The sequence below is a fragment of the Lotus japonicus genome, chromosome 6, assembly GCF_012489685.1.
Source record: "Lotus japonicus ecotype B-129 chromosome 6, LjGifu_v1.2".
NCBI lineage: Eukaryota > Viridiplantae > Streptophyta > Magnoliopsida > Fabales > Fabaceae > Lotus > Lotus japonicus.
Genome location: NC_080046.1, coordinates 41,511,320 through 41,652,447, shown reverse-complemented (window position 1 = coordinate 41,652,447; position 141,128 = coordinate 41,511,320). Strand labels below are relative to the sequence as shown.

General features: G+C 38.3%; 17 protein-coding genes and 1 long non-coding RNA gene across 23 annotated transcripts; 3 read left to right on the top strand and 15 right to left on the bottom strand.

Annotated features, from left to right (window-relative positions):
- Positions 1-16,238: 16,238 nt before the first annotated feature.
- On the bottom strand, positions 16,239-17,662 carry LOC130724483 (serine acetyltransferase 1, chloroplastic-like). Its single transcript, XM_057575714.1, has one exon. The coding sequence runs from the start codon at positions 17,466-17,468 to the stop codon at positions 16,488-16,490; it is 981 nt and encodes a 326-aa protein (XP_057431697.1). The 5' UTR covers positions 17,469-17,662; the 3' UTR covers positions 16,239-16,487.
- A 5,443-nt stretch (positions 17,663-23,105) lies between these two features.
- Positions 23,106-26,770, bottom strand: LOC130725323 (uncharacterized). The gene is made up of 3 exons (XM_057576565.1): positions 25,777-26,770; positions 23,763-25,702; positions 23,106-23,711 (listed from the first exon to the last, which is right to left on the bottom strand). The coding sequence occupies exons 1-3, from the start codon at positions 26,768-26,770 to the stop codon at positions 23,106-23,108; spliced, it is 3,540 nt and encodes a 1,179-aa protein (XP_057432548.1).
- Positions 26,771-30,862: 4,092 nt separating this feature from the next.
- LOC130725322 (uncharacterized) lies at positions 30,863-31,219 on the bottom strand. Its single transcript, XM_057576564.1, has one exon. It carries the CDS (start codon positions 31,217-31,219, stop codon positions 30,863-30,865), a length of 357 nt encoding a protein of 118 aa, XP_057432547.1.
- A 3,557-nt stretch (positions 31,220-34,776) lies between these two features.
- LOC130723075 (T-complex protein 1 subunit beta-like) lies at positions 34,777-42,243 on the bottom strand. Its single transcript, XM_057573997.1, has 12 exons — positions 42,112-42,243; positions 41,191-41,219; positions 41,030-41,086; positions 40,804-40,869; positions 40,579-40,690; positions 39,335-39,463; positions 38,190-38,261; positions 37,890-38,005; positions 37,223-37,299; positions 36,473-36,958; positions 35,574-35,889; positions 34,777-35,116 (listed from the first exon to the last, which is right to left on the bottom strand). Exons 2-12 carry the CDS (start codon positions 41,194-41,196, stop codon positions 34,970-34,972), a joined length of 1,584 nt encoding a protein of 527 aa, XP_057429980.1. The 5' UTR covers positions 41,197-41,219; positions 42,112-42,243; the 3' UTR covers positions 34,777-34,969.
- A 6,997-nt stretch (positions 42,244-49,240) lies between these two features.
- Positions 49,241-51,298, bottom strand: LOC130725321 (uncharacterized). Its single transcript, XM_057576563.1, has 3 exons — positions 50,583-51,298; positions 50,008-50,333; positions 49,241-49,272 (listed from the first exon to the last, which is right to left on the bottom strand). Exons 1-3 carry the CDS (start codon positions 51,296-51,298, stop codon positions 49,241-49,243), a joined length of 1,074 nt encoding a protein of 357 aa, XP_057432546.1.
- Positions 51,299-53,729: 2,431 nt separating this feature from the next.
- Positions 53,730-54,389, top strand: LOC130725320 (uncharacterized). Its single transcript, XM_057576562.1, has one exon. The coding sequence runs from the start codon at positions 53,730-53,732 to the stop codon at positions 54,387-54,389; it is 660 nt and encodes a 219-aa protein (XP_057432545.1).
- Positions 54,390-56,936: 2,547 nt separating this feature from the next.
- LOC130725887 (uncharacterized) lies at positions 56,937-62,688 on the top strand. 6 transcript variants are annotated; one of them, XR_009014639.1, is made up of 8 exons: positions 56,937-57,070; positions 57,193-57,271; positions 57,387-57,478; positions 58,582-58,661; positions 58,851-58,930; positions 59,140-59,219; positions 61,351-62,178; positions 62,267-62,688. It is a non-coding gene; the product is annotated as an uncharacterized LOC130725887 (long non-coding RNA). The 6 variants fall into 6 exon arrangements; XR_009014641.1 differs by having other exon boundaries at positions 57,384-57,478; XR_009014638.1 differs by having other exon boundaries at positions 56,960-57,092.
- A 1,998-nt stretch (positions 62,689-64,686) lies between these two features.
- On the bottom strand, positions 64,687-66,116 carry LOC130725319 (cytochrome b561 and DOMON domain-containing protein At5g47530-like). The gene is made up of 2 exons (XM_057576561.1): positions 65,493-66,116; positions 64,687-65,214 (listed from the first exon to the last, which is right to left on the bottom strand). The coding sequence occupies exons 1-2, from the start codon at positions 66,114-66,116 to the stop codon at positions 64,687-64,689; spliced, it is 1,152 nt and encodes a 383-aa protein (XP_057432544.1).
- Positions 66,117-69,420: 3,304 nt separating this feature from the next.
- On the bottom strand, positions 69,421-72,289 carry LOC130724246 (uncharacterized). The gene is made up of 4 exons (XM_057575441.1): positions 72,131-72,289; positions 71,382-71,495; positions 70,265-70,480; positions 69,421-70,196 (listed from the first exon to the last, which is right to left on the bottom strand). Exons 3-4 carry the CDS (start codon positions 70,344-70,346, stop codon positions 69,868-69,870), a joined length of 411 nt encoding a protein of 136 aa, XP_057431424.1. The 5' UTR covers positions 70,347-70,480; positions 71,382-71,495; positions 72,131-72,289; the 3' UTR covers positions 69,421-69,867.
- Positions 72,290-72,482: 193 nt separating this feature from the next.
- LOC130724247 (T-complex protein 1 subunit beta-like) lies at positions 72,483-75,843 on the bottom strand. Its single transcript, XM_057575442.1, has 7 exons — positions 75,768-75,843; positions 74,847-74,875; positions 74,686-74,742; positions 74,462-74,527; positions 74,255-74,362; positions 73,752-73,855; positions 72,483-73,298 (listed from the first exon to the last, which is right to left on the bottom strand). The coding sequence occupies exons 2-7, from the start codon at positions 74,850-74,852 to the stop codon at positions 73,271-73,273; spliced, it is 369 nt and encodes a 122-aa protein (XP_057431425.1). The 5' UTR covers positions 74,853-74,875; positions 75,768-75,843; the 3' UTR covers positions 72,483-73,270.
- A 2,461-nt stretch (positions 75,844-78,304) lies between these two features.
- On the bottom strand, positions 78,305-80,254 carry LOC130725965 (cyanelle 30S ribosomal protein S10). Its single transcript, XM_057577162.1, has 3 exons — positions 79,981-80,254; positions 79,850-79,909; positions 78,305-78,856 (listed from the first exon to the last, which is right to left on the bottom strand). Exons 1-3 carry the CDS (start codon positions 80,197-80,199, stop codon positions 78,545-78,547), a joined length of 591 nt encoding a protein of 196 aa, XP_057433145.1. The 5' UTR covers positions 80,200-80,254; the 3' UTR covers positions 78,305-78,544.
- A 616-nt stretch (positions 80,255-80,870) lies between these two features.
- On the bottom strand, positions 80,871-82,317 carry LOC130725318 (cytochrome b561 and DOMON domain-containing protein At5g48750-like). The gene is made up of 2 exons (XM_057576560.1): positions 81,641-82,317; positions 80,871-81,135 (listed from the first exon to the last, which is right to left on the bottom strand). The coding sequence occupies exons 1-2, from the start codon at positions 82,315-82,317 to the stop codon at positions 80,871-80,873; spliced, it is 942 nt and encodes a 313-aa protein (XP_057432543.1).
- Positions 82,318-83,385: 1,068 nt separating this feature from the next.
- Positions 83,386-89,308, bottom strand: LOC130722163 (uncharacterized). Its single transcript, XM_057572811.1, has 6 exons — positions 87,182-89,308; positions 86,511-86,605; positions 86,287-86,409; positions 85,349-86,164; positions 84,228-84,444; positions 83,386-84,141 (listed from the first exon to the last, which is right to left on the bottom strand). The coding sequence occupies exons 1-6, from the start codon at positions 87,474-87,476 to the stop codon at positions 83,654-83,656; spliced, it is 2,034 nt and encodes a 677-aa protein (XP_057428794.1). The 5' UTR covers positions 87,477-89,308; the 3' UTR covers positions 83,386-83,653.
- A 1,327-nt stretch (positions 89,309-90,635) lies between these two features.
- On the bottom strand, positions 90,636-93,787 carry LOC130723732 (uncharacterized). The gene is made up of 6 exons (XM_057574856.1): positions 93,701-93,787; positions 93,424-93,607; positions 92,296-92,503; positions 91,881-91,964; positions 91,130-91,744; positions 90,636-91,039 (listed from the first exon to the last, which is right to left on the bottom strand). The coding sequence occupies exons 2-6, from the start codon at positions 93,594-93,596 to the stop codon at positions 90,956-90,958; spliced, it is 1,164 nt and encodes a 387-aa protein (XP_057430839.1). The 5' UTR covers positions 93,597-93,607; positions 93,701-93,787; the 3' UTR covers positions 90,636-90,955.
- Positions 93,788-95,384: 1,597 nt separating this feature from the next.
- LOC130724404 (uncharacterized) lies at positions 95,385-97,621 on the top strand. Its single transcript, XM_057575618.1, has 3 exons — positions 95,385-95,907; positions 95,998-96,308; positions 96,391-97,621. Exons 1-3 carry the CDS (start codon positions 95,513-95,515, stop codon positions 97,275-97,277), a joined length of 1,593 nt encoding a protein of 530 aa, XP_057431601.1. The 5' UTR covers positions 95,385-95,512; the 3' UTR covers positions 97,278-97,621.
- A 5,936-nt stretch (positions 97,622-103,557) lies between these two features.
- On the bottom strand, positions 103,558-106,195 carry LOC130726295 (DNA-dependent metalloprotease WSS1). The gene is made up of 4 exons (XM_057577537.1): positions 105,804-106,195; positions 105,117-105,312; positions 104,094-104,798; positions 103,558-103,925 (listed from the first exon to the last, which is right to left on the bottom strand). Exons 1-4 carry the CDS (start codon positions 105,959-105,961, stop codon positions 103,743-103,745), a joined length of 1,242 nt encoding a protein of 413 aa, XP_057433520.1. The 5' UTR covers positions 105,962-106,195; the 3' UTR covers positions 103,558-103,742.
- Positions 106,196-107,845: 1,650 nt separating this feature from the next.
- Positions 107,846-113,082, bottom strand: LOC130724948 (50S ribosomal protein L19, chloroplastic-like). Its single transcript, XM_057576215.1, has 5 exons — positions 112,872-113,082; positions 109,469-109,651; positions 109,298-109,384; positions 109,061-109,194; positions 107,846-108,220 (listed from the first exon to the last, which is right to left on the bottom strand). The coding sequence occupies exons 1-5, from the start codon at positions 113,001-113,003 to the stop codon at positions 108,121-108,123; spliced, it is 636 nt and encodes a 211-aa protein (XP_057432198.1). The 5' UTR covers positions 113,004-113,082; the 3' UTR covers positions 107,846-108,120.
- A 3,398-nt stretch (positions 113,083-116,480) lies between these two features.
- Positions 116,481-118,747, bottom strand: LOC130724499 (zinc transporter 11). Its single transcript, XM_057575736.1, has 2 exons — positions 118,147-118,747; positions 116,481-117,296 (listed from the first exon to the last, which is right to left on the bottom strand). Exons 1-2 carry the CDS (start codon positions 118,604-118,606, stop codon positions 116,734-116,736), a joined length of 1,023 nt encoding a protein of 340 aa, XP_057431719.1. The 5' UTR covers positions 118,607-118,747; the 3' UTR covers positions 116,481-116,733.
- Between the last annotated feature and the right edge of the window lie 22,381 nt (positions 118,748-141,128).

Sequence of the window (141,128 nt, the reverse complement as noted above, 5' to 3'; positions counted from 1 at the left end):
CCTTTAGAGCAAAACCACAGAAATACTATCAGAATCTATAGAAAACTAAGCTATCGATACTTACTAAGGTTACTCGAAGTAATCTATACTCTAAGGTACGATAATCTAGCGCGAAAGACAAGTTTTCGGAAAAGGAAATTTTCCTCCTCCCCCCTAATAGGGCTCGGCCACTTTGTGCAATTATGGGGCTCGATTTTTCTTCGATCAAACTTGGTTCCTATGCTTTCATAAGCCGTAACTAAGGGTATTCTGAACTCGGAAAAATTATCGGATCAAAAACTGTCGCAGGGGTATTTTGGTCATGATTTTTAACTTAGGATTTTTCAAAACTGAAATCCCAAAAATAAAATTTTGCAGGGACGTCACCAACGACGTTTATGACAACTAATCCTACTAGCACTAAGCTAAGGCGATAGTTTTCAGCCTAAAGGTTGAAGCTTTACACCAAAAACTCCAAAAATGGGTATTTTAGGCTCAAATTGATTCCGGCGGAATTCCGGCGACATAACGGAAAATCTAACCCGGCAGAAGTGATCTTGGGCGCATAAGGAAGAGGTTTAGAATCAGAAATGAAAGATTCAGGATAGTTTTGCAAAAACCCATAAACTATCCGCTCAGAAAACTCTACATAAAAGCTATGGAAAAAGCGATCAGAGGTAAGGATTAGCGACTATACCTCGAAGCCTTGAAGTAGCAACTAACAGATCAACGATCAAGCAAGCGATGAACAAAATTCTTCTTCCTTCTTCCTTGTTCTTGGCCGCGGGTTTGAGGAGAGAAAATGGAGGAAAATTTGAGTTTTTCTTCCTTTCTTTGCTATATATAAAGGTTGGAAATTCGCGGGAAAATGAAAGTTTCGCGAATCTGATTTTTCCGGCGTCATTCTCCGTGAGTTAATAGTTATGTTTTGGCGAAAGAATTCCAAAACTAAAATGAGGTCTCTTTGTATTTTTGGCAACTAAAGCATAGTCGGTATAAAACTATTTTACCCGATAAGTTGCTTTTTGCATCGGATGTCGGAATGGAAAACTTCCTTCGGAAGAAAGATTGAAATCATCAAGAGAAATGGGTGTACGCGTGTGGAATATTCATTTGAAGCTCTGAATAGAAAAAGTCTTCATTGTCGAGCAATTCTAGGGTTTTGAAATACCAGGGATTCGGTTTCGGCAAACTTCCGATGATTGGAATCGGACGTTCGTAGATCCTAGAGTTTCGCCTCGAAACGATTGTGATATATGGAAAAAGAGAAGTTCTAACATTTCTCTGAAGATTTTTGGAATTAACTTCCGTCGTGCCTAAAAGTGAAAATTAGCTATATAATAGGGTTTCTGACCTAGGTTTAAGCGTAAAACGATCGTGCTATAACTTTTATCGACTTCAATACGAACCTCAGACTTTTCCTGAACTTTCTCCTTCATACATTTATTTCATTTACTAAACTCTTGTTCAGGTTTCCCTTTGCCATGCTTCAAACCTACCGGTGAATAAGAATTTATTCACTTGGTATAAACTGAAAAACTTGGGCCTTACATTACTACCCTCCATCGAAACTTAAGGGTTAGTAAAAAAAAAAACTGAATATTGTCCCTTGGTCTTTTCCTCTAACTTCCATATAGCACCGTCTGTGTCTTTGTTCCAAATAACTTGCACTAAAGCACTCTGCTTTCCCCTCGATTGTTTCACTCTTCTAGTCCCAATGCTGACCGACGGCGTCTCAAAAGACATATCGTCCTCTAACTCTCTGTTGTCCGGTTCGACCACTTGAATCGGTTCTCCGTTGGAAATAATATTTGTTGGCATTCGTGCAATCGCACAACCTTAACCACTTGCTCCTCTGCCCTTGTTCGTCCAAAATACTGATTAGGAACTCGGTACATCTCTATGTTCCGGATTGAATGCTCAACTTGAGTCTTACTACCTTGTGCATGACAAGACTCATTCTCCTTAATCATAAATTCATCAACCCCTCATAAGCTAATCATCCTCTTGATATCCAACAATCCATTATTGTCGTCTTTGTCCTCAAAACCTTCCTCACTCAAACCAGTTTACACTTACTGAAATCCCTAACGCTTCGCATCAATCGAGATTTATCCTCTAGAAGATCAAATCATAACTATACCTCAAGGGACTTAACTAGTCATTTCGTCATCCGATCCTCCAACCTTCTGAGGTTTAACTACTATCGTAACTGCTATCACCACTACATCCCTTACTCACACACGATTTCCAACTCCCCAAGTCAATCTTAATCATAGGATTCTTATTCAACTGAGCAAAATTCACTTGCTAACTCTATCAAGCATCACCGAAATCCATAACAAAGTTCCATTCACTATTAGACTCTGAGTAGCTTGTCCAACTATGATAACTTCAAGTATTCATCTTAATACTAACACTTTCCTTCTTGTAACTTGATTACCATCTTGTCGATAAACTTCTTAATCTCCCAATCAAATTATGACAAACTTCAAGTCCTATACACTTATGACAAGAATTAATAGACTTAAAACCTAAACCTTTTCCAAGTTTGGATCTCTGATGCTCTGTAGCTCTCCAACATTTCCTAAAAGAATATTCATCTCTTACAACGACAACTCCTTCCCAAAGAAAATCAATTACTTAACATGAACTTTCCTCCCAAATCCGACTAATCCTCGATCAATTCAAATTCATCGTACACATCCTTCTATCAAAGTCCATATCCAGCTGTGATTCCGAAAATCACCCCCTCAATATTAAGTTGATCAGGCCTAATACATCGAAGGTGAAAATCTAGAAAAAGCCCACTGGAACAGTCAATGAGTTCCTATCATCCAGTGGTCGCAAATACCCTGACGTTAAATCTTCAATGGTGTCGCTACGGAACTACACACCCTCGACATCATACGTATACTATCCATAATGAATCTCTATGAAATTCATTCTTCAGCTTCTAGCTTCCTTTTAAACGCATCGGTAGAAGACTACTTTCTAGGCTTAGCGTGTCATTCTAAACCTCGTATAACTTCTATAGCTAAAATACGAGTAACAGTAAAGTAAAGTCATAATAGGCGTAGTAACTATAAGGTCAAAGCGTAAACCATATACGTAAGATAGGTGTGTTTGCACACTCTACAAGAAAAATGGAACATATTATACTAGAATGAGAAAGAATGGTTAGAAAGTTACCATCGTTCTTGCGCTCTCCTCTGACAAACCCCTCAGCTCTCTCACCGTCCATGGTGTAAACTCTTGCTTTAGCCGCAGGACGCTTTCCACGAGCAGTGTTCACGGTTGGCTCCGTCTTGGGTGCCCTGCACTGATCGGCAGTGTGCCCCATTTTGTTACAATTGTAGCATTTGGGCCTCGTGTCGGGACAAGCATTGGCATAGTGCCCCGGCTCCCCACATCTGAAACAGGTCGTCTCCTTCTTCAAAGTCTGATCTCCGGAACCTCCAGCAGCACCCGTCATGGGTCTGTAAGATCCGGAAGTAAATCCTCTTCCAGCACAGGACGCTGATATGGCCCCCTGCTCTGAAATTTCTCTCTGCTCTGAAAATTTTGAGAGCCCGACCTCATCGGCCCTCCAGTTCCAGCCCGGTTTAGCCTCCGGTCCTTCATCAGTTCCACTTCCGTGGCCTTCTCCACCAACGACTGGAATCGCATGATTCCCAGTGGCCTCACTGAGTCCTCAATATCCGGCCTCAGTCCATTAACGAAACGCTTGCACATGTAGCGCTCGTTCACATGGTCATGGAAGAATTGGAAATGCTTCGCCAAAGATTCCAGCTTCGAAGCAAATTCCGGTACAGACATACCTCCCTGACGGAGTATCAGAAACTGTGACTCCCGCTCATCCCGAGCACTTGTTGGAAAGTATTTCTCCAAGAATGCGTCCCGGAAAGAGTTCCAGTTAATCTCTTCATGGTTGGCTTCCATGATTCCCTTGTTGCCTTTCCACCAGTACTCAGCATCGCCGAGCAACAGATAAGTCGCCATGCCCACCTTGGCACCCTCAACAGTCTGTAGTATGCCGAATATCTTTTCAACCTCCTGGATCCAGAGTTACTTCCCTCTGGCGCTGATGTTGTTCACGTGCTTCTTCAGCAGCACGCCTCATGGCATTATCGTTTGCTTGCGCCGTCACAGCTTGGGCCATAGTGGCCATCATCTCAGCTAACTGGTTAGTGTTCACCATGTTCTGTTAAGTTAGACAAACAGTTAGTACTCATCATAAGATAGCATTTCCATAACTATACAATATGATTAAGCAATAACTTCAATCAATTTTTAAGCGAAAAATCGCTTGCAGACAATCAATTTTCACTCTTTGCAGAGTCACACAACCTAGCACAGAAGACCTATTCCCCAACAACTCCCGAAAGACTCGACCGTGCTCTGATACCACAATGTAACACCCCGATTTCGGTGGCGTCACTTTAGTAACCAAAAGTAAACTTAATGCGGAAAAACGTGAAATATTTTTTTTTGATGACAACTAAGACTGAAATAAATACAACCCACAAGCGAAAAGCAATAGAACTAATATACAATATATAAACAGCCCCCGCTGTAAGTAACAACCTCGTCACGAGTAACCTCCAGTGACGGAAAGAAAAGTGCAACGCCCGTAGGCAATATATACAAACCAAATGGAAAGGGTGAAGTGTCCGCAACACTATCCCTCAAAATGAGAATAAGCTGGCCCATCGGCCTGAAACAAGACTTCCTAAGTCCAACCAACTCTCTGTGATTCCCGTAACGAAACCACACAAAAAGCTATAGGTGGGAAACTACCTTGTTCCCAAAGGAACAAATGATGTTCAGAGCTAGGACTCTACTCCTACACTAATCCCATCTCGAGGAGCTCACACTAACACTCAATCCTACATGCTAGCATGATCGTCGTCCGAATTCGAAATCCAGAACGACCTAGTCTACATACACCATCCGTCCTCCTCTCGCAACCGCGATACGCTCCAGTTCCTGCATCTCAACCCTAGTTCCTCCCGAAGGATGAACCATCATGAATCAGCCCGCCAAAGACATCTGACAAAGGGCGTTTGTTCGCCAAAGCACACACAGAAGACGCGAGGGTCAACTCCAAAGAATTATATAAATAATACCACCAATAGATACCATTAAAAGATTAGCCACTTAGGCTTATAACTAGGGATAACATCCTAGGGTTGCATTATTCCACCAAGAATATAACGACAGTAAAACACAGTTAACATGGATCAAGTAGAACTAACAAGTATCAAACACACTCATCACTAAGTCAGTATGCATGTTGCATGAAATGATATGCAGGTTAACCCAGTTAACCACATGCATTCCGGAAAGGGATGGACATCAAACGGATCAGCCCTAACACCAGCCACGGTGGAACCATTTCGGCCCGCGTGCCTCTTACACCACACAAAGGTAGCCAGATCAGCAGTAAACCCGTAGGTCTGCCATTTCGGTCTGCTACTAAGAGTCACCTAGCAGCGCTCTTACGCGGAAATCCTGGTCTTATAACCAATTTTGGAATCCGCCGTGGTCCGGTATCTCGCCGTGTTTAAACCACTTAATGAGTGCATGCAATGCAGTGATTAGCCAAACAACATCTCCGACCTCACTCGACACGTCGCCACGTGTTCTAGCTAAATTAATGTCTCTAAAAGCTTACCCTAAGGTAAAGTCGATTCTGCGACAAAATACAATAATCATAAAATGAGTGCAACCACTCACGATGACTCTTCGGGTCATCAATGCTCTCACGAAGTCTCACGCTTCAGTGAAGTTTCATGCTCTCACAAGGTCTCACGCCTCAGTGGAGTTCCATGCTTTCCACAAGGTCTCACGCCTCAGTGGAGTATCCCGCATTCACAAGGTCTCACGCCTCAGTGAAGCTTCATGTTGTTCACGAGGTCTCACGCCTCAGTGAAGATCCATGCTTTCCACAAGGTCTCACGCCTCAGTGGAGTATCACGCATTCACAAGGTCTCACGCCTCAGTGAAGCTTCTCGGCTCATCCCTTGGATGGCTAACAAACTGCTCAACGAGCGAAGGAGTACCAACATACTCAGAACTTACCAAACTCCTCAACACTTGGATCCGACGACACTTCTCGTTTTCCAAAAACTAAGGTTTGCATCCGAAGCTTCCTTTCGAGTTTATTATCTTTATTTAAAGATTTAGAGGTTGTTTAATGTCTTATGAGTTTTCTTTTCAAAATAATATCCTTTTTAGTCTTATCGAAATTCCTATAAGTTCTCGGGATCCCCTAATCCCCAAATGACTCCAGAGAATGTCTCGATCCATACACATCATAACAAGGCCCGAATCTCATTCGTCCTATCAAACTTTCTCAAAACTCTCAAATAAAAATCGGCATGACCTGCCCGCTATTCTCACGATTCAGAATCTCATATTCCAGTGCAGAGCATATTTAAATCATCACAATCAACAACATGTCATATATCAATAAATCGCATCATAAACACTTAGCACTTAGCATATAAAGCATGAACCACACATCCTAGATTACCCACATAGCACATAGCATGTAAGACAATCTCAAAAACATTCAGTAGATGAATCATCTACATTGTCAGCCGAAGCCTCAGAAAACGTTTTTTCCAATCAAGCACAAACAATTGCATAAACAGTAAACAATGTCGAAAGCATCGACCCTAAGCATTAACTAGAGATTCAGTGAGTAGCCCTCACCTGTAGATTCTCCAGGGATCTGCATCAGCCTTTGATGTTAGGTAAGTTAGAGCAGCTCGAGCATCCCCACCTTTGACTCTGTTATGTCTCTGGCGACTGAAGTAGTTGTACAGATCTTCTTTCAAGAATCCTACTTTAGAATATCCCCCCTTCTGTGCCGTCAAATAACCCATGATATGACAGGTTCTGACACCATATGCGTGAAGACTTTCTGCCTAAGCTTTGTCTCCTTCACTAATTGTACGGTAAGCATTAATCACAGGGACATATACCGACGGGGTAAGTTCGTGGTTGTGTTTCTCCTCAAACCCCACCACACCCCATTGGCATTTCTTGTTATCGTACCGTATCCTGAGTCTTGCTTGACAGTTAGTGCGGGTTAGGCTTCTGTGGGCTCTTTGCCTATCCATAATGAAGTACTTTGGTTCCCTTAACCCCTCCCTATTGCATACAAATTTTCGCATTACAACTTTGTTATTAGAATCTCGTTCACATGCATCTTTTCTAACCACAAATCCCTTTCCCTTCGCGTAGGCACAGTAAAATGTGTATGCATTAGACTCACTGCAAAACGTTAAAGCTCGTATCTCATCAGCTGTTAAGGTAAGCACATTCCTGAATTCATCATCTGAACTATCTAAATCTGTATCGTCACCACTGCATCCCAATTCATTGTCTTCCACTACCTCTTCGTCATCCTCGTGCTCTTCCTCTTCATCTTCTACGAAAAGTGGCTCAGGAAATTTTGGTTCACCCCCATCATCCTCTGAAGTAGCCATATAATAGCCTTAAAGGACAGTATACAATCTCCCTAATGAAATTATCACTCGATTTAGGGACAAACCTACATAGTATTCACAAACAAAGAAAAAACAGCATTCTTCAGACCAATTGACAAACCCATGGTGGTCACGCAAACCTTAAAAACCACAATGCATAACCATCAACCAAATAATAAGAAAATAACCAAATAGCCAACAAATATCACAAAATTGGTCAGTTTCGCAAACTACGCTTCTACAAAGCAACTCGACAAAGTCCCAAATGACAAATTACTTACTGTTTGAATTGGTGGATTTAGGGTTTCAACGATTTTCCAACTTTGCTCAATCTCCGGATCTCTGCATCTGAATAACAGTTAACAATTAGGACTCACGGCTTGAAATGAGCACAATGTGGTGCCTGAGTAAACTTAAAATCAGCTGAACGACCTGCTTGCAAACGATCAAATAGGGCTCAACGAATGTACGAGTGTTCCCACTGTAGATGAAGAAGGGGATTTTTTCTGAAACAATCAATTGATGGCTTGCTTTAGTATGCTATGTCATCGAAGGTTTATGGCTCGGCGAGGAAGAAAGGAAGCACGATGGCCTGTCAAGCTTCAATTGCCAACGGAGTTAGGGAGAACTGGAGAATGTATAAGATGAAAACAAAGGCTTGAAGATGGTGGAGATGGAGGGAGAAAACAATTGAATTATTTGATTTATTAAGGTTTTTAGAATTGTTGTAATATCTGAAATGTTTTTCTGTAAATACATAATTCTTTTTTATAATAACATTAAATATTGGGGACTGAAATTAAAACTATTGGGGACCGAATTTGGGATTATGGAAATCTTGCGAGTTTGACTCATGGCACACTCCTAAACTATAACACCCCGATTTCGGTGGCGTCACTTTAGTAACCAAAAATAAACTTAATGCGGAAAAACGTGAATATTTTTTTTTTGATAACTAAGACAAGACTGGATTGAATAAAACCCAAAAGCGACAAGCAACAAAACTAATGTACAAAATATAATACAGCCCCCGCTGTAAGTAACACCCTCGTCACGAGTAACCTCTAGTGACGGAAAGAAAACTGTAACGCCCGAAGACAATGTGTACAGACTGAAAGTAAAGGTGAAGTGTCCGCAACACCATCCCTCAAAACTGAAAATCAGCTGGCCCATCGGCCTGAAGCAAGACCTCCTAAGTCCAACCAACTCTCTGTGATTCCTGTAAAGAAAACCACACAAAAAGCTATAGGTGGGAAACTACCCTGTCCCAAAAGAAACAAATGATGTTCAGAGCTAAGACTCTACTCCTACACTAATCCCATCTCGAGGAGCTCACACTAACACTCAATCCTACATGCTAGCATGATCGTCGTCCGAATTCGAAATCCATAACGACCTAGTCTACATACACCATCCGTCCTCCTCTCGCAACCACGATACGCTCCAGTTCCTGCATCTCAACCCTAGTTCCTCCCGAAGGATGAACCATCATGAATCAGCCCGCCAAAGACATCTGACAAAGGGCGTTTGTTCGCCAAAGCACACACAGAAGACGCGAGGGTCAACTCCAAAGAATTATATAAATAATATCACCAATAGATATAGATAAGAGATTAGCCACTTAGGCTTATAGCTAGGGATAACATCCTAGGGTTGTATTTTTCACAATGAATATAAAAGACGAAACAATTAGCATGCATCAGATAAGATTAACAATTATCAATCACACTCAGCGATTCAATAAGTTATATCTAGAAAACTCGATAAGCAATATATCAACGAATATAGTTAAAGTGCATGATATGTCAATGCAACGTCGAATTCTACGGTTCCGGAAGAAGTAGGCTGGGCACGATCGAGTCGGTCCTAACACTGGCATTGTGTCGACCATAACCCCCGAGTGTCACTTACAACCTTGACATAGCCGGATCAGTCCTAACCCTGCGGGTCGACTTTTCCCTCCGCTATGCCCGACAATCAACAGGTCGATCCTAAGCTCACGGTCGATCATATCCCCCGTCGATGTCCGAATTACCCGAAGAAAGAATAGGCTGGGCACGTTTGAGTCGGTCCTAACACTGGCATTGTGTCGACCATAACTCCCGAGTGTCACTTACAACCTTGACATAGCCGGATCAGTCCTAACCCTGCGGGTCGACTTTTCCCTCCGCTATGCCCGACAATCAACAGGTCGATCCTAACCTCACGGTCGATCATATCCCCCGTCGATGTCCGAATTACCCGAAGGCATAAACTGTACCCGAAGGCATAAACTGTACCCGAAGGCATAAACTGTACCCGGAGGCATAAACTGTACCCGAAGGCATAAACTGTACCCGAAGGCATAAACTGTACCCGAAGGTATAAACTGTACCCGAAGGCATAAACTGTACCCGAAGGCATAAACTGTACCCGAAGGCATAAACTGTACCCGAAGGCATAAACTGTACCCGAAGGTATAAACTGTACCCGAAGGCATAAACTTAACTCATGATGATTCCTCGAATCATCCGACTCATCTCCATCCGATGGTCAAAAACTACTCAGCGAGCAAAGAGTATCGACATACTCGAAAACTATCAGTCTCCCGGCTTATCCCTCGGATAGCCCAACGACATAACTGCTCCCACAGCACAAGAGTATCAACATACTCAAAACTTCTCAACTTTCTCAACACTTGGATCCGACGACACTTCTCGTTTTCCAAAACTAAGATTTGATCCTAAGCTTGCATCCGAGATTGTTATCATTATTTAAAGGTTTAGAGGTTGTTTAATATCTTATGAATTTTCCTTGTAAAAATAGTTTCCTTTTAGTCTTATCGTATTTCCTACGAGTTTCAAAGATCCCATAATCCCAAGTAAATCCCAGAGAAGGTCTCGATCCACTAAAACAATAACAAGGCCCGAACTCCGTTCGTCCCGTCAAACTTTCTCAAACTCTCAAAATAAAATCGGCATGACCTGCCCCTTATTCTCACTCCTCAGTATCACAAGTATTAGTGTAATAGCATAGTTAAATTAGCACAATCCAACAATCATAGCTCATATATCAACACAACCTAAGTTAACCACATAACACTTAGCATATAGGGCAGATATCACACATCCTAGATTAACCATTTAGCACATAGCATGTGATTCAAACTCAAAAGCAATTCAAGCGATAAATGATTATCAATTGTCAGTCGTAGCCTCTGAAAACATTTCTCAGTCAAACACAAATAAGTGCATAAACAATAAATCAAGTCGAATTCGTCGACACCTAAAGCATTAGCTAGTATTCAGTGAGAAGCCCTCACCTGTAGATTCTCCAGGGTTCTCTTCAAACGCTCCTTCACAATCCTCTTTTCCTGCTCCAAGTGTTCCTCCAAACGAATCTTTGAGCAAACGAAGCGAAGGTCAATCAAAACAAGTCAATTCGGTCAATACAATACTAACTAGCGTTTAGACAAAGCTTAAGAAGCTTCAGAGTACAATATTTAAGCATGAATAGACGACAGAACCTCGTTCGCTAAAACGAGCATAACTCGAGCTACAGAACTCGGAATGGCACGAAACCAGCGCCAAAATTTCGACAATCGAAAGAGCTACGCAATGGCTCAGGTCATAGAGACCCAAAAATTATTTTTGGACACGGTACCCTAAGCAATAGGTTTCGGCCACTATGAAAAATAGGGTTTCCGAACTTTTTCTTTGATCTAAATCGATTCCTAGGTATTCTTAGGCGATATCTAGGCCAAGGAAACTCTCAGAAAAATTATCGAATCGAAAACTGTCGCAGGGGTATTTTGGTTATTATTTTCAGCTCAGACTTTCAAAATCAGAGTTTCGAAAAACAAATTAGATGGGGTTGATACTAACGACGATTATGACGACTAATCTTACTAACGCTAAGCTCAGTCGAGAGTTTTAAGCCCAAAGGTTGGAACTTTAGCCAAAAATGGGTATTATGAGCAGAATTGAAACTCGGCAGCAATTCGGCGAGAATCAGCAAAATGAAATCCGCTAAACATGCTCAGGGGAACGCATGGAATAAGTTTAGAAAGAAGATGAAGTCATTTGGATAGTTTTGCAAAAAGCTCAAAACTTAGAGTACAGAAAAGCATAGAGAAAAGCTATGGAAACGACGATCAGAGGTAAGGATTAGCGACTATACCTCGATACCTTCAAGTAGCAACTGTTGAATCAACGATCAAGCAAGAAATGAAGAAAAGCTCTCCTCCTCCCTCTTCTCTCCAAGCCGCGGATTGTGTGTGTGTGTTTGTGAGGTTTTTGTTTCAAGCTTCACATATTTATAGGGAATGAAATGGAAGATATTTAGCAAGGATCGGATAAGTATGAATAGATATTTATCAAGATTGGATAGGTATGAATAGATATTTATCAAGATTGGATAAGTATGAACAGATATTTTGAGAAGATATTTTGTAAACCGGTACATATTTGTTTAGATATCGGAGGATTTTGCTCATAGAGTTAAGATAAAAATATGAGAGCGATTTCCGATTCTTCCTACTGATTCCAACGTATTTTAGACACGATATTCTCCCCGCTGAATCTTCCAATTCTTCAAAGAAATATCGGTATGATTTTTGGTTTTCGAGGCTTGTTTTTAATACTATATATAGAGGTTGGCAAAACGCGGGAAAACGAAAGTTTCGCGATTCCGATTTTTCTGGCTTCATTCTCCATGAATTCTAAGATAGGTTTTGGCGACATAATACCAAAACTCAACAGAGGTCTCCTTGTATTTTAAGTGACTAATGCAAAGTCGGTGTAAAAACTATTTTACCCGATAAGTTACTTTTTGCATCGTATGTCGGAATAGAAAACTTCCTTCTGAAGAAAGATTGAAAACATCAAGAGAAATGGGTGTTCGCGTGTGGAATCTTCATTTGAAGCTCCGAATAGAAAAAATCTTCATCGTCGGTTGATTCTAGGGTTTTGAAATACCAGGGTTTCAGTTTCGGCAAACTTCCGATGATTGGAGTCGGACGTTCGTAGATCCTAGAGTTTCGCCTCGAAACGATTGTGATATATGGAAAAAGAGAAGTTCTAACATTTCTCTGAAGATTTTTGGACTAAATTCCTACAGTGTTCCAAGGGTGGAACACAGTTTGATTTCCTAAGGTTCTTGTCCTAGGTTTTAAAACGAATATTAGTCGTGCTATAACTTAAATCGACTTCGATACAATCCTTTGACTTTTCCTGAACTTTCTCCTTCATAAATTTATTCCCTTCGATAAACTCTTGTTCAGGTTTTCCCTTCACGATACGTCAAACCTAATCGTAAATGGAAATCTCTTCCACTTATTCTAAGCTTAAAACTTGGGTCTTACATAAACGGATTTCAACTGGGCCACGTACAAGTGGCATTCCTGCCGCCTAATTTCGGATGGCATTTAAAAATTAGCCAAAAAAGAATGTAATTAATAGAGAAGAGTTGTGGTTGGTTAATATGAAAGGTGATAAGTGAGAGAAAATGTATTAAATGAAGACATAGGTGGAAAAAGTTAATATCAAAAAATGCATTGGCTTTCTAAATCAACAAACATTTAGTCATGTGGTATAGAATGGAGTATAAAATTTAGTTTCACTCAGCCATAGTTAGCTCATGTGTCTTCTTCGCTTGTTTGTTTTTCTCTTCTCCTCTGGTATAAAAAATACATATACATATTTCATATTCTTAATTTTTTAGATGCCAATAAAACTAATGAAAAATGTGTTAATGTTGACAATTATTTAGAATACTCTAGTACATATACTACTAACTGAAAAAATTTAACTATTGATTAGAAAATATTAAAAAGTAGAAAGTATTTCAACCACGGATTAAAAATGAGGGAAGATATAACTAAGAAGGTTGGCATAGTGGTCCAGCATTTTGTCTCCTAAGTTAGCAGTTGATGGTTCGATTCTCAACTCTTATACATAAAAAAAAACTTGCACCTTAGAAAAACACCTATTACAAAAATCTTTTGCAATAGATCTCAAGAAAAATAATTTTACACTGCATAAGTAACGTCATTTTAGCCATATGTTATTAATTTTTTCAGTCACTGGTCCACTTGATGAGCCTAGTCAAGTGAGGTGGAATTTTTGTATCAATTTTGTCCTTTAATTTTTTTAATCACTTCCAATCTCTCTTCTTCCTCGTTCTTCCTCTCCTCTCTCCCTTCCTCCATAACTACCATACCATATATTCCAACCACCACACCTCGTCCCAACCATCACCATCATTGCCACACTCACCACCACCTCTTCCGCCTCCCAACCCCTCCTAGCACCCATTTTTTATTTGCCAAAGCTTTTCAACAACACCCTTCATCCCAAAATCTCTAAGAATTTAGAGAGCCTCACCTTTAAAATCTTCATCTACTCCAAAATTGAACCGCTCCAAATAGGACACAGACTTACCAAATCCCATCTTCAGCCACCATCAACCAACATACCAACCCCTGTTGTCACCAGATCTGTCACACATATCCAAACCACCAACAACCGCAAGTCCGCAACCACTAAATCCCTAATGCAGACCCACTGAAATTCAACACCCTTGAACTTCGTTGCTTTCCATGCTCTTAGGAAACATTCTTTCACCACGACCAACAACTATGACAACCAGCGGACCCAGCCAAGTTCGCCACCAATGGAGGTAACTATAAGAAAACATCTAACTAACGCCGCTCTGAAAACCTTCATAAAATTTCGCTATTACAGTTTGTCAGGTCGTCGATAACATGTTTTCTAAAAAAATCTATTATAAATTTGGTGGTAAATAAAATTGTTTTGGCAGGATAAGTTACGTAAAGTTATCGCCGACTTTACTGACCACCAAAGTCGTTAGTAATTCAAAAATTGAAATTGTAGTCGCCATTAACTAAATGAGCTTGATGAAAAATTGAACATTAATCGTTGGTAATTCAAAAACTAGAAATTGTCACCGACTGATACTTGGCAAGCTTAAAAAATAATGGATATTAGTTAACGAATGTTTGAGTCGTCAGTAATTTCAAAAATTGAAATTGTTGTGAGTGGATAATTTGGCGGTCGTTTGAAAATGTTATTTAAGCTTCCGACAATTAATCTATAAGTATCCTGAAAAAAGTTGTCAGTAAGTCTTCTTTTTCTCATGTTCATATAAACTAAGAATAATGCTACTACCTACACAATACAATCATTAGTAATTTACCGACAGACATGGAGAAGTTTCTATTAATAATTAAAAAATTGTCGAAAAAAATTACAAACGAAACTAATACTCACAGCTTTAGTCATCGGTAATTAAGCAAGAACGACAGTTTTCTTCTGATCACTGAGAAAGGGTTTTTCTTGTAGTGTAAGACCCAAGCATACGTCACATGCAAACTCATCTCAACTGTATACCATCACACACCTCCATCAAGGCTCTCTCCATGATCGCCACAGCCGAAACAGAACCACCATGAGAATGTCAGAGTCACCACCATTGTGCCCTTCCTCCACGTCGTCCTTTAACCTCAATTGTGGTCTAAAGCTCTTCCTCCACATCCTACTTGAACCTTTGTTGTGGCCTAAAACACATCGCGTACACGCCACTATCATGAACCACAACGTCATCCTCTCCTTTCTCTGTCTCCCTCACATATCTAAACTTCCATCCCTCTCTGTATCTCAATTGCGTTCACCCACTCCTTCTCTTGGAACATCATCATTAGGTTAGATGAAGAGCTAGTGGTCAAATTCAAAAAGATTTAGACTAAACTTTCCAATTTCTTAGTGGAATTTTTTCAAATTTATTTTGTGAATCGTTAGTGATCTAGTGTGAATCGCGTTTTGCGATGTGGGTCGATGGTAGAACCGATGGTGAGCAAAGAAATGGGTTGTTCATGGAGTTAGTAGAGGAGGGTTGTGGATGTCGGGTATGGTGTTGTTGGGGGGTTAGGTGGAAAGGGAAAAAGGACAATGGTTGGACTATCATCGTGGGGGGTAGTGGGGGAGGCAGAGGAAGAGAAAGAAGGAGATGATGGTTGGCCCGCCCATGGTATTGGTGGTCGGAATCTATGGTGTGGTGGCTAACTAGTTATAGAGGAAGTGGAAAGGGAAGAGAAAGAGGAGGAGAGATAAACTGATAAAGGAGAAGACAAGGACAAAAAGTGATTAACAAATTTTATAGGGAGTAAAATTGATGCGAAAAGTTTATGTGGTCAAAGTCGACTAGGCTCACCACATGGATCGGTGACTGAGCAAAATTAAATGACATTAGTTGGACCGATTTAAAATAAAAATAAAAAACTATAAACCTAGTGCAAAGATTTTTTTATGGGAATCAAATTAAATTTCTTTTTTAAAGTAAGAGAGTATAACATATTTAAACCTATTTTTATAGATGAGAATTAATAAAAAAGAGTTGCCATCTGAACAGCAACAGTTAACAGATAAAAATTCTAGATAATTCAACATATCACATGCTGAACTATTGGATTATCCACCATGCCTGTTTATTATGTTGGGGCCTGGGGGTATTAAAGAACTGAATTTTATATTTGCTTTTATCTGGAAACACAGCAACTAATTGAGATTGCCACTCAATTGAAGGGATTAATTTTGACACTAAGAAGTTACTAACAGAAGTTTCTTTTCAGAATTAAGGATTTCCAAACATGTACAACAATTAATTCTAAAACCAAAATTAATTATGGGGAGAAACATATCCTGGTAATCCAAACATTCTATGAATCTTCAACCAGAGTAGGCAGAAAACAGTGACAATAGGAAATGCAGGCAAAGCAAGCCAAATTCATATACATATAAAGGGTAGTCCCAAAACGGTACATACAATAACAGAGCACATAAAGTGCTACATGCAACTCTGCTTATCGAATACCATGGTATAAAAGGAGTTTTGTTGGTACCAGGAGAACTTAGATTCTCACTTGTATAACAAACAAAAAGCCCAAATCAAAATCACCTGACCAAAATATATAAAAAAAATCTAAAACATGCAACAGGATTGGCTAATCACCATCTAGATAACATAATCAGACCATTCAGATATGTAAGAAGTATGGTCCATGGTAAAGCTAGGAATCTTATTTAACTTGATAGGGTTATCCTTTCCTCCTAACAACCTTGCTGGGTTCCCAACAGCAGTGGTTCTTGGTGGCACTTCCTTCAACACTACAGAACCAGCACCAATCTTAGCACCATCACCAATCTTAATATTTCCCAAGATACAAGTCCCTGCACCAATCAACACTCCATCACCAATTTTTGGGTGTCTATCCCCTGAAGCCTTACCTGTTCCTCCCAATGTGACATTATGCAGAATTGAAACATTATTCCCAATTACAGCTGTTTCCCCCACCACAAGTCCAGTTGCATGATCCAACAAAAACCCATGCCCAATTTTAGCACCAGGATGAATGTCCACTGCAAAAACTTCAGAAACCCTGTTCTGAATCAACAGTGCTAAAACCTTCCTCCCCTGTAGCCACAATTTATGAGCCACCCTATGAGCTTGGCAAGCAAGAAAGCCTTTGAAATTCATCAAGCAATGAACATAGCTAATGCAAGCAGGGTCTCTCTCCTTCACTGCTCTCAAATCATCCTTCACAGCACCTATGATTTCATCATCATCCACCAGAACCCCCATGAGAATATCAAAGAGGGTGGTGCTAGAAAGGCTCAAACTGCTCAAATGGATGGAAAGCTGATTCGCCAAAGCGCTTTCCAACGATTTGTGAGACAAGATAGAGCTGAAATAGTAGCTGGACAAAACAGGTTCCTGATCCACATCCACTCTAGCCTCCTCCTGAATCCTCTGCCACAGATCAACCTTCTCGCCGTGCTCCAATTCCTCCACGACGGAGCACGGTTGCGAGGTTTTGTCACGGTTCTTGCAAATGGGCATATGGGGAACACGATCGGAGAAACTGGGTCGGCGGAATTGGGACCCGTTTGGCTTCCGGGAAAGCGAAACGGTAGAGGAATCAACACAAGTGGCCATGGGAGAAAGGGTGAATTGCGTGCAAAGTTGGGAACTTTGGGCAGAGAAGAGAAATGGGTTTGAATTTGATTTGGCGTTGGAGTGAGAGGCCAAGTGTTATATATAGGGGGAAGTGAAGGAGCACCCTAGAACATGAACAATCAGGGAAAATTGGAAAGAAAATTGGAAATTTTCCTGGGAAAATAAGAGAGAAAATGGGATAGGCCAGGGTTAATAAAAATAATGAAAATTAAAAATTAAAAAGGAAGAGGAAAGTGATTTTTATTTGTGTGTTGATGGAGGAATGGTGAGTGAATGTGATTCGTGTCCCGTAAGGAAAGGGTTGGTGTCCTGGTCTTAAGGAATATAGACCTGACACGTACGACAACATGGACATCATGGTTGTTCCGGTATAGAACCTTAACGTGAGCTAACCAAACTGAGAGCAAGCAAAGTAAGTAGAAAACTAAGAAAATTGCGTAAAATGATAGGTCCCTGCCGCTTGAGCGGTCCTCTTTTATTTATAGCTTGGGTTTTGGCCCGGCTGGACCATGGGTTGTCCGACCCATTTGTTACATGATAATGATAAGCCCAAAGTAAAATGATCCGGTCCGCCCATATCAGTCCACAGGCCCACAAGACACTAATGTTTTAGAACTAAAACGAAAGTGTCTTATTCAGGCCCACAACTTCTGTTACGCCCGTGTACAATGTGAACAAATTTGTGAGCACGCAGGCTTCAACGAAATAAGGCTAACAACAAAGTAGAAATATATTAGACTAATCATTGTAAAATAATTCTTTCTGTGTGGCACGTGATGTCTAGATGACACTTTGCCCATCACCTCAATCACTGTGCACCAAATCAATCCCCTTCCGGATTTTGTACCTGTTGTAATCATCACAAATATACCACAGATATCTTGAAACTTGCAATGCATAAAGTCTACCTAAGCTATGCTATTCGCATTAATTGAGATGTGCATTTAAAACCCACTCATAGGGTAGCTTTTCCCTGAAACGACGCGACCCCTACGAAACGACGCTTTTACCTGCCAACTGACATCACTCTCTGCTCAAGCGTTACCTTTTACCAAGCGTCACCTCTTCATGGCGCGCTGGTTCACTGCCTCAATGAATTCAAATGTGTGGCCTGAATGAACGCGTGGATTCACACAAACCACACGCATGCTCGCCGTTTGCCTTTAAATGCTCTTAACCACACTCTTTCGACACACCTTTTCATCTTCTACCTTTTCTCTATATATAGCAGTCCTTCTTTCCCCCAATCATTTCACTCTTGCATTTCAAAATTTCTACTATTCCTCTGCGATTACAAAATTTCTTGCGATTACAAAATTTCTTGCATTTACCTACAAGTGTTCTTCCGCATTACTAGAATTCTTTCAGATTAACCAAGTTCATCACATCCTTTTTCACTGGTAAGCACTCCTCACTCAGTCTATTCGTGAAATTTTTACTTCTTTCTATACTAAATATTTCATCTAGAAACTTTACCTTCTTCATCTTCTTGCTTATCCAAATCAATCTTTACTTAAAATTTATTCTCCCCCACAACTCAAACTTAAATCTTACCCTTTTATATTTCATAACCCTGGATCCTTTATAATTTCAGGAATTCTTTTCAAAATGGATGCAAAAAACACCCGTAGAGTCTCTAAGGCTTCTAAAACTTCTACCATTGCAGTCGATACGTGGGTTACTAGCAAAGTTAAAACTAGGTTTACTAAATTCTGCAATGTTAAAACTGTAATGGATTTAATCACCGAAAATACCTTTCGTTCTGACGGCCAAGATGTGTACCTTGACATAGTCCCCTGTTTACCTACTGAACCTTGTTGTTTTGGGGCTCCTGACCTTAACGGAAAAAACCACACCTATTTCTTTGAAAATATCTTCTCTGACCTAAAATATAAACTCCCTCTCTCAGATTTCACTTGCTCCGTTTTAACTTTACTAAATGTTGCCCCGACACAACTCCATTGTAATAGTTGGGCATACCTCAGAGCGTTTGAACTTCTGTGTCAAGTGTTAGGTATCGAGCCCACTAGCAATAAGTTTTTCTACTTCTTTGAAACTAGTGGTAGAAGTATAAAAGGCGAATATCTCTCCTTAGCCGCCGCTAGGGGAAAATGCCTATTTACCTTGTTTAGAAGCCACTACAAACAGTTCAAAGGGAAATTCTTTAGGCTAAACGAAACCGAGAAGTGCAAGGATGTATTTTACTTCAACGACGGAAGCCCAAAGTTCCCTTTCTACTGGACCGCCCGTTATGAGGCTATCATCAAACTCCCTGATGATTCCCTCACCCCTGAGGAAATGGTGGATTGCACCTTTTTATCTAGCATTGATTTGAATCTCACTGAATTTCTAGATGCCCATTATGAAAACAGATTGGGTGAATATGTGGGTAAGACTCTTAAATTTCAACATCTTTGTATTTCGAGTGTTTATTTTGTTCCTAACCCTACCATTCTGTTTCAGCAAAAATGACTCGCCTCTCTGATGATGACATCCTCCGCTTCCGTCGGGAACAACAGGCTGCAAGGGAAAAAAGAAACCCAGCGAAAACTCTTATAGATGCTGATGCTAGTCATTCAGGCACCGAATCGAATCGCCCTCAAAAGAAGAAGAGAAAGAATGAAACACCTGAATCGGCCAAAGGGAAAAACTCTTCTCAGCCCTCAATGGAGAAATTCATGGTGAAGGGTAATCCTCAATATACAGCACACAAAGGTGGGTCTTCAAGCGCTCCACCCCCTTCATGGAAAAGCTTGCTGAAGGAATTTGAAGAACTCACTTCTGAAGAGGTAACCTCACTATGGGACTCCAAGATTGATTTTAATTTCCTGGTGGAAACGAATTTGGTGTTCGAGGCGGACCGGGAAAAGATCAAAAAGATCGGATTAAAGGAGGCTTGCCAAGCCATCATGACAAAGGGACTTGAAATTGCGGCTATCTCAAAAATGGTTGACCTGGAGACCGCTGGCTTTGACGGGATTAATTCCGCCAAACAACTAGAAGAGAAAGAAAGGGAAATCCTAAAGATGAAGGCTACTATGAAATTGTTGGATTCTGCCAACAAAGTGAATGAGAAGAAGGCCGCAGATTTGGCCCTGGAAAATGAACGCTTGAAGAAACATGCTGAAGATTTAAACGTCACCCAGAAAGCTAAGGAAGAAGAACTTGTGAAATCCAAAGCGGAAGTTACTCACCTTAATTCCGCCAACTCTGAATTGAAGAATGAAAATTCTAAGTTGCATTCAGAAATTTCTGAACTGAAGAATTCCTTCCTTGATCAATTTGAAGCTGGATTTGCAAAGGCCAAAGAACAAATTCTTTTCCTAAATCCTCAAGTTTCCATCAATCTTGCCGGTTCCGATCCTTATGCTAGGATTGTTGATGGCAAGTTGGTCAGCCCTGATACTGGCGATGAGGAAGAAGAAGAAGAAGAAGGAGATAAAAATGAAGAAGATGGAAACGCCAACAACAAAGAAGGCGAAGGGGAAAATCATTAGTTCTGTCTCTGTTCAAGCATGGTTACTGCATTAATCCATCCTTTAGTTTTCTTTCATGTCCTAAGTTAGTTTAAACTTGCCTATGTTTTGTCTTTATATTTGTAAGTGTTGAACGATTAGCTTCATAGTTTGTCCTAAGATATCATGTAATGTTTATTAAGTACTATTAATATGATATGTTTTCTATATATCAACAACCGCAAATTTCATAATTTTAAAAGCTCTGCATCTTGCTTAAATAACTTCAACACTTAAGAATTTTTCATAATTTCTACACTTAATATATCTCTGTCCCTATCCATACTCTATGAAGACATCAAATCTTAACTTAACATAAAAATTACTATGTTATTCCTTCTATCTTAATAACATGATCCATCTAATAACAACTATATCATTCAGTCAATCAATATAATTAATGATACTGCGCTTTACTAACCTTTCAACTGGTAATTCATTGCCAAATGATTCGCCATAATTGTTACTATGTGTAGCAACTAATTGTCGAAACAAAATTTGAACTTTTTAGTGGAAAATTCTCACTAGAATCTCCGTCAACTATTCTTTGAATCATAAGGCCTTTGTATGTAACTTAGTCAAATTTTCATTTGAACTTAGCCAATTATTTATTGAATCAGAACACACATTTGATTCAATTGGTTGCTCGCGTGTAGACTTGTGCTTAATTTGGACAAGCTTAATCCAATTTAAGGTTGTGCTTATGAATTCGTGGTCAAATGCTCTAGCTATGAGAGACTTACTCTTTCTCAATTGTCTGACATCGCCCAACTGATAGACCTAAGTTGACAAGTTTTCAATCAGGAAAACAAAATAAACTGAAATGTCACGCATTGGAACATTTTTTTTTAAAAAGGTTATGCCTCACTAAAAACTCTCCCGCCTGGGGTAGAGAAAAGAGTGCATACCTGTTATTCATTAATGTGCAGTGCCTCGTTAAAAACTCTCCCGCCTGGGGTAGAGAAAAGAGTGCACCACACTAAGTCTTACAACAAAACATAGTCTGAACAACATGGAGAAACATAATCTGAAACGACAACTGACACACAAACCAAACACACTGACAACAATACACAAACTGCAAACCCAGCAAACTAACAAACAAACACACAAAATGATAACTAACTGATCAACTGTAGTAGTAACGGAGATGTTGTGCATTCCAAGCTCTTGGAATTCTTCGCCCTGACAATTCCTCCAAATGATACGCGCCTTGGCCTAATTCCCTTAAGATCCTGTATGGTCCTTCCCAGTTTGGTGATAACTTTGAATCGTCCGGTCCCTTAGCCTTTCTGCGTAACACCAGATCGCCAACCTTCATTTGCCTTGGAACTACCCTTGAATTATATCGCCTTTCTGACCTCTGTTTCACCAATGCTTGTCTCAGACGAACTGCTGCTTGAGTGTCTTCCGCCAAATTTATGTCCACCAGCCTATTAACATCATTCTGATCTTCACTGTACGTAGCCACCCTAAAAGTCACATCCTGAACCTCTGCAGGAATCATCGCATCCACTCCATAAGCCAACTTGAAAGGTGTTTCGCCAGTAGTAGATTGTGGAGTAATGTTATACGCCCAGATTACAGTTAATAGCTCATCAGCCCACAATCCCTTTGCTTCGCCCAATCGCTTCTTTATACCATTAAGAACCACTTTGTTAGCAGATTCTACCTGCCCATTAGACTGTGGGTGTTCTACTGAAGCAAATCGCAACTCAATGCCCATTTCTGAACAGAAACTCTTCACACTCCTGCTAGTAAATTGAGTTCCATTATCCGAAACTATAGTAGCTGGCACGCCAAACCTGCAAATCAACTTCCTCCAGTAAAACCTCTTAACCTTCTCTGTTGTAATCCTTGCCATTGACTCCGCCTCAATCCATTTGGTAAAATAGTCAACCGCCACTAGTACATATCGAACCTGTGACCCCGCTGGTGTAAAAGGTCCCAATATACCCACGCCCCACATCGCGAATGGCCATGACGAACTCATCGAACTCAACTCTTCGGGCGGTGCCTTGTGTAAGTCTGCGTAAATCTGACATTTGTTACATTTTTTCACATGATCCATACAGTCTGATCTCAATGTCGGCCAGTAGAATCATGCCCTTAGAACTTTAGCTGCCAACGATCTGCCGCCAATATGACTTGCACAAACCCCCTCATGAACCTCAAACATGATTCGCTGCGCATCCTCCTTTGAAACACGTCTTAAAAGCGGCACTCCAACCCCTCTTCTGTACAATTGATCGCCAAGGAGAGTGTAATGACTTGCCTCTCGAACCTGATCCTTTGTGAACATGGCTAGCTCCGCCCCTTCTGCTTCTAAGCATTTCTTTATTCGCCCCATCCAATCCAAACTTGCAACTGCCGGTACTGCCATAACTTCATCAGCCTCAATACTTGGGTTATTCAAAACTTCTTGTATAACCGACTTGTTATTGCCTGGCTTCTTAGTACTTGCCAATTTCGATAAAATATCAGCCCTCGTGTTCTCATCTCTTGGCACATGATTTATTTGAACTTCTCCAATTTGCTTTATCAAGCCCTGTGCTTTGACTAGGTACTTTGCCAACTGTGCATCCTTCGCCTGATACTCACCTTGAATCTGTCTTGAAACTATCTGCGAATCTGTCTTGATTGTAATACTCTTGACTCCCATTTCTATCGCCAGCTTCAAACCTGCAATGATAGCTTCATACTCTGCCTGATTATTACTTGCTTTAAAATCAAACTTGAGTGACTGCTCAATAGTTACGCCCCCTGGTCCCTCTAAAATTATGCCAGCACCACTGCCTTTAACATTTGATGATCCATCTACCGACAAGCTCCATTCACCTGCTTCACTATTATCCTCATGATACATCTCATTCACAAAATCTACCAGCACCTGTGCTTTAATCGCCCCTTTCTTTTCAAAAGTAATGCCAAACTCTGATAATTCAACAGCCCAAGATACCATTCTTCCAGCCAGATCAGGCTTTTGTAAGACTTGGCGAAGAGGTAAGTCAGTTTTGACTACCACAGGAAAGCCTTGAAAATAAGGTCTTAATTTCCTGGCAGATATGATTAAGGCTAACGCCGCCTTTTCAATTTTCTGATAACGAACCTCAGCCCCTTGAAGAGCATGGCTCACAAAATATATAATTTTCACATCTCCTTTAATCTCTTGCAACATAACAGAACTAACAACATTATCAGATATTGAAATAAGCATTGACAGTGAAATACCTGGCATTGGTTTAGACAAGACTGGAGGGCTGGATAAATGTTCTTTGAAACTCTGGAAAGCTCTCTCACATTCTTCAGTCCACTGAAAAGCTTTATTCTTTCGCAAACATTGAAAGAATGGTGCAGATTTGTTCCCAGAACACGGTAAAAACCTTGACAAAGCTGCAATCCTCCTAGTTAACTTCTGCACATCTTTCACTGAAGTTGGGCTCTGCATTTCCAGTATCGCCTTACATTTGTCTGGATTCACCTCAATTCCCCTCCTTGTGATCATGAAGCCTAAGAACTTCCCGCTCTGAATTCCGAACGAACATTTCTCAGGATTGAGTCTCATATTGTGCTTCCTTAATTCACCAAAAGCTTCCTTCAAGTCTGAACAATGTCCCAACACTTCCTCTGATTTGACCACCATGTCATCAACGTATATCTCCATATTTCGCCCCACCTGCTTGTCAAACACTTTGTCCATCAATCTCTGATATGTAGCGCCAGCATTCTTCAGCCCAAATGGCATTGTTTGGTAACAATAGTTCGCCTGGTTTGTCATGAAGGTTGTCTTTTCCTCATCAGGTTGGTACATCCTAATTTGATGATAGCCTGAATATGCATCCATTAAACTAAGCATGCCAAAGCTAGATGCTCTATCAACAAGTTTGTCAATGTTCGGCAAAGGATAAGAATCTTTTGGACAATGCTTATTTAAGTCTGTATAATCAGTACACATCTGCCACTTACCATTAGCTTTCTTCACCATAACTACATTCGCCAACCAAGTTGGATACTTGACCTCTCTGATGAATCCTGCTTCTAGTAACTTATTAGTTTCCACTTTAACAGCCTCTGCTTTCTCTTCACCCATCTTTCTCTTGAACTGGACAATTGGTTTCGCCCCGGGATTAAGTGCCAATTTGTGACAAATAAACTCCGGGTCAATCCCAAGCAAATCCTTGGCGGTCCAAGCAAATAAATCCATGTTCTGTGACAACAACTTCACTAATCTGTCCTCTTGACTCGCTGTAAGGTTGACACCAACCTTCAAGCTTCTTTCTCCAATGTCAATCGCCTTAGTTTCCTCCTCTGATGTCATCTTAGGATCAAGAAAACCATCACGAGGATCCAAACTAACCTCAGCTTTTTCCACTTCCACTTCATAAACTCTGTGTCCCTCCTTTACCGCTTTCTTTCCCAAATGACCATATTGCTTAAAACTTTCTGAATAGCACTTGCGAGCTACCATCTGATCCGCCTTTAAAATTCCAACTCCACCCTTGCTTAAGGGATATTTAGCTGTCAAATGCCTTGTTGAGATGATCGCCCCCAACCTGTTCAACGATGGTCTTCCGATGAGTACATTGTATGGCGAAGTACATTTCACTACCAAAAACTTGATAGAAAATGACTCCGCATTCTTCCCTTCACCAAAAACTGTGTTCAGCTCCACATATCCCCTAACATAGACATTTTCTCCTGAAAATCCCACCAAAGCTCCATCATAAGTAACAAATCCGACTCTGTCAGCCCCAACTTCTCAAACGCATCACCATATATCAAGTCAGCTGAACTTCCTTGGTCCAATAACACTCTTTCAATCTCATAATCAACAATTCGTAACATCACCACTATTGGGTCATCTTCATGAGGTTGAATTCCTTTAAAATCACGTACAGTGAAAGTAATATCAAGTTGATTAATAGCCCAGCTTCCCCAATCATTGGAATACACTGCATTTATGGAATGCATGTATCGCTTCCGAGCTGAATTGGTTGTTCCGCCACCCCGAAACCCACCGAAAATAGAGTGAATTCGTCCCTTTGCTTTTCCATCTTGCTGCTTCTTTTGTCCTTCATTCTCAATTTCTTTGCCTCCATCGTCTCGCCTAACTGAAGTTTCTGCCTCTCCAGAGTTGTTTCGCCCTACCAAATGTTGCACGCACCCTGCTTTAATCAAAGCCTCTATCTTCCGTTTTAACGTGAAGAAATCATCAGTATTATGCCCTGAAATCCTGTGGTATTCACACCATTTGGTTTTGTCCACGTGGCCTGTTGGCGGTTTTGGTTGTCGAGGAAAACGAATTACATTCGCCTCTAAACACGTGTGTAAGGCTTCAGTAAGATTAACCGCCAAAGGCGTTGCACGATCATTCTGGTTCCGAGTCCACGTCATTGAATGTCCAGACCCACGCACCCCATACGGCTGAGCACGATTTTTGAAATTGGAACGGTAATCAAATCGACCGTCATAACGATTGCGATTGTTATACCCCGCGTTGCCACGTTCAGTCCATCCCTTCTTCGCCTCCAACTGCTGTTTCTGCCCTGTAACCGCTGCGTTTGGGCGGTTGTTTTTTATCTGATCGCTCTGCTCCTCCCTGATGTATCCCTGCACCCTTTCGCGTAAATGCGTCATTGTCTCCACAGGTTTTCTACTCAAATTACTGTTTAAACCACCCGGCCTCAAACCCAATTCAAAAGCTGCAATGCAGATCTCCGGCATTTTATCCTCCAAATGAACAGATAACTGATTGAAATGCCTCATATAAGACTGCAAAGTCTCATTTGGTCCTTGACGAACATTGAATAACGTCGCCGGAGTCACCTTTTGTGCACGACTGGTAGAAAATTGAGACAAGAACTTTGTAGATAACTCCGTGAAATTGACAATTGACCTCGAAGGCAAAGTTGTAAACCAAATCATCGCTGACTTCTAGAAAGTTGATGGCAACATTTTGCATTTTAACGCATCTGACGCGCCTACAATAACCATTTTTGTGTTAAAATACACTAAATGGTCCTTTGGATCTGTATCGCCATAATAGGAATCAAGCTTTAACGTCTTCAAATTATCTGGGACGGCGGTGTTCGCTATTTCCTCTGTGAAAGGTTGAAAGTCCACCACCGTCTCAGCCATTCTTCGATCGCCCTCTCGTAGCCCCTGAGTCTGATTGATATCAGTAAGTTGATTCTGTAACTGTTGATTTTGTTGACGAAGTTCATTAAGATCATCCATGATCCGCTGAAGAACATCGGGAGGAACATCATTCTGTTGAACATGATTCCTCTCTCTGTTCGCCTCGGATCGAGTCACCATCGTGGTGGAAAGCGAAGCCTAGGAAAGTATCCTTCGGCCCCACGGTGGGCGCCAATGTTCCGGTATAGAACCTTAACGTGGGCTAACCAAACTGAGAGCAAACAAAGTAAGTGGAAAACTAAGAAAATTGCGTAAAATGATAGGTCCCTGCCGCTTGGGCGGTCCTCTTTTATTTATAGCTTGGGTTTTGGCCCGGCTGGACCATGGGTTGCCCGACCCATTTGTTACATGATAATGATAAGCCCAAAGTAAAATGATCCGGTCCGCCCATATCAGTCCAATGGTAAAAGACATTGTAAATATGTGGACGATTGAATAATGTTACCTACACACCTTTCTTTGAGGTGGAAGAGGTGGAATGAAGAGAGAGATAGGAAGAAAGAAAAAAGTAAGAGAGATAAAGTATGAGATGTGATAGATGATAAGAGGAGAGAGATAGAAATAAAAAGAGGTGAAAATGAAGTGTTTTAAAAATGAAGTGTGTATATATCATTACTGGTTGACGATTTGTACAAGTGGAATAAAAATATTCATGGAATGTTACAATTCATGTTATTTAAAAGGATTACAAACTTGTTCATTACGTAAGAGGAATTTTTTTGAAAAAAATTACAACTACATTATATTAGTCTAACTCCTATACGTGCGTCCGTCCCCGCTTGTTCACATTATAAAATATTTAGTTGAAAAAATATGAGGAGATAAGAGTAATAAGGAAGTAAGATAGAGATGCGTATGACATTTGCAATGACGCGGCGTGTCACAACAATGCAATGAATAAGTGAATGAATGGAACTATGGAAGTGATTGATTCGATAATTGGATGGATAGATTCGTTAAATTGAATAAATTTATTAAAAAATAGCCGCCATTGGGGTTCAATGATTCTTTGACTTGAAAACGTAGTTGTAATGGATTACGTCACCACAAAAGATTCCTCACTGCTGACTCATCCAAGTTATATCAAATAATTTGGAGGTTTAGTGATATATTTACACCCACTTCTCTTATGTAATATTATGATATAATGTTCAGTGAAATCTTATGTTATTGGCTTATCCCTTTTCTCATAAAATGTTCTATATTTTCAATTTAGTAGTATATATAAAGGGAGAAATAAGCACAAAAACTGAACATAATGACATATGAGAAAGATTTGACATGAATAATGAAATATTAATTTCTTCCACTTTTCATCAAATCTCCCCACCATCTCTTTTTCACGTAAGTGTTATCCTCTGTTTAGTAGAGAAGGAGAGATAGAGTAGAGATGGTAGAGAAGAGAGAAGTTGAGTTGAGACTAGAGAGAAATATGTGAGAAATAGAGTGAATTTATAGGTTGTTTGGTATGGTAGAGATAAAGGAGAGAGATGAGAAATAATGATGTGAAAGAGAGAGAAAAAGTTGAACTTTGATTAAAAAACAATTTTAAATGGAAAGGAAAAGAAATCAGGTGAGAGAATGCAGATAGTGGGGGTTACAAACCGCCACTAACTGCAATAATAGGAAAAAAAAAAAGTGAAAGCTGTCATCTCTTCACAAAACACGAAGAGTTAAGAAAATAACAAAATTTCACCCTCGGTCTCTCTCATCTACGGTCCCAACCAACCAAATAAGGGTACTTTATTAATCTCTCTTCTATTTCTCTCTCTTGTATCTCTCTCTCTCTCTCTCTCTCTCTCGCATCTCTACTCAAACAAACATAGTGTTAATGAAAGTTTTTTCAATAACTTCCCCACTACGCACTCTGTGTACTTTCTTTAATTGGTAAAGAATTAGTTGACGTCCTAATAGATAAAAAGTGGTGAGAGTGAAGTGGTAGGAAAAATAATAAAAATTGACAAAAAAAAAGTAAAGATGAGAAATGAGAAGTATTGAACTAAAGCAAAGGAGGACTTTTGGTGTGAGTTCTAGGTAGGGGTCAAATAGGTTATATTTTGCTCAAATACATTTAACCTACTTAAAATATTTAACCCAACTTTTTTTTATAACTTTTACACATGATAGATAGAATATGGTAATAGATATGATTGTGTTATCTTATCCTACTGGCGGAACAAATAACATATTAGGGCAGAATATGATTACATCATCCTATCATAATATCATATTTTCTTATCATGTCTACCAAACGAACCCTTAAGGTATGAGTCTGACATGTTATACGTTATAGACTTTCTTTTAAGTCTGAGTCTGTGTCTTTTGAAAGCCTGCACTAGCTTGATAGTTTAGTTAAAAGCATGCTTTATAATAAGACATTCGAGTAGACTAACAAATTTATTTGTAAACATGCCAACAAACTTATAGGCTAACAAACTAAAATATATTAAAATCATTATAGGTCATCAGTCAATATCTAAAGAGATTTATACGGTCAAATCCTCATATTGTCTAATATGTTCAAACATATAAATAAGTCAATAAATATATAATCTTAAGATATTAATTTTTATAAAATTCAATGTAAAAATAATAAAATAATAAGTTTTTTATCTTAATTATATTTATTTAAAGGGAGTTGTTATTTAAACCCCCATCTATTCAGACCCAAGGAAAATCCTGAAACTCAAAATTACCCCTTTTAAACGCACTTTCAGAACGTGTCTCTGTCGCACTTAAAACTTCATTTCGTTAATGCGACCGAGACGCACTTTCAGAGTGCAGTGTTGACGCACATTGTGAGTGCGTTTAAAATAGTCATTGAACTTGTATGAGTTGAACTATTGTAATAGTCATTGTAATATGTTCAAAAATTTAGAAATAAAGCTGCAAATGTTATGTTCCATATATGTTACTTTTCATGTTCTATATTTGTTTCTGATCATATTTCCTGTTTCTGATTATTTTCACACTTTACGCGTGCGTGACCAACGCACTTAGGTAGTGTGTTCGTGACGCACGTCGAAAGTGCGATAAATGACAAACAGAAGTCTGACTCAGGTCACATGTGATATTTACGCACTGTCCAATTACGACAGTGACGCACGTCCAAAGTGCATTGGATAACTCGCACTATACAAGGGCGTTGTTAACGCACCTTGATAGTGTGTTTTTCACACACTTTGAAAGTGTGAAAATTAAGAGTCATAGCAATAGACAACAAGAGAACCAAAACATAAATTTGAAACAGAAATTGAAGCATTGCATTACCATAAAAAATGTTACACTACAACAATAACATTACAATGTTACATTACAACTAATACAACAATAACATTACACCATTACAACACATAATGTCAACCAAGCTATTCATCTGTGAGATCTACGATTTCATCGCTCTTTGGTGCGTTTGCATTTCGCTCCGCAAGAATTTCCTGTATCGAGCCATGCGATCCAGGTATGGTCGCTCCCAACCCCGAGCGTTAACGACACAATGATAGCGCCATTGTGAATTAGTGACTGACATAGAAAAGTCACTTGACATACGCGCCTTCGAAAAGATTATTTGTATTGTTAAGTACCTTATAATGATTTGTATTGCAACCCCTTCAACTTTTGAAGCGTCCATGTAACTTCAGGTTCACACTGATTGCACATCTAGCCAAAAACGATTGTGTATGTGTATCCAATTGATGTCATACCAACGATCTCCAGTAATGGTATCATATACTTGTTGGTTTTGTACGTACTATCAATCAAGACAACAGTACGAAATTGGTTAAATAGCTGGATGGAAACTGGATGTGACCAGAATAGAGAGCGAATAACAGTGGAACCCTCATCAGATCTGGACCAGTGCGTGTACTTGTCTTCCTCCAACAACCTCATCAAGTACTGGATCTTTGTTAATGCTCCCATTTTGGCCCTAATGTGTGTCATTTGCTCATCGTACACTTGCCTTATGGTAGTGATGTTACCTGGCTTAACTTTATTGTCAACCATTTGATCCACCATCGTCTTTTCTTCACTTGTAAGGCGACCGACATATGCATGACCAAGGAGATTTTCGACTGGGTCATGGTTGTGGTATCCACGTACTACAGTCAACCTCCACAAACTATCTTCTGCTGTGTGTCTCGCCTTGAGCCAGAATGAACAATCACATTTTTTGGTTCATGTTCCCTTTCGCTTCAACTCAGGCTTGTACTGAATGTACTTGCCACCCCGCTCGCACCTCAATATAGCCAACTGCCTACTTTTACTCCCGGGGCACTTGCTCCCGCAATCAGACCTTTTATAACAACCACAAAGCCTAATTGCCTCCCTACATTCCGAATCCAATCCAGAACTTCATCCCGACTAGCAAAAACCTACACACATTCACACATACAGATATCACATAAATACAGCGCATTTCACAGTTACTTATCGGTGAAGTTACATGAAAATGAAGCTACCTTATATGTGGTAAATTGCTAAGTGTAGTCGGCGGCAATTTGCACATCACCTCCAACCTCTACATTGGCTAATTGTTTGTCTTCCCCCTTTCCTTCAAGCGTGTCCACTTCATGTGATTTAGGGAGACTCATTCTATAATGACCCAAAACAAACAAACAAACACTAAGCAAAGCAAACAGAAATTGTGTACTGCAATATATCGCACATTGAGAGTGTGTTCTTGTTGCACTCTTAGAGTGCGACTTTAACGTTGTTATAAAGTCCGCTAATGACGCTCTTAAATAGTGCGATAGAAACGCTCTTACAAAGTGCGAGAAATCAAGATCGAGAAATTCCAGCAACTTACCTTCAAACTTGAAAATGAAGGAGACCAGATTGGGGAGGGGACCAGTGAAGACAAAGAAGAACCAGACTTCGACGGCGGACGGCGACGTTGGCGTTGGCGGCGGTGGTGGCCGGCGACAGGAGTTAGGAGAGGTTGAGGGATTTTTCTATTATGGGTATGGAAGTTGGAGAAGAAGGAAAAGAGAGAGAGTTGGGATGGGGTCGGGGGTTTGAAGAAGAAAGAGGAGAGAGAATGTGAGGATGGAGGTAAAGGATTTTTTAATTTTTTCTCATTAAGGGCATTTTAGACTTTTTACACATTATTGACGGTCTGAATAACAACTCCCTTATTTAAATATGCTGGTCTGATATGCCTATGAGATTTTTTAAGTGGCTTAAGCATGACCTTTTTAACTAAATAGACTTTTTAAAAAGTTTTGACCTTGTCTATTCATTAACTTGACATGATCTGGTTGAGTTTGGTGTATGTTAGGTCCCCTATCGACAGTCTGACCTACTTCAATCCCTAGTTCTACGGTCTGGATGAGTGTTCTTGATGATGATGAAAGAGGAAAAAGAAACGAAGATAGGATTTGAATGAAGGAGAAAATCAATGATTTTAATTTTTTTTTCTCCTTTGGCCACCAGTCTCCACGGGGGAAAGGGGCCCCACGTGACTAATCTGGCTCGGGATACGCTAGTGATGTCCTTGGCCACAAAGGTTTTTATTTTTTACCTCAGAGGGGATCGAACCCGAGCCAGAAGCCTAAGTGAAATCCCTTAAGGAAATGCACATTCACCACTTGTGTCACCCCTTGTGGTTCAATGATTTTAATTTTGATCCCTCTATGATCCACGTAAACATTTAATAAATTGAAAATAGCTGGAAAATTTCATATCACAAATGATGCTTATGTAGGTGAGTGTGCAGATATATATCAACACTTAAATGAGTAGAGACCAAAACATGCTATTTCTATAAATTAGGAATTTACTTCTAACCATCTTTTTAGGTGCCAATACAAATATTTCACTATTCTGTAGAGAGCAGAATATTTAACCTTTTTTTTGTCGAAATGGATATCGCTTGTTTTTTGAAAAGTTCAAGTTTTTTTGTTTTTTGAAACAGAAAAGTTCTAATTAATGTTTATTCTATTTATATTTAGAATATAATAGTTTAAATTTTGCCTGATGCAATACTCTTCTTAATATCGCATTTTGTACTTGTATTGTCTGTCCATATTAAATTTTGTACTTGTATTGTTGGTAACTTGTTATAATCGTAACACATGCTATAGCATAGGTTATGGGTAATATCAAAAAAATCACTATGCTAAGATAAAAAAAAAATGGATGCACAAGTTTCTTTTGGATTAAGCTTTGCTAGACAGCATTCTTGTTCTTGTTTCTTGGGCAACTTGTGTTTACAACTTACAAGCCAAAATATAAGCTCATGGTAGCTGTATCTCTTTTGGGTTTTTTGTTTGTCTAGTTTTGCCCCCTATCCATTTACCTAGAGCCCTAGACTATCATTGTAACATAGAAAGAAAGTTTTATTGGATTCTTTCTGTCTTTTGTTTTAACTTTTATCTTGCTAGTGGGCCAGTGCAGTGGCATATTCTTGTGAGATATGCCCAATTGGATATTGCACTACAACAACAACAAAAAGAAAGAAGATAAGTGGACAGAAATACTTTTAAGTTTTAACTTTTTTTTTTGAAAATAAAGTTTTAACTTCAAAACACACTATTTAATTTTAAAAATATAATTCAACTTTTGTTTATCTGCCTGACAAAAAAATGAAACATATTTGTAATTTTCAATTTAAAATACCATTCATCTAATTTTTTTAATCATATTATATCACATCACATTTTTTTATCATTTTTTTTCATGCACCTTTCATCTTATATATAGACTACAATATCCATTCGTCTTTTCCCCTATTGTTATTGTTATTATATTTAAAAAAACATCATATAAAAAATTGTTTAGAATTGACAGGAAATAGTCCCTAAGATTAAATTAACATCAAAGTCACAGAACACATAATATTATAGATTTAACTTGTATGTATAGATAATGTAAAACATTTATAAAGACGTCCAATTATATCCTATCATGTATTTTATTTAATATTTTTGTATTTTAATCTATTTATGATACAGTAAAATAATGAATCTTTATTAAATTTCCATGTAAGCTTTTGTACTCTGCCTAGCCATTAAACTATAACTCTGATTAAAACAAAAAGTTGATCAAGGCCAAAATCATCCGACATAATGAGGACAACTAAGATTATTCGCGAGGCTATTCACAAATGTTTGCAGGTCAAAATCAATTGTGAATACCCCGAAGTGCTTTGGAGAGCTATTAATTTATAAACTATTTTGTATATTTTAATTTTCTTTCCATTATTTTGTCATCCATGTTCTTTTATTATAACTCCCTTAAAATAAGTACCTAATATTTTTACATAAGTTAGTTTTTATAACCACATGTCCCCTTCATAACATTGAGTCAATTTTGTTAAGTTAGGTAGGACTTCGTATTAAGTATTTAAAGCAACTGCATTCATAGGAACTCAAATTAAACTGGCTGCAAAGCTCTCCCTACTGAACTTTCTTGTTCCACGCGGTTGGTGGTATGAAAATCATATTTAAAGAAACGGGTTATGACCCAAGTGTACTTAATGATCAGCTTAGTGAATGGCTTTCCAAAGAAAAGCTAAGCACCAAAAAAAAGATAACGTCCTCGTAAATTCAGCACTTGTTAAAATTAACTCCTAATTGCAGTACCATCAAAATTTCTTCATTACAAATAATCTAACAGCATCTCCATAACAATTCAAAATCTATCGAATACATATGATAACAAGTTCTTCCAATCACAACAGCCACATCAAAATCACAGCACTCATTAAAATACTCCAGAAATTGCTAAGGCATCCAAAGCACTTAAAGTTGGACTCTCCCCAGATATTTACATTCTGTCTTCTCTCCTCCTTGGAGCGCAAGTTATGATTTCATCAACTCTAAGAATCATCTCAGCTGCCTCTGTTGCAGATAGCAGAACAGCCTGCTTGACTTTGAATGCTTCACATATCCCCCGTTCAGCCATGTCTCCAACCTTCCAGCAATAAAAAACAGTACAAAAGCACGTTAGCCAAACATAATAGAGGGGAAGCATGTCGAGCTCCCAGCATATAAATGACACTTTTCTAACACTACAACATAAATTGTATCATGCTCCCTTAATGCCAACTGTGTTTAGATTTCCATCACATTCACCGGAAAGTACTTTTTAGTTCAATCCAGACATGAATTCCTGTTGAAAGTGTTTTCAACCATTGCTAACAGAAATCCAAACAGAAGTCAAATACTACACATCCGACCTAACTACAAAACCACCCCTTGGATGGACATCTGCTACCAATTAAAAAGGGGAATGGCCGAACATTATAATCGAGTCATTAACTTCCAACCTATTTTTGCAAGAATGCATCTTATAGTAACATCAATATGTAGCATTTCAAAAATTTAGCTCATTCAAATAAATCCATCAATTTCTCAGTTTCAGTACTTACAGAACCAGATATAACATCAATTCCGGTAGTACATCCCTCCTTCTGGTGCTCTGCACGAAGCTGAGAAATCAGCTCAGCACTGTCCAAACCGGCATTATCAGCAATGATTGTTGGGATGGCCAAGAGTGCACGGGAAAATGCCTCCATAGCAAGAGACTTCTTTCCAGGAGTTTTCCTAGCCAACTCATCCACATCCTTTGACATCACCATCTCAGGCCAGCCACCTCCAAGCAACACCCTGCTGTCATTGACAGTCTGAGATAGGACACACAAGGCGTCATGCAATGACCTCTCAGCCTCATCAAGAACATGGTGGCTGCCACAAAAGTAGATATGTCATACTCAAAGCACACAAAAAAAACAAAACTTTATCCAGCCTGTTAAAAACAGATATTTACTATGTGTACAGAAAACACTCCGATACATGTCCAGCTCGATCGAAACAATAAAAAAAATAGAAATATTGCTAGATGAAGTTATAAGCTAACATGGCATGATAATAGATGAACATGCACATAAAAGAAAGGTAATATCCAAAATTCTAGCAGTATATAGTTAAATCATTGGACTCAATAAGTTGCAATCCATCCTATGTCCTAAACTAAAAAATAATTATAAAAAAGGATTCGAGATGTGAACTTTCAATAATCACTATGGCAAATGCATACAAGGTCATTGGAATTGAAGCAATTTATACCAAGTACTACGATCTACCATGGATTCATTTTGATTCTAGTTGACAGCAACAAAACATTGCAAAAAAATCATACTTCCAGAATAAGAAACCTCATGACAGAAAAATGATTATTTGAAGTACCATATTATCAATATTAATATGCATGAATATGTAAAAACAATTTTGGAAAGCAATTTTAAAAAACTAATGAATAAAATAGTACCTGGCACCTCTCAGAACTATGGTACATGCCTGTCCCATTGCAACACCAGAGAAATGAATCAGTTTATCCTCACCAATCATAATCTCCTCAATGAGGTCGCAATGCCCGAGCTTAACAGACTCAGGATTGTCAAAGGTCGATGCAATTTCACCTCCAGTTACCAGAGCCAGACGCTCAATACCATCAAAATCAGCATGCTCAATAGCTAATATTCCCGCATCAGCAAAGAGCTCCTCTGGAAAATTGTAAATCAACTGTCTATTAACAAAACAATTGATACCATGACCTATTATCTTTTGCACCTTTTCTTTCATTTTATCCTTCTCAGCTCCTTCAATCTCAGCAACTTTAGCCATAGAATCCACACGAACACGAGCACCATATATCTTCACCTTGTCTGTGTCCATGGCAGTGTTCGCCACAAGTATCTTTGCATTCTCTATGCGTTTGGGTTGTCCAACACCAATTTTCTTGTCAAGAATGAATCTGAGCAAAACCATGAATCCAAAGTAGAATGATTATCTTTTACTCAGATTGCAAGGATAAGCAACATTTCAACATAAATAACAAAATATTACAAATGCAAATGCTTCATATAAAATAAAGTGGTCAAGTTGATAATCATTTGAGATTATGAAAATTCCTTGAAGACTGCCTAAGCAATTCACCAAAAACGGAACACGAGGATTCAAAAGGTACAAGTATCCTATACTTGTGAACTACAAAATAGTAATATTTTACTAATATTACCCTTCATCTAAAAATGAGTCTTTTAGAGATCCTCCTGGTTTCTTTATAATCTGGATAGATTCCAAATTAGTGCTTCCCTGCAATTGGAAACATTATCATTAAAAGCAAGATTCAAGGAAATAAAAACATGAAAAGGCATAGTTAACTTTATAACAATATAGAGCACTATGATAAAAAATATGCTTTGATCTGTAATTACATATCTGCATGCTTAGTTTGCACAGAAGCACAAAGACTGAGCAATTATATAACAAGTCAACTAAAAGAACATTCTGTCCTTTTAGACCATTTAAAAAAAGGGAAAACCACTACTGCAAACCAGAAAAAACAACCAAACACAAACCAACATTTCAATGAATGTTTTAACAAACCATGAAAAACTATATCATGAAATTGCAATTACAAAAATGAAAAAGATGTTTGAGGATTGGAAGAAATTTGAAAAGCAACAAAATCAAGAATGCGTGATAAAAAAATTGGATCACAAAAAAAGCTTTGTAATCTAACTTCTAAATAAAATACAATTTTTAGCTAAGCTTTTAGCCAAGTATGCAAAAAACATGCAGATTAAAATTGGTCCAGATGAGAAAACTTAACAAAGTGCAGACACCATTCAATAAATCCACCAGAATTGAAATTTGCATTCATTAGGGTAGTCACAGTTCACCTTTAGTCTCACTACAGCATCTACAGCTAATTTCGCAAAGTACTCCTTGTCCTGTGAGAGGATCTTGGAGCTCAGAGTTGTCATTGCAATGTTCATCAAGTCTGACCTGAATTTCTCTGCAATTCCAGTTAATTCATGTGTTAGATATTACGATGGAAGAATGCATTCAACACTCCCTGCTGTAAACACAAAAATGATGATGATGATGATGATGAATTGATGATAATAACAACAAATTCAAAGACCAAAAGCCAATGATAAAAACCCAATAACACACTATCCAAAAGAGAAAACAATTACCAGCATCTGTTTTGTTGTCCACAACCATTTGTAACAATGCATTAAGAGCACACTCAGCTGCCATTCGGAAACCTAAAAATCATAACAGCTAATATCAAATACACTCATTAATCAAAAGGAAATGTTGAAATCAAAATCTTTGAAACCAGCTAAGAAAATAAGGGAAGGGCAATATTCATGCTGAGAATATAATATTAACAATTCATGTGTTTTTACCCAACAATTTAACCTTTTAGGATAATTAGATCATCAAATGGTATCCGAGCCTTTTGCCATATGGTAATACGAGCACAATTCATGCTGAGAATATAATACAAAAAATTCATGTGTTTAATCCTTAGGTGGATGGGTCATTGATAGGTACTCACAGTTAGTGGCTAGTTAGGGGTAAATAGTTAGTTAGTTGGGGGGTGGGACTTAGTTATAGAGTGAGTCTATGAATAAGATTGTTCATGAAAGTATGAGGTATCTTTTAGGAATCAATTGGAGTTGGGGTTTAGGTGAATGTTGGATCTCTCTCTCTCTCTAGGCGATTCTGTATCTTTCTCTTATTCCCTAATTTGGGAATTAGGGTTCGTGTGAATAAAACACTTTTCATTTTCTGGGTTCTATCAGCCAGTGCAATGTGCCAATGTCCACAATTCAAGTCTAAAAGAACCTTGCTATAAGAAGGCATGTTAAAAAATATAATATAAACCATTCCTGTGTTCTTTCACCTAAAACTTAAACTTTTGGGTAGTAAATTCATGACACATGGTCACATGCAAATTACAAAACCCATAAAAATTGTAAATCGTTCTCAAAGCATCACTATAAAACTTTCATATTTGACGTTTCTAATGCTTCCCATGATTTCGTATCCTTTTTTATTCATCTTTCTGGAAGGAGGAAGAGTACACTAAAAATAAAACCAAAGCAAAGTAGAGATGGAGCAGCCTTGGAAGGATAACAAAACATTGAAAATGGATGCATGATAAGGAATGCGCTGCTTTCTGTACCAATGTAATTACTAGTGAGGTAAACTTCCTAACACACAGAATATGCATCACTAAAGTTGTCACTAGAAACCTGTCTACACGAAAACACAACAAAATTTGCATCATAAAGGCAGTTGGACCATTGTGGGGAAAAGGAAAGAAATGAACCTGATATTATGGTCATGGGATGAATCTTAGCTGCAACCAGCTTTTCTGCCTCCCTAAGAAGTTCCCCAGCCAAGACAACAACAGAGGTTGTTCCATCCCCAACTTCATCATCTTGAACTTTTGATATGTCTAACTTCCATTAAGGATGGCTATCTTATTATTTAAATCATTTATTTACATACATTGCAATGAAAAATCCACACCAATGCTCCCATTAATAGCTAGATGGGCATTTCAAAAGTACCAAAATTCTAGCGATCATAATGATAAATATGCCACGTGAAATTAACATTGGTAAATTTTTATATAAATAAAAAACAACCTAATACAAGTCTAGCGAAAATCTAGGTATTATGCTGAAGCATTTGAATAAAATGTCTCATGAATTAGCACAAAAACATCACATGTCCAAGTACTGTCGGAATTCAAGAAGTCAGCCTAAAGGCTGTTTTCACGTCAAATTTGAATGTTACTTGAAGACTGATGAACACTGTAGAACTCTGAACTGAAACTAGATTGAATTTGAATGAAAATAGAGACTCAGATTCTCAATGAGAACCAGAGCTCAAGGTACAGAAATGGTGGAATGAACCCTACTTCTTCCTCTGGTTGTTCGAGAGACCAGTCTCTCCACAATTACCTACTAACTGAATAACTACTCGTTAACTACCCCCTTCCCTTTATTTATACTATCTCCCAGATGCTAACAGAATGCATCTCTAACAGAAATTGCCAGCTGGCCACTAACAGAAACAACTAACTTGCCAGCTGGATACTAACTAACTATAACAAACACATTAAGCTGTGGCTTTCCCCTTGTTCTTTCTCTCATACACCTTCTTGATTGGAGGCCTATACTCATCAAAGACCAACCTAAGCCCAGATATAAACCCAAGGCTAGTCACTGGAAAGCTCTAGATGTCAACATTCTTATAAATAAACTTTGTATTTTCATAAAAGACTGCAAGCAGAAAGTGTAGTAACTGTCAGACTTCATAATTAAGAAAACTGTCTTCTTTGATCTTGCTTCACACAAAATTTGTGTTCCAAATACCCATCTTCACATTTTTTGTAAGTATGTGAGAAAACTACCCATTTTGTAATTATTATATGTTGAGTTTTTTAAAGTTAAATTCAAAGCCTTCAAAAACAAGCACAGGCATTTCATTAAAGCTCTCAAAATCCTGTACCATTCTATAATTTCTAAGCTGCTTTCACCACATTAATACAAATGAAAAGGATACCCACAAGGACTTTAGCAGCTGCATTATCAATATGGAGGGACTTTAAGATTGTAGCACCGTCATTAGTGACTGTAACTTCATGTCCTCTACCTGTTGACTGCAAAATTTTATCCTGCAGTTTTCCCATCCAAGATATATCAATTATTTAGGACATAGGACTTGGGACTTAGGAGTGGAAGATAAATCGTTTCTCAGCCCATTTAATGAGTGAAGAGGAGATTTTACCATTCCCTTTGGCCCTAAGGTAGTCTTCACCAAATCAGCAATAGCCATGGCTCCAACAAAAGATGCCTGCACAAGACCAAATCACACAACACATGAAGCTAAAGCTAACAAACATTCCACTTACTCAAATTAGAAGGAAAACGATAAAAAATATTAGCTAATACAGATCAGAAGCATATTAATCATAACGAGCCAGGGTAAAAAACACAAATCATAACAAGCTCACCATTCTGGCGCGCTCTCCTTTTTCTTCACTGGCTTCATCTTTAAAAATTCTCTCAATCTATAGCATTCACCACACAAGAAATTCTCAATGGCTTATCAAAACAAGAAAGAAAGAATTCTCAAAGGAAGGAAAAATTACTAAATAAGTAGCAAGTAACTTACAGCCATTACGAGAATTCAAATGCAGTCACCTGAATAAGGAAATACATACTGTCAGTCTCACATACAATCAATCACAAAAGAGGTATCCATATCATGTTCTACACAATACAGTGAGAAACTACACTAGCAGTAACGGGATCAAGCCGAATTCGAAGGTAGTAATAACAAAAAAGCTCCATTTAACATAAAATAGAAATGAAAATATTGGAGGCCAAGGCCCCATCAACCTAAAGATTCACCTCCCCCGTAGAAATCTTGTGCTAAATTATTTTGTTCTTTTTTATGTAATACTGTCATGAAATGCATTTATCACATAACCTCCTAGTGACCCACTTAGGATATGTGGATGGTGATTTGCTATGGACAAAAGGGCATATCAAATGAGACGAGTAGCTTCGTACGAGTGAAAAGAGTGGTTGACTGGAAAATCACATAAAAACAGGCTATAATATTAACGATTGTCACAATAAACCACTCCTCTTTCCCACACGAGTCGGGATCCGTCGAAAGCAAGTACAAGTCTCAGTACGCTAACAAACACGCATTTTATAAATAGTAAATTTTATCAAAAGCGTAAATCAAAGTCTATGAAATTTACACACACACAAAGACGCAGCACTTCACTCTTAAGAAAATACAAACTGAGTGATTTTTCCAGCATCACAGTCTATCTCGATCGAGTTCTAAGAAAACAACACAAATCTACCGAAATGAAAAAGAAGAATGATTAAGCAGTTGAAGCTGGTTCTTCTAGGTTAAGCGCATGCGATGCGATGCGATGCAATACTTAGTTTGAATCGATTAAAGCATTCATAGATCTTAACATGAGAGAGTGAAGTGAACAGAAGAGAAAAGAGAGAAACCGCCATTAGATACAAACATGCATAGAGATACAGAGAAAGAATGAGAGAAGAGACTCACAGTGGAAGTGGAAGAGAATGAGAGACGAGTGCGAGCGAGCGAGATCTTTCAAGAATGAGGCGCGGGGATTTTTAGGGCTCAAAAACTCAAGTGTGGCTGAGTAGGAATCCGGATCCTCGTTGTGTCCAGTCCAGCCCCTGCAGCAGAAATGAGGACCGTTCGATTCATCAAATGGTTCAGAAAAATAACTATAATAAAATTACTAAAAAAACGTTAGACATTAAAAGACAACCGTTTGATGCATCTAGCTGCCTTTTGTTCTTTTTCTCCATGGTGGTCCCTTTTGTCCTTCCCTTGTTGCCGTTCTATTTCTGGAGATCATTATTATGCAGAAAAGGAAGAAAATTTAAAATGGGGTACCCTTGAAAAGAAGAAGAATAATTTGGATATTTATCTAAAGATTAGACACACAACAAACAAAGAAGGAAAACTCTTACTATAATGACTGTAAAAAGAGTGCACAGTCCCAGAAATTCCCAATAATTCAATGAGTGGAAGAGCGAGTTGCCGTTTATGAGAACAAGCTCTGAGTCCCACCGGTGATACCATTCCACAGCGACGAAGGGAGGAGTGCGTTACCGACAGAGAACGAGAACGAAGAGAAACAACATTGGATAAAACCCCATTTAATTTCAACCCTTAGATTAATCTTATAGCTGAGATTTATTTTCAAAATATAATTAATATAATTTTAATGCTGGAATTATCTGAACCATTTGATGAATCGAACGGTCCTCATTTCTGCTGCAGGGGCTGGACACAACTATTGGCTGGAGAGGATCCGGATTCGGCTGAGTAGAGGGGTTTTGCTTTGCACCACCGAAAATGACTCGTTGTTCGGGTCGGGTCATTGATTACCAACAAAATATCCAACTTTCTTCTTTTCTTTTTGTAAAAATGTAAAAAAAAGTGGTAATGATTTAACTTTTCGATTCAAATGGTACATAATTGATAAACATTTACTAAGGTCTCAAGATGAGTCACTTGTTCAAGAAGAGAACATTTACATATTGACGAGGTTAGCTTTGGTAGCAGAAGTTTTACCATACAAAATACTCGAATCTGCTTAAAAGGAATCAAGCGTGTAGCAAACCATGTACCACTAAATTTTCTAGCATTTGTCATCTATATAGTCTTTATAATTTTAAAACTTGTCCATGTAGGATACCTCAAGTGGTAGGAGCTGGGGGACATATAGGTTGGGTAGAGGAGGTCTAGGGATCGAATCCTGGCAGGCACAATGTATCTTTCAGATGTACCAAATAAAAAAATAATTTTAAACTTAAAATTTAGTGATTTTTCTAAACTTTCTATAAGTTTTGAAAGATCTCATATGACGTGAAATTAGGGTTTAAATAGTGAATTTTTTATTTAGGGTGAATTTAAACGGTGATTTTCAGTGAAAGATGACTTAATTAATTTAATTTATAAATAGGGTTAATCCTCATATTACTCTATGTCTTTGTCTCGTCGTCTGAAGTGAGTCTCTCCCCAAAAAATTTGCTAGAGATTCTTTTCGAAAACAGAATTCTTTTGTCCGCAGTTGCTAGAGATTTTGAAGTCATCAACAATCTCATTTTTGCTGATTTTATTTACTATCTTCACCTTGTTCAACAATTTCTGCTTCACCCATCTAACACTAGCAGACTTATTATCAAACACTCTGGCACATGTGTGATCCCCATTAAGTGTTTTGATTCTATAAGTCTCCTTGTTCCCAACCTTACTACATAATATAACAAATGGACACCCTTCAGTTCTGCATACCACCCTACACTGCTTGTTGTCATTCTTCTTGAATCTAAATTGTCTACCATTGGCAACAGTATGCTCAGTGAGAGCATCTTTGAACTATTGAAGTGAACAAAAGTCCATGCCTAGTTTGAATGTGAAATCTGCATTCAAATCCTCTTCATTGAACCTTGGAAACTTCCTTCTAGAAATCTCTTCATGGTCATTATCACTTGGAACATTGTCAAGGTCCTCACTCTCATAGCCTCCATCAAAATTTGGGTCATCCCCCTTATCCCCAGCACCATCAATGTTTTTTCCTTTTACACTTTTATCATGCAACATTTGGTTGATATGATCATTCAATAGGGCATCTATCTCAACAAAAGCTGAGTTTGGAAATCCATCCTCATTTGCAAGGTCCATTTCTTCATCACTGTGTTCAAGCCTTAAATTTTGTACAGAAATATCACTGTCAGAATTTTCCCCCTCTTGGTTTGCCATATCACCATCTTCAGGACCAGCAACATTTGCATTGGGAGCATCAACAAATTCAGGATCAGCCACATTTGTATTGGGGCATCAACAACTTCAGGACCAGCTACATCAGCATTGTGTGCATCAACAACTTCAATCCCAACCACATCAGAATTGTGAGCATCAACAACTTCAATCCCAAGCACATTTGCATTGGGTGCATCATCAATTTCAGGGATAACCATATAAGCATTCAGTGCATCACCATTCACTACATCAACTACTTCAGGAACAACCTCTGTAGAGGCAATTTGATCTTATTCCATTGCAACATCATTTTGCAGCATGTCATCATCAGATAAAACAATAGGGCAGGTATGGCCCTCATTGTGTCTCTTCCTCACCACTACTTGCAGGCGATGTGACCTCCTCACAGTCTTGACTTTTCCATGTTGAACCTTCTTCTTTGCAGTTTTTATCTCATTTTCCTTGACCACAGCAGCAATGGGTGCAATGGGTACATTATGTTCAACATTTTGAGCATGCACAGAAGGAGGGACTTCCCTTTTTGTCACAACAAATAGCACAACTTCATTGTGACCATTACCAACAACATACTTAGCCAATTCTATTGCATCATTGTCAATCTTGTACCTCCTAAATACGTGTTCAGCAGCATCCTCAGTAGTTAACTACCATAAATCAAAGTCTTTGTAACCAATTCCTGGACAATTCTCACAGTATCAAAGAAGGACCATCTATCCTCGTCCAAATCACATAGCTCACTTTTACCACCACCCAAGTAATGCCAATAAGGAGAAGCTCCAAACTACCTACCATGTAACACAATCAAGGTAAAGACCATCCCTAAAATAAACTTTGTTCAGTGAAAACAATGACAAAAAATAGCAACATGAAATCCCAGAAAAAACCATCGAAGGAAACCTAAGACCCCAAACAACCCAACCAAGTAAAACCCACCCATGCAATCCCACTCATACTACCCGAAAACCCCAATGAAGCAAAACCCACCACAATCGAAAATTTCCCAAAAGATGCAAAACCTATAACAATGGAAAAACCCCAAATAAGTAAACGCAAAACCAGCACCCACAAAAAAAACCTTAAACCAAATTCTCACACTAACAACACAACATGAGGCAACCACATAAACAACGAAGATGCATAAATGGTACTTACCTCAGTTCAAAGCCTTACACAAGAAGGCAATGCGTCTTCACCCTTTGACTTTGCCTTCACAAACCAATACAATCGATAGAGGGAATGCTAACAAGAAGGCAATGCTCTCAAGACGATAAACTCACTGTAGGGAACGACGACAAGATGAAACTTTGAGAGTGAGTTGATGTTGATGGAGGAGTAAGAGAAAGAGGGTTGGAGATGATTAGGGTTTGAAATTGGGATTCTAGGTTAATTAAGGGGGGAATGGTAGATTATTTTTGGGGGGAAACAATTTTTGTTAATTAGATTAGTGTTAGTAAGTTAATTAGGATTAGTTAGTTTTGTGGGTTAATTAGGGGTCTGTTAATTAAATAAAACTGATTTGTAATTTTTTTTCCCTCTACACGTCAGCCTCATTTATCCAGTTACCATCTGTTGCGTTCTAAGGTAAGCTTAAGTGAGAAAAGTACAAAAAGCAAATCCTAGCAGAGCACTAAAATAGCAAAGATGTAATAAAAGGGAATATTCTCATTAAGTGTCAAAAAGTTTCTCTTACAAGGTGATGACCTTCCCTTTTATAGAGGGTAGGGTCATGATATGGACCTTTCCTACATTTGGGCCTGACAACCAGGGCCCAAATCCCTATGCACATAGGACAAATCCAAGAGAATCTTCCAACTGGCTTGCGAGTCCACTTAAAGGGGGCGAGAATCCTCGGTATTTCGCCAGTTCCCGCCATGTCTTCCTCCGCCCAGCTGATTGCTTGTTTTGGGCGGGCATGGAGGTCTTTATGCCCCGCCCAGTCCACATGCCCCCAAGACATAAGGCTCAGGTAGATTGGGTCGAAATGTCTTCATCATGCTATTTCGTCGCCTGCCTCTATTGTTCATTGGGTGATCTTTTGTGAAGTTATTTGTGAATGTATTGGTTATTCTACATTGCCGCCTTCACGTTTGCTGTTATATCGCCACTTTTCGTATTCGTTGATATATCGCCACTTGTTTTGTTTTGTTGTTATGCCGCCACTTTTATGTTTTGTGGTTATGTCGCCATTGTCTCAACCGTCAATCAAGTCTTTTCCACTGACACACGCAATCCTTGTTTTCCGGGATTCGTCATCATTTGCCATGAATGCAACTTCTATTTGTGTGTCTCGAGGAGTTATACCTTTTCACTTCGCACCTTTTTGTAATTTTTTTTTTTTTCAAATTTCAAATCCCACGACGTTTCGCTATTTGCCCCACTCAATTCTCTCTCCTCTTTTCCCCTATAAAACCTCTTTTACCTCTTCATTTTTTTACTTTCCGAGACTTTCTTACTTCCTCCTCTTCGAACTCCGGCGAATCCTTGCTTACTCCGGCCGTCGTCATTGCGCGGTGTTCTCCTTTAGCCAACGTTCTCCTTACCCAATCTCTCATCCCCTCCTCCGGTGAGTTCTTTACACCTTCTTTTCTCATTTTGTTTTCTTTCTCTTTCTTTGACACTGTTCATCTTCCTCTTTTAAATTTCATGAAATTACCCAGTATGTCATTGAATAGCGTTAGCGTTTCTTCCTTAGAGCTTTCGTCACCTTCAACGGAGGGGGAAATTTCTGCCCCCTCTGTTATTGAGATCCAATCCTCGCCTTCCATTCACGAGGATTCTGGACCAGCCGGTTCTGTTGATTCTGTCCTTTCTTCCAATGGAGATTTATCCTCGCCTGAATGGCGTACAAACGTACACTTGGTTGAAGATAAATGTTTGTGGCGTTCCATCTGGGGTAGTATTGGGAGCATTAATTCGCTTCGAATATCTGCTCAAGGGTTTACAAAGGTAAATCCTGCCACTTCACATAATGAGGACCTCCAGCTAAATGTTCTTCCCTGTGGCGAGGATGATTGTGTTCTTTTGCGAAAAGATTCATCAGATGAGTCGCCCGACTTCTTTTTCGTTTATGGTTACTTTTTCACTGATTTGAACATTAAACTTCCTTTTTCGCCTTTCATATATCATGTTTTGTCCTTTCTGAATGTGGCGCCTTGCCAACTCCAGCCCAACGCCTGGGGCTTTATCCGTTGCTTCGAAATCCTATGTGATTATTTGAGCTTCACGCCCACCTACCCTTTGTTTTTTCTTTTCTATAAATCTGTTACTAAGAAACCTACTTCCGTGAAGTGGGTTCATCTTCTAGCCCGCAAGAAAATGAGCCGGTTTACTGCTCTTAAGAGCCATTACAAAGTGTGGCAGAAAAGTATTTTAAAGTTGTTGAGTCGCCTGAAGTAAAGAACTTGTTCCGGGATTCCAACAATTGTCCTCTCTTCCCATTTTACTGGACAAAAAATCCTCGCCGAAAAATCTCCGTTTCATATGACGCCTTAGACGATTCTGAGCGAGGGGTTGCCGATTATCTTCGTTCATTGCCAGTATTCTCTGGTCATGAGTTGATTGAGGCGTAAAAAACTGGCACCTTAAATCAATTTTTTAGTAAGTTAATGATCTTTTACACATAACTTGCTTTTTCATTCATGCCTCACTTCTAACTGTAATACTTTCCTGTGTAGCCACGATGGGTAAAGGGAAGGTCGATGTCAGTCCTTTGAAGATGAAAGAATATCTCGCCCAATCTGTTGAGGCGGCGAGAAAAAGAGCTGTTGATGCTGAGCAGAAGAAAAAACTTGAAGGTACTTCAGATTCAGACAATATCAGGGATCCTAAGTGCCAGAAAACTTCAGGCGCCACTGAAAAAACTGCTGGTGACAAACCCTTGCACCAGACGACTCTAAATCAATCCGGTTTTGCCTCAAGAGGTAAACCGATAGAGAAAAAGAAGGGACATGATAATGTCCCGCCACCCCGAGGAGATCCAAATGCGATGATTAACCGCCCTCTGACTCCGTTTGCTCATGCTGGCTCTAGTTCAGCCATTGGGGGCGAAGCTCTCCCTACCCTGCTGAGCCTGTCTGATCCTCATTTCAACGGATTAGATTTTATGAATCGAACCTTTGACAACAGGCTCCACAAAGACATTTCTGGTCAAGGTCCCCCCAACATTGCTTCCATGGCCATTCACCATGCCCTTTCTGTCGCCAGTCCTGTGGCGGGTATGGCTCATTATGTGAAGGATTTGCATGCAGCTAAGAATCGTCTTGAGAAGAAGGCGGCTGACTGGAAGGTTGCGTATGAGCGAGCAAAGGTCGACGTCGAAACCGCCAACAAGCACCTGAAGTCTTCCGAGGAAAAATGTGCTAAGTTAACTGAAGACTTGGCGACTTCTAACTTACTCCTGCAAAAGACTAAATCTTTGAAGGAAGTCATTAATGTCAAACACACTGCTGCTCAGGCTAGGTGTCGGAAGATGGAGGAGAAGTATGAACACCTGAATGCTTCCATTCTAGGGCGTGCATCCATTCAATTTGCTCAAGGCTTTCTCAAGGCTAAAGAGCAAATCAGTGTTGTTGAACCTGGCTTTGACCTTTCCCGTATCGGGTTTTTGAAGGAGATTAAGGATGGGCAGGTAGTCGGCGATGATGATGTTGATATTGACCTCCTTCCTCAATTCAACTCTGAAAGTGAATCTGAGGAAGAAAATGGTGAAGATGGTCATGGCGAGGACAAGAATGGGGATGAAGGGGAAAAGGACCCAAAAGCTGCCGCAAGCCAAGACAACAACGCCAACAATGAAAACATGGCTTGATCTTATTTGTTGTCTTATTTTGTTTATGAGCCAAGCTTTGTTTTGGGCTTCGCCTCTTTTTGTTACTTAAAGCATGTATGGGCCACGCCCTTTTCTATCTTTAATGAAGTTCATTTCAGTTTAACTATGTTGTTACTTTGAAGTTGTTATTTACTAAGTTTTATTAACGTTTAGGTTTATGTACCTTAGCCGATTTTTCGACGAGGCTTGGTTTCTAGTGGCCACTAGAATTGCCAAGGCTTTTTAATACTCGGTGGCGATACTTTCTTATTCCGAAAGGATTATTCGCGGTATTTTATACCTTGATACGACTTACGCCGCATAAATTCGTAATATAAATAAACAATCTCTTGGAATGATCTTTTCATTGCTTTTCCACATATGGGAACTATTGTCCCTTCATTTTTACATATGCCGCCTCATTAAAAACCTTTCCAAAGAAAGGGAAAAAGAGTGCGACTTCATTCGTTTTTGTTGTTCCACTTAACTAAAGTACTGCTTCAAATGTGAGGCGTTCCATGTTCGTGGAATCTTTTGACCATTAAGTTGTTCCAATTTATAGGCTCCACCTCCAACATCGCCAATTATCCTGTAAGGTCCGCCCCAATTGGACGAGAGTTTGTTATGCTTGTCAGGTATAGTCTTATTTCGAAGCACTAAGTCTCCTACCCTCATAGTTCTCGGGACCACCTTTGTTGCGAACTTCCTTGCAATCTTCACCTTTCCCGTCTCATTCCTTAAGTGTGCCTCCCGTTGTTCCTCAGGCAGCATGATTAGATTTGCTATCAAATTCTCCCCATTGTCGTCCTCATTAAACCGAGTTACTCGCCAACTTTGGTTTTCAATTTCCACTGAGAGCATGACATCAGTTCCATTAGTTAGACGATATGGGGTTTCCTTCGTGCTTGTCTGTTCAGTCGTGTTGTATGCCCATAGGACGGCTGGAAGTTCTTCCGCCCAAAGACCTTTCGCCTCATCCAATTTTTTCTTTAAGCCCTTCAAAATGACCTTGTTGGCTGATTCTGCCTGCCCGTTGGTCTGAGGGTGCTCTACTGATGCAAATCGCATTTCAATTCCCATATCCGCACAAAATTCTCTGGTGACATTGCTTGTGAATTGAGTCCCATTATCCGTTACCAAAGCCATGGGGACCCCAAACCTGCACACAATTCGTCGCCATAGAAAGTTCCTGACTTTAGCGGTCGTAATAGTCGCCACTGCTTCCGCCTCTATCCACTTAGTAAAATAATCAACCGCCACAATGATATACTTCATTTGCGCCTTTGCTACTGGGAATGGTCCTAAAATGTCAGTCCCCCACATAGCAAACGGCCAAGGTGCCATCATGGTTGTTAACTCTTCAGGCGGGGCTTTGTGTAAGTCAGAGAAAACTTGACACTTTTCACACTTCTTGACGTATTCCAGGCAGTCTTTCTTCATTGTTGGCCAGTAAAATCCTGCTCTCAATACCTTTACTGCCAATGATCGCCCTCCTATGTGACTAGAGCATACTCCTTCGTGAACTTCTGCCATGATTCCCTGGGCATCTCTCATGTCAACACATTTGAGCATAGGAGACATAATTCCCCGCCGATATAGTTCATCGCCTACCAGCGTGTAGAAACTAGCCTCCCTACGCTTTTCTTTTGTGTTCAAATCATCATCCTTTGGAGGGTTTTTGAGGAAAGTTTTGATTGATTCCATCCATGAAGGCTCGCCTTCCGTTACCGTCTTTACCGCCTTTAACTTAACTTCCACCAAGTCAATACTGGGGCGAGAAAGGGTTTCCTGGATGACTGTTTGATAGTTGCCCAATCGCCCCGTACTGGCCAGTTTTGCCAGCACGTCCGCCCTTTCATTTTGACTTCTTGGAATATGTTCTATCCCGATCTTCTCTATTTCCATCATTAACCTGTGCACCACTTCCAGGTATTTAGCAAGTTGTGGATCCTTTACCTGATACTCTCCTTTTACCTGTTTAACAACCAGCTGTGAGTCGCCTTTGATGAACAATTTCTGAACGCCTAATTCAATGGCGAGCCTTAATCCGGCGATTAGTGCCTCATATTCTGATTGGTTGTTGCTCGCCTTAAACTCGAATTTCAAAGATTGTTCGATGACCATCTTGTCCGGGCTTTCAATAGTTATTCCTGCCCCACTTCCCGTATCGTTGGAGGATCCATCAACAGATAGGACCTACTCTCCCTGAGTTTTCTCGCCTTCTGTGGGTGTTAATTCCGCCACAAAGTCAATCAAGCTTTGGATTGTAACTTGTCCCCTTGGCTCATACTGTATATCATATTCAGACAACTCGACTGACCAACCGACCAATCGTTCTGACAGATCGGGTTTCTGGAGTACTTGTCTTAAGGGAACATCAGTTTTAACTTTGATTTGGAAACATTGAAAGTATGGCCTAAGACGTCTCGCTGTTTTTAGAATTGTCAAGGCCGCCTTCTCGATTTTTTGGTATCGCAATTCAGCACCTTGCAGAGTATGACTCACAAAATATATAACCTTCTGCCTCTTCCCTTCTTCCTGAAGCAACACCGTACTGACCGCCCTAGCCGTAACTGCCAAGTAGAGCGTCAAAGGAACGTCTGGCGTGGGTTTGGATAGTACTGGTAATGTTGCTAGTGATTCTTTCAATTTAGTAAAAGCTTGTTCACATGCCTCGGTCCATTGGAACTTCGAATTCTTTTTCAAACAAGTGAAAAACGGAGCTGCTTTGTCGCCTGCCATTGGCAAGAAACGTGCTAAGGCAGCCATGCGTCCTGTTAATCGTTGTACTTCCTTGACATTTGTTGGGCTTTTCATTTCCAAGATCGCCTAGCCTTTATCTGGATTTATTTCTATCCCTCTTGATGTTATCATGAATCCCAAAAACTTTCCCCCTTGAATCCCAAATGAACATTTCTCGGGATTTAACTTCATACGGTATTTTCTTAGCTGAGCAAATGCTTCTTTAAGATCATCGCGGTGGTCACTGGACTTGGCGGACTTGACAATCATATCATCCACATATACTTCCATGTTCCTTCCAACTTGGCTCGAAATTTTTTTATCCATGAGGCGTTGGTATGTAGCTCCCGCATTTTTCAAACCAAAAGGCATAGTTTTGTAACAATAATTCGCCTGATTAGTCATGAACGTCGTACTTTCCTCGTCTGAAGGATGCACCATGTATTTGATTATACCCAGAGTATGCATCCATGAGACTTAAAAGTTCATTTCCAGAAGCCCCATCCACCAATTTATCAACATTGGGAAGAGGATATGAATCTTTGGGACACACTTTGTTCAGGCTTGTGTAATCCGTGCACATTCTCCACTTCCCAATGGCTTTCTTGACCATCACTACGTTGGCGAGCCAGGTTGGGTATTGCACTTCGCGAATGAATTGGGCCTTGATTAACTTTTCAGTTTCTACTTGCACCGCCTTGTTCTTTTCATCATTCATCCTTCGCCTTGGCTGGATGACTGGTGTTGTTCCTGGCCGTATGGCCAGTTTATGAGTAATCACATTGGGGTCAATCCCTGGTACATCATTAATTGTCCAGGCAAAGAGATCTAGATTATCGCCTAAAAGGGTGATCAACCTTTCCTCCTGTTCTTTTGTTAAACTGCTGCCGATTTTCAACACCTTATCCTTGACTTGCGCTGATTTGGTTTCTTCCAAAGGTTGTGGGCGACAATCGTCAGCATCATCCCTTGGGTCTAAACTAAACCCTTCTTATGGAACAGTGGCTTTCCTTGGCGGCCTTTCGCCCGTAGAGCGCCACACTTCTTAGGTAACATTCTCTCGCCGCATTCTGATCCACGCGAAGGACGCCAATCTTCCCATTGCAGGCTGGGTATTTAATAGTTAAATGAGCGGTGGAAATCACAGCGCATAACTTGTTAAGAGTGTCCCGCCCCAAAAGTACATTGTAATTAGCTCTACACGCCAATACTAGGTACTTGACTTGAAATTTCTTGACAAACTCCCCTTCACCAAAGGCTGTTGGTATTTCCACGTATCCCCGCACATTGACACGATCCCCTGTAAATCCCACCAGGGTTCCTTTATACGGTTTCAAATCTGACTCCTTTAGCCCCAGGCGATCAAAGGCATCTCCATAAATGATGTATGCCGAAGATCCCTGATCTAAGAACACTTTCTTCGTCATGTAATTGTTAACCCTGATTGTTACAACAATCGAGTCATTGTCATGGGGAATTACATTTTCAAAATCCTGAGGGGTGAATATGATTGGAGAGTGATTCAACCAACATTCGCCTTCGTATGCTTCGTGCACGGAATGTACTGCTGCCACATAACGCTTTCTGGCCTTGCTCGAAATCGCGCCTCCTCCAAACTCTCCTGCAATGGATGAGCATTCCCCAACAAGGTCGCCCAATTCTTCTACTATCTCCTTTCCTTTTCCTTTGTCCCCTTGAGTTACCTTGGCGGCCTCTAGGCGAGAAAACTCAGGGAGAGTAGGTCCTATCTGTTGATGGATCCTCCAACGATACGGGAAGTGGGGCAGGAATAACTATTGAAAGCCCGGACAAGATGGTCATCGAACAATCTTTGAAATTCGAGTTTAAGGCGAGCAACAACCAATCAGAATATGAGGCACTAATCGCCGGATTAAGGCTCGCCATTGAATTAGGCGTTCAGAAATTGTTCATTAAAGGCGACTCACAGCTGGTTGTTAAACAGGTAAAAGGAGAGTACCAGGTGAAGGATCCACAACTTGCTAAATACCTGGAAGTGGTGCACAGGTTAATGATGGAAATAGAGAAGATCAGGATAGAACATATTCCAAGAAGTCAAAATGAAAGGGCGGACGTGCTGGCAAAACTGGCCAGTACGGGGCGATTGGGCAACTATCAAACAGTCATCCAGGAAACCCTTTCTCGCCCCAGTATTGACTTAGTGGAAGTTAAGTTAAAGGCGGTAAAGACGGTAACGGAAGGCGAGCCTTCATGGATGGAATCAATCAAAACTTTCCTCAAAAACCCTCCAAAGGATGATGATTTGAACACAAAAGAAAAGCGTAGGGAGGCTAGTTTCTACACGCTGGTAGGCGATGAACTATATCGGCGGGGAATTATGTCTCATATGCTCAAATGTGTTGACATGAGAGATGCCCAGGGAATCATGGCAGAAGTTCACGAAGGAGTACGCAACATTGCCGGTATCAAGCTGCTTTGTTGCGTTCTAAGGTAAGCTTAAGTGAGAAAAGTACAAAAAGCAAACCCTAACAGAGCACTAAAATAGCAAAGATGTAATAAAAGGGAATATTCTCATTAAGTGTCAAAAAGTTCCTCTTACAAGGTGATGACCTTCCCTTTTATAGAGGGTAGGGTCATGATATGGACCTTTCCTACATTTGGGCCTGACAACCAGGGCCCAAACCCCTATGCACATAGGACAAATCCAAGAGAATCTTCCAGCTGGCTTGCGGGTCCACTTAAAGGGAGCGAGAATCCTCGGTATTTCGCCAGTTCCCGCCATGTCTTCCTCCGCCCAGTCCACCATCCCAAATCATCACTCGCCGGAGCTCCGGGCTCCGGCGAGGACCAACTCCACACAATTTACAAACGAGAGGATCCAACTTTACAAATTTTCAGGGGAGAGACTCACTTCAGAAGGCGAGACAAAGACATGGACTAATATGAGGATTAACCCTTTCAATTATAATGTAGCCAAATTTGCTAGAAATTATTTATTAAGTTGATACTTTTTTCTTACATCATTCGTGTTTAAATCTCATGCGGCAAAAACTACTAAGTACCAACTGCAGTAAATTATAAATTATTTTTGTCTAATATACGCTCAAAAGTCTAATTAGCAAGACCCTTATAAACAATGTTTTTTTTTTGAAACTATAAACAATGTTTTTTTAACGTCATAAACAAATAAACACAGAAATATAGACACTAGTAAGATAGTTTCAAAAAAAAAAATAGACACTAGTAAGATAATTTAAGTCAAATATTATGTTATTTAGTTACCAAGACACCTGCAAATAAAAGAGAAATAAAAAAATATCAAAAGTTAATAACTTCATGTTGTGAAGGGTATTAAACTGCATGTTTGACATTATCAAAAATCTCAATAATTTCATATTAATAACTTTTTTTCCCTAAGAATGCATCCAAACGACTTTTCTATCTTTTTGTTTCCAAAACATGATTTAGGAACAAATTTATCAAACAAATTTTTTTATTTTTTTATTTCCAAAACAGTTTTTAAAATTTAATTACCAAACAAGTTTTTTTATTATATTATGCTAAGAAACAATTCTTAAAAATTATTTTACAAAACAGTTTTGAAAACAATAAAATTGAAAACACAATCAAACAGGCCCTAAATCACGGCAATCACGGACAATCGAAGGAGACCCAGTTTGGAAGAGCTTATTTGAGCTTATCTGACAGCATAAGCTCTTATGCCAGTGTTTGGGAGAGCTTATGCAAACAGCTTATGGCAGGCCATAAGCTATTTTCAGCTTATTTTCATAAGCTACTCAGGATAGCTTATGAAAAACAGCTTATGCTTATACACAGCTTATTTTTAATTTATTTCAATAAATTTTTAAAAATAGCTTATGAATAAGTATGACCATAAGCGCTTAATTAAACTGTTTATCCAAACGGGGCCGGAATATAAGAACCGCTCTTGAGGATTTTAGTACCAAAAGATTAGAGACTGAATTAGCGATCTTTTTTTTTAAAGATTGCTCAATAATGGATTTCTATCGGTTCTTAGATGATTGTTTTTTTTTTTAAAGTGTTAGATGATTGTTTAGTTGTGACATTAATTGTAATGTTTATATTGATCGTTAGAATTAGAGATGATAATGTTATGTAATTTTAGAGCAAGTATGCATCTATCTATAATCTATAATCTATAATCTATCTATAATCTATAATCTATAATCTATCTATCTATAATCTATCTATAATCTATCTATCTATAATCTATAATCTATCTATCTATCTATCTATAATCTATCTATAATCTATAATCTATAATCTATAATCTATAATCTATAATCTATAATCTATAATTTATCTATCTATCTATAATCTATCTATCTATAATCTATCTATAATCTATAATCTATCTATCTATCTATCTATCTATAATCTATATAAAAGCAAAGTTTTGCAGTCTTGGGGGCAAAAAAGTCTTTGAGCAATTTATTCCAATATCTATGAGAGTTGGGTATGGATATTTTTGTAAAAAATTTATTTTATTTCACTCAGGTTTGATCTCAGCCGTTCATTCATATCAGTTTCCCCATTCACCTTACCTTCTTCCTTTTCTCCTTCTCTCAGCCGTTTCACGAACTTGAAAAGGCAGACACATTGCGTCTTTCATTCTTCCTATCCATTATGCACAAAGAGTCTCCGCTCTGCAAAACAAAAAATTAGAATTCCTTCCTGACGCATCCGCTTTGCAGAACCTTCTTCCCCTTTTCGTGGTTCTGATCCTTCCTTCTCAGTAAGACTCCACATTCTGAGGCTGCGACATGAATCACCATCTTCCAGCTCCTTCAATTATCCATCACAGTCTCTCAACCAAAGCGTAAGTCTTTGATTACTCAACATACAAATTAACTTCCATTGATTGAAATTTTCTCAGATCGAAGAATTTTGTACTGATTTGATTTGAATCTGCAGGTTTCATCGTCTTCGCTTGATGTTGGAGTGGTGACAGATGGGAACGCGGTTTTAGACATGTCGTATTTGAACAGCTCCGATTCGAGCGGGATGGTGGTTTCCGGCGGCGGCGGAAGGCAACCGGCGACGCAGCTCTGCGGGATGGATCGGGAGGCAAGGGTTCTGAGATACAGGGAGAAGAGGAAGAACCGGAAATTTGAGAAAACCATCTTCCATCCCGTAAGAACGGTATTTTTTACATGTAGGCTCGGTCTCTCACAGGTTTTTTTATTTTTTAAATTTTTGTTTCGTTTCAGTTTTGTTTATTTACTGAGTTGGGGAATTAATTATGATCTCATGAGTGGTTATGCAAACAAACGGAGACAAGGGATTTTTTGGAGGGTTCGAATCAGAGTAGGGAAGGTGGTCTGCTCCGTTTGGGTATGTATTTCATCTCTGGTGGTCTCTAGGATTCAGAACTGATATCGTTCCCCTTTTTTTCTGATCTGATATCGTTTCCCTTCTTTTTTTTTCTTCCCTGATCCTGATGTAGAAGATGGCTGAGGTTTGGCACCGGACATTGTTCCTTAAATGGTGGCTGCTGGCTGGGTGCTCATACTCGATTTGGGTTTTCCTGCAAATTTTCAGGTTTGTTTCTCTTTCTCACGACTGTGATTCGTTCTTCCTCCAAGCATCCATTCGTTCCCTTTGTTTTTTTTCCCACTTCGTGATGGAGATGATTTTTGGCTAAGCAAGTTTGATTCAAATTGTTCACTGTGATTCCTGTTCTGCAGATTTGGTGCACCTATGCTGGGATTATGGGGTTCCAGTTTGTGCATTTGTGTCGTTCTTCTACGTTGTTCTTGATTGTGGTATTGAATTTCCTTTCCCTCTCTCTCTCTCTGTTGTCCCTGAAAGGCCCAATTTTTTTTGTCTCTGATGTTTGATTCCCTTAGTTTGTAGGCTACTGTTATCTGGCTGATAGTGGAATTAGGACTATCTAGGCCCAAATTTATGAATTGCAGAAAATTTGATAACATGTCATTGATATTTTTGGAATCAATGACATGATTTAGCCAAATAAGTGTGACCAGTGTCTGTAAGCAAGGTAAAAGAGTAGGAAGAAAGAAATGATTTAGCCAAATAAGACCTGACTTGAAGGTTATGAGCCCCAAGTACCAATTACCATGTATAGAAATAGAGATGAGGTGGCAGGAGTAGTGACTACATTGGCTAAGTAGCATATGAAAGTGAATGTAGCATAGAAATAGAGATGAGAACAAGGAGTTTCATCTGAAAATGCTGAGAAAAACTATAGGTCTGAAGGTGTTTTAACAGAAGCTGTGCAAATTATAAGAGAGCTTTAAGTAGAAGAGTCAAAGCAGAATGATTAATGTTGGCTGTGAAATAATTAAAGGATTGCTAATTAGAAAATAAAACCAATGTGATTTTAATCTTGCTCTGTTGCTGTCCTTCATTAGGAACCATGCTAAACTTAAAGAAAGGGTGGTGTAATGTAACCCATGGTAGAAGTAAGGCTTAAACAACTCATGAAGACATATTTGAGAACAAATAAAAAAAATCAGAGAATGAACAAATAATTTAAGAAATCAGTGGGAGATGTCAAGTTTATGGGGGAGCATTCTCTTTTCTGTGTGGGGGGGGGGGGTCTTGGTGGTTAAAGGAAATGTGTTCTCTTTTTCATCTCTCTGCTCTCTTATCTAATAGTATCTTTTGAATTTTGGCTGCAGGTTCTAATATTATTTACCAGCAATTTCAGATGAGGGTAGAAGTTATAAAATAAAGTGAATAGGTGACTTGCCCACCAAAGGTATTTGTGCTTATTGAGTGAATTCTATAATGCTCACTATTATTGATCAACTTTGTCCTCATAGAGAAGTTCCTGTTTGTAGATTACGGGGACTTGGATTGGTGGTTCTTGGTGGGTAGGGGGGTCCTTGGTGGTTAAAGGATCTCTCTGCTCTCTTATCTAATAGTATCTTCTGAATTTTTGTTACAGGTTCTAATGTTATTTACCAACAATTTCAGATGAGACTAGAAGTTATAAAATAAAGTGAATAGGTGACTTGCCCACCAAAGGTATTCTTACAATTTGTGCTTATTGAGTGAATTCTATATTCTTTATCTATAATGCTCACTATTATTGATCAGCTTTATCCTCAAAGAGAAGTTCCTGTTTGTAGATTAAGGGGACTCGGATTGGTGGTTCTTGGTGGGTAGGGGGTCTTGGTGGTTAAAGGATCTCTCTGCTCTCTTATCTAATAGTATCTTCTGAATTTTTTTTGCAGGCTCTAATATTATTTACCTGCAATTTCAGATGAGGCTAGAAGTTATGAAATAAAGTGAATAGGTGACTTGCCCACCAAAGGTATTCTTACAATTTGTGCTTATTGAGTGGATTTTATATTCTTTATTTATAATGCTCACTATAATTGATGCACCTCTTTTAGAAAAGAAACTTATTTGCAGGTACTGCCCACTATAATGTATGCATATCTTTGATAAATTTTTCGTTTCTTGGGTGTATATATAAAGAATGAACTACTTGATAATAGTTGCTGCCTAGAAGTATGGAAAGAACAATCAATGAGTCCCTTCCAAATCCAAGTTTTCTTTCAGTGTCAGTCATCTCACCAATGCATTTAAAGGCTGACAGTGCACCTTTCTAAATTCCTTCTACTAAATTGTGAAATTATTTGTTCATTCACACAGAAAAGAGAATGCTCCCCCATATGTAACACCCCATTTTCTGTTATTAGGTTATTTATTATTTTATTTTAATTAGTATTATGGTATATGGTAATTTAGTGATTTTGTTAGATAATTAAGTGATTATGTGATATAGATAAATAAGGTTTTAGGGTTTAGTGTGAGTAATTGAGAGTGGGGCCCATTGTATGGCTATTTAAGGGTTAGGAGTGAAATGGAAAGAAAGAAAAGAAAAAAAATAAGGATTAGAAGAGAAGCAGAACAAGAAACACGTGAAAGCAGAGAAGGAGAGGAGAAAAGAGGAGAAAACTTAGAAGTGATCTACAAGAGGTAAGGGTTTGAAATCATGTTTTATGGATTGGTATGATAGTGGATAATGATAGAAAGCATGATTTAGGAACCCTAGGTTGCAAAAATTCCCAAATTGAAATAGTTAGGGTTTGGTTTTTAGATGATTTTGGGGGTAGATGATAGGCTTGCATGATGCGCAGAAATTTACGTTCTCTTGTACCCTTTTTCGTGCTATGTTAATGGCCGAATTTGAAGAAGTAGTCTTCATAAAAGTTGTCGGTTTTTCTGTTACGAAACTTTTGCCACTGGTTTCACGTCATTCCGACGTCTGTAGCTCGAGTTATGTGTATTTTAGTGAGTATAGGTTAAGCTGTCCAGTTTCTTACGAACTGCGGTTAGTGTACGATTTTTCCTGATTTTTGTACTTTGAATTGTGACTTGAAAATTTATAGAGGTTTACAAAACGTGTATACGGAACCATGATAAAAAATATTAGATTTTTCTGAGTATATTTGATAATTTACATCCGTTTAATAGTTCATTAGATGTGTGGTGCGCGCACATGGCGAGTTGCGTAGGGAGATGTCGCAAGATGTCGCGACATGGCGAGTTGCGTAGGGAGATGTCGTGAGATGTCGCGACATGGCGAGTTATTCAGCGACATGGCGAGTTGCGTAGGGAGATGTCGTGAGATGTTGCGACATGGCGAGTTGTGCAGTGAGATGTCGCGAGATGGCGAGCATGAGCATGTCGCGAGTTTTTGGGAAAATTTAGAGAGAAATCCAGTCTTTAGGAAATAGTTGCAGAACCTGTTATATATGAATTATATTTAATTTACATCTATTTTTAATAATCATTATATGATGTTGTTTCTGAATTGATGTTATGTTTGAGATGCTAAGTTGTTGTGATTGCAAGTTGTATAATTGATAACATGTAATATGTGTTTTGTGCAACTGGTGATGAATATGCTAAAATAATTAGGACTTGGAGATGGTCTGAATATGCATATATTAGTTGAGTTTTGCACAATACACTGCATAGTTGTCAAGAGGCAATGTTTGCTAGTTCTCGTGGAGGCTAGTGACTTGTCCCAAAACTGGAGTGGTTTTGAAGCCTAGAGCGAGGGCTTTGTTGGTGGTTATCTGTCTGGAGTGGACGCGGTGATACCGCTAAGGATAACAACTTTGGTACCAAAGGCATTTGCACGGGTCTCACTTGAGTCATATGTGTTATGGTGATATTTTTGGAGAGATTTGATGTGGTGGTAATTAGAGACTATTATATATGTTCTAATTGAGCTATAATTTATGGAGTATTTGCCATAACTGTGAACTTGATTAATTATGTTAAAATTACATAATTTATTATTTGTTAGTGAATGTGAGTAATTTATGTGGAGCATAGATAAGCTTTTACATTATTTATTATTATGCTTATCCATATGATATGAGTTCTCACCCTTCTGTTGGAATGATGTTCTATGCGACATCGCTCAGGTACCGAAGATAGTGGAGCTTCTCGCGAGGGTTAGTTGGAGGAGCTAGTCTTTCATTTACGGTTTAGTTAGGGGAGTCATGCTCTATTATGTAACACCGGGAAACGTTTAGTTTTGTACCTTGATGTTAAGAGTTACCTATGAACTCTCTTTATGTTAAATTTTGGAGTTGAAATAAATCCGCTGTGCTATGCATATGATGTTGCGACATTAAAGTTGGAAAATTTATATATTTATTATGAGCATGACAGGTGTTTTGATTTATGTTTCTGGAGAATAAGTGTGACACCCTCTGTGTTATGCATTTTACTCTGATTTATGATATATTATTATGCGGGGTTTAGAGGGTGTTACACCATAAACTTGACATCTCCCACTGATTTCTTAAATTATTTGTTCATTCTCTGATTTTTTTTATTTGTTCTCAAATATGTCTTCATGAGTTGTTTAAGCCTTACTTCTACCATGGGTTACATTATGCGGAAGACAAAGGGTTTGATTCTAAATCCAGCCAAAGTTCAGCATCACTGATGAGGCGAATTGGCTGAGATCTACCAAAAAAAGTGAATGTGAAGAAAAGGCAATAAGACAGATTATTATTGATCAATGAATGAAGATGCTTGCAGCCTCCAAGCTTCCGCATGTGCCTGTGACTATGAAGCAAGAGAATGTTGATATTATGAGTTAGATGTTCCCTGCACCTAAGCAACCAGAAATACCAATGATCTACAAAAATTCAAGTGGTTCTGCTGTTGTGTTTTGGTTTAAAAATAAATATCCTTCATGTGTGGTAACTCTTTCAAAAACCCAAGCTGTTGGGAGTTATGTGGTGAGCATCACAGAATATTTTTCTATTTGTTCCTTAGTTTCACTGATATTTTTGTATTCATGTTTTGGTGAACTTTTACATTTTTCAGGCCTTACCAGCTAAAATTGCTGTGTTTATTCGTCAATTTGGAGTTTCTCCGTTGAAGCTTCGAGGGCATGTGGGTGATGATGTTACGTGCAAGTTGCTGAGCAAAAACAAGAAGGATGTGAGGATTGGATCAGGCTGGAAGAAATTTTGTACACGTAATGGGGTTCGTGCAGGAGATCTGTGTTGCTTTAAGTTTACAAATATCGCAGAGAGGATTGTTGAAGTGTCTATTGTTTTTGGGTAATTTTATGGGAGTATAATCGGATGACTTGCTGCTATGTAAAAGTTTAATTTTGTTTCTCAATAATAGTTATGTCAATTCCAATTGGCAGATTCGTATAAGTTTGTTCTGAAACTTTTTCACATATTGTTATTATGTATTTGGTTTGTTGATCCAATGTTCAATGTTAGTTGTTTTGAATCTTTACTGTGAGTTTAAATTTAGCTTGGATTTTTACCTATCTAGCAATGTTAAATTAACAAAGCCTTTAAAAAGCTTATCTAACCAAAAAAAAAAACAGGGCCTTTAAAAGATAGTGGCCGTAACAGCCATGTTGAGGGACATAAGAAACTGATACAAAACAAACTATGATTATGATGATAAATATAATAAAAAGCATTCAATGTGACTTTTCTTTAGCTATTTTAATAAGGAATATCAAAACTACGGGGGTCATCTTGAAGTCAAAAGAACTATGTCATTCCTTTTAAAATTTTAAATAGTATTTGGCTATAAATAATATTTGTTTTTTTAAGAATAGTATTTATTGATACTCTTCCCATTTTAAACAGATTATTTTAAATTATATTAATTAATTTTTATATAAGGAAAGATTATATGTTTGAAATTCTGTTACATTTATATTTAAATCAGATATTTAATTTTTTTTATAATCAAATTGAAAAAAATTTACTTGATTTTTATGATATTTAATCAATCAGAATTTTTTTTGACGGTCATCAATCAAATATCTTAAACTCGGTTTGTTTAAAAAAATCAACTACCTTTTTAACCAATAAGATATTTAAAATAGAGTTTAATTTTGATGCACCGACGGTGTAAAGTTTTTTTACACCGTCAACCAATCAGATTTCAAGGATGTGACATGTCAATTAAAGAAATTAAATGAAAAGAGAGATTTTCTCACATCCTTAAAATCTGATTGGTTGACGGTGTAAAAAAACTTTACACCATCGGTGCATCAAACTTTTTCTCTTTAAGATATTTATAATTGGTTTGAAGAGTTTTTATTTAAACTTTTTTTAAACGTTTAAACAATGAGAGGTGGAACCTTGATTTTCTTATACGATTATGGTTATTTTAATTTGTATTTTGATAACCTTTTTGTTTTAAATTTTTAAATTTTTCTAGAACTATATCTACCTTTTTGCATCGTAAATTGATTTTAGGAGAGAATGATGGAAATGGTTAATAACCATTAGTGCCTTGCCTTTTACTATTGCAGATGTTAATGACCATTAGAGCAAATAATGCAAATGGTTAATGACCATTATTAAATTGCTATTATTAGTAGAAGAAAATTTTGTATGCAAATGTATTAGTTGAAACGTCTTTAAGTCTTTATTAGGCACATTAAATTATAAATTATTACTAATATTTATGTTTTTAAATTTGAAACTCCTGCCACATTAAATTTTAATTTATTAATAATATTTAAGTTTTTTAATTAAAAATTTATTAATTATTTTGAAACTCCTGAATGTTGTCAATTTTTTTTTGTAACTCCTTTCGATTTTTTTGTATTATTTATTCAAAATAAGTATTTTAACTACTTTTTAATTCATTTTAATTTAATTATTTATTTACCTTAATCCCTTCGATTTTTTTTTATGGTTTATTTACTTTATGTAACCTAAGGAATCCAATGGGGCACAATTAATTAGTTTTGATTTAGAAAATTATTAATGGTTGCATAGCCTTCCCACTATCTCTTTCCCCACATCTATATAAGTTACTAACAATGAAACAAATTTGCTCATCATCAGTTCAAACCAATTCACCATATTTATTTAAAAGAAAACATCAGAATTCTTAAACTAATTTATTATATCTTTTAATCAATAAAATATATTTAAATCAAGACAAATTTAACAAAAACAACACACACAAAAAACCAAAAAATGAGTATCCCCGTGCATCGCACACGGATAAAAAGTACTAGTTGATATATAATTGATAAGTAGTGTTTCTATTTAGATTCAAATAACTTGGATCGGACTGATAAATTAAGATCCAATATTAAGAAATTCAAATTTAAAGACTTTAACGTGCGAATACTATTACAAAATTAAGAAATTTACATTGAGCGAAAAAAACAACGGGGACTAAGATCATCAAGATACTAAACTAAGGGACAAAAAATTTAATTAAGCTAAAATTAATTAAAAAAATTGTGTAGTCTATGGAATCTCTTGGTTGGTGTCATCACTTTCCTTAGAGTTGAACCTCTTCTTGCACCACCAAATTTGCAACATCAGAGCAATCACGGCCAGAGATATGATTATCCCAAGATAGATTTTCTTCCACATCAATTGGGCATGGAGAATGTCAAAGCCTTTGAAGATATTCAAAATGGATAAGACAACTGTTGAATAGCCAATTGCGTAGTGAAAAATGTTCCAAAATATTCTGTTCTTGTGATCATTCTTAGGCCTGAAGAATATAGCAACACAAACTTGAGCCGATGCTAGAACAACTAGAGCGATTCCAATGCATCTGTGAGGACCATGATGAACTCCATAGTGATTTCCCATGAACAAACCAGTGCCAAAGCCAGCAATGCCCATCAAGAATGCTAGAGATTGACATGCTCGATGCAAATGAAACCATGTAGGTCCTACACCATCAAATGCCTTCAAGCAGATAGCAAAGATTACTCCAATCGGCATTAGTATTCCCCAGCTTATGACATTCAAAATTCCATGAGCCTGTGATGACAACAAAATGTTAGATATTATGCAAAGTAAATTCAAAGTTTCAAACTAATAATGAGAATCTAGATAAATTCATCCATTTTTTAAGAACGAAATTGAACGTCTTTTTTGTAAACAAAATTGGTTAGTATCAAAATATATTCTTACAAAAAGTTAAAAATAATGGAAAGGTGTTTACAAATTTTTACCGTAAAAGTAAAGAGAAAACGAATTGGTTTTTGTAAATCATGTAACAAATAAAAAATAAAGAACTACAAGGAATTCGTTCTTACATTTCTGAGTGTGGTTCTTTTAGAGTTCACTTTTGATCCAGTTTCTTCAACTTTCCCAGAAACAAAATCCAAGGTTCCAAAAGACTGAAGATTAGATCCTGCCATAGCATGAGCTTTCAGAGTCCCATCATCAGATACCAACCCCTCTTGCCAAACATGATTTACCACGGTTGTGTTCTCTGGAAGTCGCAGACTTGCAAAGATGATCATGCTTCCATTCGCGTAAGTTCCTGAAACACTGTGAACAGGGATGCTGAGTTGACCCTCTTGCAACAGAGTCGCGTAACTGGTAATGGGTGAAGTGTAGGCCCTGAAACTTCCATCAGATTTTCGAAACGCAACGAATGCTTGGGAACCCACCATACCCTTTGAAGTAGGGTTGATGGCCCAAGCGATCCAACTAGAGTCTCCTGTATTCGATTTCTTGAATGCTACATCGACCGTGCGTGTGGATGGGTGGTAGTTCCAATGAAGTGATGATTCTAAGGTTGGTAGATTGTTGCATGCGGCATAGGTGATGTGGTTGGGGAAAGTGTATGAATTGCAGGGTTGTGCAATGGAAGGGACAATGAAGATGAAGGACAGGGAGAGAAAAAACATAGAGTTTTTTTGAAAAGATGCCATTATGCAATAGAGGGGATTCGAGGTTTGAGTTTTAGAAAAACTAAGAATGCAATGTAATGTTATTTATAGGGAAGTTTGAGATTTGTTATGTATTTAAGTTTAGATTTAGATTAGATTATGTAAAAAAAAGATTTAGATTAGATTATTATAGAGTTTATTTTAACGTGTATATTTTGTTTAGATTTAGATTACATTTATTTTCCAAGTGCATCAAAAACAAAAAAGATTCATAAAAAAGAAAAAACCAAAACAAAACAGGAATATATATTTTTTTCTTGAAAGAAGGATTAGATTGATTTGGAGGTTATTTGATTTCTGGATTTTAAAACAATTTTGAGTTTTAGAAAACATTACAAGAAATCCTATTCGATATATGAATTGATTTTTTTTAAATAGTTTTTATTTATAAAAAATTAAATTCAAAAGATGTTTCAGAGATATTTTCAATCTTTTGAATTATTTCGATTTCAGAAAAGATTGCACCAAACTATTTCAAATCGGGTAAATAGTCAAGTTGATCCCTGAATGTGTCAACCGCCTTCATGTTGGTCCCTAAACTTCTAAAATGCATCTCACGGTCCCTAAATGTGGCAAAATGCATTCAAGTTAGTCCCTGGCGTTAAAAATCTTAACAGACGTTAACGGAGTGGCTCGCATGTCATATTTTTTTCCACTTGGAAATTCCACGTCGGAAAAGAGATTTGACCGAAACATAAATTTTCAATTTAGTCCCTATGGTTAAAAAAAAATACCTTTCTCTCCCCCATCTTCCTCCTCTCCCCACCACCATCACGGGAATTGAGTTTGGTGCCCCACCACTTAGGCTTTGCACCCCACTTTATTAAATACGGAATTTAAAGTTCCGTATCAATACGGAAAATAAAATTCCGTATCTGTTTTAGTATATAATGAGTGGTTGAAAATGTGACACGCATGCTTAAATACAGTACGGGATTTTAAGTTCCGTATTCAATAGGGAGAATACGGAATTTTAAATTCCGTATTTGATAAAGTGGGGTGCCAAGCCCCATAGGTGGGGTGCCAAACCCAACTCCCCACCATCACCCTCTCTTCCTTCCACCTTCCTCCTCAGCCGTCCACTGCACTACCACCACTTTAAAATCCCAACTCAAAATCCATAAACCAAAAAACCCCCAAATTTTCAAACAGGTGAATCGCATATGCTTATCGCAAGTTTTCAAATTTGAGCTACGCTCCTCTCTTGTCTGTTGCGCTGTTGAATCACTCACCGACCCATCTCCAACGTTGGTGTTTTCCACAATTCACCACCACCAACTGCACCAACCACTCACCATTCACCAACAACATCGAAAATAAACACCCAATTCCAACACTGTAGTCTGTATCTCAAACCCTAGAGATACATCCTCTATGCTCAATCTAGAACCATCGACCACCGTTCATCGTTCTGAGCCTCCCTCAGTTCGGCGTCATCGCCGCCTAAGACCTCCACTCCCGCTGCCTCTTCCTCTCTCACTTCCCTCTAAACCACGACGCCACATCGCACTGGACTCCAACGACTTCGATCTTCTCAAACTCGTGTTGTTTGACGGGTGAGGGAGGTATTATGTTCGATCTGTGTTGTCTAAGGGTGAAATTTGAAAGCTTTGGAGGGTTTGAGTCACTTGGGAAAGTCGGTTGTCGCTCTCCCTCTCTCTCTCGCTCTCCCCCGTTCTCTCTCAATCTCTGTTTGGCCTCACCAGAGCCTTGAATCAATCTGCAACATCACTATCTTAGTGTTTAGACGTTATTGTTTATGAGTTTGAATTTAGGGATTTTAAATTAGTGTTTTTGGGATTTTTGAATCGATGTTTCCATTTCTGGGTTGAACATGGCGGTTCCGGGAAGAGACAGGGGATCTTTCATCACTTTGTGGAATGGGGCAGTAATTTTTTTATCTGCCAAAGACAAGGAGAAATAAACGGCTGCATTTGGAGACTTATTTTCATTGCACTACAAATTGGTAATGAATATAGCTCTATACATTGATTCACATGAAAGGCAAAAAGGAAACAATCATGTGTACATTGTCCTTGTATGAGAGACAAAGTTATTGTCTCTTAGCAATGCTTTTCCCTTTCTTTGCAGCTTTAATTTGTATCTGCCCAGACCCTGAGCTTTGGGTACAAAATATATCTCTCTTTCAATTACCCAGTTCATATTAATAAAACTGTTTAGCAACTTTGATGTCAACTCAAACATATGCATAAGTATATATAAGGTAAGACCTATGTTAATTAGCAATGCTTCCACATGAAGCATGAAGGAGTAGGAGTTGTGGTTTCTGGGTTTTGGTTATTGTTTCTGGATATCTGCTACAAATCCAACAGCGGAGGGAGGAGCTCAAGGTGAGGTGGGAGACCCAATTCCAACTCTGTAGTCTGTAGTCTCCAAATGGGGTTGTGATATAAAGTGTGTTAAGCTCATCCTTCTTCCATAAATTTGGGGGTTTTTGGTTTATGGTTTTTGATATGGGATTTTAGAGTGGTGGTGGTGGAGTGGGTGGTCGGTTGAGGAGGAAGGTGGGAGGAAGAGAGGGGGTGATGGTGGTGGGGAGAGGTAGAGGAAGATGGGGGAGTGAATGAAATTTTTTTCAACCATAGGGACTAAATTGAAACCTTTAAAAACTTTCTCAACATTCAAATGCCACCTAAGCTTCAGCCTTGACAAAAAAAAAATCCATGTCAGCATTCCGTTAACCCCTGTTAAGATTTTTAACGTCTGGACTAACTTGAATGCATTTTAGAAGTTTAGGGACCAACTTGAAGGCGGTTGACACATTCAGGGACCAACTTGGCTATTTACCCATTTCAAATCCATATACATTCAAACTACGAGTATTTGTTTTCTTCCTCTAAAGTTAAATTAATAACTAATAATAATTAGTTTCTAAATACAAAAAATTAATAAGAGAATCAAGCAAATTATCGGTATAATTAACCTTATCTCTTTAAGATCCACTAACAATTAGAGCACACAATCTTCTTGAGGTTCTTCCTTCTTTTTAAGCTTATATTTATATTATTTATCTTGATAGCATGATTTCAAAAAAACCTCATGTCGAGATAATATTTATATTATTTATCTTGATAATAAGCTTATATTAATTAATTAGATCTCTCTATGTTGTTATAAAAAACAATTAAGATATGGAAGTTTTGTGCTTTGGAGAAAAAAAATGATCGTCATTGCCGCATTTGGCTATCCTGTGAGTTACACAAACCAGAAAAAAATAGTGCTTTTATGAACTTCAAATATGCTTGCTCATAAATGATACTAGTCATATAACATGTGAAAGTACTCAATAGTAATATAAAAAAATCTTCCTAATACAACCAATGGAAAGGATGATAACACAACCTTGGACATCACCCATAACACTGTACATCTATGAAGGCGACTAAAGTTAAAAAATCAATCAGCTTCCCAACATTCCTGTGTAACTACTATTTACATTCTATCACACTAACATCAGACGAAAATCACAACAAAGCAAAGAGATGATGGCAAAACTCTACAACCAGCACCATCATATCATATGTTTATGGATGATGTTCTACAGTTGGTTCAGAAGTACCACTCACCTCACCTCCATATCCTTATTATCATCACAAATGTTCTCCTTACTACCACCATCATCATCGACGTCCTTGCCATTATCATCACCATTATCTACATTATCACAACTGCCACTCGTCTCAACATTGTCAACTTGTCACTACAACATTTTTTACACATGTGCATTTTTTTCTCTATTATTATCAGGGACACAATCCCCATCTTCAGCAAAGCCATCACAACACACAAGTTTCTCTTCAGCAATATCAGGTTCGTTAGACTTCATAATAGAAAGAACGTCTTGACATGAATTAGCAACACCAACAGAGTCCGCATCCTTCACCATAGACGGTGACAAGGGATGCTTTGGGTTAGAACTATCAGCTGTAAATATAGTTGAGGTTATATCAGGCTTTGTCTTAATATCAATCCACTTGTCTCCTAACCAATCTCTAGATATTCGCAAGGCCTTCTTGTGCATTTTCATAAGCAAGCATTCACCTGATACCACCAAATGGTGAAGTGTGAATAATTTAAGGAGGCAAAAAAATAACATTAAAACAGCATACCTGAAAAGTAGACTTGAACACTATCCCCACTGGAGTCATCAATTCTAATTACAAACCCCTCCCACCAGCCACACTCCACCATGCATCAACTGCAGTTCCGACCTCGATAGCCAGTTTTTGTTCCTCATGAATTGGAGCTAGCCTGATTGTGGGCCGGTCAGAATGTCTCATCCCAAGTTTATCAGGCTTGGCAAACTTGAAAGCAGGGACCCACTCCTAAAAGATTGAGAAGATCAAGATATAAGTTTTTAATTCAAGAGTGAGTGCGGTGTATATGGTATAAATTCATTAAGGGAATCTATAAAATGAAATCTATTCTTCGGAATATTTTGTTTAACGTTAGGTAGCCATTACTTTATCTTCCCACATAAATTGTTTGGCATGCATAAACCATATCATATTTTTTTTACTTTGCATCCAGGGGGTGAAAATTTAACATAAAATCAACAATGGCTACTTCGAGCAGGTCCTTTCAATGGGGCATATACTACATTTAAATACCATTTTATGAAGATTTTTTTTTCTCTTGGGGGGATTGTCCCATTTTCATTGTAATTCGGTCCGTCCCTGTTCACATTCTCACCTATGTCATTGGTCATCCCATTACCCTCTAAAATTAAAAAAAAAAAACAAATGAATTTCTTGCACTGTGCTAAGAAACTCAAATTTCCGTGTAAAATATGCCTCTAAATAACCTCCTGTCATTCTTAGATAGCATTACTTAGCAGAAGAGATCAAGCAAGTTGTTTCAAAAATAACTCTAGAACAGTTACTCTGATGAGAGTCCATTTAGTTTAGAAGAAAAGAGAAATTTTAAGCAGTAGATCCTTAAAACTGAGATTAATTTATTTCAGTTGAGTATTGGATCCATGATTAGTCCAGCATGTCTATATTTCATATTAAGCTTAAATAAGATGGCATCTAATTTACAGATACTTATTATTCCATCACCTTAAGAATTTTTCTTTAAACTCAAAATACAAGAAATAATTAACATTTGTGGTCATGATAAAACCTTAAACAGAAACACCCTCCAATTATGTACATATTTGAACATAGCACCAAGTACAAATATAAAAAAAAATGAAGTTAGAAGATCTCGAGAGATTAATTATACCTGAAGATTTCCACTTCCATCTTCATCCTGAACATCATCATATTGAAATTTCAACTGTTTCCGGGCTACCTGCACAACTGTACACCTGAACCAGCAACCTCTTATGCCACTATCCTGACAGAGCAACTCTATCTTGTCATCAACCTTGTATGTGGGGTTATTCCAAGGTTGAAATTCAATCTGTTTCAGAGAAAGCATCTCTGATCTGGGCTACCATAATTTACAACCTGGAACATCTCGTGTACCATCATTTGCTCACTTCTAATTAACATGCTAAATGATCCAAAGTTATCTAGATATCATGATGGTCATCCGATACGACCAGAAGTGAGTTTTCTCATCCTAGTGTGAGTGAAAATGGAGTATGAACCAAAAATTATTCCATTTAATATCTCACTATTACCGGTGATACTAAATTGCTAACACATGGTCTTTGTGGTAATGGAGCAAATAGAGGGTCACGTCATCAGTAATCCTACGTGACCTATTTTTGATGTCAAGCCAGATTTAATATGTAAAATATTGTTTTTGGTTTTTTATTTATTAAAAAACTTAATTATCAAATGCGACTTGACACCAAAACAGACCACATAGAATTGTTATAGAAACGTGGCAATGTGGATGTCGTTCTCAGGTATTGAGAGAGAATTGAAAGTCCAAAACCATAAAAATTGTAAACCAAAACCATAAAAATTGTAAACCAAAACCAAATCTGATAGTAAAATGAGGGACCAAAACCATTTCATCACCTCCTCTCACTTCCCATTCCATCATAGCACCCCCTCATATTTCTGCTTCCACTCTATCATCTCCTCATCTCATCCCACCATAGATGTCACTGGAGACTCCAAAAGCAATCCACCACTCCATCAGACATTAAGCCTTCTACATTAAGCATTCAACACTGTGCTGCTGTAAACAAAAATGATGATGATGAATTGATGATAATAACAATGAATTCAAAGGCCAAAAGCGAATGATAAAAACCCAAAAACACACTATCCAAAAGATAAAACAATTACCAGAATCTGCTTTGTTGTCCTTAACCTTTTGTAACAATGCATTAAGAGCACACTCAGCTGCCATTCGGAAATCTAAAAATCATAACCGCTAATATCAAATACACTCATATTAATCAAAAGAAAATGTTGGAAACTAAATCATTTGAAACCAGCTAAGAAAATAAGGGGAGGGCAATATTCATGCTGAGAATATAATACAAACAATTCATGTGTTTTCACCCAACAATTAAACCGTTTAGGATAATTAGCTCATCAAGTGGTATCTTAGCCCCTATGCCATATGGCATTACGAGCACAATTCATGCTCAGTCATGTGTTTTCATCCAACAATTTAACTTTTTAGGATAATTAGTAACTTAGGTGGATGGGTCATTGATAGGCACTCACGGTTAGTGGCTATTAGGGGTAAATAGTTAGTTAGCTGGGGATGGGAGTTAGTTAGAGAGTGAGTCTATAATTAAGATGGTTAATGAGAGTATGAGGTATCTTTTAGGAATCAATTGGAGTACGGGTTTAGGGAGAGTGTTTGGTCTCTCTCTCAAGGAAATTCTGTATCTTTCTCTTTGGGAATTAGGGTTCTTTTGAATAAAACACTATTCATTTTCTGGATTCTATCAGTCAGTGCAATGTCCACACTTCAAGTCTAAAAGACTCTTGCTAGAAGAAGGCATGTTAAAAAATATAATATAAACCATTCATGTGTTCTTTCACCTAGTAGCTTAAACTTTTGGGATAGTAAATTCATGACACATGGTTACATGCAAATTACAAAACCCATCAGAATTGTAAATGGTTCTCAAAGCATCACTATAAAACTTTCATATTTCACCTTTCTAATGCTTCCCTTGATTTCTTATCCTTTTTTATTCATCTTTCTGAAAGCAGGAAGAGTACACTAACAACAAAACCAAAGTAAAGTAAAGATGGGGCAGCCTTGGAACGATAACAATGCATTGAAAATGGAAATTTTATTGACTGCTTTGGTTACCACCCTTCAATCACATCCATCAATAAACTGTCCTTAATTTAAATACAAAGATGGAATAGATAACCATTTTACATTAAAAAGTTTTTACAATCATTTGCTCTACATTAACATTCAAAGGAACAATGAAAAATTTTAAGAGACCAAAGAGCGGTCTTCTATGCAAAATAAAATTTACTAATGGATGCATGATAAGGAATGTGTTGCTTCCTGTACCAATGTAATTACTAATGAGGTAAACATCCTAACACACAGCATACGAATCACTAAAGTTGTCACTAGAAACCTGTCTACACAAAAACGCAACAAAATTTGCATCATAAGGGCAGTTGGACCATTGTGGGGAAAAGGAAAGAAATGAACCTGATACTATGGTCATGGGATAAATCTTTAGCTGCAACCAGCTTTTCTGCCTCCCTAAGAAGTTCCCCAGCCAATACAACAACAGAGGTTGTTCCGTCCCCAACCTAAGCCCAAATATAACCCAAGGCTAGTCACTGAAAGTTCTGGATGTCAACGTTCTTATAAATAAACTTTGAATTTCATAATAGACTGCCAGCAGAAAGTCTAGTAACTGTCAGAATTCATAATTAAGAAAACTAAAATTGAAACATTGTCTTCTTTGTTCTCGCATAACACAAAATTTGTGTTCCAAATACCCATCTTCCCATTTTTTATAAGTATGTGACAAAACTTCCCATTTTGTAATTATTGTATATTGAAATTTTTACAGTTAAATATTACTTTAGTTTCAAGGCCCTAAAAAACAAGCACAGGCATTTCATAATAGCTCACCAAAATCCTGTACCATTCTATAATTTCTAAGCTGCTTTAACCACATTAATACAAATGATAAGGATACCCACAAGGACTTTAGCAGCTGCGTTATCAATATGGAGGGACTTTAAGATTGTAGCACCGTCATTAGTGACTGTAACTTCACGTCCTCTACCTGTTGACTGCAAAATTTTATCCTGCAGTTTTCCCATCCAAGATATATCAATTATTTAGGACGTAGGAGTGAAAGATAAATCGTTTATCAGCACATTTAATGAGTGAAGAGGAGATTTTACCATTCCCTTTGGCTCTAAGGTAGTCTTCACCAAATCAGCAATAGCCATGGCTCCAACAAAAGATGCCTGCAGAAAACCAAATCACACAACACATATAGCTAAAGCTAACAAACCTTCCTCAGACTCAAATAAGAAGAAAAATGATTTAAAATATTTGCTAATACAGATCAGAAGTATATTAATCATAACGAGCCAGGGTAAAACAGAAATCATAACAAGCTCACCATTCTGGCACGCTCTCCTTTTTCTTCACTGGCTTCATCTTTAAAAATTCTCTCAATCTATAGCATTTACCACACAAAAAATTCTCAATGGCTTATCAAAACAAGAAAGAAAGAATTCTCAAAGGAAGGAAAAATTACAAAATTAGTAGCAAGTAACTTACAGCCATTATGAAAATTCAAATGCGGTCACCTGAATAAAGAAATACACACTGTGAGTCAGTCTGTCATACAATACAATCAATCACAAAAGAGGTATCCATATCATGTTCTACACAATACAGTGAGAAGCTATGCTAGTAGTAAGGGGATAAGCCAAATTTGAAGGTAGTAATAACAAAAAAAGCTCCATTTAGAATAAAATAGACATAAACAGCCCCGTCAACCTAAGGATGCACCTCCCCTGTAGATATCTTAGGCTGAATTATATTGTTCTTTTAAATGTTATACAGTCAATGGTGACCCACTTAGGCTATGTCAATGGTGATTTGCTATGGATTATGGGGCATATCAAATAAGACGAGTAGCTTCTTCTGAGTGAAAAGAGTGTTTGACTGGAAAATTACATAAAAACAGCTTATATATTAACCATTGTCATAATTTGCTCCTTTCACATCCCACAATAACAAGTACAAGTCTCAGTATGCTTACAACAACACCATTTGATAACATTTTATAAATAGTAAATTTTATCAAAGGCGTAAATCAAGTCTAGGAAATTTCACATTCAATAAAAAGTTAAAAGCACGCGACCGTGTGACTGTCCAGGACATAGATTTGGTGTCAAAAACACACACACACACACACGCAGCAATTCACTCTGAAGAAAACAACACAAATCTACCGAAATGAAGAGCACACTAAGCAGTTGAAGCTGGTTCTTCTAGGTTAAGCAAACACATGAGATGCGATACTTAGTTTCAATCGATTAAAGCACTTTTGGATCTTAATAAGAGAGAGTGAAGTGTGAGCACTCAAACACATAATCATCGAAACAGAAGAGAGAGAGAAACCGCCATTAGATTGAACACACACACAGAGACATGCATAGAGATACAGAGAATGAATGAATGAATGATACTCACAGTGGAAGAGAATGGTGGTGTTGGAAGAGACGAGTGTGAGCCATGTATTGTAGGCTGTAGCAAACCATGTACCAACATTTTTTAGCTTTGGCCATCTATATAGTCTTATAATTTTAATTTAATCACGATAAAATTGTCAAACTTAATTTGATATTTATGTAGAATTTATTTACATTTACATTTTTTTATACATCGAAAAATTAAAAGACAACGAAAACTACAAGCTAGCTTAACGATCCTTAAGAATGAGGATCTCTAAATCCCATGAGGGTCCTGCAACATACATCAGGCATTATTCGGAGAAGAAGCCCCTCTCTTAGCCAACAAATCCGCCAGTTCGTTACAATCTCTACTCTACCAATGTTGCTCAACGCCACAGACCAACTTCGCCCCAGCAGTTCTCGAATATCATTCAGAGCTGGGAGGAAAAGTTTGCTTTCTTCATCTTCCAAGGCTTGTAGAAGACCCTCGCAATCCACATTACAAATAACCTTCTTGTATCCTCTCTCCCACACCAATTGCAGACCATGTTTCAGAACTTATTTACATTGTGAATGTATAATCATTATTTTTTTAGTTTGGATTAAGTGTAAATTTGATCTCCTAATTTTTGTTACTTACTTGAGTTCTTTTTTTTTTGTCTTGACCAAGGTAGTCCTTTTAGTCTCTACTTCAAAACTATGTCATTTGATCTATTTATCAATTTTCTATTCAAATATTTAGGTTTTATGATGATTTTGAGATATATTAAATAATTTTAAGACTTAAAAATTAGTGATTTTTCTATAAGCTTTGAATTTTGAAAGGTCTTATATGACATGAAATTAGTATTTAAATAGTGATTTTTTTTGGATTTTTATTTCGGGTGAATTTAAACGGTGATTTTCAGTGAAAGATTACTTAATTAATTTAATTTATAAATATTTCAATTCAAAAATGTAAGTTTGTGTGTTTCAACCAGATTAAATGTGATAGATGATCTTAAGTATAATAATTTTAAAATTGAAGGGCTGAATTTTTTTTTGGTTACTGAATTTAAGAAAAATCATTGAGGACCAAATAACATATCTAGTTCCCGTCAAAAAAAAAAGTGAAAATCAAAAGTTAATTTTTTTGAAAAATAAGGAAACAAAAATAAGACCAAGAAAAAAAGGTGGGCGTTTGTTTCACGGATTGGAAAAGGATTCCCGGGAATGTTTGGGCCGGAATCTACATTCCAGTGTTTGGTAGCAGGTTTGAAAAAAATATTCCCGGGTATCTTTCATTCCTGGGTAAGTCATATGCCCATCCAGAAGCATTTCTCATTCCCATGATGGAGAGGTGGGTAAGTTGAATCCGGGAATGAGATTTTTGCTGTGAAATCTCTGAATTGCCACTACCCACTACCCACTTCCAACTACCCACTACCCATGTCTTTTACCGCGAAGGGTATTTTAAGAATTTTACTATCTATTCCCAGGAATATACATTTTGAACCAAACATATATTATAATTATACCCAGGAATATTAAAAAAGATTCCCAGAAACTGATTTTGTGAACCAAATGAATTTTTTAAAGATGTCTGGGAATAACATTTCCATCATAACATTCCCGGGAACAAGATTTCCGGGTATCATTTTCCAATCCGTGAAACAAACACTTACCAAAAAAAATGTCATCTCAATACTCATACTCATAGTAGAACATATCATTATACTTAATCCATTTGACATTCCAAGAGCAAACTACTCAGTGCAACAAGGAGTGATAGTAACGATCACTTTAACACTCTTTTTTCATCCTTCTCTCTTTTATCTGATGGATCATCCATGCGGCCGTCCCTCACAAAAGTATCGGTCAGTTAGCAACTAGCAAACTAACACACAATTTTCCATCATCCAATTACATTAGCATCCATCATTTCAAAGTTAAAAAAATACTTCAACTCTCCAAATCTCCAACAAACCAATAATCCAACACAACAAAATTTGCGTGCAAAAAATACAGGCCCTAATTAATTTGAAAACTTACTAGGAAACTTTCATTCACTACCACGATATACCTATTACAGTGCCAATATTTTTAAGATTGTCATTGCTCAGTCTTTGTATGAATGTGCTTTTCTTTCTGATTTTGAACTTCTTCATTGTAATCTTCCATTATAAAAGTAGTAACTGATCTTGTATTGCATTTCAAAAAAAACTGATCTTGTATTGAAGTCAAAGTAAGCAACTGTTGATACTTTGATAAAACAATCTGAGGGTGCTGAATGGATTTACAGAACAGGGATGAAATAATATTTTCTTGTTTGGTGTCAGGTACAGGATGATGATAGGATTGATAGCAGTACTTTCTTACTAGAAATTAAGTATTTCTAGAACTAATGAACAACCTAGTTTGCTGAAAAGAGTCTTTGTGTTTCTGTTTCAAGTAAGAATTATAACTTTATTCTTTTGACTCACTCTTCCCACTTTATTTCTAGAGATATAAGATATGAAAGTACCAACCAAGAAAAATCAACAATAATTTATCAAGGCCAAATTGTAAAGGAAAGCCTGACAAATAAACCATTCAGTCCCTCTATTAAGTAAAAGCTCAACAGAATAACACCCTACACAGCTTTGCATATCAATCAAAATAATTCATACATATGCATAATTAACCAGAAAACAAAATGGTGATCTGTCGTCTCAGAATTACAACACATTGTAAATGTTATACAAATATCTATGCACTAACAGGATATCTATCACTCAGATTCAAGATGGTTTTTTAGCAACCTGAAAAGCAGTATCTCTAGAGCTTGACCTCCACATCAACACCAGCAGGAAGATCAAGTTGCATCAAGGAATCTATAGTTTGAGCTGTAGGATATAGAATATCAATGAGGCGCTGATGAGTTCTGATCTCGAAATGGAACCGAGCATCCTTGTGAACGTGAGGGGATTTCAGAACACAGTAAATCCGTTTCTTTGTTGGTAATGGCACAGGACCCATTGTTTTTGCATTGGTATTCCTTGCTGCTTCCAATATCTGTTTGCAGGAATCCTCTATCAAAGGCACCCAGTAAGATCTAAGCTTGATTCTGATTTTCTGCTTCGGTGCCATCTATGCATGGGGGAACAAGCAAAATTATCAGATAATTTGATTTAATGAGCATACATAGAAAACAATAGCAGTTCATGAATTGTTAATTATAACAAGGCAAAACAATGCTTAAAATCAAAAGAGATAATTGATCAAATGGATCCTCATGCTGCTATTACTTTTCTCAACAACTTTACCTGTACGGCAAAAGAAACTACAACAAACTTGTGGTATCTGAAAACCATACATGGGAGATCATGTTTAACCACACTCATAAGGAAGGAAACATTCCCAAGACTATGGGGGCCTTAGCCCCTGTTTCATGAATGCAGATTAAAAAAATTGAACACCGACAACCATTCTACTCATTATCAGGATTCACAAGAGAAGTACACATCTATAATCTTCAAGCATCATGGAAAGTTAACTGGTTTTATACTCATAATCATATCATCAATTGTATCAAGGATAATTTGTTAAACTTTCTGAGAGGTGGATTGTATATCATATTGCATGATTTAGAACACATCGATATTCAACACACTAAAATATACATTATTCAACAACTACAACATTGAGAAAATACTCAAAAATTTCAAAATCACATAATACTTAAATGTCACATATCACAAAGGAGAAGGTAAAATCCAATAATACCATAATGCCATCATAACTTCATAAAGTAATTCATTATGTCATGCCTTTTTATGTGTTCCTACAAAATGATAGTTCACGCTAAGTCCACTGGCCCAAATGTTGTGGATACTGGAGAATAGTTATTTTTCATGTGTAATCTATTGTCCAGAACAAGAAAAATGTTCTCCGGTAAGTCCACAGGCCCAATTTATCTTACTTACCGAGCACAATTTACAAATTAAAATGTCCAACCATCTCCTATTTAAAATTCATTCAATGACTTTTAGTGGATAACGTTTGGAATATGAGCCTATGTCACTCAAAGATAAATTGAAACCCCAAAATGAAACAAATATCAACCAGCAATTGAAAACATACCGCATCTGCATCACCCCCAATGCTAATAGACGAAGTGCTAGGAGTCCCCAAGTCACCAACCTACAACACCAAGATATCTCATCAACAGCTATACTAATTTATCCAAAACAGTATAAAAAAAATGCAGAAACCTGAAAGGTGCTTGATTCAGAGTCATCTTCAAGGGTTTCTGTGGAATCCAACACTTCTGGAGCAGCTTTTAGCACAGTTGATGAGTGTAGAGGTTTTAGGGTTGTGAGCCTCAAGGTGTTACCAGAGAGAAAAGATAGAGATGGGAACTTTGGCTTGGGTGAAGAATTGGAGAGGGAAAGAGAAGGCACAATTGCTGCAGAGAAAGAAGAGACCGCCATTATGAGAAGAGAATTATGAGAGACGAGTGCGAGCGAGATCTGAGTTGGGGGGTTATCCAGTGGCTTATCCAAAAAAAAAACAAACAAACTTGAACCGAGAATCATTCGTGGTTCGGGTCGGATCATTGAGTACTACGAACAAAATAGCCTTCTTTTTTCTTCTGTTTTTATTTTTAAATGTATAAAAAATGGCAATGATTTAACTACTTTATATATTCAATATTCAATTTAATAAAAGTACACTCCAACCGTAAGTATAAGAGTATAAGTGATTGCTTCAAGTAGCAGATGATTGATAAACCTTAATAAGGTCTCAACTTTATGTGAGTCAGTGTATGGAGAAAACATATATTTGTTTCATCACATATTACCATTTTTTTTATTAAGTTGATATTTTTTCTCACCTCTTTTTAGGGGATGAGAATAAGTAGGGTACGATAGTACCCATTTTTATACCAGCGTTTTTAAAAAGTATTTGTACCAATTTTTATACTGACGTGGGTAGAAACATGAATGTCCATTCTCATACTGTCTGGAACTCGAGTCGATGATAGATTAAGATTCAATATTAAGGAATTCAGATTGAAACACTTTAACATGCGAATACTATTACAAAATTAAGAAATTCACATTCAGGGAAAAAAACTATGGGGACTAAGATCATCCAGACACTAAACTAAGGGAATCTCTTGGTTGGTGTCATCACTTTCCTTAGAGTTGAACCTCTTCTTGCACCACCAAATCTGCAACATCAGAGCAATCACGGCCAGGGATATGATTATCCCAAGATAGATTTTCTTCCACATCATATGGGCATGGAGAATGTCAAAGCCTTTGAAGATATTCAAAATCGATAAGACAATTGTTGAATAGCCAATTGCGTAGTGAAAAATGTTCCAAAATATTCTGTTCCTGTGATCATTCTTAGGCCTGAAGAATATAGCAACACAAACTTGAGCCGATGCTAGAACAACTAGAGTGATTCCAATGCATCTATGAGGACCATGATGAACTCCATAGTGATTTCCCATGAACAAACCAGTGCCAAAGCCAGCAATGCCCATCAAGAATGCTAGAGATTGACATGCTCGATGCAAATGAAACCATGTAGGTCCTACACCATCAAATGCCTTCAAGCAGATAGCAAAGATTACCCCAATTGGCATTAGTATTCCCCAGCTTATGACATTCAAAATTCCATGTGCCTGTTATGACAACAAAATGTTAGTTATCATGCAAAGTAAATTCAAAGTTTCAACTAATAATGAGAATCTAGATAAATTCATCCATTTTTTTAAGAACGAAATTGAACGTCTTTTTTGTAAACAAAAATTGGTTAGTATCAAAATATATTCTTACAAAAAGTTAAAAATAATGAAAAGGTGTTTACAAATTTTTAACGTAAAAGTAAAGAGAAAACGAATTGGTTTTTGTAAATCATGTAACAAATAAAAAATAAAGAACTACAAGTAAAACAGAGGAATTCGTTCTTACATTTCTGAGTGTGGTTCTTTTAGAGTTCACTTTTGATCCAGTTTCTTCAACTTTCCCGGAAACAAAATCCAAGGTTCCAAAAGACTGAAGATTAGATCCTGCCATAGCATGAGCTTTCAGAGTCCCATCATCAGACACCAACCCTTCTTGCCAAACATGATTCACCACGGTTGTGTTCTCTGGAAGTCGCAGACTGGCAAAGATGAGCATGCTTCCATTCGCATAAGTTCCTGAAACACTGTGAACAGGGAAGCTGAGTTGACCCTCTTGCAATAGAGTCGCGTAACTGGTAATGGGTGAAGTGTAGGCCCTGAAACTTCCATCAGATTTTCGAAACGCAACGAATGCTTGTGAACCCACCATACCCTTTGAAGTAGGGTTGATGGCCCAAGCGATCCAACTAGAGTCTCCTGCATTCGATTTCTTGAATGCTACATCAACTGTGCGTGTGGATGGGTGGTAGTTCCAATGAAGTGATGATTCTAAGGTTGGTAGATTGTTGCATGCGGCATAGGTGATGTGGTTGGGGAAAGTGTATGAATTGCAGGTTTGTGCAATGGAAGGGACAATGAAGATGAAGGACAGGGAGTGGAAAAACAGGGATTTTTTTTGAAAAGAAGCCATTAAGCAATAGAGGGGATTTGAGGTCTTAGTAAGTTTTAGAAAAACTAAAAAAATGCAATGTAATGTTATTTATAGGGAAGTTTGAGATTTGTTATGAATTTATATTTAGATTTAGATTAGATTATGTAAAAAAAGATTTAGATTAGATTATTATAGTGTTCATTTTTACGATGTATATTTTGCTTTAGATTTAGATTACATTTCTATTTCAAAAAAAAAAAAAAAGATTACATTTCTTTTCCAAGTGCAACCAAAACAAAAAAGATTCACCAAAAAAATAAAAAACAAAACAAAAAAAGGATTAGATATTTTCTTTTTTCAAAGAAGGATTAGATTGATTTGGAGGTTGTTTGATTTCTGGATTTTTAAACAATTTTGAATTTTAGAAAACATTATAAGAAATCCTGTTCGATATATGATTTTTTTTTTGAAAATATTTTTTATTTATAAAAATTTAAATTCAAAAGTTGTTTCAGAGATATTTTCAATCTTTTGCACAAAAAATAGTATTATTTCTTTTTTTTTTGACAGGAAAAAATAGTATTATTTCGATTCCAGAAAAGATTGCACCAAACTATTTCAAATCCCTATACATTCAAACTACGAGTATTTGTATTCTTCCTCTAAAATTAAATTAATAATTAGTTTCTAAATACAAAAAATTAATAAGAATTCAAGCAAATTATCGATATAATTAACCATATCTCTTAAAGATCCACTAACAATTAGAGCACACAATCTTCTTGAAGTTATTCCTTCTTTTTTATTTTTTTTTCTCCGTATCCTCTCCTCAATGTGTTGGACGAATAAATTCTTAATGATAGCATGATTTCATCTCATGTCAAGATAATATTTATATTATTTCTCTTGATAATAAACTTATATTAATCAAATAGATCTCTCTCTATGTTATTAAAAAACAATTAAGATATGAGAGATTTGTCCTTTGAAAAAAAAATGATCGTCATTCATTGCAGCATTTGGCTACCCTGTGAGTTACACAAACCAGAAAAAAATAGTGCTTTTATGAACTTTAAATATGCTTGCTCATAAATGATACTAGTCATATAACGAGTGGAATTACTCAATATTACTCAATAGTAATATAAAGAAATCTTCCTAATACAACCAATGGAAAGGATGATAACACAACCTTGGACATTACACTTAACACTGTACATCTATGAAGGAGACTAAAGTTAAAAAATCAATCAGCTTCCCAACATTCCTGTGTAACTACTATTTACATTCTATCACACTAAACATCAGACAAAGATCACAACAAAGCAAAGAGATGATGGCAAAACTCTACAACCAGCACCATCATATCATATGTTTATGCATGATGTTCTACAGTTGGTTCAGAAGTACCACTCACCTCCATATCCTTATTATCATCACTAATGTTCTCATTACTACGACCATCATCATTGACACCCTTGCCATTATCATCACCATTATCTTCATTATCACAACTGCTACGCGTCTCAACATTATCAACTTGTGCATTTTTTTCTCTATTATTATCACCGACACAATCCCCATCTTCAGCAAAGCCATCACAACACACAAGTTTCTCTTCAGCAATATCAGGTTCGTTAGACTTCTTACTAGAAAGAACGTCTTGACATGAATTAGCGACACCAACAGAGTCCCCATCCTTAACCATAGACTGTGACAAGGGATGCTTTGAGTTAAAACTATCAGCTGTAAATATAGTTGAGGTTATATCAGGCTTTGCCTTAATATCAATCCACTTGTCTCCTAACCAATCTCTAGATATTCGCAAGTCCTTCTTGTGCATTTTCATAAGCAAGCATTCACCTGGTACCACCAAAATTACTTGTATCACAAAATGGTGAAGTGTGAATAATTTATAGAAGCTAGAAAATAACATTAAAACAGCATACCTGAAAAGTAGACTTGAACACTATCACCACTAGAGTCGTCAATTCTAATTACAACCCCCTCCCACCAGCCATCACTCCACCATGCATCAACTGCAGCTCCGACCTCGACAGCCAGTTCTTGTTCCTCATGAGTTGGAGCTGGCCTGATGGTGGGCCGGTCAGAATGTCTCATCCCAAGTTTATCAGGCTTGGCCAACTTGAAAGCAGGGATCCACTCCTAAAAGATTGAGAGGATCAAGATAGAAGTTTTTAATTCAAGAGTGAGTGGGGTGTAAATAGTATAAATTCATTAAGGGAATCTATAAAATCTATTCTTCGGAATATTTTGTTTTATCTTAGGTGCCATAACTTTATTTTCCCACATAAATTGTTTGGCATCCATAAACCATATCATATTTTTTGACTTTGCATTCCAGGGGGTGAAAGTTTAACACATAACGTAAAATCAACAATGGCTACTTCGAGTAGGTATTTTTTGACTAATGAAGAATTTTTTTCTCTTTTGGGGAGAAGGGGGGGGGGGCAATTGCCCCATTTTCATTGTACTTCGGTCTGTCCCTGTCCACATTCTCACTATCATTGGTCATCCCATTACTCTCTAGTCTTAAAATTAAAAAAAAAAATGAATTTCTTGCACTGAGCTAAGAAAAATCAAATTTCCATGTAAAATGTGCATCTAAATAACCTCCTGTATTCGTAGAGAGCATTACTTAGGAGAAGAGATCAAGCAAATTGTTTCAAAATTAACTCCAGAACAGTTACTCTGATGAGAGTCCATTTAGTTTTGAAGAAAAGAGAAATTTTAAGCAGTAGATCCTTAAAACTGAGAATAATTTATTTGAGTTGAGTATTAGATCCATGATTAGTCCAGCATGTCTATATTCCATATTAAGCCTAAACTAGATGGCATCTAATTTACAGAAACCCATTATTCCATCACCTTATGAAATTTTCTTTAAACTCAAAATACAAGAAATAATTAACATTTTATCACTTCAAATAACTTGTGGTCATGACAAAACCATAACAGAAACACCCACTAATTATGTACATATTTAAACATAGCACCAAGTACTAATATAAAAAAATGAAGTTAGAAGACCTCAAGAGATTAATTATACCTGAAGATTTTCACTTCCATCTTCATCCTGAACATCATCATATTGAACTTTCAACTGTTTCCGGGCTACCTGCACAACTGTGCACCTGAACCAGCAACCTCTGATGCCACTATCCTGACAGAGCAACTCTATCTTGTCATCAACCTTGTATGTGGGGTTATTCCAAGGTTGGAATTCAATCTGTTTCAGAGAAAGCAATCTCTGATCTGGGCTACCATAATTTACAACCTGGAACATCTCGTGTACCATCATTTGCTCACTTCTAATTAACTTCCTAACTCCCCGCCGACCAATCCGAGACTGAGGAGACCCCCTATCACTTCTGCTCCTCTTGGCTCCCAACTTTGCATCATCACCTACGCCCAAATCCTCATCTTCTCTTGCAAGGTTGTTGCTCTTCTCTGGCTTCTGGTTAGAATCAAGGTGCAAGCAAGAAAGAACTGATTGAGCATAATAGCCACGCAGTTTACTCAGGTCAAAGGGCTTAACTTTGTTGCCTTTAAATTGTCTAAAGCACAAATGTATTCTGTCTGTTGAAGTGGGAGAAAAATAGGGCATGCATCTTTCATAGTGTTCACGAGTTAAGACTGTGGCAAGACCATCAACACACTCTGCACTGATGACTTGAGAATAAGACGTGATAAAAACTTCCCGAGGGTGAGGATTCCGGACAGGAATTGCACCCTTGACTTCCTGATTGTGGTGAAACCACCTGACTTTAACCTTTTTCTGCCCCCTCCTGTCTTCATACATATCCTCTAAATAAGCCACAAAATGTTTCTCTTCCTTTCCCATTACAAAAACAAAGGATTGAATCTGGACATCAGAAACATTGAAAATGTCAAATCAATATTTTGCTCATGTAAAAAATGAAACTTCTTTTGAGCAGGTCAAATTTTTTTTTGTTAAGGATGCATATTAGTTCAAGGGCTCCGCACCGCTATTTTGATGCCATTCCTGCAAAAGGCAGGATAATGCTTCAGTTGTTTTCCACATGTCCACGCAACTCCTGACCAAACAATGTCTGAAGTGGACAATTTGCAGTTACTCAATAGAATGTCCTGAGAAAGACAAGTATGTGCATGTTAAGAACATTTAGTAGAAACACGATAAAGGGAAATAGAGAAAGTAAGAAAAAGGGAAAAGAAACAAAGGGATTTACCTTGTGATCTGCTATTTGAGCAGACAGAGCAGTACCATCATTTTCACAGCCATTTGAGGTTTCATGAGGTAGAGCCAAATTATGACCAGGCGATCCTGTGATTTGAAATTCAAAAGGAAAAGGGGACAGAATGTTTAATGAGATCTTAGATGAACTTCCACTATTATTTTTTCTGCTTGAGAACATATGCTGGGTTTTAAGGAGTCATTAAAGAAGTATTTGACTAGAATGAAGAAAATTCCTAGTAGAGAGACGGACTAAATATCCCCCTATAGAACAGGAATTAGAAAGAATAAAGACAATATCAAAGAAAATTGTCAGTGCAAAAGAGCTCTCCGATCCAAACTTCATGCATAACAGACTTTTAACCACACAAAAAATATGATAATGACGGAGATATTGAAGACAATAAAAGTTTGCCAAAAATCCATTTGCTTGTACATTATTATGCACTTCCTTTACAGAAAATTCCACAAAATATTTATTGAACCACATCCATATGATTGTCTTACATAAAAAACACATATCATCGTTCATTATCCAAAATATTTGATGCTTGTAAAGCCATAGCATCCTTATACTATTTTGCAAATTATGGTTCAACCTACAATAACCAAAATAGAATAAATGAAAGCGCCTGGCAATATTAGAAGTAAGAAGTATCAACTTACCACTTCTTTCTCCCTGCACAAGCTGCTTTGATAGCATTGATGTCAGCCAATCCACCACCTCTCTTCTAGATCTCCATTTGAAACCAGCTGGAACGCAACCCTCCTTCCCACAAATTTCAAGGAACTCCTCAGCAGCAACATAGCACATGTGTCTAACACTCCTCTCAGTGCCCACAACTGCAAGGACGGATTCCCCACCAGAATCCTTCAGGTAATAGTGAACCACACGATTGCCACGCTCCTGCGAAACGAACTGCTCTTTCCATTCCACGAAACAGCGATCGTTTACAGTCATCTTGAGGAGAATACCAACAAGAGTTAACAGAACACCAGATGAAGTTGATTTCAAGAATGGCAAATGGTCAAATCCACAGTCATTAGGTAAGAATCTTCTAGCATACTATCATCATAACAAACAAATATCCCTCTGAACAACCTCAGTTTCCTCACTCCTAAAAAGAGCTACCAGGAAAAACACAAATATGTTAACTCCACAAAACTAACCAGATTCCTCAGAAACACAGTACTTGTTCATCTGGATTCTGGATCCAAATAGAAACTCTAACTAACCAGATATATCTAACAATAAGAAGAAAAATCCTCTAAAACAATCAGAGAAAAACAGCATCTAATTTCAATCTCACAAGCCTCAGAAGGGACATGATCCTCAGCTGAAATCGAAAATCCTCCAAAGTTGACCAGAGCCACAGAAAACTCTAATCAATGTTTTATCTACAAACAGATCAGAAACAAACCCTTCAGGAAAAGTGATCCAGATGCTGAAAACCCCAACAGGTACAAAACTATTGGGTTTTTGGTAGCTCCAGATGTGAAAATCAGCCAAAAGGCGAAGTGGGTATCCTAATTGAGAGAGGGAAAACAAAGTTTCCAACAAAAAGATTGAAACTTCACAGCAAAATCGGAGTAAACTTGATGTTGTTGATCCTGGAAGATTCGAGATTGGGCTGAGGATGGTTCTGTGAGAGCACCGAAGAGGAAGAAAGCGAGTGGAGGAGAAGAGGGAGTGAGGTCAGAGAAGAAAGAGGGTGGGTTGAAATTGCCATGGACATGACAAGGGCAAGAGAGAGAGTTGCAGAGAGGAGGATTTGTGAATCCAATGTAGCTGGAGGTGTTACAAAGAAGTGGGGACCTGGTTGCTGGGGAATTAGATTTCCCACCCCCTGTTTTAGAATTGCCACCCTAGCCTTTTTAAAAAAATGTCGGGACTACCCTCCGGGACTTAAACCTCCATACCAGTCCAGAGGTTGATGTTCTGGACTAGTCCGAGAGTTAAAAGTTCGGATTCTTTAGTTACAGTTAAAATAACATGATCGGTGTCGTGGCCGTCTTGGAGGACTTGCCTAACGAATTGTTGGGTTGAAATGTTTGGTTTGTAATTGTGGTGGTGGTTGAGATTGTAATTGATGAATATGCCTTTTGGTTTGGTCTTAACTTACTGCATTCTGCTGCTTGGTAAGAGTTATCCAGGACTTTAAGTTTCGAATCTATCCAGGACTTTAAGTTTCGGATCAATCCAGGACTTTAAGTTTCGGATCAATCCAGGACTATAAGTTTCGGACTGCTTCATAATTAAATTTACCACCCCCCTTTTTTAGACGTCCGAGAGTTGAAAAACCGGATTAATATGAAACTTCAAGATTCGGATCTTTCAAACCAGATACTGTCACAAAGACAGAAACGTGAAAATGCAGTGACAATAATATGGGACAAACAGACCTCGTTACAATACTGAAGGAAAATATTCTTGCTAATAATATGGTTACAGACATGGTTACAACATTACAAACATGAATCATATTATCAATCTTCTGTTATGTATGTTAAATCAAAGTTGGTAATAACACGAGGACCAATCCAAACAGTGTGTTCAGCCATAAATGGGGGGTGGTTGAGGAGTTTATGCAGGCCATAATGGTGGTGAGGTAGGTGAAGCTATGGAGTAATGGTGCTGAAAAAGGTGGTAGAATCTGTCAGAGGTGTCCGGAAGTTGAAGTTTCATACTAATCCGAAGGATGAAGTTTCGTACTGATCCGAAGGTTGAAGTTTCGGACTAAAACACGGAGGGGCAATATTGGTTTTTCCCCACTTTTAAATGGGGTGGAAAATCTAAAACAGGGGGTGGGAAATCTAATTCCCTGGTTGCTGGTTTTGCTGGAGTAGATGACAAATAAGATTGAGATGAACCTTTTTATTTTATTTTTAGTTTTTACTTTTTAGGTTTTACTACTCATTTTACAATGAATTTTTGTTTGATCTCCCCCATCTAAATTTTGTAGTTTTAGTTAAATTAAATACTTAGTATAAAAGAGGTTTGTCATTTTCGGTTCGAACATGACTGTTTTAGTAGATTATACATGTGATATTTAAAAATAGTTTCGGTTCATACTTTTTGTTTCGCTCAGCCTAAAAAGCTATCAAGCTCAATATTGTCGGAAACGGCCCATATGATCTATAATTAAGTGGGCTCCATGATAGCTAGGCGAGACGACCATAAGTGAGTTTTCTCTCATCCAACTAAAGTCTTTATAACGCATTGCAATTTGCAAGGTTGCTCATAAACAACTATTATCTCGGAAGGCTTATACAAAGACTTTATTAAGATACAACGCCTTGAGTGTGACCCTTGTCACACCTATAAATACATATTTGATTGTTCTTTTACATAAGCATTGCTCATATTCTATCTCACTTTTCTTGTATGACTTTGAGTTTTTCTCTCATTGTTCTCTTGTTGACTTGAGCGTCAAACGCGAGTGCCTTTAAAGGTACCTACCTCATCATGTGAATACTACACCACCGTGTCGGAAGATCACCTATGGACCGTGCGTCAGCATAGAGAATCAAGAGCATAACCTAGCTCAGATTTTGTAAGAACACTTTTACAAATAATTTTGATTTCGGTCCTCACATTTAATAGAGTAATGATTTACTCACACTCCACTTTTCTTTCATATCATTTTAACTTTTCTTTGCACCTACTGTGAGTGAAAATGGAGTATGAACAAAAAGATTTCCATTTAATATCTCAATATTAACAGGTGATGATGTTAAGTTGCTAACAAAGGGCCTTTGTGGTGAATGGTGATGAAGCTAATAGAGGGTCACGACATCATTGTTACGTGCCAATAGTAATCCTACATGACCTATTTTGTTGTCAAGCCCGTTTTGATAATGAGTCTTTTAAATAAAAAATGATCATATAAAATGTTTTTTTCTATTTTTTTTTATTGAAAAACCTAATTATCCGATGCGACTTGAGACCAAAACAGACCACATAGAATTTGGTTTAGAAACGTAGCAGTGTATATGTCGCTCTCAGGTATTTAGTTATAGTGAGAATTGAAACCAAAACCATAAAAATTAGATTAGATTGTAAAAACCAAAACCAAATCTAACAGTAAAATGAGGGACTAAAAAGCTTATTTAAGCCAAATCTTAACCATTAGGCCATTATTCCTCCTACATTCATATGAAGTAAAATATTGAATAACATCGAAAGACTAAAGACCAAGGCCCTCCACTTTATCAAAAAAAAAAAAGAGACTAAAGACCAAATGTCAAAGTAAAATTTACCATTATCTATGAGTATTTGTGCTCATTATATAGAAGATAAAACCAAGAAGAAATGGAAGATTATGCACAACTTAGTGAAGACTAAAGCCAAAATTGAATCAAATTCATCCATGAGAATATCTCCACTGGTCACAGGCTGAGCATTTCTCCAATTTCACACTGTTTTCCAAGGTGCAGAATTTACAAGACCAAGTGTTGTTGTACTTTGGTGGTAACATCTTTTGGCTGTTGTGTGTCACAGAACTCACATATAGAAGCACTTGTCTACATGCATTAGAAAAGGCAACATGTCATAATATGTAACAACATAAAGAAAGTATGCAATGAATGAATGCAATACATTTGGATGCTTACCATATTCAACAGAGTGCACATCGGACACTCCCACATTGCAGGTTCTTCGGAATGAGAACTAGATCCAGCCTGAGAATTGAATTGGGAATCTGAAACGCTTTCTAGTCCGAAATTTCGATGTTGAGTGATAGATCCAACTTCTTGTTCATCCTCAGTTAAATCTATAAACATTGAGGCACTAGATGAGTGAATGGGTAAAATTAAATCCTTAGAACGACTTCTTTTTTGAGATACTTGATCCCAAGGTAGAGTAGAATTGTTTGTTAGTTTTGTGCTTCCAACAATTTTCCGCTTATGTACAATATTCTCAGCAGATTCATAGCTAACATCTTCATCTTCATGATCTGAATGTTCACAACCACACCATATGTTATCCTGTAATCTCCTTTCTGCAGCCATTGCAGCAGCCTGTGCTGGACTAAGTGCCTCCATTGTAACAATATCACCGCCTAGACGTTTCGGTCTTGGTCCGGACGGAAGAAGAGATCCCACTTGTGACCACTTTTCTGCAGCTGAAAAAGGATGTTGCGGAGAATAGCCACCTAAGCGCCTCCCTGGAAGATCAAACCAGTTTCCAAAGCCAGGTATTCCCTCAGCCATGAACTCATTAAATTCCTGTGCATGATTAGTAACAAGGATTGATGGACAGAAAATAAGCAAATCTAATAACAACTTGCTAAGAAATAAAAAAAAAACATAATTTTCTGCCTAGAATTTGCATCAGTAAACAAGTGTTTAGTTAGAACAAAACCTGTTTCCAGAGCCAGGTATTCCCTGGAAGATCAAACCTATTTCCAAAGCCAGGTATTCCCTTAGGCCTCAACTCAGCATATTCCTGTGCATGATAACTAACATGGATTGATGGAGATCAATCAAGAAAACATAACAACTTGCTAAGAAAGAAAAGCACAATTTTCTGCATACAATTTGCCTCAGTAAACAAGTGGTTTGTACAATCATAAGAAATGGTGATTGGTGAACCAATGTTTTAACTTACAACCATTATTATTCTAATAAAAATTGCCCTATTGTAAGATGTTCCCTAAAGCTCCTACAAAATCCAAAAGGAGATTCTTTAAAGCAAAGAGAGTGCTTTATAAAAGGCCAGAAATCTGATTATGATCATTTTGCATAGTCAAAAACAAAATCATGGGAAGAAGGAGAACCTTTGTAAGTTGATCCAAGAGCTTGTAGAAGGCGGCATTATGACGAGGACCGTGGACATTATGGCAAAGATCATGAAGCATCGTATCCAGAACTTCATCAAATGGGAGAAACTTCCAATGGTCCCACTCCCAATCCCACTTTAGCCTCCTTAGGCACAACTTCACATGTTGACCACCTCCAATATTATACCCCAAATACCTCTTATTGCTTGGGATACAATCACATGGGAAAATTCTTTAGTCATTCCAGAAGAAATAGAAAACCAGAATAGATTTGCACAAGTCAAAATCAAAATTCATTTGATCGTTTCATTAAGCAAAAAGCACACAGCTGCATGAGTAGCAAGGCCAGTGTTTCTATTCAAATTAATCTTCTGTTTTATTAGAAAAAATCAAATTCAAAAATAAAGAAAAAATTGTTCTGAATCTGCCTCTGAACACGTTGTACTTACAACAGCCCCTTCTTAAGACAAATTCTGGGCCCAATTAGATTAGGTGCATGTTTGGATTAAAGTTTACAAAACTAAGTTTATGTCAACTTGAGTTTTAAAAACTGAGTTTCATTAAAGTGAGTTAAATGTTAATGTAATGTGATTTAAGTTTAGAGGATTTAGTATAAAGTAGTTTTACAAAATGAATGTGTTTGACAATTTTCAATGGAGCAGTTGGGGATATGTTGGCCTAGAGTAAGTGCATGTCTATTTTGGCGTGATTTCACATATACCAATGCACCAATGGGGAAACTAGAATTTCACACATTGAGTTTAACGTGGACTAAAGTAGCAAAATTTTGATACATTGACTTCAACACGTTGAGTTCAACAGAAATTCAAACACACACTTAACTTACTTTAACGTCAATATTCCATTCAAATGAATGTAAAATATAAACATGTTGGCACAATGTTAAATATGACTTAACTAAAGTTAACCGATGAAAAAGCCAATCCAAAATAACTAAACTAAAAAATTATCAAAGATAGAGCATAGTGGTTTTTAACTCCAAGTTGAAAACTTTCCTCTCCTAACTCAGTGGCTACAATTTTGGTTCACAACCCATTAAATGAAACACAAAAAACAAGTTAATTGCATGGATAATAAATAAAAACAGAGGAAGTTTTGGAAAACCAGAATTCAGAGAGAAGCTTGACACTCCATTTGTGGTTGTGCATGATGGGCTGGACCGCTTTGGCGATCGCCTCCAAAAACTTTCTGGCTTCTTGTTCCCTTGGCAACCTCTTGTTAGTTTTGATTTCCCAAACCTTGTAGACGTCGCCGCCGCCGCTGCCGCCGGAGTTCATCGTCCGGAACCCTGAAATCCCAAAATCAGGGAATGTTAATTGAGTCAGAGTAAGGAGAATTTAGAGTGAGGGATTGAAGAATCTAAGAATGACGAAGGGAAAACCTCTTTCGTTCTTGAGGCTGTAGATTGAGAGAAGGCGCGAGAGTAGGCGGAATTTTGAATTTGCCTAGCTTTATTAACACAAACTTGTCTGACACACTAGTAAGGGGATTTGGGTTTGGCACCCCACCCTTTAGGCTACGCGCCCCAGCCTTTATTTTTATTCCAAAATTACCCATCGGTAAATGATTTGCCGATGTCAAAATACCAATCGGTAAATCATTTCCCGTTATTGTTCCTCAGTATGAACACTTTTATCCCATTACCCAGAACACGAAGAACAATATCGGTTAATCATTAACCGATTCGTATATTGATATCGGTATATCATTTACCGATTGGTAATCTGGCAGTTTGATCACCTTTTCACCATTACTCCTCCCTCCACCAACCCCTCCACCATTACTCCTCCCTCCAACAACCCCCCACCAGCCCCCCATAACTCGCCCAAACTACCTTATTCTACCATTACTCCACTCCTCCCTCACATTTCACCTTCCCACCACCACCACCATCTCCACATTTCCACCACCACCACCACCAACACCACCACCACCAAGGGAAAGCTTTTAACTTCTGGTAAGTGGTGTTAGCTTTGGTACTTTATTTATAGTTAGTTTAAGTAGTTAGTTGTTAGTTTAAGAAGTTAGTTTAGTTAGTTAAGTTGGTAATTTAGGCTGCTGTATCGTGAACTGAATCGGTAAATGATTTTCCGTTAATGTATCGGATTATGATATTCCGTTATAGTACCGGAATTTTATTTACCGTAATAGGGTCGGTTATTGATTTACCGTTTTTGTTCCAGGGATGACAGAGTCCTTTTTTTTTGGTGAATCACAATTGATACATGCTGCTGGATTGGAAAATGATAATCCAGAGGAGCAACCATCACTAGCTGAACCTCCGATTATATCTATAGATGTCTCTCATTTGTATCATACTGATCAGGTACTCATTGCACAAATTTTTTCATGCTTTGTTTGCTTTGTTTATGCCTTGTTTTATGCCTTATGCCTTGTTTATCCTGAAACAGCGTTTCCCTTTGAAAGATGATCTTATGAAATGGGTTCGCGACATTTCTATGGCAAATAATTTTGTTTTGGTGACAACAAAGTCTGATAGTGGTGCGAAGGGAAGAAAAGAATATGTCATTCTGGGGTGTGAGAAGCATGGTGCGTATATTCCCTACAGAGAACCGGATCTTGTTGAAGGAACGTCAACACAAAAGACAGGTTGCCCTTTTAGGCTAAAAGGACGACGTACGAAAGATGATACAGGTTGGTGGTTGAAGGTGATGGACGGTAGACACATCCATCTCGCAGCTGAGTCACTACTTGACCACAATTACGTTGGTCGACTGAATAGTGAGGCGAAGGAGGACGTGATAAATCAGGCTAAGACTTGGGTTCCACCTAGAAAGATGTTGGCGTCCTTGAAGGAAAAAGATCCTTCAAACTTGACTACCATCCAACAAATTTATGGTGTTTGCAAGCGGTTCAGACAATCCGTTCGTGGGTCACTGACAGAGATACAATACTTGCTGAAGAAGTTGGACGGTGAGAAGTATGTTCACTTCGAACGAAATGAACCCGGATCGGAAGTGATTAGAGATATATTTTGGGCTCATCCGAATGCCGTCAAACTTTTCAACACATTCCCATATGTGAGATCATGGATTGCACATACAAGACCAGCAAATACAAACTACCCTTGCTCGAGATTGTTGGCCTGACCTCCACGGATAAAACATACTCAATAGCATTCTGTTACATTGGCAGTGAGACCACAGATGACTACATTTGGGCATTGGAGTGTATGAAGTCTCTGATTTCCGACCAATCCAGGTTGCCTAGAGTGATTGTGACGGACAGAGATCTTGCCTTATTGAGTGCTGCTTCACAAAGCCTTCCCACCACCACCCATTTACTATGCTTGTGGCACATCAACAAGTGTGTTTTGGCAAAGTGCAAAGAGTATGTTGGCACGGATGATTTTGCTCAAGAGGTTATGGACAAGTGGGCCGAATTGGTAGATGCTCCAACAGTTCCAGAATTTGAAGCTCATTGGATTGAATTGTTTAACATGTGCAAGCATAAACACAAGTTGAAATTTGCCACTTATTGTTCTACTACATGGTTGGTCCACAAGCAGAAATTTGCCAAGGCATGGACAAATCATGTGATGCATTTTGGAACAACAACAAGTAACAGGTACAAAAATTATGTTATGACTTGTTATATGTATTTCATTTCATAGATTATTACAGTATTAATTCTTACATGTGCGTTGTTGGTTTGCAGGGCTGAAGGTGCACATGCCAGCTTGAAGTTGATGTTGCGGAACAGTAAGGGTGACCTGGCCACATCATGGGATGCGTCGCATAGTTTGACCACCAATCGTCACACTGAGATAGTAGCATCGTTTGAGCGCAGTATGAATAAAATTGATCACCTTTTCAAGACCCCTTTCTACACAAATATTAGGGGATTTGTGTCAATCAAATGCCTGAAACTCATTGATGCTGAACTGACAAGAATGCGCGCCTGCGGCGGCAGATGCGATTGCTTATTGAGAGAGACTCATGGACTACCTTGCGGTTGTCAACTTGCAGGTTACCGGTCAACCACTCTCCTGTCAACTAATTCCAATTATTTATATTTGTGATTCAATGTAACATGTCTGTGAACTTGCAGATTATGAGAGGATTCCGTACGAGGCCATTCATCCATTCTGGAAGAGCCTAAGTTGGGAGCATGTACCTGTTGCAGATACTGGCAGCTCAGATATTTGCGGACTAAACCATGGAGAGATGCACCCAGAAGTTGAGGCACTGACACGTTATTTCCATTCTTTGGATACTGGAGAGCAGAGTATGGTAAGGAGGAAGCTTCAGGCGATATATTGTCCTGAAAGGAGTACACTATGTACTCCTGAGCTTCGGATAAAGTCCAACCGCACTGCTAAGTTGAAGGAGAGCAAACAACCCAAGGGTCGAGCAATAGGATCCTTGACTCGTGATCCTTCAGCGTTTGAACTTACTGACAAGAAGATTAAAGAGGAAAAGAAGTCTTCACAACCAGCAAAGAGGAAGAAGCGTGTGAAGAAGTCTGATACAAGCCATTTCATGTGTAACTTTCCAGCCTTTCTCCATCCATATATTGACACAGTTACAGATGTTGAGGATGATGGTAACTGTGGCTATAGATCCATTGCTGCATTACTGGGGCATTCCGCCGGTCAGGACGGTTGGCCTTGGGTTAGGGCTTCATTGATACAAGAACTTGAGACCAATGTGTTAATGTATAATAGGATGTGGGGCACAGATGTTGTTTATGGCTTACATGATCGTCTCACTCTTCCTATTGGTGACCCGGTCACCCCTGACAAATGGTTTCAACTGCCAGAGATGGGATACCTTGTTGCCACAAAGTACCAATTGGTTCTCGTATCCTTATCCTCTATGGGTTGTAACACATACTTTCCACTGATAGGAGTCGGCCTACGAGATGAGCATACTGTTATAGCTATTGGACATGTGATAAATCACTGGGTACAGGTATATTTTGACCAAATACACTAATATTTTAGTTGCCTACTAGCTTGTCGATTAATTTTTGTATGTGGAAGTTATCTAATTTTATGGTTATTCTCTAAAATGCAGCTCCAATTAACTCCTGGACATCCTATGCCGACTATTGCTCCCCAGTGGGATTGGCACGCTGATCTTGCCTCCAAATACTGGCGCAACCTATATGGTCCACGTTTAGGCATGTATGATGCACAATTCCAAGTTTGGCTTGGTGCTTTTAGTGGTCATGCGGACTATGTGGACATCACCACAGATTGAATGTTCTTGTATTGTGTAATATTAATTTGTAAACTCTCTGTAATTTGGTAGAATGTGGACCTTATCACAGGTTGTTGTTGATGATGAAAATCTAGACATCATCGTAGATTGGCAGGTTCATGCGTGTACTTTTGGTAATGTTAATTTGATGTACTTTTGGTAATGTTAATTTGATGTACTCTTGTCATTTTCATTTTCATTACCCTCCACCACCAACCCTGACATTACTCTCAACCACCAGCCCCAACCACTCTTCTACCATCCACCAGTACACCTTAAATGTTTTGACCGCACTCCTGAGCTATAAATATCTGTTGTGTCTTGCCTCTTCTTCTTACTCTTCATTCCTCATCTTCCTGTCTATTGTGTCTTGCCTCTTCTTCTTACTCCTCATTCTACACAATGGAACAAGACCCAAATCCATTCCTCCGCCATTGCAAAGGTCAAAGCAACAACTCTGGCAGCTCTCGTCCTCTTATTCCTGGCCCGGCTGGCGCCATCCAGGCTGCCATGTATGCCCGTAGATCCACCCCTAACACACCACTCATTCCGACCCAGGAAATCGTGAGGCGTGTGCTAGATCATGGATCAACCGAAACCGATCATGATTTCAACTCACATGCTTGGCTATCAGCCCTGCAAGAGTGGGGAATAGCCACTCCGCTGGGCTCTCTGAGAGCGAACGTTGAGAGGGTGGAGAATGTTGTTGCTGTTATCAAATCTTGCACTCCCAATGGGTTTGGAGATGCGAAAGTTACCCTCAAGGTATGTCTTGTCCTTGCTTTTGTAAGGCCTTGTTTTTGGTCCCCCTTGACTAACCGTTTTTATTTACTTCTCAAACGATTTCAAAAATTTAGGACCCCACGGGTGCTGTTGATGCTAGCATCCACCGCAAGGCCTTTACTCACAGTGAATTTGCGAATGACATAACTGTTGGATCTGTTCTCGTTCTCCAAAAGGTCTGAAACCTAAACATGAAACTTGCTTCATTTTTTGGACAGTTAAGCATGGTTTAATTAAAGTATACATTTCACTTGCAGGTTGCTGTGTTTGCACCTAGAGGAACTGTTTGTTATCTTAATATAACATTGCCCAACCTAGTGAAGGTATTCCCAAAAGATTGCGGACCCCATGACTTCATCGATATCACAGAGGAATAATTTTGTTTTCGGTGTTGCTTATGTTTAATTTGATTGTGTAACCGTTTAACTTATTGTCATGGATTAATACATGCTTTGAATTATTTATATGTTGTCGTTGTTTCTGTTTTTTTCATTATAAGAGTCATAATATTAAGACTAAAAATATAACACATGTAAATAAAACGAGGCAAGAGTCATAACATAACATAAAAAGTCCTAACATATACATAATAATGGATCCCACATAATAAGTGTAATAAAATCACTCTCCCCGACCCCGCCCCCTGCGACCTCTGGGTCCACGAGCTCGACCTCCACGAACACCCTCTCCAGGATCACCCTCTCCACGAGCTCTGCCTCCACGAGCTCCGCCTCCACGGGGTCTGCCTCCACGAGCTCTGCCTCCCGCAGCTGCGGCTCCTCGAATAGCAGAAAAGGCAACTCCCTGGGTACCAACGAAGGAACTCCGTCGAAAGAGATCGAGCGCCCTCTCCGTGAGGATTCGGGGCTGTGTCCCTGGAGCAAGAGCACCTGACACCTCCAGGGACTGCTCCAACAACTCCACACCCCTACGTATGGCAGACTGCATAAAAATAATATACAAAAATAATTTCATTAACAAAAATCACAATTGAATGAATAAAAATAATATACAAGTTTAGAATCCAAACTTACCACGGCACTAAGCTCCTCCCTCCTATCCTCAGGGATGATGAACACATGGGACACTCTGCTATACCACCTCATGTAACCCTCCACCGCCTCTCCCGGATATGTAGCAGGTATCCCCTGAGGGCGGAGGTGCGGCTCAAACTCAGCATAGGCAGCATCTGTGGTATCAGCAAGGGACCCCGTCGTCTGGATCTCAGAGGGGTGTCGAGGGATGTCCTGTATGAAGCCAAACTGGCGCATAACCCGCTTTGGTAGATGTCGGCTCACAGACCGGCCGTAAGGTGTCCTGATGTAGCCGGAATAGAGGGCCCTGGGATCCCGCTGTCGAACATCTCGATGGTCCTCAAAAGGGGTCCATGTGATATCATCCACTGTAAGCTCATCGAGCATGACTCGTCTCTCATCGAGTCCGGAATGCGCGATCCGAGACGTGGACCACCGCTGCGCCCTAGGCTGGTCCTGTGTGTAGCCGGGGACCTCCGTCCTGATAATGACGCTGCTGGATATGTACTCATACGCCCATGACAGCACGAGGGAGGTGAACCCACCAATCTGCGCTGTCTTCCTGCGGGAAGCACGACTCAGCTGTTCGTACAACGATGCCAGCGCAATCGCACCCCACACGTACTCCGACACGCGACCGAGGTCCTCAAGCATCCCGATCCAGTAGACAGTAGTGTGGTAACCACCACTCTTGCTGGCAAAGAGGGTGGCACCAAGCTGGTTCACCAGCCAGATCCTAGCAGCATCCTCATAGTGTCCCTCTACAATGAAATGAATTAAGTTAACAGTTATTAATAATACGCTAAAAATAAATACAACTTAATAAAGTAATGATTAAGACATACCATCCATAACAGACGTGTACATGGTCTTCAGAGTAATGAACCGAATGTTCTGGCCACCCGCCGCCTCAAACTCAACCAGATAATCAGCAACAGATCCTCCCAGGAGCTGGGCGCAGAGCGCTGCAACCTCATCTCGCTCCCCTCTGCCCGGAGTGTAGAACCTCGACCCTGTGGGAAGATGGAGAAGAGCCGACACATCGTCCAGGGTGATAGTCATCTCCCCGAACGACATGTGGAAGCTACTCGTCTCCTCATGCCATCTCTCAACAAGGGCCAGTATGACAGCTGGGTCTGTCTCCGGTAACCCGCACCAAGGCAGGTGATACAAACTCGTCTGCTGCAGCAGCTGTCGCACATGTGTGTGGGCCTCTAAATCGCCATCACAGGGGAGGTTCCATACCTTCCCCCCAACAGTGGCCACCCTCAATGTCCGACGGTCCACGTACCGCGGGTCTGTGCGAAGAAGTGCCTGCCACGTCCAAGGAGCCTTGTGGTCAGGATAATGCGCAAGAAGCGAAAGATCCTCAGGCCCCCCGGGAAACGGTGCCACCCTCTGGATGAGGTCGTCATCCGCACCGCCCTGTGCCCCCTCCTCTGGCACCACATCAGCAGCATCAATCTCCTCCTGGAGAATAAGAGGCTCCTCCTCCTCACCACTGGCCTCAGAAGCAGTCTCAGAAGTAGACTCCTCGCCACTGGGCTCCGAAGAAGACTGCTCGCCAGATGTCTCCTCAAGAGGTAACTCAACCATCGGAGAGACCGGAGTAGGATGAGGCTGAGGCTCAGCCGGAGTACCTGACGGAGCTGTAGTAGATGGACACCTGACGGAGCTGTAGCAGACGGACACGGAGACGGAGCCCCGGCCGGAGTAGCAGACGGAGACGGAGACGGGGCCGAAGCCTCAACCGCCTGACTAGCTGCTCGATGGTCGCCGCGCCGCGTAGAAGCATGCAAGCGCTCGTGTCGATCCTCTGCATCATCGACTGTAGAAGATCGAGACCTCTTCCTCCCGCCCTTCATTCTCCTATGAAAAGCAAACAAATTTAACATCAAATTACAACTTGAACAACTTTAACAGTTACAACTTGTACAAACATCTCTCATATAGCAACAAACATCTCTCATATAGCATCAACACCCTTTCTAATTTGTCAATCTAGATAACTAAAATGCAACATTAAGAAAGTTCCCTAGTTCTAATAAGCCGATACCATCAACACCCTTTCCCAGTGTCATGACACTAAAATATTTGAAAATTTGTACAAAATATTCAGCCCAATAGATGGAGGAAAACTAAAAAAAAACTGGCTTAAAAAAACTGGCTTCAACTGGCTTAAACTGGTTTACAATCGGGAAATGTTTTCCCATTACAGAATCGGAAAAACATTTTCCATTACAGAATCGGAAAATGTTTTTTCGATTTTACAGTAATCCAGAACCAGAACTGGAAACGACCCACTCGTGCCCATGGCCGTTTCATGCCATTTCAGTCAATAAAACCTACCTCTAATCAATAATCAACAACCCTAGTGTTCAACATTCACCTAATAATCCATCAACTACCTCTAATCATCAATCAATGTGAGAGAATCAATAAAAATCAAACTTACCTTTTGAATGTAATGGAATGGGAGTTCCGGTGCTTTGAGGAAGCTTTGATGATGATGGGACCGAAGCTTGGAGTGGTGGAACGCAAGTTTGGGAGAGATTTGAAGAGGGAGTGATTTGGGGAGGGAAATGGGTTTTGAAAATTATGTGTTTCAAAACCTATCTGATGCTGTTATATCAATACGAATCGGGAAATGATAAACCGATACGTATCGGAAAATCATTTACCGATATTAATCCAGAGGCTTTCCGGTAATTTCCCCACTTTAAGTGTGGCGGGAAGCCTAAGGGCTGGGGTGTTAAACCCAATTCCCACTAGTAAGTAGTAACGTAAGGGTGCACATTTTTCGCTGAGTCCCACAATATATCATATATTTATATTATTTATTTTTTAACATTTTGGTTGGGTTTACTGGATGCACATGAATGAAAGAGAAAAAAAAAATTATTATTCTTGCTTTACTCATGTCTTAGCTATGATACTAACGTAAATAAGATTTCAAATCCTCGACATCAGTTTGCTCCAATGCAAGACAATTTAAGATACGTGATCTCAAGATAAGATCCCACCATAAGGTACTGAACTGAAAATGCTCTAAGAATCGGACTTTCTATCTTAAAAGTTCACATAATCATTTTTAACAATTGTTGTTGGCCTCCATTGCGGAAAATTTAAGTAATGAAAGATAAGTAATTATTAAAGAAATTAGAGAAAATGGAAATTATAAGTTTAATTTTGGTGTAGCGCGCCAATGTAAAGCTCCTGTATACTAACATTTAATGTCACATACTCAAAAGTAGGGATGGCATTCGCGCGGGGCGGGGGCAGGGAATGCCTTCCCACTCCTCGTCCCCGCATCTCTTTCATGTCCCCATCCCCACTCCCCATCCCCGTGGCGGGGTGAATTTTCTCTCCATCCACAATCCCCACCTCCCCCACATATCCCCTTGGGGACCACTAACACATCATTAAAAATAAAATAAAACTAAATTAAATATAAAAAATACATAAATTTCTACCTGACCTATAAATAGTTAAATATAGAAACCACAAATGAGAATAAAACATGTCAAATCTATGAAAATATATAATGAAGTTGAAATAACATTGAATTTATTATTAAGGTTATTATTGATTTTTTACCTATGTATACCGGGCGGAGATTCTGCAGGGCGGAGAGGGTGATCCCCACCCATCCCCAAACTTGTCTCGAGGGAATTTTTGTCCCCACCCCCATCCCCACAGGGAAAAATTCCCCAAGATTGGGGCCCCAAAACAGACAGTCCCCAAAGGGATCCCCATATGCAGGTGGAAATTGTCAGCCCTATAAGAATTAATTTAATAAAAAAATGGTGGAGAGAAAATGAAATTTCAAAAGTTAGAGAGCAACATAAGTAAACCTCAATTCCAAAGATATGCTTTTCACAACGAATCGAGCTAGAGACTCCTTGTAGTACCCCTGTACATACTCTTAAGTCTTAAGCCTTATGGACCCAACATAACCGGGCCAAATCTCTTAAATTTGGATTATACTGGATTATATTTTCTCGATAATTCAAGTTTAAATATAATATAGGTAAGAATATGGATGCATAAGTGCCTAATAAAAGAGCATGAGCATAAAAATTCCAACCCACACGGGTATAGGTTCAAAATGTGAATATAGAATCAAATATTATTATATCCTATCCAAACCTTATCCATTTGGCCATTATTATTCCTACCTTCGTACGAGATAAATATTGTATAACAAAGAAAAACTAAAGATCAAATGTCAAAGTTAAATTTTAAAAATATATGTGATCATGATATAGAAGATAGAACCAAGAATAAATGGAAGGTTATGCACAGATTAGTGAAGACTAAAGCCAAAAGTGAATTAGATTTGTCCAATATGCAAATTACACAGTTCTGTCAATTGCCAAGGTTAGGAACCCAGGTTGACTGACATTGGCGGGCCATGAGAATATCTCCACTGGTCACAGGCTGAGCATTTCTCCATCTTCACACTGTTATCCAAGGTACAGAATTTGCAAGACCAAGTGCTGTACTTGGTGGTAACATCTTTTGGTTGTTGCGTGCCACACAACTCACATATAGGAGCAAATGTCTGCATTGGTCCAGCACCATTACATGCGTTAGAAAAGGCAGTATGTTAAACAACCATAGTGATCATTATATACTTTAGAATGAATAAAGCCACAACACAACATTTTACGAGGAAACTCAACACAGACATAGTCTGCAATGAAAGAATGCAGTATATTTGGATGCTTACTTGATTCAACAGAGTGCACATCGGACACTCCCACATTGCAGATTCTTCGGAATGAAATGTTTTATTATCCCCAGAAAGTAGCCTAGGCAGGCTTGATAAATTTGCAGAACTAGATCCAGCCTGAGATTCAGATTGAGAATTTGAAATCCTTTCTAATCCAAAACTTCGTTGTTGAGATCCAATTTGATATTCAGTGATAGATCCGATTTTTTGTGCATCCGCAGTTAAATTTACAAATATCGGGGCACCAGATGAATGAACGGGTAAACTTGAGTCCTTAGAACAACTTCTTTTTCTAGATACTTGATCTGAAGGTAGAGTAGAATTGTCTGTTAATCTTGAGCTTCCAACAATTTTCCGCTTCTGTACAATGTTCTCAGCAGATTCATTGTTAACATTTTCATGATCTGAATGTTCACAAGATTGAGAACCACACCATAGGTCATCCTGTAATCTCCTTTCTGCAGCCATTGCAGCAGCCTGCGCTGGACTAAGTGCCCCCATTATAGCGCTATCACCGCCAAGACGATTCGGTCCAGATGGAAGAAGAGATCCCAATCGTGACCGCTTTTCTGCGGCTGCCAGTGCAGTTTTACGTAGAGATGAAAGTGGAGGTTGCCGGGAATTACCACCTAAACGCTTCCCTGGAACGTCAAACCCGTCTCCAGAGCCAGTTATTCCCTTAGCCATCAACTCTTCACATTCCTATGCATAATTAGTAAAATGGATTGATAGAGAGCAAATAAGCAAATCTAACAATTTGCTAAGAAAGAAAAACACAACTTTCTGCCTAGAATTACATCAGTAAACAAGTGTTATGATCTATCATACCAATGGTGAATCAATGTTTTAACTTACAGCCATTATTCTAATAAAATTGCCCTATTGTAAGATATTATCTAAAGGACCTGTAAAATCCAATAGGATATTGTCTAAAGCAAAGAGACTGTATCACAAAAGGCCAGAAATCTGATAATTATCATTTTGCCTAGTCAATAACAAAATGACAGGAAGAAGGAGAACCTTTCTAAGTTGATCCCAGAGCTTGTAGAAGGCAGCATTATGAGAGCTGTGGGCATTATGGCAAAGCTCATGAAGCATTGTATCCAGAACTTCATCAAATGGGTAGAATTCTGAATCCCTGTTTGGTCTCCGTAGCCGTAACTTCACATTTACACCAGCATTTACATTCACCCCAAGAAGAGCCGGATTGCTCGGGCTACAATACAACCACATGGGCAAGTTCTTTAGTCATTCCACCAGAAATAGAAAATCAAAATAGACTTGCCCAAGCCAAAATCAAAATTCATTTGAGTGTTACACTAAAGCAAAATCACACAGCTGCATGAGTAGCAAGACCACTGTTTCTACTCAAAATAATCTTCTGTTTTGATTAGCAAAATTCAAATTAAAAAAACTAAGAAACTGGTTGGAATCGACGGATTGCTTGGGCTACAATAATCACATGGGCAAGTTCTTAATTCAGGTTCCTAAGGAGACACAAAAGCTGCTAATATTGTGCTACAACATTATCAATGGTTGGTTGATTAGAACAGTGGTTTTTAACTCCAAGTTGAAAACTTTCCTATCCCTAACTCCATTACTTCAATTTTCCTTCACTACCCATTATAGGAAACACAAAACTGAAGTGAATTGCACGATAATAAATTAAAAAAATTAAAAAAAAAAAGAGAGGAAGTTTTGGAACACCAGAATTCAGAGAGAAGCTTGACCCTCCAATTGTGTTTGCGCATGATGGGCTGGACCTGTTTGGCGATCTTCTCCAGCATTTTTGTGGCTTCTTCTGGCCTTGGTTTCCTCTTCAGAGCATTGATTTCCCAAACCTTGTTGAGGTCGCCTGAGTTCATCGTCTCGAACCCTAAAATCCCAAAATTGGGGGATGCAAATTGAGAGTGAGGGATTGAAGAATCTGAGGGTGACGAAAATGAAGGGTCGCAGATTGCAACAAAAAATGAGGATTGGAGAAGAAGAATGATAGAGAGAAACTCGAAACACGAAATGATGAAACGAAACCCCTTTTTTTTCCCCTTTTATTTCGTTGTTTAGGTTTGGGAGAACGCGCGAGGTTGGGCTGGATTTTGAATTTGTCACTTGGGTATGTTATATAGGAGTGGGGAATGTGTTAGATACTTCATATGCATTATTTAAATAAATTATTCTTTTTTTGTTACACCGGAAAAGTGCAAAAATTACAAAAACAAAAACTAAGGGGCTCCTAAGGAATCTTGGAGCAACATCACTTGAAGCTCTTGAGAATAACTGACCAACAGCTGAAGCTTTAGAGCTCTATCTCTGTAACTGGCCATGAAAGCTGATCCCATCCCGCTTCAATAACAGCTCCACTAGCTCTTTACAATCAGTTTCACAAACAAGGTTACGGGTGTCATGGTTCCACGCCATTAGGAGGTCATCGCGAAGGGCAGATGCTTCCGCTATAAACGCATTCCCTGATGTTGCATGACTCATAAAGCCACAAACCCAACTGTTGTTACTGTCTCTGATCAAGCCACTACCACCCATATGGCCATCATCCTCACCAAAGCTGCCATCAACATTTAACTTCAGAAATCCTGCTGTAGGAGGGTGCCACCTGATACGCACCCATGCAAAATCATTATCTAGCATTTCAGGTTTAAGAAATTAGCAAAATAAGTCATGCTCGTGGCATATATTTCTCCAAGCCACTTCAATGGTCCAAGGATGTGCTTCGTTAAATAGATTATTCAGTACATCATTGGAAAATTTTCTATAACCATTTTTAAAACCAAAATTAATTGTGGAGAGAAACTTGTGTAAATAGCTTTTAAAGGTTAAAATTGATACAAATGAGAAAATACACATTTGAAAACATTAACCGAGAAGCAGGATTTATCCACATTGATTCAAACGTGGATCGATGTTGAATTCAACAAAAATTCTAAAAAAAAAGTGTATGTTTGGTTTCTCATTTATGTCAATGCAAATGGGAAAATAGATAATCTAACTATCAAGAGATTAGCATGATTTTATTATGTTGTGTTCAACATAAATCCAAATATACAATTACTCTATTTAAAAAGTTTGAAACTCAAGGCAAACCTATTATATGTTATAGATTTATTAGGTTATATGTTATAGATTTATTAGGTTTTATCTTTTTTTTCTAGTCTAGTATGACTTGATAACCTATTTAAAAACATATTTTTTATAAGACATTTCAATTATTGATTCTAGAAAAATAAATGCGTTATTGTGAAAGAAAATTGAGAGAAAAACAAAGTGAGATAACATATTTATGTTATTTGGTTTGAGAGAGAAAATTAGAGGAAAGAAAAAGTTATGTTTAAGAAATGAGATATATTTTCAAGTAAAAATGAGGTGTAAATAACCCATTTGATAAAAAATATATAAACACTTATGAGGACAATTAAAACATTGTACCTAATAATATTTATTGTAACTTCCTTTCAAGCATGTTTCCTCCATGAAAGGGGTCGTGGAGGTAAATGGGGAGGTGGAGGTGGGTGGTAGTTGGGAGGTAGCTGTGGAGGTTGGATGGGAGGAGGAAGTGGAAGAAGGAAAAATGGGAGGAGAATGAACAAAAGCGATTAAAGTAATTTTAGAAAGATCAAATGTCATGTGAAAACCCCATGTGGACCGGTCATGTAAGCACCATGACAACTCTTGTCCTCATTTGAATTACTTCTTTTTTTCATTAACCAAATGTCAAAAAAAAAAAAGCACAAGGCAGCTAAAATGCAAGCCTATTTTTCAGATTCAATACATCAGGGAAACAAATTATAACATGGCTTTGAGAAATTCTTAACATGAATGCATCTCTTACATGTTAACCTTTCAAAAACATGACAGGCTCTAAGGATTGAAATTAAACAACATAGTAAGGTACACTGAGCAAAGATAGTTGAGCACAGTAAAGCAGCAAGTATATGATCAGTGAATAGACGCAGATACCACATATAACAAAATTATGAATCATAAATAATTTCCGCTAGAATGAAGATCAGTGTTATTTTTTAAAGTTCAATCTATCCCTCAGGTAGTAGAGTTTGGCCCTTCTCACTTTCTTCTTGTCAATCACCTTTATCTCCTTTATGTTTGGTGAATACCTATCACACAAAGGTCAAAGCTCAGTCATTAAGCACCAAATAATATGATGCCTACTACAAGCACAAACAACTGAAAATTAAAAGATCACAACACCACCATAACCCTCCCCTCTTCAGCCACCCCAAAATAAAGGTCATTGACAAAGCATATGACAAGATGAAATGGGGGATAGAGAAAGCGCATACACATCAAATAGTAGTACAGTCCCCAAAAGTCATCCAAAGCGCATACAGAAACACCTCAAACTCAAGCTCAAAACGAAACAAAAATTTACTATCTCTGAATATTGAATACACACCAAACTAATTGTTACAGTTATAAATAAATTTAGAGAGTAATTCACTTTTTTCCAAATAGATAATGCAAGGGGGAAAACAGATTGAACGGAATCCCGTGAACAAACAAGCACAACAACACATAAAATGTATATTGCAATAAGAATGCTTTTGTTAAACTCAAAGTAATATAAAAGGCATATGAATAAGTTCTGATAAAAGAACTCTTCATGGTATAGCTTCTCTTTTAAGCTACTCCTTCTACATAATCAGAAAGCACTAAAACTGATTTTTTCTTGGTTATAGTATGAAAATTTACCAGATTACATCACAACTTTTTAGAGATTTAGTTTAATTAAAAAAAACTTCGGAAGAAAGACAGACAACAAGCCCACAACTAGAATTTCAAATAATTAACATCGCCCCGAGTGGATACTCAGCAAGTCAATTTTAACTGCATCCTCCTCAAAAGCCAACAAAACTGAAAGCAGTGAACTATTTTACCCATTAAAATAGCATATCTGCAAAGCTGATCAGATAAAAATATGGAAAGGTAATACTCACAGTGGAAATAGATTCTCGATGCCAACCCCAGCCACCATCCTTCTAATTCTGAATGTTGAATTGAGGCCAGCATTACGCCTAGCAATAACAATGCCTTTTATAATAGAAACACGCCTCTTGTTTTCAGGCACTTCCTGTTATATCAGACGTAAAAGAGCAAAATATCATATCACTATAATGAACAGGAACCAAGCAAAGCACAAATATGAATAAATCATCAGATAAAAACTCCCATACCACTTTGAGTTGCACTGTATAACCGGGCTTTATATCAGGCATCTGTCTCTGCGCTTTCACCTCCTCTACTGCTTCCTTGTCTAAAATCTAAAGAATATAAATATCAACAATTTTTACAAACGATAACAAAATGAACACGCTTGTTTAAAACGACACAGAGCAGTCACATGCCTGCATGATATGCCTGCCAGTTTTATCTAATCTCTTAAATTTGATGCGTTCAGGCACTTCAGGCTCCCGAGCAGAACTCCCTTGAGAAGAATCAACAGAGTTTATCTTCGTCGACATAAACCTGCTACAGAAAGAAGGCGCGATCGTAGCAACGCAGCGAAATGGATCCATTTTAGAAATTCCCTGCACAGAAGCTAAACCATTAGCAGACACAAATCTTGAGAATGCCTCAGTCTGAGGGTATATCTTAACCTGCACAATAAATCATGACAAGAACAACACCAATATCCAATCACCACAAGAGCTCATATCCTATAAATCAAGGTCATACGATTCAAGAAAAATAGAAGCATGAAACACTTGAATTTGATAAAATAATACTTGTATTTCATTGATAATACTTGACTAGACTACAATATATATAGACTAACAAATAGATAAAAAGAAACTAAATCTATCTAAACCTATCTCTATTTAAATAGATATTATCTCTATTTAAATAGATACTAATCTAAAATAGAGAAACAAATCTAAACTATATCTCAATGAGATAAGACTAATAGTAAACTAAATCTAAACAGATATTCAACACTCCCCCTCAAGCTAAAGCTTACTTAGCTTTAAGCTTGTAACAAATCGAACCCAAGAAGAAAATTATCTTAATAGATATCCCTTAATAATGACAGTCTTGGCGAATTTCTGAATTGAATAACCTTTCAAACTTCTAGTAAATCCATGGCGATAAAAGCCAACTTCTCATACTTCAAATTGAATAATCTTTCGAACTTCTGCTAAATCCATGGGAGGCAAAAGACAACTTCTCATACTTGATCTGGCTGAAATTGATGCAAGACAAAAACCAATTCTTCTGGAGTGTCGTAGGGTAGCTGAGTCAGCAAACAACAAGGGCGAAAAACCAGCAACAATACGCCCGAAAACAAAACAAGGCTGAAGCAACAACTCACCAACAACAACCACACATAAATAAAACATACTTGAGGTTGATCGATTGATGGCTTCTAAGACAAACAATGGTGTCAACTTTGACACAGACAACTCTCAAACATTAGAGAGCGGGCCAGCGCAACTCGCAGCTAGAGCCCTAAAACCAAAACCAATAACTCTCAACTAGAGAGTGGGCCAGCGCAACTTGCAGATGAAGCCCTAAAACCAGAAAACCAAACAATCGAGACAAAACAAACGAAGGTGACACTGTCACCTTCAAAACCAAACAAAACCAAATTGCATAAAGTCAGCCAAGATCAATATAATAAGAGCATCACGAACCATGAGATGCAAACTAAGAACTCAAACAGCAAGAAACATCGCAGATGAGAAAACACAGCAGACCCACAAACCAAACTGGAAGAGGAAGACCGGACGACCATTAACGGTGGCGCCACAACACACGTCAAATAGAGGACCTTAAAAACCAAACCTGGCCGAAACACAAATAGGACCAGCGAGAACAATGCAGCGCAATACAATTAGATCCAACCAAACACTTCTTGAATACACCCTCCACCAAACCAGCAACAAGGATAACGATTGTCGGCGGTGGTTGACTGTGGTCTCTATTAGGATATTTAGCAATATCCAACACTTCCCTTCAAACTATAGCATATATGTCATATGCATAGCTTGTAAGAAATATAATTAAGATTTAACAATATTCAGATCTTCCCCTCAAGCTAGCGCATATATGTCATATGCATAGCTTGTAACAAATATAATTAACTTGAGAAGCAGCTGCTGCCGGAGAGAGATATTCCCAAAAATAGTCCAAAATTTATACACCAACAAACCACACAATGCAAAACCAATTCTCCACTTTAATAGAGAGCAAAAATCTTTTCCAACTCCAAAACCACACTGTGCCAACCAAAACCAAGAAACCAAAAACAAGAAACTAGAACAACCCAACACACTAATTGAGAACTGGATTGGACCAAAGAGCCACATGGTACTGCTTCATTCTGGCATCATCAGAAACTTCCAATATCACCATCCCAACGCATTGGCATTCCATATTTCCACTTCATGTAACCAATACTCTCGCTGGCAGTGAAGAATTATTATGTCATTCCAATCAAGGATTCTTGAGTAAACAATTGTTGAATCAATTCCCACAATTTCTTCCAATCACGCAACTGCATTAAAGGAAGGAAAATCTGGAGAAAACAACATCTGGAACAGAACCAGGAGGGAGAGCCAAATATCCTGACCAACTATACTACAACGGACGAACATGTATGTGGTCGTCGTGTCGAGTTCAGGTTTGTGCGTTACCTTCACGCGCCGAAGAAGAAGGCGCGGTTGTTTTAAGTATTAAGAAACAAGGGTCAATAGGGTTCCAAGACAAAGGGGACCATAATCAGAAAGAAACGAGGCCGTAAGAAAAGGCTAGAACGAACAAGCGCGGAAGCACAGGACGAGTGAAAATAATCCAAAGAGATTTGGAAGGTCACCATGAGGGGGCTCACGGGGGAGGAGCCCCCTCACAGCGGTAGGATCGAAACTCGCTCTGACACCAACTTGAATTTGATAAAATAATACTTGTATTTCATTGATAATACTTGACTAGACTACAACATATATAGACTAACAAATAGATAAAAAGAAACTAAATCTATCTAAACCTATCTCTATTTAAATAGATATTATCTCTATTTAAATAGATACTAATCTAAAATAGAGAAACAAATCTAAACTATATCTCAATGAGATAAGACTAATAGTAAACTAAATCTAAACAGATATTCAACAGAAACAACACAACACTTGAAGGCTCTAAATAATGGGCATTTCTCCGGCACCCTTGAAAATGAGAGGGTTCAGTACCCTTCAATTCACTATTTAGACTATAAAGCACAAAGATGCAAATTTTAAAAATTTATTACAAAATAAAGAGCAATGCTATACGTTACAATGGAATTGAGAAACGAAATTTACGAACATGTGGTTCGGAAATGAGTCAAAGAGATTTGGGTAGTTACAAAACTACAAGTGAAACAAAATCAAGTGAGATAAACGGAAGTAAATTGATTCGTTGGTTTCGTCAAAAATAGTTTTCGGTCCATGAATCATTATCCCAAAATAAATCATGAAAAATCACAGCAAAAGGTATGGAAGCAGCTACCAAAGAAATTGCTCAAAATAATTATGCCATTTTCTTCATTTATCCAATATTCAATCAATTGATATTAATATTATTACAGAGCATATTATACATAATTGATGGTGATATTATGATCTGTAATTTAACAAGCTTGCTTTGAATCACACTTCAGGATCATAATAAGCAAATCGAGTACATACTGTAACATTATGCTGCATCATGAAATTGTATAAATCTATAATGAAATGAAAATGTGGGAAATGAACGAGATGAAGTGATGCTTACGGCGGCCGGAGAAGGAGGAGAAGCGAGTTTCGGGGAGGAGAATGGCCGGGAAGAGATCGGAGATTGAAAATGCGGCGGAGATCGGGTGAGGGGTGATCGGAGTAGAGACGATAATAGTCTCCGTGAAGCCATGTCCGAGTGGTGGAGAAGGAGAAGGTGAGAAGGGAAACTCAGGGGTTAGGGTTTATGATTCACGATATGAGAGTGCAAGTGTGCATCTGTTCCAGTTTGGGCCTGATTAACGGGTCGGAAAAAACAATCATGTACCGACCCAGAAACCCGATGAGAACATAGCAGTTAAAAGAAAATTTAGGGGATGTTTGGTGATCAGGATAAGATATGATATGTGAACATGATAGCAACATGATAGGATAAGAGCATGATAGACTTTTATAATATCCTGTGTTTGAGGTGCACATGATAAGAACTGGATATGATAAGGAAAAATGTATCAGATTTATATTTGAATAAAAAATACATTTAAAATTAATCATTCTATTAAATTTAATTTTTTTGCATTTTCATGAATGAGTCTATATTTTAAAATAAATAAAATAAATTTAAATTTTATTAATTAGCCTATTTTATTGTTTTGAAGATAACCTATATTTTAAATAAAGTTATACAGTTAACCAATTGTTTTCACTTATTTGTGACACGTGATAATTAACAATAAAAGTTAACTAAATTAAGAATATTTTTATTTCAAAAGTACTTTATAATTAAATTATAAATTATTATATAAGTAGATAAGTAGTTTTAAATAATAGGAGATGAAAATAGAAAATTAATCTATTATTATTAAAAAATAAATATTTGTAATCAATGGTTTTCACTTAGTTGTGACATGTGATAAACAATAAAAATTAATTAAATTAAAAATGTTATTATTTCAAAATACTTTATATTTAAATTATTATATAAGTAGATAAATAATAGGAGATGAAAATATTAAATTAGTCTATTATTAAATAAATCAATATTTGTAAGTGAGTAGTCTATTTTACTATTTATGAATAATAATTTTATTTATTTTTTATTTTTGTTAAATTAATATTTTATATTTATTAATTAATATTATTATAAATTATAAATTATATAATATTAAAATAAATTAATTTGGAGTTAGGATACTGAAAGAAAATATATAACTGGTATCCTATCCTGTTCTATCCTAGCTCCCCCATCAGGATAACTTTTACACATGATTGACAGAATAGGATAGGAGACAAGATAGTGTTATCACATCCTGCTGGCGCAACAAACAACAGATAACAACAAGATATGATTATTATCCTGTCTTATACTATCCTGTTCTGGCCACCAAACGAGCCCTTATAGTCCAAGATGGTGGGTGGAGTGTAAAAAAAATAATCCAAGATGAAAAATATATTATTAAAATTTTAATTTCATTTTATAAATTTGGAGGGAGAACTCGACTATATAAGAGACTTCTCCATGTTCAATGAGATCAAATTCATTTTACCAAGAGATTCCGAAGCACATCTGTTTTTTTTTTTTTTGTAAAACTCATAAAGAGAAAAAAAGAACTGAGAAACCCCGGGCTAAGACTTCAAAGAGGTGACGCCCGAAGCGTTAGCCAAAAGAAGTAAACTCATGTGCCCTCCAAAGGCTGCTCCACAGCCAAGAAAGCTTCATCCTGAATGGCGTCATGCTTTTCCAAAAAACCCGCACACGCATTCCCCTCTCTTAAAACATGATGAAGCACCACATGCCAAGATCTCCCTAAGAGCTCATTAGTGTCCCAAATCAGTGATGCATAAAGATGGGCCGCAACAAGCACAAATGCACAAGCTTCTCTGCGTCCATAGAGTCTGATTGACAATCCACAGAACGTTAACCCCGACCCCACGCAATTGTCAAGGCATGAAAAATCGCAAGCAACTCAAGATGCAAAATGCAAGAATCATCTAGAAAACGTACAACCCATCAAGTAAATAACATCTGTTTGATTTATGCAGTTATTTACTTTTATCATAATTATGAAAATAATAATAATATTAATAATATTATTATTTGTAATATGGAGTTATGAACTACCCAAGTCTAGTAACAGCATATATACAATTGAAATACTTTAAATATAAAATTTGTGTTGTAAATCCAAATTATCATGCTCAGCAATTGGGTGGGGGGGGGCTTTCCTTTTCATGTTCGCTATTTCTTGTAAACAAGTTCAAAAGTGATCCAAAGAACAAGGACAGAACAGAACGGAACGGGACAAAACAGGATGGAACGGGACAATAATGTTCTGTGTGTTGTGTTTGGTAACTCCAAGTAAATAGAACATAACCATGATTTTAATTACACATATAACCCTACATGTTTAATATTTGATTGATGAAAACAAATTGAACTCAATTTAAAATCACTTTTTTTATCTCCTCTCATCTATCATCATAGATTTTCATTATAAGTTAAAGTAACTGTTTCAAATAATCTATTTTCAGCTTCAGCTGAAACAAACAAAAAAAGTGATTTTTTGATTTTAAAAGTGATTTTATTGATTAAAAAGTGATTTTTTCAAAATAAGTTGAAACAAACGCACTATAATTGGCTCGTTTATCATTGCTTACAAAAACTTATTTTACTTTTGAAAAAATAATTGATTTTATTTTAATTAAATTGATTCGTGTTTGACTACTCTAATTAAAATAATTTTTTTTTATCTTTTCTCATCTATCATCATAGATTTTCATGATAAGCTAGAGTAACTATTTCAAATAATCTGTTTTCAGCTTCAACTGAAACAAACACAAAAAGTGATATTTTGATTATCAAGTGATTTTTTGATTTTAAAAGTGATTTTTTTTATTAAAAAGTGTTTTTTTCCAAAATAAGTTGAATCAAACGCACTCTAATTGGTTGGTTTATCATTGCTTACAAAAACTGATTTTACTTTTGAAAAAATAATTGATTTTATTTTAACTAAGTTGATTCGTGTTTGACTACTCAAATAAAATCATTTTTATTATCTCCTCTCATCTATCATCATAGATTTTCATAATAAGATAAAGTAACTGTTTTAAATAATCGGTTTTCAGCTTCACCTGAAACAAACACAAAAAATAATATTTTGATTAAAAAATTGATTTTTTTATTTTAAAAGTGATTTTTTTATTAAAAAGTGATTTTTTTCCAAAATAAGTTGAATCAAACGCACTCTAATTGGCTCGTTTATCATTGCTTACAAAAAGTGATTTTACTTTTGAAAAAATAATTGATTTAATTTTCAGTGATTTTTTGAAGTAGATTTTCATCTAACTTTTTCTACAAATATAATAAGTGCTTTCAATTTTAGAAGTGATTTTAAACTGTTTAGATACATAAAATATCAAATATAAATTAGGAATATTTTTTAACTTGCAAATTTTTTAAGAGAGTGTTCTGTTCCGTTCCCTTCCGTTCCACCCTTTTTTAGGGAACTAAAGTGTCTCGTTCCTAGAGTCTTTTGTCCCGTTCCATTCCATATTAAAAACATGACAAACACAGAACGGAACTCATGTGTCCCGTTCCGTTCCCTTCCCACCTACCAAACGCTACCTTAGTATAATATTGAGTGTTGCTTATAAAAATAACACTACCAAGTACCCACAATCTTAATATTTTATTATTGTGATAATTTCTTGAACTACCGTTTGATCAACGGTAAAAATTACACACATTAAATTGTATGTAACTTTTGTCCTAAAAACAAATCCAACTGTCTATCTTGCAAAACGTGTAAATATTAATCAATTTGTCTATCTTACAAAGATTTTGCGTAGGGGTAAAGAGAAAGATATCATGGAATTTCCAGAGCAGAACTAAGCTACTATAATACCCTTGCTTCTGAATGACTTCAAGTGTCCCAAATCATCACAACCGCTATCACTCCAACGCCCAACACAACAGCAAGAAACTTGAAATAGGCTGAGTCAACCTTTGTTGGTTTCTGAGGCACGTACCCTTTTGCCAATAGATGGTTAATTGATACATAGACAAAGACTCCACAAGCTAGACCCATTGATATAGCAAAGATCCAATCTGCCACATGACCTTGTGTTGTAGCATCTAGTATAATTCCAATGGCTACACCAATTGGACTGGAGATAGCAAAAGCAAAAGCATAGATTGCACAAGACACTAGGGGGCGATCAGGAATCATCCTGAGGAGAGCAATTCCCATGGCAATGGCTGCAAATATCTTGTGCAGACAGATTGTCCATAAAGCTTTCCAAGCATCTTCTTTTGTCTCAGCAACTCCAATTGCTAAGCCCTCAAATACTGAGTGAGCACACAGGGCAACAATCAACAAGATGGTGTCTCCAAGTGAACTCACAGATACAATAGCATGATGGTTTCCTGAGTGGTGTTGTGACTGGGAAGTAACACCATTGCCACTTTCTTTGCCTGTCTCATCCCCTGCAACCAGAAAACAAATTAAGTAGCTTTGTGTTAGACAAGGTGAATGTTCAAATACAGATTCATATTTGTTAAGTGCGTGTTTGAAAAACTCTAGCAGAATTGCATATTCCGTTAGCTCAAATTAGTAGCTTTGGGTGGAAAATACACGAAATCTATGGATGAAGAATCTCAGTTCCCATCTAGTGTCTCATTCCCTATTCCACCGTGACACAATTTGATTGGTGAAACCGGGAATGAGACGAAATCGGGAGAGAAGGTTTCGTTCCGAAATCTATGTTCTCAGATAGCGATGACAAACTAAAAAATTTCCACTATAGAACAACACATGTAGTATCCTGTACAGTACAATACTAAGGAAATTCTGATGTCAACTACTGGCTTACTATCACCCAAACAATCACACAGAAATAAAGCAAACAGTGTTTTCTTTTCTGGCATTCAATCATCATAACAGGCAACTTTCTTTACACCTTGAAATCTCTATCAAAAAACATGGGGTACATGCAAATTGTAATCTTAGTATGTAAGGAGAATCATGCTCCTTGCAATCATATCATCCCAAATAGTAATAACTAATAACACACTTCAAGAGCAGGAAAAAAAAACTGATTTTCAAAATCAAATGGAATTGCATGATCAGAAGACACAACTAACTTCAACCAATCAGTCTAAAATTCATGAAACTATAGTATTTTATCCCATTACACTGTTCAAAAACATTTTTGATCATCTCCTCACCTAATTTAATCTACTGTTCAAAAACATGAAAAAAGAAAACATGGTTTTCAAAAGCAAACAATTCAATATGACAATTTAACCAGCAAGCAACCAATCGAAATCTCAATACCTTGACTCTCAACATCAGCACCACGGCGAGACTTTGCCAAAATAGATGAAATCACACAATCCACAAGATTGGTAAGCAAGTATCCCGCACAAGCCAACATAAACGCAAAAGGGTACTCTTTCTCAGTCAAATCACCAAACATCTCATTGGCATCACTAAGAAAATGCATCATAGCAGTTCCCAGAAACACCCCACCAGCAAATTGAGTCCCCAAAACCAGAAACCCCTCGTTCCACTTCAACACATACGGCGAAACCCCAGACACAAACGTCGCAAAGAAAATCACAATCAGACACCACACCTTCGCCAAAACCAACGGCCTCGCGCGTAAGTCGGGAGCACCGTCGGCATCGGCGTCTCCGTCGTCGTCGTCGTCGTGGTGGCCGCTGTGAGCGGAAACAGAGAGGAAGAGGAAAAGGAAGAGAACAGAGAAGAAGAGGATGCGGCGAGGGAGAGCCATTGAGAAGAGGATTTGAACGGCGACGGAGATGGCAATGGCATGGTGTTGGGGTGGATTTATACGAGTCAATTTGCGTTGTACTACACAGGTTGTGACAGAGAGAGAGACAGTGTACTACGTTGGACTGTTGGTGAATTTCCAACCCCCGGTGGAGCGAAAAGCGCGTGTACTGCAAAATTTCTTACCGCGATTTCAATTGATTCATTACTATTTTAGGTTTCTACGGTTGTGGTACTAAATAAGCGTAATATTCCAACTATAAAATGAACCTTATCAGTTTTTATTTAACGATAAAATAAATCTAGGTACTCAAAATAGGAAAAATTTCATGGGATGGGACTATGCACTGTGCAGGATTGTTTCCAAAATTACTATATTTTAATTTAGTGCATGAAAATATGTTGTTTTTTTTTTGGTACATCGAAAAGATAAATTGCACCCGTCAGGAATCGATCCCTGGACCTCCCCTACCCAACCCATATGTAAGACCTGATTTTGCAGAACAAGTTAATTTCCGACTCACGCGTAGAATCAGTGTAAGCGTGACAGGAGTTTGATGTTTGAGAAAGATTAATGAAGAAGAAAGTTCAGGAATTGCTTGAGGAATGTTGCGTAGTCGCGGTAGGAATTCGTGCGAGGCGTCTGCACACCTGCCTTATGGCGAGCGTGTCCAGAATAGGCTAATTTCGCTTTTAGAGCAACATTTAAGTGAGATTTCGAATCCTTGGAAAATTTAAAGATTCTCTCTATTTTTCCTTCGACCAGCGTTTCATTTCGGAACCCTGGACTGTACGCACGATAGTATTCACTTTTTGGATGTTCGACGACGCTAATTTCTTTGCTTCGAAACCCTAAATTCAATCAGTGAATGAAGACTTTTTCTATTCGAGACTTCTAACGAAGTTTCCGTCTGCGCAACCAGATTTGTTTCGACGTTTCCAATCTTTCTCCAGAACAAAGTTTTTTCGTCTGACCATCACAGCAAAAAGTAGTTTTTCGGGATAGATTAACTTACACCGCTTTTGGGATTTTAGATATCGTTTTTCCCAAATGTCTGAGATTTGTTTTGAGTTCTGGAATTCTGACGCCAAAATCTCTCTTAGAATTCTTCGGTGAACGTGCTACAAAAATCGGAATCGCGAAATTTTCATTTTCCCGCGATTTCACCTTCCTATAAATAGCTCAAAAATTCAAAATATCTCCCATTTTCTTTCTTTAAGGCCGCGAGCTTCAAGGGGAGGAGAGGAGAAGAATTTTTCGCCGAAACTCGACCGATCTTCGCGCAGTTCGTTCCTACTTCAAGGTACCGAGGTAACTAGCTTGATTCTTACCTCTGATCATCGTTTCTACTGCTTTTCTGTAGTCGTTTCTGTGCTCAAAGTTTTGAGCTTTTTGTAAAACTATCTGTTTTTCCTGATTTCTCTGTTGGGATATGTTCCCTACGTGCCCAAGAGCCTAAAAACTCCGTCAGTATTCGCCGTTTGTGATCGAGTTGTCAAGGATCTGAAAAACTGTTTCAAAACCTTTTTTGTCGCACATTTCGAAACTTTATTGTCGAAAAGTCGTAATCTGACTTCGTGCCTTTAGGATTTGTTGCTACGGATGTCGTTAGGATCATTGCTGTCAAATTTGTTTTCCGAACTGATAACTTTGAGATTTTGAGCTTTTATTTTGGACCAAAACGCCCCTGAACAGTCGTATTTTGATCCGATCGTCCGAAAATTGTTCCGACAGTTTCTTTGCCTTAGTTTACCCTTAAACTACCTTGTAAACAGATTTGATCGAAGGAAAAGAGCCGGAGCTCTTTTTCCCTTTTGGCCGAGAGCTATGTTATGAGGGGGGGTTTCGTTTTCGAAAACTTGTCTTTTCATATCCGATTGTTGTATTCTGAAGCTTTAATGCTTTGTCTAGCGTTTGTGAGTTGTATTGTGATCGAACTAATCGATTTTGTTTGGATTCTGCTTTGTTTTTCTCCGAGGTTTAGTTGAAGGAACTTTGGGATCTTCAGAGCATTTGAGTGAAGGAACCTTTGATCGCGAGACTGGAACAGCTCGAGGTTAGGGCAACTTACTATTAGCTATGACTGCATGATAGGCGTCGATAAATTTGACTTATGCTTTATCTGATGTTGATTATGATGATGAGTTGATGTTATGATGTTTTTCCATAACTTGTGATATTGTGATATTGTTGAATTGTGCGTTTGACGCGACTTCGGAGTGGGGAACCTCTGAACTGATTGAAGTTGGTATTTCGGGTTGGATGAACAACCCTAGGCAAGTTCAAATGTGGGGTTTGAGACTTAGCCATTCGTTGGAATACTTAGACTTTCCCCGGGAAACTTCTTTTGGAGGGTTTTTGGAAAATTAGAATGATTAGAATTTCGAAAACTAAAGACTTGGGAAACTTAGACTTTGAGAAATAAACTCATAACCTGACTAATTCGAATTGGAACAATTTTTATTAACGTTTAAGCATAGGAAAACTGAAGGGGAAAATATTTACGAAAGACGGGGAAAAGTCGACTTCTGTTGTGGGTTTTGGACTTGGGGAAAGCCACTGAGGTGAGCTACGGTGACGATTGAAAGTCACCGAGTACTTTAAGTACTCTTGTTGTTGGGGTTGTGTTGTATTGACCGACACTAAACCCTTGGGTTCTCTTATTGTTGGAGTTGTGTTGTATTGACCGACACTAAACTCCGAGTTGTGTTGTATTGACCGACACTAACTCTTGGGTTTGTTTTGAGATTGGGTTTGAGCTAAACGCTTGTGTGGTGAGGACGATTCGATGTTTGGCTAACCATATTGCATCAATCGGGTGAATAACGGGAATGGTTCACCTGTGCATCTTTTGGTGAATAACGGGAATGGTTCACCAATGCATTAATGATGAATAACGGGAATGGTTCATCATACGGTGAATAACGGGAATGGTTCACCAAGGATGAATAACGGGAATGGTTCATCCATAGTGAAGAACGGGAATGCTTCACTTGTGGCGAACGGGAACGCGTCATAATCCGGATCATATTGATTGCATTTCACGCATACATTCATTCTGACTGGGAATGTGTGCTGTTTGATTTATTGAGGCATTGTTAGAGCCATAACATGCTAGGATTATCTATATGTTTATATAACAACATATATATCTATACCCCATATCACATGTTGAGTGTATATCTACTTTATTCCGTGAGTTGACCCTAGCGCCTTGGCTTTGGTTTCATGTTTGTGTTTGGGCGGTCGGCCTGCTGCCAGATGTCGATGGCCGACTGGTTCTCGATGGTCTCTCCCTCGGGGGGGATCAGGTATGAGTTGGTGGATCGTGATGCCCCCACCGCTTGGGTGATCGATGTTGCGGGTCACCGAGCGACGTACATGGGAAGGGTCATGGAGGACCGGACTGATGAGCGTGGACGCTTGACGAGAGGAGTACTACGGCGTATGGAGCTGAGCTTTGACTTGCCGCCCTCAGTTCACTGTGGACCAGGTTCTGGTCGAGGACCACCTGCACCACCTCCTGCTTCATCTTCTGATGACGAGGACCCAGCGGAGATTGAGCCTGTTGTTGCTGCACCTGTTGCGCCACCTCCTGCTACTGCCATTGATCCTACCGACGTGGCGTCGTCCTCTAGGCTTGTGCGGCCGAGGAGGGAGTCTGTAGTCTCATCTGCCTCACGTCTCTTTTCTTTCTCTTCACCGCACGGCTATCGTGTGGACCCCTTGGTTAGGGTGGTGGAAGAGGATGTTCTCACAGGAGAGGTGGATGTGGAGACCGGCTCGACTAGGACGGTGCGCAGGACAGTTAGGAGGGAGGTCATGGACTTGGACACCGAGATGATTACGGTGGATTCCGACTCTGACTCCGAGAGCAGTGGGGAAGCTACTCGCCGAGCAGCGACGAGGAGGAGGAGGAGCTATGAGCTGGACTAGGAGGGTAGGTTAGGCTAGCGTCATTTTTTTGTGTAGAGCTCTGATCGTCTTACTTTTTGGGACAGGGTAGGTTCCCGATGTGTGGCTTTTTGTGTGGTTCTTTTGAGGAGGATCACAGAGAGTCTGTCGGAGTATAGGGGTCTTTTGTTCAGGCCATTTTTGGGTGCCGACATTTCTCTTGGATGACTGTATTTTGATACTTTCACGTACAGTACTGGTTTGTATATATTTGCCTGCGGGCACACTACTTTGGAGTCACTGCGAGTGCGCGTGACATGGGAGTGCAGCTGTAACACCCCGATTTCGGGGGCGTCACTTTAGTAACTCAAAAATAAAATAAAGTGGAAAACAGGTATTTTTTTTCGTTTTGTTTAAATAAAAAGACTTGTCGAAATAAAGACTCATCCCAATCGCGATTAACGGCGATTAATATACAATACTATTACAGTCCTGCTGTAACTAAAAGCATCGTCACGAGTGTCCTCCAGTGACGGCAAGGTTTACAAGTTTTCAGAAAGCATAATTAGTTCGAAATATTAAACAAGTGACAGAAAGGAATAGTCAGCCCCCAATGGCCGCCTCTAGACCTCTACAACCGACTACTCCATGGGATTCCCAACTACGGAGAACCACACGAAAGTAACGTGTCGGAGACTACCCTGTCCCAAAAGTACAAATGACGAATCAGAGCTATGACACTAACAACCAACTCAAAGACTCAATCCACCCATATCCCACACTACTTTCATCGACCCTTCCTCGATCAGGCATGAAGTCCGGGTCCTCGTCGACAGCTTCAGTAATAGTCATTTCGCTCCGGGTCTTTCCCGCACAACGAATCATCACGAACCGGCTGACGGACGCCTGGCAGCAGGCCGACCGCCCAAATACAAACATACAAACAAAGCCAAGGCGCTAGGGTCAACTCACGGAATAAAATAGATAATACAAGCAACATGTGATAAATGGGGTATATATATATGTTGTATATATACATATAAGTCATGTATTGCCTACCCTAAGGTTGATACATAGCATGTTTATCAACATAAAGTCATCAAGATATATATAACGATGTTTATCAACAACAAATCACAATAACATCAACAAGCATAGTTAGGTGCATGGCGTGCCAATGCAATGTCATGCTCAAAAGATGATCCGGATAAAATGTCACCATCTCGATGGATGGGACGAGCCAAGCATCTCGCTCCGCTAAAGCACCTCGCTTTTATGAAGAAGCTCACTTCTGTAAAGCATCTCGCTCTTGTGAAGCAGCACGCTCCTGTGAAACATTTTGCTCCAATGAAGCATCTCGCTCCGATGAAGTCCGATCTGAGATCGCCCTTCGGAAAGCAGCACACTTTCCAAGGAATGTATGCATGAATGCAATATGGTTAGCCAAACAACGAAACGTCCTCACCAAGGTACGCGTGTCTAGCTAGAGTACATTGTCTCTACAATACCCTAAGGTAAACAAAGAAGTGCTAGTCGCACTTGGTAACTTTCCTAGTCACTTTGGCTCACCGTCTCGATGTCCAACCAAACTGCTCAACGAGCAAAAGAATGCATATGGCATTCAGTGACTTTTCAAGTTACTTTGACTCACCAGCTCGATGGTCAAATAAGTTGTTCAACGAACAAGGGGAATGCTGCTCGCACTCAATGACTTTTCAATTTACTCAAGCTCATCAGCTCGATGGCTAAAAGGCTGCTCAATGAGCAAAGATGATGCACTCGCACTTGGGGACTTTCCAATCATCCCTGGCTCATCCTTTGGATGGCTAGATAAACCACTAAAGAAACAAAAGGTGCTATCGCACTCAAAGTTTTCCTCACACTTAGATTGTCGATCCTTCCCGTTTTCCAAACCATTTTCACATCCTAAGTCTTTTCCAAGAAATTGTTATTACTATTTGAATATGTTCTATCTTTGGTTAATGCATTATGAATTTCTTTTATGAAATCAAGTTTCGTTTCTCTTTTGTTCCAAAACTCTATAAGTACAAAGATCCCAATAAACCCAGGTAATTTCCCCGGGAAGGTCTCGATTCCTAAAACAATAAAGGCTCGAACCTTGGTTCGACCTATCAAACATTCCCAATACAAACCCGTCATTTCCATGACAAAGATAAGTGTAATCCACACTTCGAAAGTCGCATTAAATGCACGAATATAGTCAGCACAATTTAATCATAAACACAAATACATCAAGCTCTATTGAGCGATGAAACATTAATGCAGTGCTGCAAAACATAACCCTGTCATGTCCACTAGAAAGCGATAAGACAGAAACCGGTAAACGGCCGAAGCCTCTCAGAAAACGGAGACACACGTCTCATATAAGTTCATTCGGCCGAAGCCTCCAGAAATCATTTTCTCAATTCCAAGCAGTAATCAAAATCAAAGCAATATTCAATATCAACACAATAACCTAGTCGAATTGATCGACGCCTAGTAGCATTAGCTAGCAAGTAAGTTGCCCTAACCTCGAGTTGTTCCAGTCTCGCGGTGTAGGTCTCCCTCACAAGCTTGTTCAGTCAATCCCAAAGTTTCCACAATTGAACCTTTGAGCAAACAAGGCAATAATGAATCAACACAAGTCGATACAGTCGAAACAATCCTAACTAATGTTCGACAAAGCTCAAGAAACTTCAGAGTACAACATTTAGGCACGAATGGAAGGGCTTCCCCCGAATGGATGAGTTTTGACTCGATTCAGGTTTTGTCAAAAACACTTTATTCGCTAAAACGTGCATAACTCGAGCTACAGAACTCGGAATGACACGAAACCGGCGCCAAAATTTCGACAATTGAAAATGCTACGCAATGACTCAGGTCATAGAGACCCAAAAATTATTTTTGGACACGGTACCCTAACAAATAGGTTTCGGCCACTCTCAAAAATAGGGTTTTCGAACTTTTTCTTCGATCTAAATCAATTCCTAGGTATTCTTAGGCGATATCTAGGCCAGGGAAACTCTCAGAAAAATTATCGGGTCGAAAACTAACACAGGGGTATTTTGGTCGATATTTTTAGCTCAGAATTTCAAAACTGGATTTTTTGAAAAACAAATTGGATGGGGACGTCAACAACGACGTTTATGACGATTAATCCTACTAGCACTAAGCCAAGTCGATAGTTTTCAGCTTAAAGGTTGCGACTTTGCTTAAAAATGGGTATTTGGTGCAAAAATTGATTCCGGCGGCATTTCGTCGACATCTGACAAAATATAATCCGCAGAACACGCTCAGGAGCATGCAGGGAATAAGTTTAGACACTGAAATCAGCTTATTTGGACAGTTTTACAAAAAGCTCCAAACTTTGAGCTCAGAAAAACATAGAAAAATTCGACAGATCTGACGATCAGAAGTGAGGGATAGTAACTATACCTCGATGTCTTCGATTAGCAACGAACGGCGAAACGATCGGGCAAGAAACGGCGAAAATCTTCTTTTCCTCTCCTCCTCCTCAAGCTCTCGGCCTCTCTCTCTCAAAGGTGAGAATTTTTTTGTTTTTTTTTCATTTTCCACTTATTTATAGGATTTGGAAAATGCGGAAAAATGATTATTTCGCGATTCCGATTTTTCCTACTGATTCCAACGTATTTTAGACACGATATCCTTCCCGTTGAATCTTCTAATTCTTCAAAGAAATATCAGTATGATTTTTGGTTTTCGAGGCTTGTTTTTAATGCTTACCGGCATTAAAAATGCACTTTATGCACTTTATGATATTGACCTTGGATGCAGAAACTTCCTTCTGAAGAAAGATTGGAAACATCAAGAGAAATGGGTGTACGCGAGTGGAATCTTCGTTTGAAGCTCCGAATACAAAAAGTCTTCATCGTCCGTAGATTTTAGGGTTTCTGAACTATCAGGGATTCCGTTTCGGCAAACTTCCGAGAATTGGAATTTGACGTTCGTACATTCCAGGGTTTCGCATCGAAATACTTGTTTATAGACGAATAAGAGAAATTCTAACATTTCTCTGGAGATTTTTGGAATTAGTTTCCATCGCGTCCTAAAGTGTAAATTAGCTATTTACTAGTGTCTTTGACCTAGGCTTAGGCGGATATTAGTCGTGCTATAACTCTTATCGGTTTTGATAAAATCCTTGAACTTTTCCTGAACCTTCTCCTTCATAAATTCATTTCATCCAATAAACTCTTGTTCAGGTTTTCCCTTCACGATACATCAAACTTATTCGTTAATAAGGAATTTCACTAATTTATTCTAAGCTTAAAATCTTGGGTCTCACAGCAGCTGAGGCTGTACATGTGTATATATTTGTATATTGGTTAGTTAGTGTTGGGTTATGTCTTTATTCTTTATCGCTTTAATTTAAAAGAATCAAACGAAAAAAAAATTACCTGTTTTCCGCGTAAAGTTTATTTTTGGTTACTAAAGTGACACCCGGAAATCGGGATGTTACACCATATGTCCCTCAGCTCCTACGACTTGAGCTATCCTAAGGGGACAAATATGTTGTTTTCTTGTAATATAGGTATTTATATATTAATACCTATATAAATTTAAAAAATTTAATTTCTATGTATTAACCGTGTAAATAAATATTACACTGTCATTCAATCACATCCCTTATTTTGCTAGCTCATGATTAATTTTAAATTTAATAATATTTAAAATATGAAATAGAAGTTGATGTGATTTAATCACTCTGTAAAACTTTTTACATTGTCGGTGCATAAAAATTAATCTCTTTCAACAAGAGATTTTATTTTGCTAGAGGAGGAAATAACAACAAAACATAAAAACTAGCTAATTGCATCCAAGTACAGGGACACATAAGCAAAGAAAGGAGGCATCTTCCACACTTGACACCGCATTCGTTCTCGCCCCCTCACGAGCTAAATAATCTGCTGAATTGTTTCTCTCACGTTGGACATGGATAAACTGATTTTTTTGAAATTTAGTCATCATGATTTCAATAAGAAATTCATTTATATGCACTGACATCACTGACAGCAACAATTTGGCATTTGATTAAATTAATTTATAAAAATCAAAATATGTTTTTTAAAGTTTATTGATGAAATGGATTCTATATACTAGGAGTGTAAAAAAAACATATAATTATTACATTAAAAAAATATAGTCATTAAATTTTTAAAATATATATATAATTTAATTAGTAGAAGTGATGTAGGGGATATTTCATGGAGACTTTTTTTTTTTTTGAACTCATGGAGACTTCAATTTTGTTTGACTTGTTTCCTTACTTTATTTGCTCATTTGTTGTCTAGTGATGGTCGTGGCTCGGACGTTTTCTTATTTTTAATTTAAGTTTTATTGTTTTAACTTTTAACCATATATACAACGGAAAAATATGATTTTTTTTTTGTCTTGTACGCTTGACAAGCTTTCTATTTTATGTGTGGCTACAGGGCCTCCAGCTGGAAGATGTAGAGGGAAAAACAAATTACAAGTCTGTACATTCAATGGATGAAGATGACTGATGCAGATGTCCATATAAGACTTTAGGGAGAACCTAATATGCACCTTTTTTAGGTGGTGTAATTTTACACCACCTACTTTGACTGGGTATAGCAGGTTAATACATTATTTTTTTTAAGAAAAAATATCATTAAAAATTTGTCATATATTAAATTTCTTTTAAAAAAATGTATTGACCTATTATAGCAGGTTAAAAAAAGTAGTCTAAAATTAGACCACTTTAAAAGTGGTCCACATTAGGGGTCATCAAGACTTTATATAGTTTCAAATTTCTTGCTGAAGTATGTATTTTTGTAACATTTTATGAATATTCTTCAACATATAAGCTCGATGGTTCGATTCCTAGTCAATGTGATTTTCCTCCGTAAGAAATTATTCTCATAATTGACTGCTTATGAGGATACCTTGATAAAAAAAATAAAAAATTAGTGAACATTTTTAATAGATCAAACAATGAGTGCCTCATCGTGCTTCTACAAATTTTTAAATGAGGGGTTTTGTTCGATAGATTTATCTTTACTTTTTCTTTTATTTCATTTGCATTTTTTTAAATTTGTCTTTTACTTTTTCTATTTGGTGTACTAAATAGCCCTCGTAAGCTATTAAGATTAAATGTCACCTTAAGAGTAGAGGTGTAACTAAGGTATCTAACGAGCCGGCAGGGGCAACAACCCAATTTTTTTTTCCTCCTTTGCCAACTTACGTATTTTATTATAGTTTTTTTTAGTAGAGGTGTAACTAAGAATTTTAGATTTTCTATCTTATTTCTTGATTTCCCAAATATTTTTATAGCGATTCTTAATCCTACCACTCATTTATTCCGAAATATTGTTTTAAAAAAATCAAATCAAAATAAAATAAATGACTGATTAAATTTTTATTTTATTTTAGATTTTAAGAATTTATGAATAAATCTTATCTTAATAAGATAAAAAGTCAATAAAATATTTTTATTGAAACAAAATATTATTGAATGTATCTTTAATTTGGTATGGTCTTTGGCATCTATCTTTAATTTAGGATTATAAGATAAATTAAAGAAGATTTTTTTTTGGTACATGTCAAAAAGAAAGAAAAACAGCTAAGGCCTCAAGTGAGGCACACCTCTAGCATCTGCTAAAAGCAACATGCCCATACCCTCAAGAGGGATATCAACGACCTACAAATCTTGGTTATGAGCAGCTCCATGCTTAGCCAGGAAATCAACACAAAAATTTCCTTCTCTCAAGATGTGATGAAGCTCTACCCTCCAAGGTGGGCTAATGAGGTCCTTGATGTCCCAAATCAAACTAGCAAACTCATGCCGCAGGGAAGGAGGGGAGTTGACGAGAGACACCACCTCCAAAGAATCCGATTGGCATTCAATAATACGAAGATTACAATCCCATGCTAACGTCAATCCATGAAAAATGGCCAGTAATTCAAGATGAAGAATATTTTTTTTTTCGAAAAGAGAAATATATATATATATATATATATATATATATATATATATATATATATATATATATAAAAAAGACATAGTTTGAGTTACAACCTACATAATGTAGGCAAATAGCACAGCAACAACAAAAGTCTAAAAACTAGCTACTAACAAAACACTTAACATACAACAACTAAACAAAATAAATAGATATGTATCCCTGGCACAAAACAGCGTGCAAAAGGCAAAAACCAGCAACAATGATAAGAGCGCACATGACAGCAGCACAAGAAGGTCTGCACTTCCGCAAAGTGGACACAAATCAGGGATTCTCGACGAGCCAGAGTAGCTCATTCCAATCACAGCGAGCCCAACATCAGCGAAAGGAGCACGATTTAGCAGCAAAAGTGTCACAGTTCACAGGCCGTAAGAGCAGAAGTTAGGCAACAGGTATAAAGATAGACCATAATGGACTTTCCTGATATTTACCACTGTGAAGCAATCACGAAGCCACAATTGGAAGCATTATAGAACCCAAAGTAACCTCTTAGCCATTTTCTAGTGTTTTCTCGCAAGCAGCCACCAAACCCACTACAGCTTGGACTACCCATAACACTACCATCGGTATTCAGAATCGCACATTCATGCAAAGTGCGCTTCCATACAACGCAGTGGGGAGCTGGCCATACTCGCAATATTCAACGCAACATGCTGGCTAGCAATCAAAATACCAGCGACACACTTGGAGTTTCTAGCTCTCCAAATCCACCACAAAGAGGAAGCTGCTCGCAGGTTAGAAGACTGCATGAGACCATGGATTCAAGACGAGCATCCACAGAACGGAACAGCGCAGTACACGTGTCGAAACCACCTCTTTCTCAAGTGTCCATAGCATGAACACAACCACGAAGGCAGTGGACCACCATTTCATCTCCCCCATTGCAGAGAGAGCAGCTCGCAGAGGTACCCATCCCCCGACGAAAACGCAGGTTGTTAGTAGGAAGGGCTTCTAACACAACTAACCAAATAAAGAACACACACTTCAAAGGGAGTTTGACACTCCAAATCCACTTCCAACAAGCGTCAATACTCAAACCAGCTAAGGCCAAGTCCTCACGTTGTTGCATAAGCCAAGAGTATCCAGAAGTTGTCGAGTATTCACTTGAGATATGGCCAGTCCAACGAATTCTGTCCTCAACATGATCATTTAATCTGACAGGATACTCTTCTAATAACCGAACAAATTCCTCCCGAAAACCCGTCCACAACCTGTCCAACTTCCACGCTGCTCCATCCCACACATCACAGATTCTAATGTCAAGATCATGAATATCCACAAATGGAACGACCTGGCAGAAAGGAACTGAGCTGCACCAAGAGCTAAACCAGAAAGAAGTATCTGAAGGGAATCATGCGGTTGATTACCGCAGCGGAATAAAATTCCCTATATGAGAAGATCTTGCAAAATGCTTGTTTCAAAATTCATGTTGCAATCAAACACGTAAAGGGGTAATAAGGATTACCTCTTGAAGACAGTTTGGCAAACAAAGCACTAGTAGCCTTGTCTCTACAGTAGTCCACGCGGATTCTCCCACTAGATCTCCCTTACGACTCTTTGTACTAGCAAAGGCAAGAGTGTATAATATCTAATAAAGGTTTTAGCATCTCATGCTCTATTTATAAGCCTCCTCAATGAGGTTAACCCTAATCCTTGTTGGAGCTTACTTGGGCTTATCCAATAAGATTTTTTTTAGTGGACTAATCCTATGCGTGTGACCCTATAGGTATGTCTTACATACTTAGGTTGTAATATTTAAATATAAATATTAAGCTACTAGTACATATACCAACAATCTCTCACTTGCACTTGAGCTTAATCAAGTATATTTAATATCACTAATAATGAGCGGTATCTAGCAATACATCACTATGACCTAAATATTAAGAATGCCCTTGCACCGACATAGTATACCTTTTGACAAGCATTTTATATGATCTAATCCTTTGTCCTTATATCTAATTGAACCAAGGCATGAATGTGTCATCCTTGTATGTTCAATTTATGTTCCTCGATACCCGAGAAGACTTTCCAGAAATAAATATCTCATATTTACCCTTTTTGAGCATGACCATGCATTTCAAAGTCTTACTCTATCAAGTGGCATGTAGATATTTACTCCCGTTACATAGGAGGGACAAATCCTATCTACATCACTCACATTCCTCCACATGATTCGTGCTATACCCAATAATCGTCTTTATAATTACCTTATTACGGGTAATGTTTGACGACATTAAAATATAAGACTACTCATGTAGGAATCGTAGTGACTTCAAGTCAAAAGATTACATATACCATTGTCACAATGAGAACGTTTATGACATTCACGTAACGATTCATGTTACGTTCTCATGGTGGGTCAGTCCAGCACCCCATTACTCTTAATGTGTGCCCGCGTGAAGACTTGACATCTCATGTCCATGACCTATGAGATTTAGATCATTAATCACTCACGCACTAGTCTTAATATTGCCCAGATATTAATAATGACTAGGGACAACATTTAAGAATAGTATTTTTTAGAATCTCATAGTTAAGTCTACTACTCAACGTCTTACAAATTTGTATATACTATTCCATAGACGTTAATATTATTTATAGAAATATTAAACTGAAATGCATTTATTAATAATAATAAAATGAAACGAAATATGTCAAGAATATGTTGGATATAAGTGCATATAATAACGATCTCCCACTAGAACTAGAGCCAATCATGCATAAGCTTAGTGCATATTGCGCTAGTGTGACTATTATGCTTCTGTTGTGCAAGAGGCTTAGTCAAGGGGTCAGCAACATTATCATCAGTATGCACTTTGCATATTTTCACTTCTCCTCTACCAATTATTTCTCGAATGAGATGAAACCTTCTAAGTACATGTTTGTATCGTTGATGGGATCTAGGTTCCTTAGCTTGTGCAATGGCTCCATTGTTATCATAATAGAGACTCATTGGACCCACGATGCTAGGAACCACACCAAGTTCGATAATGAACTTCTTGATCCAAACCGCTTCCTTTGATGCATTTGAAGCAACAATATACTCAGCCTCTGTGGTAGAATCAACAACCGTCTCTTGCTTTGAACTCTTCCAGCTCACAGCGCCGCCATTTAAATAAAACACGTAACCCGATTGCGATCTCGAGTCAACTTTGTCAGTTTGAAAGCTAGTGTCAGTGTAACCTACTACACTTAGCTCATCTTCCCCTCCATATACCAAGAATGTCTCCTTAGTCCTTCTTAAGTACTTAAGGATATTCTTAACAGCAATCCAGTGACCTTCACCGGGATCTGACTAGTATCTACTCGTTACGCTTAGTGCATACGAGATATCTGGTCGAGTACATAACATTGCATACATTATAGATCCAACTACCGAGGCATATGGAATCTTACTCATGTGTTCTCTCTCTTCCTTATTGGAAGGAGACTGAGCCTTTGAAAGGCTGATTCCATGTGACATAGGCAAAAGATCCTTTCTTGAGATTTTGCATGTTGAATCGTTTCAACACTTTATCAATGTATGTACTTTGACTTTGACCAAGTAACCTCTTAGATCTATCTCTATAGATCCTAATACCCAATACATAGGTTGCTTCGCCTAAGTCTTTCATGGAAAAACACTTTCCTAACCAAATCTTCACAGATTGAAGGGTAGGAATGTCATTTGCAATCAGTAGTATGTCATCCACATACAAAACTAGAAAAACAATTGTGCAACCACTAATCCTTTTGTAGACACAAGGTTTATCCTTATTTTTAATGAAACCAAGATTTTGTACAACTTCATCAAAACGGAGGTTCCAGCTTCTAGAAGCTTGCTTTAATCCATAAATGGATCGTTGTAGTTTGCATTGTAAGATCAAGTTTTGATCTTGTAGTACAACTCTATGTTTTGATGATTACAAGTTAACGTTTTAGTATGAACAATTATGGTACTCTAACATATTTTCTTAGTGTGTTCATGACAGGCTCTGACCTTGATCTAATCTCACACAAATTAGAAGCACTTTGCTTAAAGAGTGACCCTAGCAACGCTTTCGCAATCTCTATGTTCAAACTGAACAGTAGAAAAGCTTCAGAAGATCTGAAGATAGTCAAGCTCTGATGTGGACTCAACTCACTTGAAGTTCTGAAGATCCAGACGTTCTGATAACCCAGACACTCTGAAGGTCAGAAGCTCTGATGGTTTAGAAGACTCTGAAGATCCAGAAGCTGAAAAGTGTAGTCTATGAAGTCCAGAAGCAAACTGGCTCTGAAGACCAAGCACTTCTCCTCTGAGTTCAGAATCAGAAGACACAATGGTCAGAGGATCCATGCTTTCCTCTGACTCTGATCAACAAGCTTCATAAGTTCCAACACGAAGCATTCCTCTGATCAGAAGTCAACAAGGTTAAAGGTCACGTCACTATCCAAAGTACAAAAGTAAGTGTACTATCCTGACGACCTAACCTAACATTCTCAGCCACAACAGAAGCTGGAAATCCCAGATCTGCCCTCCAACGGTAGTATTCCCATGCAATGTTCAAACCCTAATCCTTGGAGTATATATAGAGGCAGAAGACTGAAAGATGCGTTCGAAGAAACTCATACGTGCAAGCAATATCCAAATCTTCTAAGCAATCTTTCTTCATCGAATTCATTGTGTTTACTATAAGCTTTTCAGACGCAATCTCTTTGTAAACAATATCTTTTAAACAGTTGTTTAGTTTACCTTTAGGAGATCAAGGTTGATCGGATCCTAGAGAAGACTAAGAGAGTGAATCTTAGTGTGAGCTAAGTCAGTGTATTGTTAGTCACTTGTAGGTTTCAAGTGCAGTTGTAACAAATCTTTGATTAGTGAATTGCCTTCATTATAAGAAGGAAGAAATCACCTTCACGGGTGGACTGGACTAGCTTGAGTGATTCATCAAGTGAACCAGGATAAAATCCTTGTGTGCTTTTCTCATCTCTTATCTTAAGCACTTTACTTGTGTCTCGAAAGATTTTTTAAAATCTTAAGTGGGAAGTTTTATTCTGAAAACGCTATTCAAACTCCCCCCCTTTCTATCGTTTTTCATACCTTCAATTGGTATCAGAGCGCAAGTTCTGATTACCACACCTAACAGTGTTCAGTGATCTGGGCCGGTGTGAAAAACAAATGGCTACCACCAGTGAAACCCAAAAAGATGGTTACAATGCAAAGCCTCCTATGTTCGATGGTCAAAGGTTCGAATATTGGAAAGACAGAATAAAAAGTTTCTTTCTGGGCTTCGACGCAGATCTCTGGGATATCATTATGGATGGCTACGAGCGTCCAGTTGATGCTGATGGCAAGAAGATTTCCAGATCAGAGATGACTGCTGAGCAAAAGAAGATTTACTCACAGCACCACAAAGCTAGAGCTATTCTTCTTAGTGTTATTTCCTATGAAGAGTACCAGAAGATTACAGATCGTGAGTTTGCTAAGAGTATCTTTGAATCCTTGAAAATGTCCCATGAAGGAAACAAGAAAGTGAAAGAATCAAAGGTGTTGTCCTTGATTCAGAAGTATGAATCCTTCATCATGGAACCTAACGAGTCCATTGAGGATATGTTTTCCAGATTTCAGTTGCTTGTAGCTGGATTAAGACCTCTCAACAAAAGCTACACTACAAAAGATCATGTCATAAGGGTTATTAGAAGTCTTCCTGAAAGTTGGATGCCTTCAGTGACTTCAATAGAGCTCACAAGAGATGTTGAGCGAATGAGTTTAGAAGAACTCATCAGCATACTGAAATGTCATGAACTGAAGCGCTCAGAAATGCAGGATCTGAGGAAGAAGTCTATAGCCTTGAAATCCAAATCTGAGAAGTCGAAAGCTCTCCAAGCCGAAGCAGAAGAATATGAAGAAGCATCAGAAGATTCTGATGAAGATGAGCTGACTCTGATCTCCAAAAGGCTCAACCGCATCTGAAAGCACAGGCAGAGCAAATACAGAGGCTCTGGAAAGGCCAAAGGAAAGTTTGAATCCTCATCTGGCCAGAAGAAGTCCTCAATCAAGGAAGTCACTTGTTTTGAATGCAAAGAATCCGGACACTACAAGAGTGATTGTCCAAAGCTGAAAAAGGACAAGAAGCCAAAGAAGCACTTCAAAACTAAGAAAAGTCTGATGGTAACTTTTGATGAATCAGAGTCAGAAGATGTTGACTCTGATGGTGAAGTTTAAGGACTCATGGCTATTGTCAAAGACAAAGAAGCAGAGTCAAAAGATGCAACTAACTCTGAATCAGCATCAGAGGAAGATCCTAACTCAGATGATGAAAATGAGGTATTCGCTTCTTTCTCAACCTCTGAACTAAAACATGCTTTGTCTGATATTATGGATAAGTATAACTCTTTATTGACTAAGCATAAAAAGTTGAAAAAGGATTTCTCTGCTACTTCTAAGACTTCTGCTGAACATGAGAAAATTATTTCTGAAATGAAAAATAATAATCATGCTTTAGTAAATTCTAACTTTGTGCTTAAGAACCAGATTGCTAAGTTAGAAGAAGTGGTTGCTTGTGATGTCTCTGATAGTAAGAATGAATCTAAATATGAAAAATCCTTTTAAAGATTCCTGGCTAAAAGCATAGGCAGAAGCATGATGGCTTCAATGATCTCTGGCGTAAGGAGAAATGGAATGTATGGCATTGGCTATTCTAGACCCAGTAGAAATGAGCCTCCTATGCCTAAGGCTAAATCTTTATATGAACATTTTGTACCCTCTGGTACTATATTACCTGAACCTTTACCTGTTAAAGTTGCTGACCCCCCTCTCAAAAAGGGAACCTTCTCCATGTCTAAATATCATGCTAAAATTCCTTTACACTATCATGTTAAGAAACCCAAGGTGATCAGAACCTCTGAGGGAACTAACAAGAGAGGACCCAGAAAGTGGGTACCTAAGGATAAGATTATCTATGTTGCAGATATCCTTGATCGCTCCACTGAAACACCAATCATGGTATCTGGACAGTGGATGCTCGCGTCACATGACGGGAGAAAGACGTATGTTCCAAGAGCTAAAACTTAAGCCTGGTGGCGAAGTTGGCCTTGGTGGCAACGAGAAGGGTAAAATTGTTGGTACTGGTACTATTTGTGTTGATAGTAGTCCATGCATTGATAATGTTCTATTGGTAGATGGCTTAACTCACAACTTATTGTCTATAAGTCAATTAGCTGACAAGGGTTATGATGTCATTTTCAATCAAAAGTCTTGTAGGGCTGTAAGTCAGATCGATGGCTCTATTCTGTTTAACAGCAAGAGGAAGAACAACATTTATAAGATCAGATTATCTGAGTTGGAATCTCAGAATGTGAAGTGCCTTCTTTCTGTTAACGAGGAGCAGTGGGTATGACATAGACGGTTAGGGCATGCCAGTATGAGAAAGATTTCTTAGCTGAGTAAGCTCAACCTTGTCAGGGGCTTACCCGCTCTGAAGTTCTCTTCAGATGCTCTTTGTGAAGCATGTCAGAAAGGCAAATTCACAAAAGTCCCGTTTAAGGCAAAGAATGTTGTCTCAACCTCAAGGCCGTTGAAACTTCTGCATATCGACCTGTTTGGACCAGTGAAAACTGAGTCTATAGGTGGCAAAAGATATGGGATGGTCATTGTTGATGACTTTAGCCGCTGGACATGGGTAAAATTTCTATCCCGCAAGGATGAGTCTCATTCTGTGTTCTCTACCTTCATTGCCCAAGTGCAAAACGAGAAGGCTTGTAGGATTGTGCGTGTCAGAAGTGATCATGGTGGAGAGTTTAAGAATGACAAGTTTGAGAGTCTGTTTGATTCCTATGGAATTGCACATGATTTCTCTTGTCCCAGAACTCCTCAACAAAATAAGGTTGTTGAGAGGAAGAACAGAACTCTTCAGGAGATGGCTAGAACCATGCTCCAAGAAACTGGCATGGCAAAGCACTTTTGGGCAGAGGCACTAAACACATCATGTTACATTCAGAACAGAATCTCTGTGAGACCAATTCTGAATAAGACTCCTTATGAATTGTGGAAGAATATAAAACCCAAATGACCAATTCTATATAAGACTCCTTATGAATTGTGGAAAAAGAGTACCACAATCTTGGGACAACCATTCTGCACCTGAATACAATGATCTTACATCCCTTGACTCAGTATAAAAAATCAAAACCACCGGCATACAATAAAACCTCAAAACATGGATGTCCTCCAGCAACAAAAACACCAGCAGGGTAATCTCCAGCAATCACTTACCACACCACTCTTATTAACCAGCAACAGCGAGAGTAGGACCCTTCAATTTTCGCACCAACAACATACAGCAACAACACAATTATTTTGACAGCAAACAACACATTTAATGAGACAACAACAGCAAACAACAACATAGATAAACAATAAACAACTTCAACAACAGCAAGACAGCACAACAACAAACACAGCCAGGAACAACAACAGCCAACAACAACATATCTGCATAACAGCAACATCCGCAACCAACATCAACAACAGCAGCCCCGCCTCAGCTACAATAAAAATCCCACAGCAGCAGCAGCAACAATAAACGACAATGTACAACAGTAGTTGCCAACAACTTTCAACACGACCACGACAATTTAACTGACACCATCTGTTTGCCTAAAAGCATAACCTCTGTTCCCCTGGCATATCAAGTGAGACGAGGATGGTTCTGTCGAATTTAGGCCTCTAAACCTCGAAGCATCAACGCTTCCGAACCTCGAGATTTCAATCCCAATTGCTTACCAATCAACCAAGTTCTCTGCGCCCGTGTTGTCACTCCATCTTCTCCTTGCACAGGTTCTAAAAAATCGACAGGTAGAGGGTTTGGTTTATTTTCGCTACCTTTTGGACGCCCCCGCTGAGAAATCTTCTTTGAGGAATCTGTATTTGGGGATTCTTTCACATCTTGCAACGCTGAGGGAGAAAAATCATCACACGAATGTAAGATCAAGTTTTGATCGAGTAGTACAACTCTATGTTTTGATGATTACAAGTTAACATTTTAGTATGAACAATTATGGTACTCTAACGTGTTTTTCTGAGTGTGCTATTTACAGGCTCTGACCTCAATTTTATCTCACACAAATCAGAAGCACTGTGCTTAAAGAGTGACCCAAGCAACGCTTTCGCAACATCTATGTTCACTCTGAACAGTAGAAAAGCTTCAGAAGATCTGAAGTCAAACAAACTCTGATATGGACTCAGTCACTTGAAGTTCTGAAGATCCAGACGTTCTGACAACCCAGACACTCTGAAGGTTCAGATGATCTGATGGTGTAGAAGACTCTGAAGATCCAGAAGCTGAAAAGTGGAGACTCTGAAGTCCAGAAGCAAGATGGCTCTGAAGACCAAGTACTTCCCTCTGAGTTCAGAATCATAAGGTACAACGGTCAGAGGATCCATGCTTCCCTCTGACTCTGATCAACGAGCTTCACAAGTTCCAACATGAAGCATTCCCCTGATCAGAAGTCTACTAGGTTAAAGGTCAAGTCACTTTCCAAAGCACAAAAGAAAATGTACTATCCTGACGACCTACCTAACATTCTCAGCCACAGCAGAAGCTGGATTTTCCAGAACTGCCCTCCAACGGTAGCATTCTCATGCAGCGTTCAAACCCTAATCCTTGGAGTATAAATAGAGGCTGAAGATTGAAAGATGCGGTTGGAAGAATCTCACACGCGCAAGCTATATTCAAACCTTCTAAGCATTCTTTCATCTGAATTCATTGTGTTTACTATTAGCTTTTTAGAAGCAATTTTTTTGTAAACATTCTTTCTTAAACAGTTGTTTAGTTACCTTTAGGAGATCAAGTTTGATCGGATCCTAGAGAAGACTAAGAGAGTGAATCTTAGTGTGAGCTAAGTCAGTGTATTATTAGTCACTTGTAGGTTTGAAGTGCAGTTGTAACAAGTACCTGATTAGTGGATTGCCTTCATTCTAAGAAGGAAGAAATCACCTTAACGGGTGGACTGGATTAGCTTGAGTGATTCATCAAGTGAACCAGGATAAAATCCTTGTGTGCTTTTCTATCTCTTATCTTAAGCACTTTATTTGTTCTCGAAAGATTTGCCAAAATCTTTAAGGTGGAAGTTTTATTCTGAAAACGTTATTCAAACCCTCCCCTCTTTCTACCGTTTTTCATACCTTCAACGAAGGGGCCAAGGAGGGGAGCTTTGGCGTCTCTTGATTTTCAAAAACGCAAACAAGAGGGGATTGTCGTTCAAGGATCACGTTGTACCTTACTATCTGATTTGTACTTGTGTGGACAAACACGTCCTTTGTTTCACGTTGCTCAAAAGTTGTCGAACTTGTCAAAGATGTCGCGACACCAAAAAACTGATTCTGCTTACTGAATAAGGGAGCCAAACACGTCCCAAACCCTTGTGGCTGATTAATACTTTGTGGGTTCCAATAAAATGAATTAAAAGTCCAAATATTAGTTGATTTCAAAAATAAATCTTGGGAATTAAAAGAATAACTTGTAACCGCATAACTTCTGGCATAATTGATAATAGGATTTTGAATTTTTTTCACTCAAGATATTATTTTATTTAACCATGATTCCTTCTTCGTTTTTATTTCTTCTCCAAACCTCAATTTCATTCAACGTATAGCAAGAGTCAAGGAGTTCTTGTAACTGCTCTTCTCTTCTGCTCCTGAATTCATGGCAGCCCCACCAGCGTTTGAATTCAAATTCATGTTAACTGTTCCCACAATTTCCGCCGCCGGCGACTCCAAAGGGCTGACCACCGCCGGCGATTCCCCATGACCACCCACCGCCGACGGCCTTTCCCTGGTTTCTGACGATAAATCCCCAAAAGAAAGAAGGCCCTCCAATCTATCGTTCCTGTGAACTTCATCTTCCTCCTCAGAATCTGTATCTTCAGCAGACTCATAGTCCTTTTCATAAAAATCAGATTGCGTTGGAACAACATCATCCATTGTACCATCATCTTCCTCCTCGATTGGATACGGATAATCCTTCTCACTTCTCATCGGCGTCGACGACATAGCAGGCACGCACCCGTAGTCAAACTGGAAGGTATCCTTCTCTATCAAGACTCGAAAATGCTGGCCTTGGACCCCAAAAGTTTGAACAAAAGGATGAAGAAGTGGATGAGCCATCTCTACCAAAATCCTTGCAAAATCAACCCGTTCCCTAGAAATAGTTGCATCATCTACCCACATTTATGTGCCTAAATTGTTTCCTACCGCTGCAAAGAATTCTTCACCCCATAAACCCATTGAAATCTGCCATACCTTAATCCAGATGCAATGCGATACAACAAATGAGGACTCTGAGCAAGGCCTGAAATCGTGCAGCTTTTCCTCTAAAAATATACTGCATTCGTTAATTATTTTCGCCATATCCTGGTTTGACTCAAACTCTAATAGAATTTCTCTCGCTGCCATATGAATCAGTCTAAAGTTGAACAATCCAATGGAGCTGAAATATTTCTTGAGATGCTCCACATTTTGGGCTTCTTGCATCTTTGCATATGCACATCTTTCAAACCATCGTTGAGAATCTTTTAGGAAATTCACAGAAATTCCCTGGTCTACCAAAGGGCTCTCCTCTTTCGCTGAAGTCTCACGGGGTACTGTACTACCTTTTGGCATC

Coding starts and splice junctions, on each gene's coding strand:
- LOC130724483 (XM_057575714.1), bottom strand. CDS start 17,468: ATGGCCACTTGTGTTGATTCCTCTACCGTTTCGCTTTCCCGGAAGCCA.
- LOC130725323 (XM_057576565.1), bottom strand. CDS start 26,770: ATGAGGCATTTCAATCAGTTATCTGTTCATTTGGAGGATAAAATGCCG. Junction 25,703..25,776: donor TTCAGCTGACTTGATATATG/GTGATGCGTTTG, acceptor TGGGATTTTCAG/GAGAAAATGTCTATGTTAGG. Junction 23,712..23,762: donor TTTTAGAGGGACCAGGGGGC/GTAACTATTGAG, acceptor AGTAATAATCAG/GCAGAGTATGAAGCTATCAT.
- LOC130725322 (XM_057576564.1), bottom strand. CDS start 31,219: ATGGTGGATCAAATGGTTGACAATAAAGTTAAGCCAGGTAACATCACT.
- LOC130723075 (XM_057573997.1), bottom strand. Junction 40,870..41,029: donor AAGGAGAGCGCGCCAGAATG/GTGAGCTTGTTA, acceptor GGTCTTGTGCAG/GCATCTTTTGTTGGAGCCAT. Junction 35,117..35,573: donor TTGATGTTATATCTGGTTCT/GTAAGTACTGAA, acceptor TATTGCTGGAAG/GTTGGAGACATGGCTGAACG.
- LOC130725321 (XM_057576563.1), bottom strand. CDS start 51,298: ATGGTCATCGAACAATCTTTGAAATTCGAGTTTAAGGCGAGCAACAAC. Junction 50,334..50,582: donor TGCCTGGAATACGTCAAGAA/GTGTGAAAAGTG, acceptor AATTGTGTGCAG/GTTTGGGGTCCCCATGGCTT. Junction 49,273..50,007: donor AGTGGAAATTGAAAACCAAA/GTTGGCGAGTAA, acceptor ACTTCATTAAAG/ATAGAAAAGGGCGTGGCCCA.
- LOC130725320 (XM_057576562.1), top strand. CDS start 53,730: ATGGTCATCGAACAATCTTTGAAATTCGAGTTTAAGGCGAGCAACAAC.
- LOC130725319 (XM_057576561.1), bottom strand. CDS start 66,116: ATGGCATCTTTTCAAAAAAACTCTATGTTTTTTCTCTCCCTGTCCTTC. Junction 65,215..65,492: donor AAAGAACCACACTCAGAAAT/GTAAGAACGAAT, acceptor TTGTCATCACAG/GCTCATGGAATTTTGAATGT.
- LOC130724246 (XM_057575441.1), bottom strand. CDS start 70,346: ATGGTGGAGTGTGGCTGGTGGGAGGGGTTTGTAATTAGAATTGATGAC. Junction 70,197..70,264: donor TGTTCAAGTCTACTTTTCAG/GTATGCTGTTTT, acceptor TGGTGGTATCAG/GTGAATGCTTGCTTATGAAA.
- LOC130724247 (XM_057575442.1), bottom strand. Junction 74,363..74,461: donor CCTTAGAGCCAAAGGGAATG/GTAAAATCTCCT, acceptor GGAAAACTGCAG/GATAAAATTTTGCAGTCAAC. Junction 73,299..73,751: donor TCCCATGACCATAGTATCAG/GTTCATTTCTTT, acceptor TTTTGTTGTTAG/TGTACTCTTCCTGCTTTCAG.
- LOC130725965 (XM_057577162.1), bottom strand. CDS start 80,199: ATGGCGGTCTCTTCTTTCTCTGCAGCAATTGTGCCTTCTCTTTCCCTC. Junction 79,910..79,980: donor CTGAATCAAGCACCTTTCAG/GTTTCTGCATTT, acceptor TTGGTGTTGTAG/GTTGGTGACTTGGGGACTCC. Junction 78,857..79,849: donor TTGGGGGTGATGCAGATGCG/GTATGTTTTCAA, acceptor CCCCATGCATAG/ATGGCACCGAAGCAGAAAAT.
- LOC130725318 (XM_057576560.1), bottom strand. CDS start 82,317: ATGGCTTCTTTTCAAAAAAAATCCCTGTTTTTCCACTCCCTGTCCTTC. Junction 81,136..81,640: donor CTTTATTTTTTATTTGTTAC/ATGATTTACAAA, acceptor TGTTGCTATATT/CTTCAGGCCTAAGAATGATC.
- LOC130722163 (XM_057572811.1), bottom strand. CDS start 87,476: ATGACTGTAAACGATCGCTGTTTCGTGGAATGGAAAGAGCAGTTCGTT. Junction 86,606..87,181: donor TGTGCAGGGAGAAAGAAGTG/GTAAGTTGATAC, acceptor TTCAAATCACAG/GATCGCCTGGTCATAATTTG. Junction 86,165..86,286: donor GGAATGGCATCAAAATAGCG/GTGCGGAGCCCT, acceptor TCTGATGTCCAG/ATTCAATCCTTTGTTTTTGT.
- LOC130723732 (XM_057574856.1), bottom strand. CDS start 93,596: ATGAACTCCGGCGGCAGCGGCGGCGGCGACGTCTACAAGGTTTGGGAA. Junction 92,504..93,423: donor AAGCTTCTCTCTGAATTCTG/GTTTTCCAAAAC, acceptor TTGTATCCCAAG/CAATAAGAGGTATTTGGGGT. Junction 91,745..91,880: donor ATACCTGGCTCTGGAAACAG/GTTTTGTTCTAA, acceptor AATCATGCACAG/GAATTTAATGAGTTCATGGC.
- LOC130724404 (XM_057575618.1), top strand. CDS start 95,513: ATGAAGTCTCTGATTTCCGACCAATCCAGGTTGCCTAGAGTGATTGTG. Junction 95,908..95,997: donor GGAACAACAACAAGTAACAG/GTACAAAAATTA, acceptor GTTGGTTTGCAG/GGCTGAAGGTGCACATGCCA. Junction 96,309..96,390: donor TTGCGGTTGTCAACTTGCAG/GTTACCGGTCAA, acceptor GTGAACTTGCAG/ATTATGAGAGGATTCCGTAC.
- LOC130726295 (XM_057577537.1), bottom strand. CDS start 105,961: ATGAACTCAGGCGACCTCAACAAGGTTTGGGAAATCAATGCTCTGAAG. Junction 104,799..105,116: donor TCTGGGATCAACTTAGAAAG/GTTCTCCTTCTT, acceptor AATTATGCATAG/GAATGTGAAGAGTTGATGGC. Junction 103,926..104,093: donor TGTGCACTCTGTTGAATCAA/GTAAGCATCCAA, acceptor GGACCAATGCAG/ACATTTGCTCCTATATGTGA.
- LOC130724948 (XM_057576215.1), bottom strand. CDS start 113,003: ATGGCTTCACGGAGACTATTATCGTCTCTACTCCGATCACCCCTCACC. Junction 109,385..109,468: donor CTGGCAGGCATATCATGCAG/GCATGTGACTGC, acceptor TATATTCTTTAG/ATTTTAGACAAGGAAGCAGT. Junction 109,195..109,297: donor ATACAGTGCAACTCAAAGTG/GTATGGGAGTTT, acceptor CTGATATAACAG/GAAGTGCCTGAAAACAAGAG.
- LOC130724499 (XM_057575736.1), bottom strand. CDS start 118,606: ATGGCTCTCCCTCGCCGCATCCTCTTCTTCTCTGTTCTCTTCCTTTTC. Junction 117,297..118,146: donor TGCTGATGTTGAGAGTCAAG/GTATTGAGATTT, acceptor TTCTGGTTGCAG/GGGATGAGACAGGCAAAGAA.